Raw genomic sequence first — 122162 nt, forward strand, 5'->3', positions numbered from 1 at the left:
GAAGAATGGCACACACATTCTTGCTGTTAAATTGCCATAAAAGTCAGTGGAAATTCCAAGAGACACACACTCTTCGCTTTTTCCTCTCTCTGCCCCCCGAAAATCGATCTGGGGTGGGGGTGGGGGACAAATTTACGATTTGCGCCGATAAAGTCGATCAGAGGGAAAGTCTCACTTTTGCCAATTTGCATTGAGAGGCACTTTCACTTGGCGAAATGTTCGTCACCAAGTCAATTTGCCCATGAGCGGCATAAATCACACACGAAAGAATCAGAGTCTTATCGCCAAACACCACGGAAAATCCCCATTCACAGCACGCGCCGAAAGCGAATCCCCTCGACGTTATAACTCACGCTGAGGTTTTTGGATGGAGGGAAGAGAAAAGGCCCGAAAAAAGGGGCGCAAAGCGAATGGAAAATGCTTCATTAACTGTGCCTTTCACTTAAAATCATTATGACTTTTCTTAAGTTTATCTGCACTTCGCGTATAATTCATGATTCGCTGTTACACTTTTGCTGCAATAAATTCACTGATGATCGTTATTCGTTTAATGTCCGTCAGGGAGAAAAATTAGCTCTTCTTCCTGGTTATTCACTTTACCGAGTTGATTGCTTGTGAAAAGTTTCCTTTAAAATGTCAATTATCAAAATTCCTGCGAAGATATAATCAAATTGCTTCACTAATTAATTGCTGTATTTCTGTAACTTTCTCAATGATTTTCTTTGATGAACATTTCCAATTACGCTTCCTCAAGTGGCCGCCGCACAAAGGCCTTCTCTCCTGCCCTTTATGAGGAAATTAATCCGCCACTTGAGAAGACAATTAGCAATTTGGGTCTAAATTGAAAAATAATCTGTCAATTATGAGTGTCTGTGACAATTGCAGAGCGCGCGCTTCCGCGAGGATTCAACGAAGGAGTGGTGGAATGATAATGAGGATAAGTTGTATTCCGGGAGGTCTCGTGCAGCAATTCAATTAGTGACTAATTAAAAAGGAGGAACGGCTTCAACGGGAAGGAAATTCACTTCCCACCAATTTAAACTTGGACCTCCAGCGCAAGTGTAGCGGCAATAATGCCTCGTAACACCGCAATTTCAACACCCAATAGCAATTTTATTAATTATCTTTGTGGGATTATTAATATTCTTTTCCTCATTTATCGCGTTTATGGAAGATGAAGGATCTTCATCTCATCTCACAGCCTTGGGTGATGCAATGAATTTTTATGCAAGGATTAGTGGCTTTTCTCCAGAGACTTCTCTCTCTCTCTCGTAATTACCACTGGAATTTTTATGAGCTTGTGAAAGAGACTTGACTGAGGAGGAAAGTCTTCACCGGAATTCATAAATTCATAAAGTGACTTTCTGTCCTTTCTCTCATGTCCTAATCTTTATTCGCATTAGTCTTGAGATGCCATCAAATTTTCCTTTGACATCATGAATATTCAGGAAGCATCGCATAAAGTGAACAAACTAGAGCAAGTTTAAGAGCAAACTGAAAGGGTTTTCCATCCTCTGCTTTGTCGCACTAAACCTTAAGTAATAGGACTTTATGAGTATGCATTTCGCCCAAGAAAGTCCTGAGAAAGCTCCACAAGTTCAATACAAAAGTCACAATAATGCGCGATGGCGAGAGAGTGTGTCATAAATTACGATGGGAAACTACACACATATCGGCCTGTCCACTCCGATAAACACGTCCCATCGATTCCCATTTGCACCCTTAAATGCCTCTTGGGCTGCAGAGTGGCATAGTAGATTCAATTTCCTCACAGCCACTGATGGACAGCCTCGGATAAGGCTGATAAGTAAAATGAGTTGTGCTCCATCGGGATTTTGTTACCTCTTTTGGACAATTTCATCTCAGTTATCCTGCGATACAACAGAAGCGGATTCAGAGGAGAAAGAGTGCTTTTTTCTTCAGCAAATTGGCGAGACATTCAAAAACTTGACAAAATACCCAAAATACATCCCAAATGAGGAAGAATGTTAGACTTTAAAGTCTCCTCAACTCACAATTCCTTGACAATAACTTGTGCAATATTGTTATGATATTTTTCCCTACTCTCAAGTGTTTTCCTAGTATTTTCCATGCAGATCCTGAAGTGAAGATGCTCTTCAAAACCGGAAGGTGAGACAGAATGTCTTGAGATTGTGTTGATTCCACTTTGTCCAGCAGTTTGCTGAGGACGGGAAAATTCTTCCCAAATTCACCCCTGCATTTCACTCCTCTGGCCGTCATTCTTCACACACACACACAGACACACAATTCTGGAAATGGAAAGGCAAGAGCGCAAAGCATCGTAATTGTGGAATGGATAAAGTTTATGCATTAGCGCGCTTATCTGCACCATTTCAAGGCGCGTCGTTGCCTCAAATATGACGACAATTTTGGCAAATTTCACATGAAAGCCACAATTTCAGGCGGTGCAGAAGATTAGACAAAGGCCAACAATTCAGTGTCTGTCGTCCTTTATCTCATCCTGCGGCCCATTTAGTTACATCTATTGAGGATAATTTCGAAATTCTCCGTCACAAGATAGTCGTCTTGGAACAGGATGACGAGATTCAGTTCGAATTCTGCAAAGAGAGATGAATTCATCGTGAAAAATCCAAATGAAACAGATGCCGAAGGAGATATGGTCGAAAACCCACCGACTTTGAAGTTCTTCGTCAGCAGCGTTGGACACGTGAAGAGTCGCGGAAAGATCATGTGAATGGGAATGTGAAGCTTCGGACACACGTTTCCCTCTGCAATCTGGATGTTCTGTATCTCCGTGGCGTCACGTGAATATCCTTCGGCACATCCGCAAGTCTCCACGCGCACCAGTTGCACTTCGATGCTCCTGATGGGCACTTCCGTGTGCTGAACAGTGACGTGTCCTGTGAAGGGCTTCGTCAGGCAACACTCAGTGGCATCCAGACGTCCCGTGATGAGGAATCTGGGAATGGAAATTCTCTCCTTGGCACTCTTCTGCAGTGTCTCCGGACTGATGGTGAAGTGCACTTCATTGCCGCTCTCCTTGTGCGATGGCTTGTACTGAATCATGAACTCCTGCTGCTTCTGCACACTCTTGGCCAGGAAGCTACGTCTCATTTCGCACTTCAGCATGTAATTGATGTTGACAAACACCCCGTGATATGTCTCGTACAGGATTCTGGGCTCTTTGCGACACACCAGAGGAAGCTCAAAGGAGAAATCTGTGCGTCCGGATGGGAGTTTTCCGGGTGGAGATAACTCGAGCTGAAGATTCAGCAACTGAATTGGCTGCAGAGAAACCGACCGGGAGTGAGTTTTCTCACAATTACAAAACACCCAATACATGTTATACCTTCACAGAGTTGTAGAATGCCTCAAAAATGCCCACATTCTTGTTGCTGAGCTGAAGATTCACAACTCCCTCCATAGTCAGGAAAATGCCATCGTGCTTCGTTTCAGAGCCACAAATCACACTGACGATGCCCCTGAGTGTTTCCTATTCAAAAAGAATTTGATACATGACACCTCAACCCACAATTATTCATGTATATTTGTTTAATTACCTCCTCGTGATATATTTTATTGGCCCTCGAAAGTTGGATCTCGAGATTCACAGACATGTTTTGATTTTATTGACAACTCAATACTCTTCGCCACTACTCACCACAACGGCGCTGCATGCAATAAGAAGAAGAACTTCCCGCCTTCCCGGCTTCTACTTTCCTGACTTTCATAGAAAAATTATGCCTTTATTATAAGTAAAATTTCTCTAATCAGATAATAAATGGAGATAACAAGTGCTACTTGGGCGAAGCATTCATATATTCAGCCTTTATAGACTCTCTTTCGGCGATATTAGGAAGATAAGGTTGAATGCCTTTAATCTTCCGGTCGTTCATCACTCTTCCCTGAAATTGCACACTGATTAATTTTATACTGCTGACAAACGCTGGGAAATAGAAAAAAAAAAATCTTACCCAGAAGTGTTTGCAGTTTTTGTAGTTCTGGAAATACATCTCACATTTTCCGTGATCGTAATTGTTCTTATCCAGACATTTGTACGACATTTCTTGTTCCTGCATCAAAAGAAAACCACAATTAAGCTCCTTCTATACAATTCAGGTGCAGCATTACCTTCAGACAGGGGTTATTCTTCTCTGCATCTGGATTTTTCGGCATTTTCCAGATATTTCTACTCACAAATTATGTAAACAAAACAATGAGGTTACATCTTTACCCACTTTCCCACGCTTAGCGCCGCGGTGGCCAGTGAGATAAGCATTAAGTTGTCAAATCGTGTTTGTGATTTTGTGTTTTTCTCTCATTTTCATCTTTTTCTTATATTTTGAGGGCGTTTCTCCTCTTAAAAATTCCATACATTCATACCCAAGGTTGACCAGAGTTGTTTGATGCAGACAACAAGTGGAAATCTGGTGAAAATCTGTGTGTTTTGAGTGAAACATTCCACAGGTGTTCCCAATGGCCGTGCCGCTTCGTCAGCACTGCTAATCTCACCTTTTCCGCCCTCAAATTCACACACAACATTGCCCAAGAGTGCTGATCAAGTGCCTGCAGCCAGAAGTGGCGATGGGAAAGGTGACAGACAACGTGCCGGGAAAGCAGCAGTCCGAGAATCCGGGTGTGAAACTCGCCTCGGCGCTCCAGCAAATGGATGGAATCATTTCCGGTGAGTCTTTCTAGGCTTTTCTCTTGTCCAATTTGCTTCGCTCCGGGTGGGAAATTGGAGCCAAAGCCCGCCTCACAAACACTTCATTCGCTTCCTCAGCCTCCTGGCCACGGAGAGTGGGCGGTGGGTCGAGAGAGTGTGGCGTTCATCAGCCGACAAAGCCGGGGATTTGGGACTAAAGAAGCCGTCTGTGTTGCAACAGGCATTCAATGAACTCGTGCTGAGAGGGCACAAGAGAGACTCTCGGAGAGCGAGAAGAGCAATTGAGAGGGGCGCCAGTCAAAGTGGCGATTTATGGGGTTGCGGAATTTTCAATAAGAAAGTGCAGAGATTTTTTTTTTGAAATCTCCATGAAAAGATAAGATAAAATACCGGCAAAAGCATAGTAATAAAAAAGCTGTGACAAAATTCAGGGGCGGATTTGAAAATGTTAGACGGAAATCTTGATAAGAAGTTCCAATTCAATAGATGTGAATTAAGGATTTCAGCTTCGATGCTCCGCCTACTTGAATGCCACGCCTATTTGGCCATTCAAGTGCGTAAATCTACTTTAATGTTTCTCATCTTTTTTTCCTTTCCACTGCCTAAGATTTATCAGACTGTCGAGGGTCTTAATATTAACTGATGAGAACAACAAATTTTCTTGGTTGATTTATCCAATTTGTTTTTTTTCAAAAATCTCCCTCTCAATCACATCTATTGTGAAAACAAACAAACCAATTAGCTCTCTTATCATTCTTATCAGTAGCAGTCCAATTTCTCGCCTCTTTGACTCTCTGTCTCTCTCTCTCTCCCCCCATCTCTCTCCCTCTAGCTCTCTGAGGCATAAAGAGAGGATTTGTGGGAGAGCGAGAGTCGAGCGTGTGTGCTTTTGACACTCAATTGGGGTGGTTATTCACTGTCGAGATCCCTGTCGTACTGGTTGATTCGCCCCTCTGTGCAAGTCGCCTTGGATGTGGTTTAACGAGGAGTTAGTGGAAATATTCAGTGCTTTCCTTTGAGCTACGTGACCGGCTTATTTAGGGGTTAATTTGACCAGGAAAATTTCCTCTCCCCAATTGGAAATGAACTGCCCATGAAGGGTGTGGAAATTTCGGGAGTGGATAAACACATTTGGCGATAATGTTGCAATTTGCGGTGTATTTAAATTGAGTGCTCAGTGTCGAGAATAAAAAGTGAAAAAAGAAGCCCTTCCAGAAAGCAATGGAATAATCTTCACTTTAATCGCATTCGCCAAATTCGATATCCTTTTTCGCGCGATAGAAGAGGTCGAAGGCACAGATCGAATTACCACCATTTCTCTAATTTAGTGTTATATAGCAAGGAATCATTGGAGATTGAATTGCTGGAATTTTTTATGGTATTTATTTCACGAGGGGCAAAAAGGTTGATTTTACGATATTCTCACGCTTTTTTTTTTATCAGTATGGTGTTCGCGGAAATGATCTTCCGTTTGATTTATGGCTTTTCAATTTATAAATGTTGCGATAAGGAATGCTTAGTTATGGGTTTGATGTATAGTTTGGGTGTTTTGTCGAGAGTCTTCCAATAGATCTCTCTCCATGGCTGATGGTTATTCCTATCTTTTGTCCACCAGCTGCAAAATCGAATCAACAGCGTGTACAACAATGGAATGGACGCGAGAAAAAAAACATGAGGATAGACTATAAATAGGCAATTTTGTTCCCCTGTCAATTCTCTCAACAACACATGAAAGTCGAATGAGTTCCTCTGCTATTCCAGCCGGTATTTCTGTGACCCTGCCTAGATATTTTGGGGGGACTTTTTCCTCTCTTGAGTGTGAAACAATAGGAAGAGGGACTTTGTGTGATTGGAATTCACGGGAAATTTATTGAGCTTCAAATGGAGCTTTTTTTTCCTTGTTATAGCTACTTAATTTGCCATACGTTTTTTTCTTCTCGTCCAATTGCTAAAAGCCGACCTGCATAATATGATAAGGTATCGTAAACAGGATTAATTTTCCACATGGAATTGTATTGGGCAGATGAAGGCCTTCTCTGATATCACTGCTGTTGCATTGATTGTGAACGGCGTCGGAGGGGGGTCATTGGTTAGGGGGTGAACATAATGCGAAGACTAAGCGCATGCCGGAATGGCAATGTAAGTGGAATGACATCATACAAAAGAGTTCCTGTGTGTGTCGAGGGAGTGATTCTGTGTCAGGTTGAAGCAGTGGGAGATTCACCATGCTACCCAATGGCATTGCTTTTCAATCTCGTGGTAAACAAGAAAGGGAGGGGAGAGGAAATCACTGGAAAATATTCCGTATAATCCTCCCATTATTCCCTGCGAAAGTAGTCCCTCTGTCTCCATGATTCTTCGAGCAATTTACCAAAGGTTTGCGAAGGGAATTGATTGTCCCTTGTTTGTTTGAAGTGAATGCTTGAGAACCTGCTCGAGATTTACTTTGGTGCTGATTCAACAGGTGGTTTTGTATTGGGGCATTTCTTATATTATTTCCACGATTCGCATTATTATTTCTATGATATTCAAATCACAACAAATATTTGTATTGGACATTTTTATCCAAGGAATAAAAGACCCTCCATTGATATTTGCCATGGCAAAGAAGAGAGAAAGAGAGAGACATGAGAAAAGGGGGAAAATTCTGTGATATATCCTTATCTTATCTCAAAGAGAATTGAGTATAATTTAAAAATCACAGGTTTTCGTGTCTCTACCATCTCTTCTTCCAACCTTGTAATATCTTTTCCACTGACAATGAGTCACAAATGAGAAGTAAGCGTCGTAATTTTATCTTGCACACTCTGTAATTTAATCCGTAATTTTTTCAGCGTCTCTTCTGCTCAAATATATCACTTAAAGTCGCTTCACTAAGAATAAATTTCCACATTGAGGGAATAAAAGGAGCGTTTTTACACTTAAATTTATAGGGAAATGTGTATTTGATTTGAGCCAAATTAAACAGCAAGATTTGAGTGGGTGTAAAGCCTTCCAATTAATCTTCCACGTGCAGAATTGATTGCCATATAATGGTTGAGTGACTCCCTGGAATAGATCCTTGTGCAAGAAGTGATGCAGGAAATGATTGACGGTGAAAATCACGATGAGAATTGTGCTCAATTATTCTCATCATGGAGGAACTTTTGCAGTCACTTTTGCCTACATATCCGGAGCTTATCAAGCGTTTACTGTGATGATATATAGGCACATATTATCCTGACGGGACACTCTCATCGATTTCACTGCCGACGCTTTCACACTGGCTCATGAATGCATTTCATCTATGGCGTTGTGTGCTTTCAATCTGCATATGAGGCGGGGAAAAAGAGCATTTGTCTTTCATTATGTTTCATTTAATCTCAGAATTATGTTTAATTCAATTGCTATATTCAGAATGTTTGTCAATTGACACAAATAGCAATTCCTTGTACATGGATTCCTAATGGATATTGTATGATGCTGTGAAAGGCAGATGCAATAGTCATTCGCCAATAACTGCAAACTCAGGGTGACACAATAAGAATCAATCGATTTTTTCCCCAATATACTAGAGTTACTCATTTATGAGCAATTTCCCACGTTGTGAAAATGGGGGTATTCTTTCAATAAAAGGGCCAAAGAGAAAGAGAGAATGGAGAGAATTTTATTGCTTTCTGTCTCTTCAATATGATATTATTTCGGGATTCCGGCACAAATGCACATTCCTTGTTATTCAATATATCTATCGATATTTCCTAACCTTGTCCTGTATGTGACTAACCTTAGGCTGAAACCTATATTTGAGACAATAGGACGAGTGTTGAGAAAGTGCTAAAATTCGTTGAGCTTCTTCACAAATCATCCTTGTGCTTCGTGAAAAAGTAAAAAAAAAAAGTGCTGTGTTGGCCAAATATTAGGCGGTTTGAGGAACTCTCTATTCTTGTGTGTGGTTAATTCTCTCAGTGAACAGACAAGAGGCTTCGCGAAAGTGCTTCGTGGGCAAGTCCAGGACATTCTATGAGCATTTTCTGGCTTTTGTGCCGCCAAAGCCAGCCAAAGTTGACCTCCTGCGAACTCTACTGGGACCAGTTGGATCACTGGGCGTCGCTGCGATTCTTCTCATGACGCGCTGGTGGTGGTTTCGGGCATGCAACAATCCCAGTCCCCATGAGAATGGCAGTCTGCCCTCCGCCACAACCGTGGAAGAGCTGAAGGGCGCCACATCCTCCTGTGAGTTGGGGCTGAGTAGAGAGAGAGAGAGAGAGATGCACTTTGAATTCTTTTTCCAAGTGCACAGTGCGCCATCAAGTGTTTGAATTTGCATAAGGGAGTGCAATTTCCGCGGAAATTGATTTTCAATCGTCTGTAAAAGCTTACAAAGAATGTCTGCGGAAAATTGAACATGACAATGAATATTATTGCACGATATAAGAACTATTCGGTGCTGTATTCACATATTAAAACACAAAAATCAACAGAAATGCACTTTTTTGCCATTAATTGTAGACACAGCAATTTGACTACAATTAAAGGAAGAAGTATATTTTGGTTTTATGCATTATTATTATTATTATTGGTTTTCACCCTAGTTTTATTATATCAAGGGAAATACAAACTATAATTTCGGTCAAAAACATGCGCGATATAATTGCAAAGCAGCTTTTATCTCTAAATGCATATTTTGTGAGTTATCATATGAGTGAATCTAATATGAAATGGGGTGATATTCACTTCGGGGAATCCTAATATTGCGCTAATTTTGTGTATTTCAGGCGTAAATAACAGATGTCCTCCCAATGATGGTGTCGTGACGAGCTCAAATGTTCTAAATGCTGCTCAAACGCTGTCAACTTGCATCCAACAGTTGGGAAATGCCACACCAGCTCCGGATCCACTCACGGCGGGCATCATCAACACGTGGCTCGACACGCACTTGCCGGTGAGTGCTTTCTCAATTGTTGTGTATACATAAATGTTCGCCGAAGAGATGCAAAAAACGAAGATGAATGCCAGCGTCGATGGTGGAGTGGGACAATTTTTAATATGGAGTGCGAATTTATGAATTTCACATATATTTCCAACCTCTTGTGAAATTCAAATGAATTCAAGGGTGGTGCCGTTCATTTGCCGAGAATGTCGCCTCGATGTACGCGTTCGTATAAATTGCAAGATGCCGCGTGAATACTAAGTAGTTTGTCACTGTGTATGTGATGAGCATATATGGGAGGATGAGAGCTTCTCTTTTCATGAATGGCGAAAATGAATGTTGTGGGCAAACTGAGCGCAAAGAGGCGAGCGAGATTTGCTGGTGGGAAAAGTGATGATAGACATCTTTTGTCAATTTACTTCCCTTTGACCTCTTCTCTCTCTCTTAAGGGAGAAAACATTTCCTACTCCTCATGGTCGAAATTGAATTTCTGAGGAAGGGAAATTCAGGCGCGAGGCTTTTCAACCAGATAAATACTGAGAGGAATATTGTGGCGGAAGCCTTACATCGGTGTATTCCATGCAATTTTGGATGGAAATTCCATTGAATGGAAATTCATTGATTGCCACGAAAGCCAAGCATGCAAAGATATTTGTGGATAAAATAACTTCAAAGTCAAAGTGTATGCAGAGAAGAGAATGTGTGGGTTTTCCTCCGAAAATTAATGTCATCTTTGTGATTTTCACCTGTGAAATATATCACAAATCCGCTCTTCTATGCCGCGGCTTTGGGCCAAATTCACTGAACAGTATGCAAAATGAATCAGTTCCGCTTCTCTGATATTCATGAGGATATTATTTCAGTCCTGAGCGGAGTTCGTGAGAATGCTGTGCGGTGAATCCTTTTTTTTGCAATAGCAAGGATTTCTGTTTAATTTTTATTCCTCGAGAAGACTTCTTTGTGGCCTCCCTCAAGTGATTCGAGTGGAATATTTTACATCCTAACAACACTGAGAGTAATATTTTTATGTTTTATAAATATGTATATTAAGAGTGTGAAGTTTGTGAGCAACGTGTGAATTCTTCACACATTTCAGTGACTCTAATTGGCAGTTTTCTCTTCATTATTAGATCGCTTGATAATTTCCTCTCAGTGTTTAGCCTTCTCAAGCCAAAAAGGTTTGAAATATCTTTTTATATGACTCTGGAAGAGGCGGGATGTGAAAAAGTGTCGCTTTTACCCTTTAACTTTTCTTCTCTCATAATTTTGTTGCTATATACATTGATATGTACATTTTGTATAACGTTGAGGGATTCAACAAGACAACTCCTGTGGTTAAGAATATCAGGAGTGAGCTTTTGTGGGGTGTTTTATAACTTTTCCTTTATTGTTCTAAATGCAAACCAAACGGAAGTTTGATATTTTTTATTATAGAGTATGTGCGCGCGTGTTTTTTTCCTTTCTTCCTTTTGCTGAAATTGAGCTTTTTGTGCTGATTTTCAGCATTTCTTTCCTGGGTGGCCGTAAAGAGAAATTTGAATATTTCCCTCGTTTCATGTGCGGAGGAGGGCAAAGGATATTTCACGGAGTGTGTGGCTTGCTCTGAATTTAGATGAATGCCGGATTTATTTATCGTGGTTGGAAATCAGGAGGACAATTGAGTGTCTCTGTTGTGGACATTCTCGAGATTCTTCTGTAGGGATTTTCATGTTTTCACTAGAAATTTTGGTATTAATCCTATCGAGGACTCTTTTTCACTCGCTGCGTTATTAATTTTTTTTTAACTCAATGTCATTGTCACAGTTATCGATCCTTTTGTGTGTTGCTGTGCTGGGAAATTGTCAAAGAAATTCAATTAAATCTGATGCGCATCAATATCTCTTTCACAACATCTTTGATTATTCCCCCTGACAAATACAGCATTGATGGTCAATTGGATTTCGCCCGTCATCTCTTCATCTTCTCCGTGGCCTAATGGCTTGTCAGTGACGTGATACCTGATGGAATCATTAAAGTTCCATCGCTCCTCATCCAAGAGTGTTGAACAAAAGCCTCCTTGTCAGACTCATTGGTCTTTTTTTCACCACCTGCTGAAGCTTTATCACTGCACACTGACGATGTTTGCCGTTGAATGTGAGAAGGACTATCACAAAAGGACACTCTCCTCGTATTCAAACTATCCAGCGTCATTGTTTGCTGGGTAGTTTGTTGCCTTTTGTTTCAACCCGCAGATTCTTTCACGTGTTTAGTATGGTTTCCGTGGTATTTTGCTTGTTTCCAAGTGGAGAAGATGCAGAGAAATTGCAAATACCACTCGTATAGTTTCTATCTTCAGGGATTCTTGTTGTATTTTCTCTAAATTTGAGATGTTTCATGTTTTATTATGAAATACACTTAAAGTCTCATTAAAATTATTCTACTACACTTATTATGATTCTTTTCCAGTGTGACAACATGCTCTTTTAATTTCCCTCAGGGATTTTTCGTCGGATGTACTTTTTCATTCTCTTCGCTTTGCGATGGGAAAAGTAGCAAAATAGTCTTGACTTTGTGTGAAGAGGGATGAAAGTATGTGTGTTGGTGAGATAATTTAGCAAGTGTAGAACATAAATCATGGCTGAAGAGACCAAAAATAGAGTCTTCCTCTTGTCCTCGAATTTCCCTTCCAGAAAATCTCAATTTTCTAAGCAACAATCTCATCTTTTTTGATGCGTTTGTGGACATGAGGGATTTCATTCAATATTTCATTGTGACTCAGGAAATCCCTTAGAGACACCTTCCATTATATGTTTGTTCAGTCTCTGTGAGCTTTCCTGGGACTTTGTGGGGTTTGTACAGCCTAATAAAGCGCAGGAGAGATTCAAAAATGATGACACCCTAATTGCCGGTTCGTGCCAAATTGGCCGTCCAGAAAAGAGTTTTGAGAGTGAGAGAGAGAAACTGTGGGATTTTTCAGTCACATTCTCCCACATAATTAAACACAGATGATGAATTGTAATCCACAAATCCTCCTTTTATCCCTCATCTTATACTTTATATTTTCCTGCAACACTTACACAAAACCTCAAGCCAAAGCCACAAAGGCACTTTAATGGAAGCGTAATGCAAAGAATTAAGCTTAAATTGGCGTGCGGTTAACATCTGAGACTGTGAGACTTGTTGGATGGCAATTCAATGACACAAACTCTTGGCAATTAGATTAAGTTATGAATGGGTTCATTTGTAGAGTGGCTCGGATGTGGCGATAAATGACATACAATTGGTTTGTTTCCACATTTTCCGATGCTGTCTTCAAATTTCAATGGTTAATCTTCAATAGAAAAAAAATTTATATGGTTTGCACTCTAAATTCATAGAGTTCTTATTCGTAAATCTCATCAGCAAAACACATAGCAAATGTGTGAAACACACTTAAAGGCATTAATGTGTTTCATGTGAAGCCTTTTCCTCTTATGTTCCAATTTCCACCAGTTAATTTGACTGTGGAAAATTGTGTGTGTGTGTGTGTGTGTGTGTGTGAAGAAGAAAATCTAATTTTAGTTTGAGGCATTTTATCTTTATTAAAGTAACGAGGCCTCTTTTATCAGGCATGAACACGTTTTGTGTACAAATTTGGGTTAATTAGCAAATTTTGTGAACTTGTGCATTTTCCTAGTCTCTCTCAAATATTGAAATTTCTCTGTGGCGCGAGAGAAAAGGCAATTCCCCGAGGAATATCCAGAGTGAATTCAATTAAAGTGAATTTTCCGAATACCTTTTCTTCGAAATATGAAGGCGGGAGTGGAAATATTTATCCATTTTCATGCATTCAGTGCATTTTTCCCCGAATTATTCGTACATTGAAGTGCTGAATATTCATGGATTGAAATATTCTCCACTCTTCGAATGCAATTTCAATTACCTGTTAAGTAAACATTCCAATGTGCATGGAATTGTTTTGGTCAGTGTGTGAAAGAGAGTCGGTAATTAGGGGGAGAGAAAAAATTCCAGTGAAAAGTGGCGGAAGAGGTAATGTTTCCTGTGTTGAAGGGGAAAAGGACGCGCGTTAATGAAGGGATGGTGTGCTAAAATTTGATGAGAGAAGCCTGAGTAAACAGTGAATTTGATACGAGAGGAAGTTCGTGTGAGTTTTATGGCTATAAATGCGGGTGAGATTGTGGAAAAGAAAATTAATCAATCCATTAGACTTCTTGAGTATGTTGAAAATGAAAAAATAGGGGAATATAGCGTGCCCTTTTTCTTTCAACGAACAGATTGAATTTCTTCTTCTATCGGTCTAGCTATATGAAAACGCTGAGAATTCTCTGTTTATCAAATTAGAGTAAGAAAAAACCAACTGCTGCTGATCCTTGAAAGTTCACAAGCTTTCGTTAGTCTTCTGGAGAAAAAGCTGCATATTAATGGACTTTCTAGTGAAGAAATGTGGCTCGACTTTATTGTTTCTTGACTTTTTCTCTGAGATTCCTTGTTATCCGCCTTTTGACTCAACACAATCTTAAGGAGACTCGCCTTCACTTCCTTATCCGCCCTTTTATTATATTGTCGCGCGCATTTGTCTTTCATCACTAACAAATTTCATGTTATTTTTCCGCATTTTGAAGGGGTGGTGAAAGTGGAAATGTCGTAATTTCTTGACTTTCTTCTGATTGTTCCCAGTTGCAAGAAACGATGGCGGGTGGGGGGAGAGAGGGAGGGAAGGAGAAGGGGGAAAAACCTCGCCAGAGATTTTTCATGGAGGTGAAGAAGGAGCAATAATGAATCTTCCTATCGCGTGCTTGAAAAGGGTTTCATGTCGACAGATTTATTTCTGTATGTCTCTCTTCTCACTCCACTGGATGGTTTTTCCTCTTGGGCGCAATGGAATGGGTGGTAAATGCAAAATTGTACGCGTGATATATTTGTGTCTCTCAGATTTTCAATAGAGTGTGTTTTCTGGAAAGTTCGATGCTCTCGTAATTTGTGCGTCGCACTCTCTGCCTTGGAAATCGATCACCGACACTTGATGTGTGGTGTATAATTGTTGGAAATTGTTTACAGATTTTCCCACCCAAAATTGGTAGAGAAAAACTTAAGTGTGTGTGTGTGATGGTGAAGAAAGTGGGTGGAATAGTGTGGAATTTTGCCTCACTTACAATGGCCTGGACTCCTCCGCAAATGCGAAAAGTTGCTCAAGAGCGCACAATATGTGGGGATTTTCAGAGAGGCGCGCGCGAAGAGGGGAGCGACCGGCAATTTAATTGATATTCTCGTCTCAGGCCGGAGTCTGGTGTGTTGGCTCTGAGGAAACCATATGTTTACATGAAGAGGCATCTCTCAGATCGGCCAACTCGCGGCACGATCATCAGTACAACTTCGGCCGCCGGAATGAAAATCTGGTGGAAAAAGAGTGCTGCTTGTCGTGTTGGTTTTCTTGCCCTTTTTTTCTCTCCTCTCAAAAAACTTTATAATCTACAACAAGAAGAAAAGAAACCACATATTTATTCAATTTAATGCTGCCCACCAGTGAGATTAATCGGTTGAAATGATGAAATTCCATTTGGAATTTAATCAATTAAATTGTTATGGTGTTTAATTGAAATTGCAAGTTAGCAGTCAATTTAATGTTTTGGCAGCCAATTTCATTTGACAAAAATGCATTTGAGAACCCGATGAATATGGATTTGTCCATCTGGGATTTGATTAGTATTAGCTGAAATGGTAAATTTTATATTTGAAGGTGATCAAGATAGTTTGACATTCAATTTTACCTTAAATAGTTCAGTGAGAATTTTCTATCTTACAACACTTTCAGACTCAGACATCAAAGTCATGCACAAAAAATGTCAATTATTTTTACAATCTCAAAGTGAAAAAAAGCACTATTGGATTTTCCAGACGTGCAATTTCAATGAAGAATCTCTCCTTCAGACGATACAATCTTATCTTCCTGACGGGAAATTCTTCTCTTTGAAATGTTCTGTTGGACAAATTAATAGGAAAATATCTGGCATTGCAATCAATCCACGTAATCATGTGACGTGAAATACAACACTTCGGGATACATCAAGTGAGTGTGTGACTTTTGTAATGAGATTTGCCGGCCATTGAGTGAAAAGTGAGCGTGAAAATGCGTGAATTGCCGCGATTGAAGGCGAACGCGAGTGAATTGGTGGCGGATGGCAATCGTCAGAAGCCACCGCTGAGGCTGATGTCTGGTAGGAGTGCACCCAGGGCGCTTCCAGGGAGTCAGCGCGAGAGGGAGGAGAGAGCCGGAAGCAGTGTGTCGACAGAGGGAAATGCCACGGATTCGGAAGAGGAGGAGAGAAACTGCTCGACAGAAGTGACGGATTCCAGCTCATCGGATTCCACGTCGGATTCTGAGCAGAGACAAGTGCTGGAGCCCATTTCCGAGGAAGCCACAACTGGCAAGAAGCGCGCAGATGAGGATGAAAATGGTGAGAAAACTGTGGATTGAGTTAAGGTCTCCGCGTGTGACACACTTTGAGATGATTTTCCACATAGGTTGAAATCGATTTCTCTTTTTCATCGACGTGTTGGTCCAGTGAAACCCTTTTTTGCATTATCACTTCTTGGAGTTTTCTTCTGATGGTTGGAAATTGACTTTTTAAGGTTGTAGAGTTTCTCTTGAATCTTGTAAATTTACCACCTTCAGATGTTTGAATTAAGTCCTTTCGATGCCTCTTGAGAAGAGTGAGACATTCTTACTTATTCTCCAAATGTCTCAATTGCACTTACAGCCTTTCACTTTCTCACTCCCTTTGGATGCTTGGAATTATTATTGATTGAATACTCAACATTTGCTCCAGAAACGTCAACAATCTGCACAAAGGCAAAACTCACACCCACACTTTTGTGTTGTATCTTCACTTGCTGATGCTGCTGGGTGAGAAGAGTAAAGTGATTCGTTATCGATTTTGGGTATGCAAGGCAGGGGTTTATCAATTTTTCAGTCACGCCACGATAAAACAATAATAAATAATTGTGCTATTTTCCCCGGAGAGCGGGAAATCAATGGATTGTGCGGCACAAAACCATTTTCTCTCCCTCAATTTGCTGAAATCTTAAGAGCACATCATTAATTTCTATTGAGTGATAATTTGACAGCAATGGTGGAATGAGTTATTACACAATTTCCGACCACTGCAGAGGGAATTGTTACACATTGTGGAACATGGTGCTATACTTTTCTCTGTGTCAGTTTTGTGTTTTTTTTCCTCAAAGTGAAAAAGGGGGAGAGAGAAAAAATTAACAAGTTTTCCGGATGTGCGGAAAAATACAGTGCAGTGTGCAATTGATGTTGTGAACGAGAAACACGAAATTGTGTGCTTCATCATGTAATTTTGTCGGCAGAAGGAAGAAAAGAGAGTCACAATTTGGAGACGAAATGAAAACTTTTATGTACAGACTTTTCTACTCAATTCTGCCTATTTCTTCCTCTCAATTGTGAGCCCAAGAATTCCATCCATTATTGGAGAAAATCTACCCAACAGTTCAACATCATCACGCTAATAATAGCCAATGGATTTCCTTGTCTTCGAGTGTGATTTCAAGAGGGAAACTGAGCGGGAATTGCTAAGAATGACATTGAGAAATATTTTCCAGATGCTTTTTCTGCGGTGTGAAATTGTGTAAATTTATTCAAACAATTTGACACGTCATTCATCTCAAGCTTTTGATATTTTTTATTAGTTTTAGAGTTTCTCTAAAGCTCTTTCATTCCTTTGGGCTTTGTTGCACTTTTGAATATTTTATCGGGAAGAATCTTCCAGACATGTTCAAAATCTTGGTGTGTAGATTTGATGACGAGAAAATGTTGAAATACTTCCTTACCACATGAAAAATGTTTATTTTCTCATCTCATTGCTGAAATGTTCATGTTCAAAAATGCATGCTTTTCTGTGTTTCTCCTCCCTTTTCATCTGTGACAATGCTCTAATACGAATATAATGGGGGAATTTCTATAAATACGATGCAAGAATTTCAGTTCTTTTTCTCCCCATATTCAGGTAAACTGAAGAGAGTGAGAGAGAGATAGTTCGATAGGGAATTATCTATGGTTTGTGCGAGTCCATAAAAATTGTTTAGACTCACATTTCACTCTTCCTGATTATTTTTTCGTTATATGTGCTTTCCAATTATTTTGGCATGCTTCCAATATTGGTTAAAAATACCTCATGTTCCACTCAATTTGTAATTTTACGAGAGAATTGATGTATATTCTGAAGGGAAAAGTTTGGCTTTTGCCACACAAAGTCTCACGTGGTTATTGTTGCAGTTGAATGGCATGGAAAAATGCTTTAAATTTTGCTACCTATGATTTTTCAAAAAGTTTTTCTTCCTCTCCTGTCTGCCCAGATAATTACTTGGCGGGAGAAATGAGTGCATTTCTCGCGAGACTTGCATCTAATTTGGGCGTCAATTGAATTAAAAGAGACGAATATGTTTCACCCCTTTTTGAATTCATGCTGTAAATAGTTTTCCTCAACTGTGCGCGGTGACGCTCTTGAGACTCTTGATGGAAATGTCTCTCCTTCTGGAGAGAGTGTGGCATGAGTGTGTGATGGCAATGGTGTTTAGAGAGATGAAATTCAAATGAGTGACGCCTTTGGATTTAATATTAGAACCATAGGCCGTGTGTTAGACACAATAAAAATAATCCTACAAGCGCACAGAGTCGCGCTTTTTCCCAACCATGACGACGACGAACTTCTCGTTAATCTCGCGTTGACTGTCTCTGTTGTCTGACTTCATCTCTGCCACTATTTTCAATTTTATTTCTGTGCTCTGGTTGTGTTCTCATAATGTGACTCCTTTTCTTCGCCTTTGGCTGATTGCGCGGTCATTCTTGCAATTCCTGAACTTGGCTGGCAAAAATGAGTGAGAGTGAAGTGAAGTGCAACGAAGAGGACTTCTCGAGTGATGACACGGAGTTCATGGACCTTCCTCTGCCTCCGGTGCCGTCAAAGGCCACGGAAGTGCACAATGTCGACGTCCATCCGTCCGTGGCGGCGTATTTGATGTCCCGGATGGATTGTTTCGATCTCAGGCACATGGATTCGGGTGATGAAGTGGTCTCTGTGTCCGATGACGAGGACACACTGATGGGAAAGAAGATCATGCCAACGCCAAGGCAGAGTATCTGGTCGACATCTGACGAAGAGACGGCGCCCTATGCTGACAAATCGCCTATTCTTGGCGGTTCTGATGCTTCCTCCCTCGAAATTTTGGAGCACTTCAGAGAAACCAGGCAATCTTCTTGTGGTAAAACTGATTTTTACTACATTTTTCCTGTCTCACTCTCTCTCTCTCTCTCGGTAGAGGAGAAAGTGTTGATTTTTCCACAAGGACTATTCGCAAGTCATCAACTGAATGTATAATTTGTGCACTTTGGATTATACGGAGAAAGTTTTATAGCATAGAAAAGCTCATACTAAGTCGCCAGTCGACAGATGTCCGGGAAATTGCGGTTGACACGGAAATTCCTCCGCTTATGAAATGTTTGCAATAAACGGAGGGGAATATAAAAGAGGAACCGATTGAGCGGAGATACAAATTGTTGCGTATCATGAGAAACTTTGATGAAAATATAGACAAGATTGGGGTAGATTTAGTCACATTTAGTTTGTTCTTCAACTTTCTGAGTTGGAAAACAATGAGCATTATGGTGTCTTTGCGTGCTTGTGATTTTTGCAAATTGGGGGGTGGTTTTTACGACTTTTGCGTGTGTAAAAGTCAGAGGGAATTAATTTGGAAAAGTTGTGAAGCATGTGTTTAGTGTAGATTTCCCTGGGGAACTCTTACTGAAGCGACCGTCAAAAGTGTGTCACGCGGGAGAGCAATAACCACAATCTCGGGTTCTCCCCATGAGAAAAAGCACCATTTGTCCCTCTGTTCCAGATGACTCCACATGTTGTGACGAAGACTTCACTTGGGTGCGCTCCGAGGAGCCGCAATCTCTGCCCGCGACACCCTCAACTGTGCCCAGTGGCAAGCCGCCACGGCCGGCGGGCAGTTTGGACAGGAGGCGTCAGGTGACGACGAATCGTCAGGAGAGGGACAGCAAGAGTCGCAGCGCTCACTCGCTGATCAAAGACAAGACAGAGCTGAAGGAGAAGCACCAGGAGAGACACTTGCCGCGCACATCTTCCTTCGAGGGTGCCGAAGGGAGTTATCCTGGACATCGCAGGGAGTCTCCGGGCTTCTGGGAGCCTCCGCCGCCATCGTATCCGTACCACTGGGAAACGCCGCCGCATCCCTTCTGGCCCTCGTGCCACGCGAGTCGCGAGGAGCTGCGCTTAATGGAGATGCACAGGCGGCATCAGGATCACATGTACAGATACGGAAGCAGTGGAGCTCTGAACGCATCCCATCAGGAGTTGTACGGCTGCTGTCAGCGCTATCATCCGCCTCCGCCGCCCTGTTGCTCATGCGAACGTCTCAGTCACTGGAGCCCTAATCAGGTCCTCGATTAGCTCGCGTTTATCCTGCTTTTTGTTCTTTGATTACACACTAATATTTTGCGAAATTCTGGTTCACAAATGCGTCCTAGGAAAATTTATCAGAGTTATGAGATTTTGCAAGCACTTTGTGTATAGATTTTGATCCGCTTAATCTCAATCTGTTTGCCTTTCAGCTTTGATAATTGCCACTGTCGCGTTAATTAACATCCCAATGAAAAGCCACTAGACGCTGGTATTCTGATTCGTGTGTCAATCTATTGATTTTTCCAATTGAATCAATTGTTAACAATTCCATTTACTCTTTCCTCCGCACAGCGCCAGGACATCGACGAGCGCCTGCGACGTCTGCAAAGCGACAAGGAGTCGCTGGCGCTTCAGGTGCAGGTGTTGTCTGAGCAAGTGGCGGCGCAGAATGAGAAGATCAGCGACCTGGAGCGAATGCTGACGGAGAAGACGCAACTGCTCAGCAATGCCGATGATCTGCTGCACCGAGTAAGCGTATTTGCCACTTTGGTTGGCGTCCAGATTGACAAACAAAAAGTACTGCCGTCTTTTATTAGAGGAAAAATCCTTATTTTCACGATACATTTGCACACACACACACACAACACAGAGGGATATTTTGGGGGGATGAACTGCACGGAATGCTCTGCACGAAATGTGAATTGTGTGTTATTAGGAAATGTTTGATTTATACAATGTTTTGCAATAATTTACACAGCATGCAAAAGATATTTGAATGACATATACAATGTTTTCATTAAGATTTCTCATTTTTATTTAATTGTCCGGAAGGAATTTCACAATAAGGACTGAAAATGAGTCTCTTTGACGCGCATACAGAACGGAAAGTACTCTTGTGTTTGTCACATTGCAATTTGGGATATGAAAGTGAAGAGAAAGAATTTAATAATTTTATTCTTCAAATGAATGTGAAACGCTTGCATATTTTATGCTTTGCATGCTTTTTCTATGTCCATACTTTTCATTACAGAACTTTTTTTTTCTTCATTTTATGCATGGAAATCTCATTCAGTTTGTCCAAATAAATGAGTTTTTGTAGATAGAGAAATTATTCTCTGTGTATTGTTCGGTTGTGTTAAAGTTTATGATTGTTACATGCAGAAAATTTTTCAATTAAAATGTCGGAATAGTTTGAAAGCTCATTTTGAGTTGAAACGATTTATAATACTTTTCCCCATTTTGATGTGAATATTTTGCTTCTGTTCTCGATCTCAACCAACTAATTCATATTCATAGATTTTCAATAAAATTCGCCCGAGAACATTTCCAGCTGATATAATTGATGATTATTCGCAATTAACTGTGAAGATAATTTGATGGGGGAAAAGTTGAAATTTCAGTTTAAATTTCCTCATTGCCAGAGAGTGGGGAAAAAGGACTGCGAGAAGAAGTGATGGAATTTCACAGTGCATTAAATTATGAACCTAATTATAGGGAAAATGAGCTGTAATGATTTTCTGAGGTGCTCGCATAGCCATGCCTTCTGGCTAATTCAATTAATCGCCTTGACAATGACACTAATTCCGATGGAAATTGCTCTCCTATCTTGAGCTATAAACATTTATTGGCAAATATCCTTCGTCTTGTGCTTCCTCGTGACACAAATTTTTATGACTTTTGGGTTTGAAAATGTCCTTTATAAAGGGTTTCTTTTTCCCCTGCTTAAATTTCACTGCATTTGCCTTTAATTCGCTTCATGCATAAATACTTAATTAACTTACTCATGCAATTAGGTTTGGGAAGTGGATGCAAATTGTAGCATATTACCATGCATTAACTCAATTTCTCACATCATCATCACAGCCTCGAATATCAGCAATTATAGTGCCCAATTTACAACATATTTTCTCTCTCTCTCTCTCTCTTTCTCTCTTTGTTTCTCGCGGACTTTTGCACATTGTACAGGAAATGCTGTCGCGATCTTCTCTGGAGACGCAGAAGCTGGAACTCATGTCGGCCATGAGTGAGCTGAAGCTGCAACAGGCGGCGCTGGAGAGGGAGAATCTGGAGTTGCGGACGAGTCAGATTAACAACAATTCCATCATGAACAGGCGGCCTCCGATGGCACCCAGTCGCGCTTTGGCTGGCTTTCCGGCGACACCGCCGCCACACGGAACGAGCGGCGGAGGCTCTCTGACGTCCACCCCACTGGGCGGCAGCCACGGGAATCTGCAGCAGCACTCGACATCCACGCCCGCCACTCCCAAGGTACCAAATCTCCCCAAACAGAGTTGATTTCGAGTCGAAGTGATCATTAAGAACATAAAAACTGTGCAGAATTGTTCAAATCTGTTGAATTTCTGATGGAAAAACACTAATTTATTGTAAAGAAACACAAGCTAAATGCTAAGAATGGTTTCAAATACACAAATTTTCCTCTTTTCAGCCCTTTTCGCAACATATTTTTAATGAATTCTTTGATTTTGTCATAACTTTGAAATCATTTGCAAACTTAAAGAAATTCTCCGTGTTTAATAGAGTTTAATCTAGAAGCTTCTCAGCTCTGATTGCCATTCACAGTTGAAGAGGAAATTCCTCCCCATGATGTACATTTCAATTTCTCTCGGCTTTAAACCTTGAGCACTCTGTGTAAATTTATTTATCTTGTGCCATTTCTGGGATTGTAATTAAATTTAGAGACAAGACATCCTTTTGCTGCAGTGAAAAGACACACAATTGGGCAAAAGGAGAAAATGAGTTCATCAAGGAGAGGAAGAATGCTGTTGATTGAGTTTGTGAGCATTTTCGCTTGTCTCTTTGCAGACTCCTCCGGCCTCTTTCCGGCGCCAGGTGGACGTGGTGCACTACAACAGCCTGCCGCGGCAGAGCTTCCCCACGGCCACGACTGTGGCGGGCGGCGGCGGCGGCCAGGAGGGCGCCAGTGTGGCCACGACGGACTCAAACGCCAACCCGAAGCAGCGCAATGTGGCTTTCGGTAAAGATCCCAAGCTAGGCAATTCGACAACAGCATCGACACCGGCAATTGGCAATGTCTATCACCATCAGCTGGTGCTCTTTCACCCTCCGTCACGATTGAAGGGGTTGCAAAGCAAAAGGGGGTTTTCGGTGCCGAATTTAGGTCTTTTTCTCCTCTTTTTGAGTTTAATCAACTTTTTCTCGCTTCTCCATTCGCTCACAATGCATTTGCTCATTCATATTTGATATTTTCACTGTCAATTTATACTTTAATGTTTCGTTTAAATCAATGTGGTTAAAATCATTCAACTAACTTTGGCATTTTTACACATTAAAGATCACAGTTGATATTTTCTTTGTCTTGTGCGCCAAATAATGACCAAAAATAACCCAGCTGAAAGTGCATGACTCGATCGATGTTGTTCACAAGAATACAATTTAGACAGAAAAAAATAACATAAAAATGTATATTTGTCGAGCTGTGATTGTAAATTTCATTCATCCGTCAGTTCAACTGATTGTATTTGTCTTCTTTTCTTCTGCACAACAGCTGAAACTGAGAAAGTTATTGAAGACAATCATGAGCTGTCGCGCAGTTTCACGCCTCAGCCTTCGCCTTCGCCCAGTGCAAAGGCCAAGAGCAGCTTCCGTAGCATCTTTGGGAAGATCAGGCGCAGCAATTCGGGCACTCTGGAGGACTTGCCGGCTTCGGAGGCGGGAGATTTCCGCCGTGGCGGCTTCCGGAGCACCGCGGGAGCGCGACTAGGCTGGAGTGGCAATCTGCAGGCGCGCCCTGAGCGTCCCTTTGGCGAGTGGGACGTGGACAGCGTGTGTTCGTGGCTGGAGGAGCTAGGCCTGGGTGATCACGAGGAGGAGGCCAGGCGATGGCTGAAGCATGGCGGAGTGGAACTCGTCAAGGCGTCGCCGGTGGACGTGGAGAAGGAATTGGGACTGAAGAGTCCACTGCACAGGAAGAAGATCGTCCTGGCGCTGGCGGAAGTGACAGGGAAGGAGAGTGATGAACTGTTTAGAAATGCTGGGAAACTCGATTGTGCTTGGGTGAGTGAGAAAGACTTTCACTGTCGATCTTCAGTGCTTTATCACACTAAAATCGATGTGATTTCCCGCAGATTTTGCGATGGTTGGACGATGTTGGGCTGCCACAGCACAAAGACACCTTCTCAGCTGCCAGGATGGATGGCAGGATGCTGCACAAGTTGACAATGGAGGATCTGGCGACGCTTCATGTCAGTTCCAGTCTTCATGCGGCGAGCCTGCGACGAGGCATTCAAGTGATGCGCGACAACAACTTCTCGCCCGACTGCCTCATCCGGCGCTCCGGCGGCGAAGTGACGGAGAGTGAGGGGAATCAGGTGACGCTCTGGACGGCACATCGCGTGATGGAGTGGCTCCGCGTGGTGGATTTGGCTGAGTATGCGCCCAATTTGCGCGGCGCTGGCGTTCATGGGGCGCTCATGATGCTCGAGCCGCGCTTCAATGCTGAACTATTGGCCGATTTGCTTAGCATTCCGCCCAGCAAAACGCTGCTGCGTCGACATCTTGCCACCCACTTCAAGGAGCTTCTGGGACGTGACGTGATCCAGAGCAAGCGTGATGCTGAGAATGTACTTGGCTACACTCCGCTCACGCTCACGGCCAAGATTAAGGTGAGAAGCTGTGTGTGTGTGTCTTTCAGAGGAGCAGGAAGATTGACATTGTTGTTTCTGCAGACGCCGAAGAAGTCGCAGTTCTCACTGAAGCGCAAGAAGAGCTCCAAAGGTGGCGACGAGTGGAGTGACTATGTGTGTCCCATGGGCTCCTCAGGTGACACTCCAGTTCTATCGTCTTCTAACAAAGCCGTTTCCGTAAGTTCTAACACTTCCTAACCAGCACTAATCCTCTCAATTGCACTGTATAGTTTGTGTGTTGAGAGCCTTTGGAACACAGAGGAACATTTTTAGGCCCCGCCCACTTGTTTGCTCCACCCATTTGCAAGTATGATTGCTGAGAAGTTTGGCAAATTCACAGAAATTACCCTCAATATTCTTGGTTTCTTCGACTTCAATTGTTATAATTAACAAAACCTCTGATTCCATGTCTTTTCGTTTATTGTTCATTGAAAGAATTATAAAGAAAGTTCGTTTCAAAGGCTCTTGTTTGAGAAGTTTTTCAGAAAATGGGGGAAATTTGGAGAAATGTGAAACTAAACATCCAACTTTAGTTCTTCTTCACATCTTTGGGATATAAAGACAGTTGTTTGATACAAAAGCTCCACTGATTCACTCAACTCTTATGTAATTCTTTTGACTTCTCAGAGAGACATTATCAATTCATTAGCAAAGAGAGAAGCTCCGCACGTCTAGAGATGGATTTACACCATTGGGATTCTTTTGAAGTCTGTGTGTAAAGTAATTAAAAAGGCAGATGTGTTTAATTGAATTGCTCATTGGCTTGAATACTAACGAGATTTTGGCTCAATTTTTTTGTCAAGAAATCATCTTTATCTTCGCTCTTTCTTGTGACCAAAACTTAATAAGATTAATTTGTTTCAAGTGCATCTTTCTCATGCCATTCAATTGCTTTTCTTTTATAAATCTCGGTGTGGTTCTCTTGACTTTCTCATCACAAAGTCATGCCGCGCGATGTCTCAATGCTCGAGAGGTTTAATGGTCTTGTTTTTTTTCGTCTGTGGTTCTCTTTGGGGACAGACGAAGAGTCGAGCACTTCCGGAGGTCGTGGGCGCGTCCGAGGCTGTCTCTCAGCCGCCAACTAGCGACTCACCAACGTCCTCGCGCTCCTCGGCGTCCTAGCAGCGCGCCGTGGCGTCCCTGCCCATGTCGCCGGCCCGGCCTGGTGGGGCGTCGACCTCGGTGCAGCGCAGCGCCTCCTTCAACGCCACGTGCACGGTGCCGATGAAGGTGACGGCGCCGCCGAAGGTCAAGAGTTCAGCCTCGTTCAGCAACTGCAGCCTCATTGCACGCGTCACGAAGTCCGGCCAGCTCAACGCCAACATCGTCACGTCCTCCATTCTCAGGCTCGCCAGCGACTCCAAGGGCCGCCCGCCGGTGCCGCCGCCGGCCACTACTCCGGCCCAGCCGCAGCCACAGCAGACAGACTACAAAAACAGCTTCAGGTCGGCTCATGAGCGACAAATTTGGAGTGATTCTCAAGGCTGATTTTGCTGTGCTTCTTCCTTTTTTTGCAGATACGGTAAATGCGTGGATTACTACGTGTAAACTCTCAACGCATTGACGAAGAGCAAACATTACGACGGCGATACAGGAATTTTTGCACATAAAGAGCTATAATTTTCCCCCCTTCAGAGAGTTAGATATGAAAAAAAAATCGTTAATGGTTTCGATGGGCTTTTCGTGTGGCAAAAGCTCAATGAGAGACACAAGATAAAGGATGAAGAAAAATCATTCAATGAATCCCATTTTGGACCAGTTTTAGTGCCAAGAAGATGAAAAAAAAATTGTTAAATGCGACAAAAAAACTTTCTTACAAATGTTAGAGGAAAAAAAACTTTTTAGGCGGTAAACAAGAGCATTTTATACCAAGAAATCACAATCACACGTCATTGTAAATAATGATCATCATTCGTAGCTTTTTCTTCTTTTTTTAACGTATAATTGTTTTTCCTTTCAACCTAATTAACTTACCAAAGACAATAACTCTGAAGAAATAATGTCTAGAGTCAGTTTCTTCATTCCCTTCAATTGAGTGTGTTCTGAATAAGAAAAAAATGAACAGTGTTGAATTTCTTGGCCTTTTGCCTTTCTTGAGACACGCATAAATTTACAAGGTTAGTCAGATAAATTGTAGCTAAGCAGATCTAGTTAAATACTAATCATCATTATGCCTGAGTTAAGCGATTGTAATAATCTACCATATTTAAAAAAAAACACACACATGAGTATTTCATAGGCAGTTAATCAATTGTATTAATTTATTGACAGGATTTACTAAGAATTTGATAGATTGTAAAACGGGCGAATAAATGGTTCACGACAGAACTTCACATGGCATTTCATCCAGAAGCTTCCGATCGTCCGGCTTCATCGGCGTTCAGCCACTGTGAGTTCAGTACTTCGGCAATTGTGAAGCGACGACTCGCGTTGGGACGCAGAAGATTCCGCACGAGGCTTCGCACGGCGGCCGTGAGTCGGTATCGAATGCAGCGGCGGAACTTGTAGCAGCGCCGCATCTGCTGGCGACGGATTGCGCGCAAGGTGCCATGGAAGGGCAGCCGTGCGTTGAGGAGGACGAACAGAATGACGCCCAAGGACCACAGATCCGCTGGCTTGGAGAGATAAGGCTGGCGAAGGAGGATTTCTGGGGCCGCATAGGCCAGACTGCCGCAGTATGTTTCGCTGTAGCCTCGGCTGAGTTCATCGTCGGCCTGCAATTGCATTCTTCATTGGTTGATTGATCTTCTGGACGAAAATAGCGTTCAGAACTCACCGTCAAACGCTTCGCGAAGCCAAAGTCCGCCAGTTGCACGTGAAGTTGCTTCGTGAGCAGAATGTTCTCGCACTTGAGATCCCGATGAACGATATCTCTGGCATGGAGATAATTCAGCGCCTGGCTGAGCTCCTTTGTCCACTTCTTCGCTCTGTTCTCGCGAATCGGTCCGTGGCGCAGCAGGAAGTCCAGCAAGTCTCCGGCCTCAGCCATTTCGGTCACGATGAAGCACTGCTGCTCGTGCGTGAAGACACTGTGCAGACAGACGATGAAGGGATGCTGGATGGATTGCAAGATCTCCACCTCGCGGCGCTGGAAGCGCGACGGCATCTTCATGTCCACCACTTTAATGGCCAGCGCCTGATTGGGATTGGAAGTGAGACAAGAAGCGCGGTAGACGCGCGAAAAGGCGCCCATGGACAGCAGAGCGTCCACTTGCAAATCATGCTGTTGGAAGATTTGGCGCTCAGCCTCGGTCAAGAGAGGTTTGTCACGACTCTGCAGAGATTCACTGGGAATTTTGTCAGTCTGCTTTCGAAACATTTTTACATTCACAAATATAGAAAAAGGACTTCTACGATCAGATGATCAGAAAGTGCAGAATTTACACATAAGTTAGTGAAATATTCCATCATCAAGATCGGAGTTAAGATTATGCTGAAAACCTTTAAAATATTGCGTCTCTCAAGACGAGACAAATATCACCAATACTATTATGTTTATTAATCAAGGTGACTTTCAAAGTTCTTCTTACAATAGGGAAAAATGTTTAAACCTTCTGCATGTCTCGGAAAATTATAATTTATTAATGTTTATTAAGTTGAGAATCATCTGTTCAAACTGAAACAACTCTTCTGACAATATATATATTCAATGGGACGAAAATTCGATTTCAATCGCTTTGGTGAATTCAAGCAAAAAAGACACGTTTAAATCGATCTAATCATGAAGTTTATTTTCTCTTTACTCATAGTCTCCGTCCTCTTTGTGGCTTTCGGTAAAGATATTCAGCAAACTTAACATATAACGCATTCGACAATAAATTCCTTTTTCCAGGACATGCTGTAAACGTTGAACTTGACATTGGAATTGGAAAAGTTTGCAACGATGATTGTTCTACCACCGTTAAATCAATTTGTGCCGTAGATGCAAATAATCCTGAAGAATTCTATACTTTCAAAAACATCTGCGATTTAAATAAATATAATTGTGTACACAATAAGAGTAAGCATGCTTGTGAATAATTCCCTTGAAGATCAAATTATAATTTATGCGTAATTTTTTTCGCATAGATTATGTGGTTGTCTACCCAGGTAGTTGCAGAAAGTGATTCGCAGCGGGCGTTGATCGTCTTCCGCACACTGGAAATTTAATTGACAATGGACAACAAATGAGTGCTAGAAGGAAATTCACAGCAAGCCAATCGGTTGAATAAATATCACGCAAAATAAATTGTTCTTCTACGCACAAAAAAGTGTGTGAAAATATGTTTATTGATTTTATTCCTCACAATAATTCAGGGCTGATTATATTTAATTTTGCGTAATCCTAATTTCATAACTTTTCTTGCACGTAGATTCAAACTTTACACATTTTCTGTCATCTGCAAAGAAAGTGTTCTACCAAAAATCTTTCTGCCTCCTTGTCTTATTCATGCTAATAATAGTTGTGATTGTTACATTGTAAATGATTTCTAGAAAAAAAGCACAGAAAATACCTCCATAAATCTTTGGAAATAAATTAATTACAGGATGTCGTGAGTGTCAGCGAGGATTTCATGTTATGAGCAACAATTGATGGCTTTCTTTCCATAGCCTTTTAGTGGATCCACTCATCGTCATTTCACCCCTCAATTCTTATTGCAATACAACAATTATTTATATCTACATTCGATCACCCAGTAAAATTAAATCATCAACAAATGTGTGTCTAATTTTATTTATGCCTTCTTGCCGGCTAAAATATCTCTCTTATCAGAATCTCTTCAGCTCAGCCGCTTTTCCATCCGCAGAAGTTGCCTCTTTACACGTTCAATGGCACATCATTTGCAAGATTCTCCGCGGTCAGAAAGGCGCGCCCGAGTTCAGAGACACTCCGACAGATCCAAATACTCAATCACTCTTCGCTGCGCGCGCTGTTCGAGAATACTTACAGCTGGAAAGGGCCTAGGGCAGCGCCCGGAAGTGCGGCGGCAGTTGGGCCTTGTAGTAGTACGCACAGATGCCGACGAGGATGGAGAACGCCGTGGTGACGAGGACGATGCGCCGATTCACCAGCGTGTGCGGCAGCAGGCGATTCAGGAAGCCAATGGACGCCTCACGATCCCTCTTCCTCTGCATGGCCGCGCGACGGCGTCGCATGCGCTCCTCCTCTTCGGCGCGGCGCAGCTTCTCGCGCTCCTGCATCACATGAACCTGCGCGAGAGCATTGCATGAGCAAATTCTCCGCCGACGATGAGATTTGATCACACAACTCACCTGCTCCTCCACCTCGTCTGGCGGATATCGCGCGTAGAGCTTCTGGGCGCGCTGCAGCAGGTACTCGAAGGGCAGATCGTCGGGCAGCTGCGACAGGAGGCAGTGGATGCTGGCCATGTCGCAGTCCTCGCGGAAGATCTCGTCCTCGCGGTGCAGCACGATGGCCGCCGTGACGTAGATGGGCAGGAGGAAGGGCGACGCCAGGAAGTAATCGTACAGTCGCACCACGGCGCGATATTGATTGAGGCTGTGTCCGAACCACGTGAGATACCACGGCAGGGCGAACAGCGTGCCGACACAGGAGCGCTCTAGGAAATCGTGCAGAGCGCGATTCTCGCCGCGGACGATGGGATAGAGGAAGAGGAGGCGCTGCTGCGTGGGCTCCATCGTCTCCTGCATGCACTCCACGAGGTGGTTCGTGGACAGGATCTCCATCACGTGGAACGCCACGTCCTCGCCCACGACCAGGAGAAATGTGATGGCCACATCGTGATAGCCCTGCGAAGAGAATAAGCAGCATTACAGTGGATTTCCTCTTAAGATAAGAGCTCATCGCCAAATCACTCAACAACTCAATGCCTTGTGAAATACCCGTAATACAATGAAATATCAGCTCGATAAGAAGCTTCCACACTCACTTGGTAGTACTTTAAATGCGGATACTTGATGATGACTCGCAGGATGAGCACCGTGAGCTGATCCTGCAGCGCGATTCGCTGCTCATACGGGATTCCCGGCGGGAATCTCTTGAGAGATCTGTTAACGTCAAGGATGACTTGATTGTACTCCGGATGGGACTTAAGTTCATCCAAGCTGGGCGCTGGCTCCACATTATTAGGATCGATGTTCACCAGCAACGGCCACACCTTCTTCCGGAGATCATCTGCAATGGGCAGAGATTTCAAGTTTCCAGGCTGTCCCACAAAAACCCCACAAAACACACTCTTCTCACCATTTATCAGCCCATACTCCGACAATGCAAACTGTCGCCACGTCTCCAAGTCTGAGTTGGGGTCCGACAGTGCCTCCTCAATCTGTGACCTCTTCTCCTGCTCCTCTCGATTCTCCGGAACTGCGGAAAGACAGGAGTGAAAGCAAGAGACGTGTCAACTTTACGCTCTGTTTGGCAGCGCTCAACTCACATTTCTCAAAACTCAGCTTTACAGGCTCATCTGAGCGTCTCTCCTCGCACTCCTGACATTTTGGCTTCACTGCCTCCATCTCGCCAGACTCGACCTCCAGGCCATTCGTCCTCTTCTCGGACCTCTTGCTGAGCGTCGAGTTCCTGGAGTCGTAACCTTCGTCACAGTTCACGGATTGCTGCTCTTCCGCCATGGGTCTGGCATTACGCGATGACCACTGATTGCTTCGACGATGCTCTGGAGAGTGTCTGGACTTTTGATCTGCCCGAAAACTCCCTCAAAACCACAGATGACGAAAATCAAAACAAATAGACGACAAAACACTGTGACAGATGGCGTCATTGACAGCTGTGCCATAATTTTTTGCCATAAACTTTCACAGAACAAAAAAAATGGCATCGAGCAATGCTGTGTATTTCTCTGATGATGAATTATCGGACAATTTTGAGGAGAGTAAGCAAATTGTGCAGGAGGCAATGACAGCCGTGCATCCTGTGGCATACGCCGATGAGACGCTGGATACACAAGTGCTCCTGACGTCGTGGAATATCAAGAAAGACATTATAAGTACAGTTGTTGGTGAGTTTTTGGCCTTTTGTTTACCTTTTTGTGTTTATCACTTTTTCACGCCAATTTCCCGTTTCACAGCCGCAAAACTCACAATTTGGCACTTGAGGGTGATCGAGGATGACGATATTGCCAGACTGTTTGGTACAAATATTGCGGACTGCGTGGAATTCAAGTACTACCTGAAGAAGTGGCGAAATGAAGGCGCGAAGCTCGTTGAGATTCCCCAGCGTTCACAGATCAAATCAATTCCACTCCTGCCGTCGCCAATTGAGCCACCTGATCCCCTCGGACAGCCCAGTTTGCAGACAAATGCCCCAGCCAAAGCGAAGTGGAAGATCCCAGAGTGGGACTTTGATGAGCGCAAGCACTCATCGATAGAGGACGTGGAGAAGATCCTGAAGATGTCTGCACGAGGCAGAAGCATTGTCCAGTACTACAGGACAAACCAGAAGCTAGAGACACAGCACCAGGCATGGATGGTGGATATCATAGCGGAATTCTACCTGCAAAAGTACGAAAGTGTGTCCATGAAGATGATGGATCGCATCAGTGACAAGATTGTCGAGCTCTTTCCCACCGAGCAGAAAGTACGCGCGGCGAAAGCATCCTTTTCGCATTGACTAAATGCTCTTTCTCTCTCTTCCACAGTCCACCTACTACACAAAGCGCCCCATTGGAGGGAATCCCAAAGGAAAGCTGCACGATAAGTTCAGGAACAAGCGACGATTGTATATTGCTCAAGGCATTCTTAAGAGGAAAAGCATTTGAGCTCAAGTGTATATTCAATATTGTATTCAACTCTCTCATTTCCCTGAAGACATTCTCCCATTGCATTCACGCCTCCTCCTGTTTCTCCTTGTCTTTCTTTTTCTTCTTCTTCTTCTCCTTGCCCTCCTCCGGAGTCTGCGGCACTTCCTGTGGCGCCTCCTCGTCGTGCTTCTTCTTCTTTTTCTTCTTCTTCTCACTCAGCTCTGTCTGGCTGGTCTCCAGTGTTGTGTCCGCCTCAGCTGTGGACACATTGCTGCCCAGGCTCAGCTTCCTCTGCAGAGAGACATAGAAAAGGAACACTTCAGCAATCTCATATGGATAGGAAAATGTCACTATTTGAATTGATTTTATGACTTCAGGAAGACCAATCGATTGACATAATCACGGGATTATCATCGAAAATCGTTTTATCATCATGACTATTGAATTCTTTAGGCCATCCTCTGACTCTATGTAAATTGAACACTACCTTCTCCGCCCCATTTGAGCTCGAGGGCTCCTGGCGTGCGCTGTAGTCCACGTAACTCGTGAGGAATTCCTTGGGTGTGTTCTCATTCGGACGCCCGTACTTGTCCAGCTTCCCGGCCGCCACAAGAGCCTTCTTGGCGGACGCCTTGGGGCCCAGGCCCCACTTTCTGGGGTACACGTCCCTTTCCATGATCACGCGCTTGATCTTGGCGCACACGCCGTGATCGCAGCTCGCCATGGTGGCTGTGGTCATGAGGGCAATGGCCAGGGCGATGGCCTCGCCCTTTGTCGAGCAGATGACAATCTCCTGGTTCAGCTCAATGCCGTCCTCGTATCGCAAAACGCCCGGAAGCATGATTTTGGCACCATAGCAAACGGCATTTATCTAAAAATAGAAAGAAAAAACAGGAGGAAAAAGTCAGATTGAATTGAACATTGTTGATATTCGACGTTCGAACTCACGGAACTGTCTTTCATGAAGATCCTCTTGTGCCCCACGAGGAGTCCCTCGAGTGGGTGAATGACTCTCCGAAGCAGCGATTCATCCTTGTGATGATCGTACATGTACTGAGCGTCCAGGACGTCGTGCATGGTCACCATTGACTGCTTCTCCGACTGGATGCCCGAGCGCACTCGTCGCAGCTCGATCATGTGGCCGCCGACGCCCAGCATGAGCCCCAGATGGACGCACATGGTGCGGATGTAGGAGCCCGCCTCGCAGCTAACCCAAAAGACACCTTCAAGGATAAGCCACACGGTCCACAACGACCACACACACTTTAGTCTGCGTCTACTCTCCCAATCTCCCGGCCGCAGTGGAGGCCAATTCTCGGGCCTCCACTCGACGCCGGATGTGGGGTGGTTCTTTCACCCTCGTGCACTCACCGAGATTCCTGCTCATGTCGAAGTCCAAGAGTTTGCTCTCGTACACGGATCTCACGCGCAGCTGACGCTTCACGGCCGAAATGAGCGGCGGTCGCTGGAAAAGCGCCCCACGCAGCTTCTCCAGTCCCTGATGTACCTTCTGCAGCGACTCCACGGCGGCGTGCAGCTTGAACACCGCCACATACTCCTTCCCGGCGCTCTGCTGCGACTTCACGAGCCGCGTCGCCCGGTCAATGCACACAATCAGGCATCCCGTGACTTTGGGATCCAATGTGCCCGAGTGTCCTGTCTTCTGCACCTTCAGAATCCGCTTCAACCACGCCACCACTTCGTGCGAGCTGGGATTCGACGGCTTGTCGACATTGATGAAGCCCGAGCTGACGTAGTCCCGGATCTCCCGATTGAGCGGCGACGCTCCAAATGGCAGTGGTGTGTAGTGATTCGTCCTCACGTTGAGATGATCGAAGTTCTTCAGCAACAGCGGCCACTTGGATGTGTCCAGCGTGGGCACCTTCTGTGACGGGGCAATCTGGAAGTTGCCCGTGCGCTGGAGCTCCCCCAGATTCTCCTCCAATGGCTCCTCCTTTATTCGCTTCTTCTTCTTCTCCTTCTTCACGGGTGATGCCATTTCTGTAAGCAATTTCGAAGAAAAGTTCGCTCAAAATCCATCAAATCACACCAATTATAGCATCTGTGGGATCTTATCTACACACTCTGTGTGATTTTACATGAGATAATTGTGTATTTCTTACCAAAATCTCCCATTTTCCGTGGCAAAGCGCAGACACGTGCTTCCAAAGTTGACAAACACACGCCGACTCTGAGTGAGGTTATGAGCGCTCCCGGGAAGTACTAGAATTTTACTACGCTTTTCTAGTAGTGCTTTATTTGAAAAGTAACGATCGCGATCGAGTGTATTACAATTCTTACAATTAATTGATATTATTCTCAATGATGTTTCAGTTTCATATGATGGAGAAGGTGACGCCAGGTTGGAGGATCTGCTTGTGCTTCTCCCTGTGCCTGAGTTGCAGCATAGTATTGCATAATTAATTGAATGATCTGCGTAATCATCTCTGAAATGGGAGAAAAAATGCATTGAAAACATCTTAAGCATCGGTCAAATTCCACTTACGAATCAATTCAGCAAATCGAGGATCATTAATCATCTCTGTAAAGGGATCTTCTTCCTGAGGAGCTTCAACGGGTGCAGGTTCTTCAGGAGGCGCAGCTTCATCAGGAGGCGAAGCTTCATCAGGAGGCGCAGCTTCATCAGGAGGCGCAGCAACTTCAGGATCCTCTTCTGGTGAACATTTCACCATGGAAACGATTCCCACGAGGAGCAGAAGAGCAATGAGTCGAGCCATCTCTTGAAATTCCTTGTACTTTCTGGATGATCATCTCTCGCTCCCATGCGCTTTTATACCGTGAAATTGTTTGCAAATTCATCCCCAAAACCTCAATCTCTTTCACCACGTATTTTCCCCACAAAAAAACATCAACCTCAATTCCATATAGCGCCAAAATGTTCACCCAGAAAAGACACGATGACTAATTTTTCTCTGTTTTATTCCAGACAACAGATTACACAGTTTTTCTCTCCAATTTCATCTTCTCTCATCTTTTCACAATGAACAGAAAGTAATATTCACCTAAATTCAACTCGATTCATATTAGTTTTGCTTGTTCTCGAGCTCCTTAAACACAGAGACTCTTGTCCAAGTACGAAAAAATTACACTTACACCCACTCTTTTCGCCGAAAAAGGGATTCTTCTGCGGCACAAAACATCGAATAGGCCTCAATTTTCCTATTTACGCGTGATTTTCATCCTTGACCCAAAGGATCGTACACAATTTTTCCTTTTATTTTCTTATCTCTTTTGAACAACTTCAACACTACTGCTAAATACTCTCATTTTCTTTTATCTGAAATGTGTGTCTTGTTTGTTGAGAATTTCAACAAAATATAATTTTTATCATTGAATTTTGTCTTTGTTTTCCCCCCACAGAAATAAAAATCGGTTACAGATGTTTTGGGAAGCCTTTGAGGGTGATATTCCACAATAATAATACATATGTAGCACTCAATTTCTGTCACACTTTTCACTCTCCATTCACGGTCGATTGTTGAACAAGTCCCAAGGATTGTGCATCCTCAGAACCTGATGGCTGAGCGAAGGAACGCGAATGGAGGAGAGAAAAAAAGCAATTTTCTGACTTCTCATTACGAAGGATGTAAGAAAGAAACAATTATAATAGCGAATTCTGGCAAAATCAATATGAAGAGGCTAGAAAGGAAGCTCAAATTGATTTCCCAATAGGGAAATGCCGGTTGGTTTTGATCAGTAAGATTACTCTCCTGAAACCGACAAATTTCTAAGCTTTTATTTAGATTATAATATCAAAATAGGTAATAAATGCTCAGTATTAATAAAAATATAAACATGAAAGCATGTAAAAGTGATGTTTTCTTCATAGAATTCGTGCAAAGCTTCAATGGTTACCTGAAACAGAATCAAAAGTCAAGCATTGCACAAACTCTTTACTATCTTTTCCTCTCATGTCAGAGCGCTTGATATAAATTAACTACAGAATTTTCCAGGGATTCGTTTAAACTCCATTATCTCACGACTATCCAAAGCGAACCCATTTTCTCAAATCTACTTCTCTACAGTTCGTTAAACTTGCAACAATAAATAGCGAATTACTTTCTCCAACCAAATTAATACAAATGCCATATCCACACATCAATTGCTCAACAGAATATTAGGAATATCACCCGGAAAGACTGCCGCAAAATGGAGGAAAACAGTGGCAGATTGCAAAACGCCGCGGCATCTTGTGTCCCTTCTTAAACACTAGTGATATTGATTTCAGGTTGTACACGCGAAAAGCTCATCGACGCCCATACGCGCCCTATTGCCACACATTGCCGAGGTTGAGGCTGCCAAATTGCTGGCTGAGATTGGGATTGGTGCCCTGGGGCGGCGGCTTGAGGCCCGCCAGATTGCCGGCCGTCGTTTGGGGCGTCTGGAATGGCGCGAACTGGGCAAAGGCGGCGCCCGGCGGCGGCGGTGGTTGGCCGGGGAAACCGAATACGCCCCCATTGTTGGGGTGCTGCTGGAATTGCGGCTGGCCGAAGCCCTGGGGCGCCGCGAAGGGCGCCGCCTGGGCGCCGAATGGCGGGAATTGCGTCTGAGGCGGTGGGAATTGGCTGAAGTTGCTGAAGTTGGCCGCCGGCGCTGTGGCGTACAGCGCCATAATGCTGTCCTTGGTCATCTTCGCCTTCTCCTTCTCATTGGGCACCTGATTGAAGAAGTCCGCCTCCTCCTTGTCCAGCGCATTCTCGGGCGCCTTGGGCGCCTCTTCCACGGGAGCGCTGAGGAAGGAGTTGAAGGCGTCCCCAGCCAAGTCGGCGGACGCCTTGGCCGGTCCGTTGGCAGTTGTGGGCGACGACAGACCCAACAGATCCGATGTGGCGCTAGTGGGCGCATGATGATCGCTCCGCGAGCTCTTGGGACTACTCGATGTGGCCTTAGGCTTAGGCAGTGGTGCCGGAATGGGCGCAGACTTGGCCAGACTCTTCTTGCTCCCGCCAGAGTCCGCTGTGACGACACTGGACAGCCCCAAAGTGCTAGAGGACTTCTTTTTCCTCTTCAGCTTCTCCATCTCCTCGTCGATCTCCTTCTCCCAGTCCACCTTTGGTGGCGGCGGCTGCACCCATTCCCTAGCTAAGTACTTCTTATGCTCATACTTGGCACGAATAAAGCTCTCCAGCGCCGAATCAGTCTGTGGACGGCGGAAACCGTCCGGGAGTTGAGCTTCATAGACAGCACGAGCTCTGGAATTGCCCATCTGCTGCAGAGACACCTGAAAAAGTCACACAATCAACGTGAGTCTCCTCCAGGCACATCACATTCCTCAGCACTCACCACTTGCTCAGGCGTCCATGCGTCCAGATTCACAGACTTCACACGAGAAATGTGCACCCCAAGATTCCGATGGATTCCAGCGCATCGGATGCAGAGAAAAACGCCCAGATTCCATGACGCCCATCTGGGACCTGAAAATGCCAAGAGTCAGCACACTTTTCACCCTGATTCCCCCATCCGGCTGTCACGCACGCCTCCGTCGTGACTTCCTGTCTCACACCGGAAGTGTGTAGTGTGGCAAAACCCTGAAAATCCCTCCCAAATACACACAAAGCCATCACAATCAGCAATGCTTGACTTCCGGAAGTAAACTCGCCATTCGTGACACTTTCTCTCGTCTCCCAGACACCCAATCACCCCATGTGGCCACGCATTGCAAAGTCCACGATAGTGGGTGGCTGATGAAGTGGACAAATGTGTACCTTTAGCATCGCAATCCACGCAATATTTGTTATCTTCATCACGGAGCATTTGAGTCAGCAAATTTTGACATTTCTCCTGAATAAATTTCGTCCTTTCACTCTCCTTCTTGCTACCCATGGTTGTGCGACGTCTTCCTGGTTGTTTAGCAATCTCGTTGCCGTAATATCACCTCAGCACACGGAAAAATTGCACAAAAAGTGTTGTATATGCGAAAAAGCTATTTGGGAACACGTCTCACAGATTTTCTCTCTTTTTCTGACAGGTGTCACTGCGATTGGCATTCTTGCAGTTTTTTATCGCATTCGCGATCACATCTGGCACCCCGAGAGGGAAATTTTTTATCGTGCAGCAGAAAAAACACCGTCCGAAAAATGGACGGAGCTGCGTAGTTGGTGAAAAAATAGCAATTTTGTGTTGTGTAGCGGTGCCAAAGCATGTGGAATTATGTCTCAAGGCGGATAAAGGACACCTTGGAGAAGACGGCCAACATCCTCGATGTTGGCCGTGCACATTTCAACCAATTTGAGTGTCCTCTGAGCGCCCGGAGGAAGGCTGTGGTGAAGTTCCGGAAGAACAAGTGCTTCCTGGTGCCCAGCCGCAAGTCTGCCTCCGTCGGCGGTGACTTCAGGGACTCACAGTCCGGCCAGGATGAGTACAAGGAGAAGATAAACCACGATAATCTCAATCAATCGTGGATTGGGGCGATAACTTGGGTAAGAGATTGTACGCTTTTTCCCTGGAAGATTCAGCAATTCACACCTGTTTTTCTCACCTTACAGAGCAGTGCCATCATCTGCGGATGGTACACCAGCCAGCTGCTCTGCCTGCGTCGTCGCCACTTGGCCTGGGAGCGGAAGAATGGCTTCCATCCGGCAATCCATGCGCTCATCCCGCATCGGAGTCTGCACACGAGTTCCTTCTCCAGAGTGGTCTTCGCCGCTCCTCCCGTGGAAATGGGATCCGGGAAGGTGACCAACTTCCCACTGGATCCCACCGCCTTCATCTATAACGTGACCAACGATGCGGCACGAGAGGAGCCCAAAAATTCCACTGAGGTAAAAAAGGAGCTCAAAAGGCAGCAAAAAGTCACTCTCGTTGAGACACAATTCGCGCTCTTGCTTGAAGGCCAACACGCGACTCTTTTATTTTTGGCACGCTTGACGTGGCCAAAGAGATGCTGAGGGCTTGTTTTGAAAGCAATTCCACGAATTCGGCTCTCAAATTATGGGTGGATCGACGAAAAGCCGCACTTTTTATCTCTCTCTCTTTGGGATGATTTGGACTTTTTGCAGAGATAAGCGGAATAATTGAGATGATTCACACTGTCTGATAGGGATTTTCAATTAATTTTATTATCAGTTGCGCGCATTGTAATGTTAGTAAACACTTGGGAGGAGGAGGAGGAGGAAGAGAAAATATATTGAGATGCTTTTCATCTCTGAAGCAAGTGACGAAATGATGGGAAGCATTTGCGTAGACTTTCGTGCGAAAACTGGTTTATGCCAAAACACCTGCTTTGAAGCGTGAAGACTTTGAACTCTTTATAATTAAATTTCACAGATTAAGAGCTCAAGCTAAACCACTTCTTAAACTCCATTCAAATGCCCAACAAGAGTGCGAATTTCTCTCTCGAGAGAGAGACTCAAGCGAATGCTTTTCAGATGGGAAAAGAGCGTAAATTTTGAATGAATTGCAGAAAATGACCATCAGGGATGCCGCACAAAACCTGAAGAGCCTCATTGGTGACACACACTTCCACTTCGCCGTGCAGAGTGTCAAAGAGAGCAACTTCGAGGAGGCTGTCTTTCACTTCCGCCTCGCCACAGTGCATCGCCACCCTTCGGCAACCTTCAACTTGGGCTTGTGCTACGAGCGCGGCCTGGGCGTGAAGAAGGACCTGCGACAAGCGATGGAGTGCTACCAGATGGCCACAGAGTTGGGCCACGCCAAGGCGATGTACAACTTGGGGGTGTTTTACGTTCACGGACTCGGCGGACTGAAGCGCAGTCGTCGCGTGGCGCGTCAGCTCTTCGAGACGGCGGCTCAGCTGGGCCAGCCGGATGCTCAGGCGGCACTGAAGATGCGCGAGAAGCTGCCCAAGACTTCACAGACAGGCTTCTATCCCTTAGGCACGAACTGGCGACCCATTGAGGCGACGTAGTGATGCCAGTGATACAGGATTTATTTGAGAGAGAAGAATAACACAGGTGTTGAGTGGGAATTGTGTGTCATGTCCTTTTCTTGAAGTTGAGCACAATTCCATTGCTGGAACGCAGCACAATTGTGGCCACCAGATGTGGCTTGTCATAGCTCGGATCCACGCTGATCTTGTACATCTGCAGCAGCCTCACGATCACAGTCTTCATCTCCAGCATGGCAAACTTCTGGCCAATGCAATTTCTCGGGCCGGCACTGAAAGGGATGTAGCTGAAGGGATTCCTCCCTGTCACTTCGTCCTCGTGGAATCTCTCTGGCTTGAAGGTTTCCGGATCGGGGAAGAGCTTCGCATCTCTGCCCATGCAGAACGCCCCAATGATCACTGTACTCTTCCCGGGGATGCGAAGATTGTCCTTCAGTTGCGTGTCTTTGGCGAAATAGCGTCCAATCATGGGAACCGGCGTGAAGAGTCTCAGTGATTCCTTAATCACACACTCAAGGTAGGTCAAGTTCTTGAGATCGCCAATTGTTAAGTCCTTCTCCACATCCTTGCCAATAACACGCTCAATCTCCTCGAGAATCTTCTCCTGCACCACCGAATGCAGAGCAATGTTGTACAGCAGGAAGGTGATTCCTGAAAAAAACACTACTTTATCAGCCACTGACTGCCATATGGCGAATAAAACACTCTTCTGTCTCACCGGAAGTTGTCGTGTCGTGACCGGCAAACATGAAAGTGTTCACTTCCTCCCGGATATCCTCATTCGACAGGGCTTTCCCGTCAATTGTCGTCTGCAGAAGGACATCCAGCAGTGCCAATTTGTCCTTCAGTCCGACTTTTGCATCTTCAGACATTCTCTCGGCAGATTTCTGTTGCAGCAAATCCTCTCTGCGCTTCTCAATCACGCGATCTGTCCACTTGTGCAGTGTCCGCACAATTTCACGCTCACGTGCGCCACTCTTAGATAGTCTGAAGAGGAACTCAAGCCTCAGCAGGGCATTGTACATCCGCACATGCAGAATATTTGTGATTCTGGAAAGAGAATGAACATCAATTTCAGTCGTTATTCGTGAGATTTTCACCTAATTCCACTCACTCTTTCACTCCTTCAACATATTCGGAGTTCCTATTAAACTGCGTTTGCACGGAAGTTCCCATGGCGGTTTCTGAAATAAGAAAGAACAATATTTAGCAATATTTAGGTATTTTGAAAGATATTTATCAGCAAAAAAAGAGGAAGTAATTAGTAAGAAAAAAACACTTATCCTTGCGTCAATCATTTATCACATTGGGATTTTTTTTTATTACTATATAATATCGATTCGTTTTTTATCTCAGTGTCTGAGTGGACAAAAACACGAAATACGCGACGCTGCTATTAAGAATTTATCATGATTTCACAGCAAAAAAAAAATCTCACAGATGCTAAAAGCTGTAATTTGAAGATAAGAAACTCAGCAAACACTGTAATTTTGGAGAAGAAATTCTACAACATCAGAGCGTATAAATATCAATTGCATATTCTTTGAGTACAAAGAGGCAAAATCGGCCAAATAAACATTGAACTCTTTCCTCTGATAACTTATCACCAGACTCACTCTTATCATCGCTCGAATGCAGCGTTTAATTTATCAATAAGTCTCAAAATTCTACGAAAAGCATAATCTAAAATTTTTTTTATATATAAAACAACGCAAATTTCAGAGCATGAAATGGCGAATCAACCTTGAAAGCAGCGAACTTTTGGTCTTTCGCGTCTTTCGTTTATTACTCTCGCATTTTTTTCTCACTCACCACAAATAACATCGAAGGTTAGCAGACTAACCAGCGGACAGACATCAACTGGCGTCGCTGGGCTGAAGTGTTGCAGCTTCTGCACGAAGATCTTTGCCTGCTTGTCGAAGATGCCGGTGAAACTCTCGAGGATCTTGTAGTGAAAGGCTGGTGTGATGATTTTCCTCCTTGTGTGCCACTTCTTGCCAGTGGTGAGCAGAAGTCCATCGCCAAGCCAGTGCTTGAGGTACGAATATTCGACGGTTTTGCCAATGTGAGTGGAACTGTTGAGGATTGGCTCGATGTATTCGGGATCTGTGATGCTGAGGAAGAGGAAATTGACCAGCCAGACGCGTGAGAGTGGACCGAATTGCTTCACACCCTGCTGGATGGCGTCGAAGATAAAGGAGGGCTTCCTCAGGATGAGCTGATAAGCGTGGCCCACGATGGGCAGAAAAGGTGGGCCCTTAAATGGCGTCCCGGCGAGACGCCGCACTTTCTCCGTGTAATCATACAGAGCGAACGCGATCACGGCGATTATCACAAGAAACAAGAATAATGACATGTTTACTCTTCCACGTCTAGACACACACTGTTGCGCGCGAGTCGCGAGAATTCGCAGTCGCGCCTTAGTCTTCGATCTCCATCTTGATATTGGTGGCAGAATGGTAATTCTCCTCGCCGAACCAATTGATGTGCTCCTCGAGAAACTCCAGGAACTCCCCGAGATACTCAAGAAGGCACTTCATCTTCTCCTCAGACATGCTCGTCACCGAGTGCGTGAGGAATTCGGGGAGTTTCACCAGTAAACGCGCCAAATGGGGCGCCCCGTAGATCATCGAGGGCTCGGCGGGAGCGTCAGAGGGTAGAAGATGCCACGCCAAAGTGTTCTGCAGCAGAAGTTTGAGCTTGAGCGGCACCGAAGCATTCATCGGCTGCACACTCCTCAAAATTTCTGCTATTGTGGCGGCGAAAGGCATCTCGCCGCTCGTCTCCTCACCCTCACACTCCATCCGGTATGATCTTAGCCGCCTCCTGGCCGTGTCGTCCACTTCCGTGGCACTTGTTGGGGTGGATTTCTCAGAGACACTCGGAAATATGAGGTCAGAGAAGGAATTCTCCGATGGAATGTACGTGAAGGACGAGAGATTCTTCTCATCCAACACCATCTCAGCCTGCTGGCGCTCCTGTTTGTACAGCAAGTGGTTCTTGAGTGTGAAATCAAAATAAATTCTCAGGCCATCGGCAACTTCCTTGTACAGATTCAGCTTGTTGGTCAACTTCTCCGTGTCCAGAGGCTCTTTGTCCGTCCTCGTCGTGCTGTTTCGCCTCTTCCGCACGTCCTGGCGAATGAAGTTGCAGATCATCTTCACTGAGCACTGCTTCACGAACTTCTCAAGAATCGTGACGACGGGCAGTTGTGCCGGAAGCACTGCCAGCTTGCTCTCGCGCGTGATCATGCGATGATCGTGCTCCAGCAGCTGTCGCAGTGTGTTGCTGACTTGAATGACCACCTTCTCGTCCTCCACCTGACCACTGCCGCTCTCCGCGGAGCTGCTGTAGGATTCTGTGTCATTGTCCTGCATTTGCAGCTCATTTTCCACCTTGGCAGCAGCGGCAACCGGAAGAGACAGCGTGACAGGCTCTGCCGGCTGATCACTGCTTCCGCTACTCTTGCTCTTCTTGCGATCCTTCCTGTACAAATAAGCGCCCAGACACAGTTGAGACTTCTCCGCCAGATCCTTCTGCAATTGCCTGTTCGCGACGTTGTCCTTCAGCACAAATGTCTCGTTCACCCTTCGATCCCAACTGCTATTCCAACCTGCAGGCAGATCGCACAAAATCACAAGGATTCAGACATTCAGACAGTGTAATGAACTCACCTTGGAAGTGAATTAAATACTCAATAACGCGTCGACCACGCCGGTCTTTTGTGTCGAAGATCTCAAGAACCTGCAAAGTAGATTAAAAGATTAGACAGAGATTTCTATGCATTTCTCACACATTACCTTGCTGTCGTAGAGGACTTTAGCCTTTGTGGGATCTGGTTCGTAGCAGAGGACTCTCTCGCCCTCGGAAAATGCGTATTTCACCCCTCTCGTTGACACCATCCCTCACACACACTTTTCTTGCAATTTTCCCCTATATCTCCAGTTCTTTCCTCACTATTTCCACTCAATGACATTCGAGAGACCTTCCTGGGAGCTGAGACAACAACTATTTTCCACGCAATTATGGAAATTGCACAATTTTTGCGGAAAATTACAAAACACCACGCGACAAATACACAATTGCAATGTTTTGGGAAATTTCCAAAAATATCCCGTCCAAATGACATTTTGACTGTCATGGGATATTTCTTGCAGTGGCGTGCAGTGTGATTTCCTCAACATTTCATGTGGTGTCTTTCCTGTTAATTTCCTGGTCAGTTTCCTCAGCGAATCCCAAAAGAGGATAGCATCTGGACAGTAGAATCTCGTGAGATTAGAAAACTGCTGAAATCCATCGAGGAAGTTGTGCGCCAAGGACAGAATTGTAGTGAAAGTTTTCCCGCCTTTATGCAGCTTCTGTTCTGACCAGGAGAAGATGTTTGATCTGGAAAAGGAGTTGCCCAACTACGTTGCAGAGGCCACGGAGGCACTGGAATTCAAGCTAGGTATGCCAGAGGGCAAGTAGAGGCTGAGCAGATGACTAATATCATGTTTTTGTAGTGAGAGATCCGACAGACTTGGAGGATGACAGCGTCTCCTTCCATCCTGTCATGGCGCACCAGATTTTCGGGGAGAACGAGAAGATTTTCGGCTACAAGGATCTCAAGGTGAAGCTATACTACACAGCCGGACCACTGAACATCTTCCTCAGCATCGACTACAGCCACAAGTTGTCGTTTGAGGAGCACAACATCACTCCTGACGATATAACCTCGCTGATCTCTGAGAAACTCCCGGCCGGATGTTACTACACGAATATCGACGAGTTCTGCAATGTGGTGAGGAAGGCGGACTCCTTCCAGCCATTTGGCGAGAAGATTGTCCAGTTCGACGTGAAGAGTGGTGAGGGAATGAAGGAATTCCTTGCACAGAGTGAGAAAGATTAACGAGTTTTCTGGCTTTTTTGCAGACTCCGGAAGTGAGCGGCGCTTTGAGATCTACTTCTGCGACAACAGCACTCCCAAGTTCTTCCCCTATCACGCCCGCTTTGAGACATTCATCATGTGGTACATTGACGCTGCCAGCTACATCGAGCAGGATGACCATCGATGGCTGTTCTTCTTCTGCTTCGAGAAGTTCACGAACAAGGACGGCAAGTCTTGCTATGCCTCCGCCGGATACGGCACAGTCTACCAGTACTACGCCTATCCTGAGCACGTGCGCCCCAGGATCAGCCAGCTAATCGTTCTGCCGCCGTTCCAAAAGTTGGGCATCGGCTCTCGCCTCATCCGCACGATTTACGACCACTTTGAGTCCAACAAGAGCGTGATTGACATCACCGTTGAAGATCCGTCTGAGGACTTTCAGAGCATCCGAAACTATATTGACGCGAAGCTGTGCATGGCGCTGCCGGCGTTCCAACGCGAAAAGCTACTGGTGGGCTTTTCCAAGGAAATGGTGGCAGAGGCGAAGGCGAAGGCCAAGATCAACTCTCTGCAGTGTCGCCGCATCTACGAAATCTTACGTCTCTACCACACCAATGTCCACAACGAGCAGGAGTACCGCTCGTATCGGCTGGACGTGAAGAAGCGCCTCAATATGATGTACATTCTGCACAAGAAGAACATAGAGAAGGCGGAGAAACGCGGCGTGGACGTGACGGCCGCCAAGCTGGGCATGACGCCCATCACTGAGAGACTGGAGCAGCTTCACGAGGAATACAATCTGCTGGAGCACGAGTATCAGCGCGTCATCAAGAAGCTGAAGGAGTGAAATTGAAGAGGTTTGCGCTCTTTTTTGTCTGAATAAAGATTGTTTAATTTCATCCCAAATGCTGCCTTTTCTTGAGTAATTTTAAATTTCTTGTTTTTGAATACATACACTGTGAAAAGTACAGTTTTATTACCTTCTGTTGCCTCTTGATTGCATTTTAAATTGGTTTCCTGGATGAGCATCTCAATTAATGAAGTGCACAAAAGTACCACAGAGCGATAGTCACATTAATATTCATGCTCAAGGGTAAAAGGAGTGCCATCGTCCAGTCCTTCTCAATCCTTTACGCACGGAAACCCATCATTTGCACTGTGTGTTTAGTGTAGATGCTCCAGGAAGCTCTCACGCGATGGCATCCCAATTGAGAAGCAATTCCACAGCAAAATCTCAGGGGAGTGATACATTACTTGACTATAAAAATGCTTGGGTTGTAAGTTTATTAATCCAGTCCGTGTGACATCGTTGGTGAAAGTGAAACCGGAGTGCCATTGAAATGCATCGGAAGCCCGTGACGTCTGTGAAGGAGCCTCAGCTCACCCTGGATTTGGCGCCACATTCTGACGCCGATGCCTTGAGTGAGTCTCCAACTGAGACGGAGCTGAGGCAGAAGATCAGCCGAGGAAGCGTCAAAAGCGCACTCTGGGCATTCTTCTCTGAGTATTGCAACAACAGCAGCATTCACGGGGTGAAGTACTTGGGCGAGAGACGAAGGCCGTGGGCTGAGAGAGTGTGGTGGGGTGTGGTCTTCCTGCTCTCCATTTACTCCTGCTTCAGCTTCATAGGGTCATCTTGGCGACGATGGCACCAGAGCCCGGTTATTGTGACCTTTGCGGACAAATCCACGCCCGTGTGGCAAATTCCCTTCCCCGCCGTCACCATTTGCCCGGAAACCAAGGTGAAGATGGAATATTTGAACTATACGAAAGCTTTCAACCAATTACGCTCCATGCACAGTCCATTGTATGAAGGTGAACCGGATAATCTCACTGCAACGGAGTAAGTAATAATATGATCATTTCGATCCTTTTAAGAACTGGGATGATTAATGTTGTTCATATATTTATTATGATACAGACAACATCGTCTAGAGAGTATTTATCAACTGTGCAACTTTAATGTAATCAGTAGTGTCGATTTCGGCCCTCCGGAAGTAAATGATACTTTTGCAGACACTCTCAGAGAAATGTCCCCAGAGAGCAAGGACATTTTCCTCGTGTGCATGTGGAGAAATTTTGTGAGCGGCTGCGGCTCTTTCGCTCCAATTCTCACTGAGGAGGGTTTTTGCTACACATTCAACGCTCTCAACGCATCAGAAATCTACCGTCCAGTTGCTCTCCATCCTGGCTACGAATATCCTCTAGTGGACGAAGAGTCATTCCGATGGAGCCTCGAGGATGGCTACACAAGTGCTGCTCCACTGGAAACCCATCCGCAACGTGTGCTTGGCTCAGGCGTCCGAGGAGGATTGTTCGTTTGGTTGCAATCGGCTGTGAAGGATTTTGATTACATGTGTCGCGGTGCGACGCAAGGCTTCAAGCTCTTGCTTCACACGCCCGGAGAGATTCCCATGGTGTCCAAGCACTACATGCGAATCCCGCTGAACCAAGAGATCACAGTCACAGTGAAGCCTAGCATGTTCACAACGTCAGACGGACTGATGGGCTACAATCCCTCCAGACGGCAGTGCTTCTTCAATCACGAGCGAGAGCTGGAGTTCTTCAGGGTTTACACTCAAAGCAACTGCGAACTGGAGTGTCTGTCGAATTACACGAAAGAGAGGTGCGGATGTGTTAAATTCTCAATGCCTCGACATGCAGACACTCCAATTTGTGGATCTGCGATGATTCAGTGCTATCGTCAAGCTGAATATGAACTGCTGCAGTTGGAAATCCAGGAAGATTTGAGTAAGATTTCCAACAGAACTTGCAACTGTTTGCCAGCTTGCACATCAATTGTATACGATTCGGAGATTTCACAGACTGAGGCTGATGTGGAGAAACTGTTTAATGCATATGAAATACCTGCAGATGAGTTTTCAGGGTAAAATTCTGTCCCTAGTTGAGATCTGCGTTCAATACAGCCTCTCATTCTTACAGGTTTCAAATGTCAACTCTAACGATCTTCTTCAAAGACACGCAATTCATCACGTCCAGACGCTCTGAACTCTACGGCCTGACCAACTTTATCGCCAACTGTGGAGGTCTTCTGGGCCTCTTCATGGGAGTGTCCTTGCTCAGTTTGTTTGAGATCATTTATTTCTGCAGCATTCGACTCGTCAACAATATCAGAATGCGAAGGAGAAGCAAGAAAGCAGCTTCTCACGTTGTTGTCCAGAAGCCACTTAAAGCTCTGGTTTAGAAACCCTATTTTTAACCATTCTGTATTATTATAACACCCACTCGCACTAAACAACACTAAAGTCAGTGAAAGTGAATCTCACATGCTTGAAACAATTTTATGACGCTGATTGTGATAAGCATCCCCCCAGAGTGATAACCCAATTCATTAACTTATGAACCATACTTCGGTTAATTATTTTAAAGTGCACATCTGTCACTATTTGCCCGCCAATTCGCAAAATCATTCTTGCACTGAGCGCGTGATTTTAACCCTTGAAATCATGGCAAAACCCACAATTAAACTTGAATCAATAGTCTGGCAAATACAGCAACGGAAGCATCTGTTGAATTTAATTGCTGTCGGAAGGTGGGTCATAAAGTCTCTCCTCCTCTTGCCACAGATAAGGTTTAATGCACAGACCTAAATAAAAGAGCTCATCGCTGTGTAATGTACAAGTAGATTTCCCTTGGAGCTTCCCAAAAGCAGATCTCAGAATGAGGTGCAACATCGTGCTGAGTCTCTTCCTGGCCGCATTCCTAGTCTCAGTGTGTCAAAGCTATCCTCAAAATCAGCAGGGGAGCGAAATCTCCTGGTCGGATTTCTGGATTCAAGTGCATCGTCTGCAGAACTACTACAACTTCCTGAAGGAAATGGGCGAGAATCCGCCAAGAGTGCAACGCAGTGCAATCTGTGCCAATATCTGGGACGACGGATGTATCAATGGACAGGTTGTGGGTGCGGGCAGTGACAGTGGATTCTTGGAAGGCGCTGGAACACCCGGAAAGAGATTTATCTCTCCCTAAATCATCACCAATGGATTTGCGAAATAAATGCTTCTCTTCTCGGCAAATTTTATTCCCAGCATCTTTCATTGCGCAGGACTCTCATCTCTGTAATTTTCCTCTCCTCGCCTTATGTCAAAATCATCCCGACATTTCAAGGAAATTGATGCGTGAAAATTTTTACACTAAACCAAAACCCATTAATGATGTTCAGTGCCAAAATTCGTGAGGAGGAAAACTATAGACGTGTGACGAAAATAAATATGAACTCCGTGACTTGCTTCCATGGCCTTAAATTCAGGTAAATTGCATCCCAGACTCCAGTCACCCCATCCTTCTTCGTCTGGAGTCGTGTCAAATAGAAAATCAACAATTTAAACACACTTTATTTTGCAAACTAAAAAGGTGAATCACAATTTTATTCATGCATTTCCAAAATAGGACATAAGGAATAACATGGGAGATAAAACCATGGATCTTGCAGTTCATTCTTCAACTTCAGGCAAGAAGTTCAGGAGCTTCACGCATTTCTAGGTCGAATGAAGTCGCATCACTCATTGTCACACTCTTTCTCGCTGGTTTGACGATGAATTGTGGCTCTTGACACTGCGATCGGGGTTTTTATATCAAATCAATCTAGAAGTATTTGCACACTTTTGCCTTGTGATTAGAGTCTGGCGACCTTATTTGAGAAATTGAGTTTATATTTGATGTCTTTTGTGTTTGCCACACAAAAATTGAAGCCTGAATTACTTCAGTGACATTTATATTGGATCAGAGTGAAATTTATTCATGGCATTTTTCCACATTCTGAACATTTAAAGAGCGTTATGTATTTGGGGGTGTTTTTGGCCGGTTCTCTTTGGTCAATTTGCGCCGAGACTCCCTTAACGTACACCTTCATAATTATTTTTTTTCGGTATGCTTCTAATCGATTTTTCGTATACGGCGACTCCATACAAAGTGAATGTGTGAGAGAGCGAAGAGGAACGTCCATCGGTCACCGAGTGCCTTAAGGAAGTTCAGTTGTGGTCAAGAAGTCGCTCGAGAAGGACTCCTCAGAGGGAAAGGTGTTGAGATTCCACGTGATTTACTGGATATTCTTGTGTGCTTGTGTTGAATGTGTGATGAGCAGCACAATGATGAGGAACGTGTCCAATTCGAATCCTTCCCTGGAAAGGTCAGATGTTCATGTGGAGTATGAAGTGTCCGTGCCGATTGTGCAGTCCTATCGTCACACGCCATATCACTCACTCTGGAATCTCCACCAGTGGTAAATAATTATTTCCACACCTCCCCAAACAAACCCAAGGATTTCGCGATATCAATCTCCGCACGGTCTCTTGGAAGACGCAAAGCACTTCCCAGCGCGTCCGCACGGCGAGGGTAATGTCCGGTGGAAAGCGATCGATTCGACGCGAAACCCCCAATTTTCCTGGGATTTCCTCACACTATTCGCCAAACCTCGCCGGGACAAACTGTACGCGCCAAAACCTCCTCTGAGCTTCGCATTGAGGACTTTCTTTCCTCCCCCTGGGTTAAACTGTGTCTCTCAAGGCAAGGAAATATGTATATGCCATTAACTTGCATGATTAATGCCAGAGACATTCATTAAGATGTGGGTTGAATGGGGTAATAAAGAAATGTTGTAACTAAGAAAATTCACAGTCATGTAGATCTAGAATGAAATTATTTTCCATTCGTGCTTCAGATGGTGAGTGGAAAATGAGAAAATCCACCGCTGACGGAGTTGCGATCGTAAATATTTGCCTGGGAGTGTGGAAAGTGACCAAAGTCGTTAAATTACCATACAAAGAAAATCGTGTCACGACTTACCACTTTTTCTCCACAGTCAACCAGCACCTCCGCCTCAGCCCCAGATTCCTCACCTGGCCTCGAATGGCCAGTCACAGTCGAGCTTCCACCAAATGGCGCGCATGATGGACTCCCTGATCCTGGACAACTTTGGACCGTTCGCCTTCACGAAGATCACGGCCACGCACCGCCCAACGCTCGTCTCGCGGGGCTCCGGCGAGGGTGGCGGCCTGAAGAAGACCCCCATCGCAGCATCAGCCTCCAATCTGTCGCACAGCACCGCCTCGTACGGCAAGATCAACTATGCGGGCGGGAAAATGGCGAGTCAGGGTAAGCGCTTGGGGTTGAAGTACTTTAAATGAGAAAACACATGAATTGAGGTCACGTCGCCACCCCGACTTGACCACACACGGAGTGGGGATATTCCAATTTTTGGGGCCACTCTCCCAGCCGTCCGTCGTGGCGATTTAATAGCCTGTCGCGACTCGCGTGACTCAAACCACCTGGCTGAATTATTTCATAAGTTTGTGCCCCTAATCGGGGTTCCGGGGTGGGAGGCGGACGCATGTGTGTGCGCCGGCTGAGAGTGGAGGCGAGGACCACCCACGAAAAAGGCACTCCAGACGAGTCTAAATCCAGAAAGTGGAGCAATTGATTGTCTAATGCTATTGACTCGTGAATTGACGATATTTTTCTCCAACACCACCCACTGAAGGCGGTGTGCTTCCGTGTACGCAGAGTTTGGCGTCTGATTTTGCGTGAAAATTTGGTTTTATTGCCGTAATTTCACACAGGCGTGAAATTTTTAACTGGAAGTCAATATTTTCATGGCCACAACTTTGAAGATCTTCCATAAATTTCCGAAGGGGTGAAATTTTCTGAAAAATATCCCTTCACGAAACCTTCTTCGCTGGGGGCGATTGCCTCTCACCACCCACAGAGCCCAGTCGATTGATTGGAGAAGCACAGTTCACCTCAAGTTCAATGAGTCACTTCCGCACTCGGAGGTGAATGACTGGGAAAGGAGAAGTTGTGTTGTGAAACACGATGACCATGCTTGTCTCTCGTCTGCAGAAAATGCCCGTCAGCACGTGGCGGAAGTGCATCCGATGCTGCGGACGAACTCGTCCACACTGTCACCACCAAATCCCACGGATTCGCGCTGGATCTCATCCCTGCGACGGCGCGATCCCGAGCTGCAGCCCACACTTCCCTCGATCAATCACAATCTCGGCCACAGCGGCTATCATTGCGAGAAGCGCGGGCGGAGCAGCAAGATGTCCTCCTCGATCCGAAAGAGTCGCTCCGTTGAACGAATGCGCGCACGGAAGCTGAAGGCCAAGGAGAAGCCCAAGAAGTCGAGTTCAGAGGAGGCCGGAGCCTCTGACGACCAGGAAGCAACATCAATTGAAGACAATCCTCACTCAACGCACACGAACTCGCCCAAGAGTGCCGGCAAGAGCAAGAACTTCCATGCTGTAGGGTAAGTTGAAGCACGATAATGCTCAGGCAACTCAAGCTTTGAATCTTATGCTATGGGATTTCTCAAGGTATGAAAACCACTTGGTTGAGACACTGGAGAAGGACATCCTGCAGAGGAATCCAAATGTGCAGTGGAGCGATGTTGCTGGTCTGAATGAAGCCAAGACAATTCTGCAGGAAGCCGTAGTTCTGCCCGTTCTCATGCCTGACTTCTTCAAAGGCATCCGCCGGCCATGGAGGGTGAGTCTTGATGTCTTCCTTGATATTTGTCAGTAAATCTGACGTGTGATTTTCAGGGAATCCTCATGGTCGGTCCTCCGGGCACCGGCAAGACCATGCTGGCCAAGGCAGTGGCCACAGAGTGCGGCACAACCTTCTTCAACGTGTCCTCGAGCACCCTGACTTCCAAGTATCGCGGCGAGAGTGAGAAAATGGTGAGACTCCTGTTCGAGATGGCTCGCTTCCACGCTCCCAGCACAATCTTCATCGACGAGATTGACTCCCTGTGCGCCGCTCGTGGGAATGACTCAGAACACGAGGCCAGTCGCCGCTTCAAGGCGGAGCTCCTCATCCAGATGGACGGTCTGAATGTTTCCAGCAATGATGACAAGATCATCATGGTGCTGGCGGCCACGAATCATCCCTGGGACATTGACGAGGCCTTCAGGCGGCGTTTCGAGAAGCGCATCTTCATCGGGCTGCCGAATGAGGAGACACGATCGGCACTGCTGAAGCTCTGTCTCAAGGGTGTGAATGTGTCTGGGAGTCTGGACACCAGTGTTATTTCTGATCAGCTGAAGGGCTTCACGGGATCAGATATCAGCAATATTTGCCGTGACGCCGCTATGATGACCATCAGGCGGAAGATTACAGGCTGCTCGCCAAGTGAGATCCGCCAGATTCGGCGAGAAGAGGTGGACTTACCGATTACCACCCAAGATTTCCGGGACGCCATGGCCAGGACGAGGAAATCTGTGTCCATGAACGATGTGGCGCGCTTTGAGAAGTGGATGGATGAATTTGGCTCTTGCTAAAAGGAATAAATCCTGAATACAGTTTACAAACCTTTCAACAACATTATATAAAACATCCTCTTGTGGAAGATATCTTTACATTATTAACCCTATGTTCTGATTCATTTTTTTTTGAGAAGTCTTACAAAAAAAAAGTGTAATTGTGAAAGTATATAATAATATTCGAAGGCACACCGTAAAGAAGAAATTAGTTCCTCAACAAGTATTTGCTTAAGATTTTTATGTCACACATCTTAATTCAATAAATCCGTTTTCAGAATAATCTAATTTCGCTCCTTTCTTCCGCCCAAAAACCCCATGATTAATGCCGCCCTAGAAAATCCCTTTTGCGCCAGAAAGGAGGAAATTGCTTTCTCTCGTGCTGCCACACATTTTTCCCGATGAAATCACACTGATAAGGAGAAATTGAGAGAGCGAAAATGGCTTTTTTTTCTCCACTTTTATTAACGCAAAACAATCCCTAAATACAAGAAAAATTGTTCCACTAGACAAATATTTTTCTTCTAATTGTCACCTTCCTTGAGACTTTTACATTCATGTGTACATTTATATTTCCTTATTTCTTTTTAAATTAAACTCCTTTTTCTGTATACAGTCACTGTAATATCAAAGAAAGCACCAGAAATTGTCTGGGCCGCTCTGGCGGACCGCAATCTTTACAAATTTCCCACACCAAATATTGTCAGGCACTATTTTGGGGTCCGCAAGAACTGCCCTCGGGCTTTTTCTCACTTTGTCATTCTTTACAAAAATTCGTGATGGGGTTTTTTTTATCTTCTTTCTCATTTCATTTATAGAGTTTTTGTTAATTCAATTTGCTTTTTGGTAAATAAAGACATGAATTCATATAATATAATTTTCCCAACAATTTTCTTATTAATAAGGATTATTACAACTTTTCTTTCGACAACATCTAGAAACATTGAACACGAAATATTCTTAATAGAACAATTCCTAAAGATGAACTGCATTTTTTCCATGTCATTTCTGCTTTCTTCACTTTTTTTTCTGCATTCTCTGTCGAGAGGAACGTTGTTGTGGTCAAGTCGCTGAGCATTTCTATTGTACTTTCCTGGCGGCGCTTCGGGATTGCCAGGCCTTGATCAGGTTCCACGCGAAATAGAAAGAGAACCCGTGGATCTGGAATCCCACGAGGATGAATGCGTACCACAGCAGGCCATAGGGCATTCCCTGGAAGAGAGACAGGAGAGTGTTCAGCTGCCCAAGACACGCTGAAGGCGCGCTCGCTTTACCTGCCAGAAGACGATGTCAGTGTCTTCGATGTCCGTGTCGCCGTCGCTGTCGAACGTGAGGTAGTCGACAACGTCACTCATGTAGTAGACCAGGCCGTAGAGCAGCGGCAGGACGCCCAGGACGCCCAGGGCTACTATGTACTTCTGCATATCCCGGATGCGGTTCCCCTTGGCCGCCGACAGGCCAATGAACGACGTGACGATGGATAGACACCAGATGTACTCCCACCAGAGCGGATCCGGCACCTGCAGCTCCTCAATCTCCAGCACGAACACGTCCAGGCGATCCAGGATGTCGGAGCACAGCTTCGCCAGCATGGCGAAGAACAGCAGGTAGTGGAAGAAGATGCAGTACTTGAGGCGGGACTTGTTGATTGCACTGCAACGCGGCGAAGGTGGTGAGAAATTGGGGGGATCCGGAAGAGAAAATCTGGGCAATTTCTACCTGATTTGGTAAATGGCAGAGACACGCTGACGGTGCTGAAAATCCGCGCCGTCCGTGCCGGTGACCATTGGACCACCGCGTGAGGCCATCCTGAGCGGAGATGCGAGGGCACTTGTTCACCAGAAATCGCTCACACTGCACAGGAGTGGATCATTTGAGAAAATTCCACCTCAGACACTCTCCTCGGCATTTCTCACACGGCCTCGCGCTGACACATCGCCAGTGACACGACGGCGGACGGCGTTTTTTCGCCGCCAAATCGACTGCGCGGGACTTTTCACCGTCCATCGCGATGGTGAGAGATGTTCAAAATGACCGTTTTCACCACAATTCCCTTGAATTTGAGCCATCTCGTTAACCCATTAACGCACGAAAGTGAGAAATGCAAGTGTCGAAAATGATTTTGAGATAAGAAAGTAATTAAACTCTGCAGTAAAATGAGTAAATAGTTTGGGTTGTAATAAATCATTTAATACCTTCGAAGCCATTAATTCCTGAAGTAATGTGAAATAATTCTTCTTTTCTAAAATTTGCATTTTTTGCTCTCATTTTGCAGTGACATTTTCAGGACTCTTCAATATGCAAATTACGTGATAAGGATGGAATACTCACAGCTCCTCCCACACAAAAGCTCCGCCCATTTTTTAATACAATAGAATAGAATAGAATAGAATAGAATATGTTTTCAGTCTGCGACAGAAGAACATAAACTTGTGCAATAAATCATCTTCAAAGACCAATAGGGAGCATTTCAATATCCACATACATTTATTAAATTGGCCGATCATGCAGAAACTTAATATTACTACATCAGAAGACTTTATTGAAATTTCAATATTCAGATCAGAGTATGGGATTTATATCAGTCGAAAAGTGCTCGCACAGCATGAATCAGTCGGTAAACAGACCGTAGGACATTTTCAGCGAGGCATTGAGGAAAGTTTTATGAAAGAAACACACCCTCGAATGGGGCAAAAGGCTTTGTCGCGATATCGTGAGATTTAAAGAAGCTTTTTCGTGCATTATTGAATGATATGGGAGCGGAATGAGGCAGAATTGAGAGATAGCAGCAGCATGATGTTGAATGTTTTGGGTCAATGCACTTGTGACTCTCCCTCAAGGATGCCACTAAATCATTGCGCACAATCGGAAAAACTTATACACTTTCCACGGTGAATGCGAAGTTAAAGTGTGAGTGAAGGGAATGTTTAAGACAAGAAAATGCAGGGCAAGGAGAGAATTTACAACGAAAAACCCATGTAAAAATTTACACTTTATAACGCTTATGGCCGCATAGTGTATAAATATTTCATTGACTTTCCATATGGAATTTCCTGCAGAAAATATAAGATAATCGCAACAATCATGCGATTAAATCTATCTTTGGAATATTTATATAAAATTCAGTATAAGCTGAGAGATTGACTCAAAAGAGAGGCAGACCTTATCGATTAAAGTATTGTGTTTATATTTTCATGAATCATTAGTCGCCCCTCTCGCACTCCCGTCCCAAAAATAACCACGCGTGGACTTGAGTGTGTGGAGAAGACGATGTGGGGACACACAAGCGAGATGCCAAGATTTTTCTTCTGTATACGAGAAAAAATATCATTTACAATTTAATTGGGAATACAAAAAATTACAGAAAAATGTCTATTTTTAGCCACAATCGCCACTCTTCGCATAGCGCGACACACTCACTTGGAAGTGACGGAGAAATGGCCCAAAAGATAATGCCTAGCAGAGTTATGGCGATCGCAGATTTGCCATAATCTCACATATTAATGATGATTGCATGACATTATTGGAACATCACGTTCTTGCATTACTCATAGCAGAAAATGTGTCGCATTTACAGCATCTCATTATACACTGCTACAAATCCTATGCATGATAATACTAATGAGAGGAGATTCTTATGCAGAACACTCAAGTTTGTTCAGCAATAAATTGGGCCACAATTCGGTCATACCTGACTTTTTTGGCGTCACTATTTTCAATTGAAATTTCACAAAAGATCCATTTCAAAAAGCATTCACTGATCAGCTTTTAAGTACCAAAATTATACATATATTTGCTCAGCATTGTTTACATTAAGAGACACTTGCGCCCCAAATAGTTCTCCAGAAAATTTTTCCATTGTGAACAATAAATAAGAATAAAAGGCTGCCAAAAACATCTCACTTTTTCTTTTTTTGAATTGAAATTAAACCACAACGTCAGTCTTATGCACACTCTTGAGCTCATTTTGGGGTTGTGTGTGCGTGCGTGTGATTGTGTTTGAGGCGAGATATGTTATTTCCCTCTGACTCGAAAGGCCTCTTGAGCGTATTTTAGTCGCATTCATGATTTTATATAGATTAGTTCGTTACTGAAACAGAAGCACACTGCAGCGCAACGCAGAATTCTCCGATATATTCCTGCATATCCAGCATAACTTCACGTCTCTGTGTTCTCTTCACTTTTGTGCTTCATTATCTCTTCGACGAATGCCTGTCACCTTGCAGTGCACATCAAGAAGGAAGAAGTGACAAGTGATTGTGAGAAGCATTGAAATTCTATAACGACAGCAGATAAATTCAATTATCCCAATCGCGCATCTTCGTCGCAAATTTCACAAAGAGAGAGAACAAGAGTGGTGTAATTTGTGTGTTGCCAAAAAGTGAAACGGCCGCAAAGTGAAAATCTTATATAACATCTGAGAGGAAAATTAATCTCCTGGTGCTTCTCTCTGGCCCGTGGCAATTTCTGGCCGGTAATTTTACAGCAGGAAAGGAGGTCGAATCCAAAGTAAAAAGACCACAAAGGCAGCAATGACATCTGCAGAGCAGAGAAGACTGTCTTTTGCGCGGCGAGCCGAGAGTCTGGTGGAGCGGGTGAGAGTATTTAACACTATTCTTGAGGTACTGTCTCTCGTGGCCACAGGAGAGTCCAAGACAGAGTCCTTGGAGTATGCCTGGAGACACAGAGATACTACAGCAAGTTAGATCGCGCTATCAATTGATGTCAATGCACAGAAGATTGTAAATTTTGTCGGCTATGGAAGCTATGAACTCTGCTGTTAAAGGCATTCTTCGAGAAGTCTATAGTATGAAATTTATCAAGCACTCTTTAAATGCGAATTTATCGGATCATCTCACATGAAAAGATACGAATGCCATTTAACACTACAGATCATTTTCCATAGCCAAGTCATGAATTCATCTGCACACAGAAAGAAACCAGAAAGTCAATCTCAGCATTGCTTTTCACGTCTTCGTTATCAATTTATAAAACACTCCACAAACATTACAAATTTGTCAGCATTCTGAAAATCCCTCTCTAATCGCAATTATTCTTTTCCCTTTTCCAACGATAAGGTTCTGAGAGAATTAATTGAAAACACACAGGAAAAGAAAGTGATGAAGAATGTTGATATAATACAAATTGAAGGGATTTTTCGACAAAGTTCTAAGGAAGTTTTTTAATAGAAAATTCCCTTATCTAACTTACTACAAATATCTAGAAATGCTCTTGATTTTCATAAAGAACACTTCATATTTTGCACCATTTTGCGTGATGTTGTTAATAGATCAACATTTTAATTAATTCACACTTTGTTATGTGTTTCAATATATTGGCAATTATACCAATTTGTCGATCGATTTCATAAGATGCGGAAGAAAGTGACAGTGAAGTGAATCAATTATCACAATATTCTTGTAATTCTCTCGCATTATTTGGCAAATACACGACAAATCTCCCGATAACTACACTTGGCACCAATTAATTAATAAGCAAACATAAACATGAAGTGAATTGCACAAGTATGTTCAACTTGAAGATTGCCATTAAAGAAAATGTAGCGCTGCAACGATAAGATACTTTCAAGGTGATTTTGTGAAATTTCCTGCTTCGGTCAGTTGAGGAGGCGAAAAAAACAGTCCAGAAAAGCCACTTGTGGCGATATAAATAAATTTGTAGGGCATTTTGTGGACAAACTTCCATCCATGTCAAGTGGACACTCAAAGAGGAGCAGCACAATGTTGTACAGAGTCTTGTTAGGCGTCACCTACACTGAGTCCAATTTGCCAGTAGATCAAATTTCCGTTCTGTCTCTCTGTGGATTTTCATATAACACCATGCAAATGGCATTTCTGGCAAAGAACAGGCAAATCTCCCCACAGCATAGAGAGTATGCAATATTTTAATGACAGACCCTCGATGTCTGGGTCATTTGGTCACTCTATTTCTGCCTCGCATCCACCAACACATCAATTTTCATCAGCGTTGGACTGAAATGCAACACGCAGTTTAAACTTGCGCACGTCTCCTCAAATTGCAATGGGAAATTATTCCAAATAATTACCATTTAATTACCATGCACTCCACACAGTAGATTGTATTGTGTCTCTTATAGCAAATGCCGTGCAATTATGCACCTGTGAAGTGAGGTTGCAGGAAAATTGCTTGGAGAGATATTGTAATAATTGTTTATCATCAAACTTTATGTTCACACTTTAATCAGATAGAATCACTGCCAATTTATATCTTATATTTCACAATAAGCCGCCTATAAATAAATTCTGAAGATTTGTACACCACTTAATCATAGATTTAGGGAAATTTAGCATCAACAGGTGCTTTAGTATTTGTGAGCAGTGATGTTAAATTACGCGAATGTGTACAAAATGCGGCTGACTTCGTGCATTGAAATGTAAATATTTTTTTTAGGAAAATAATCTTGTTTAACAAGAAATCCACTGATTAAACCTTTTGTAAGTTTATTGATAATTGAATGAAATCGTAGAAATACTGTCAAAATAAACATTACACAGTGGTTTAGAAGTGTAGCAAAGCAACTCTATTGGTGACTGTTCGGCGTGTTTTTGTACAGTTTAAAAATAACATCTTCATCTTCGCTCCAACACAAGATCTTTCATCGCAGTGAAATACACACTTAGAGACAAAAATCCCACCCAAAACATCATTCCAACTGAATTCTAGGCAGTTATACAGAAATTGGTGTCAAGAAAGTACATTATATGCAAATGGATAATATCGCATTTGGTGACTCAATTGAGATCAATTGCGTGCACTTTGCTGATGCTGTTCATAGGGGAAAAAGGTTCAAAGAACAAGGTTTAATCTCTGGTGTGCTAAAAATAGGCGCGCTGGTGTGAATCTCAATTAATAAATTACTCCATTAAAACAACTGCACATTTGCTATTTTTGTCGCACATTCACCCCTCGTTTGACCGATTTCTGTCACAATTTATGCACATCAAATGGTACAAATCAGGGGAGGAAAAGTGTGATATGAAGTTCCAGCAATTATGGAAGTTTCTCAATAGTTGCACCATTTGCACTCAATAATCGTTCAACTTTCTAAACACAACAAAGAAGAGCAATATCGCGAAATTCACGGAATGCTAGAGTCGCAATAACTTTGATGATAACTTCCAGAGGCAAGTCTGAAGAAAAAGGAGGGAAAATTACCTAATAAACAATACTATCGCTAACATATTGACCCTTGCGGAGGATTTACACCCAACATTCTCAATGAGTTGATAAGATGTGGTCATGTAAAAAGCGAATTTGTATGTTTCTGGTGAGGAAAGAAAAGACGGAGAATGTCTCACTTTATTCACCAAGATAGGCATGAGATATGGACTTTGTCAGCTCTCGTCACATTTTTTTCCCAGCCCCTCCTCAGATGTGATAAAATCAGAGAGGAATTTATCAGGATGAAGACATTTCAAGTTAGTGTTTGACTTTCTCTGACAGGCGTCTTTACACATCCGACTAAGTTTAAGGACTTTCCGCAGCGAATTAAATTATTACACAGCTGAGTCTTGGCTGGAAGTTAATCTCTGCGATTAAATTTAAGAGGATTTTTATAATGCTCAACTTCATTCTACTGAGCATTTCTTTGACAAGCTTCTTCAAGGACACAGCATTAAAATGACCTCTTTGACACATAATTATTCGAAATTAGAATTTTTCTATCATTTACTTTAGTGTATTTGTATCTGAAGAAAGTCATCCTTTGGCTGATTGCATCGCAGGATGGGGCATTGCAAAACGAGCTTAGTTGGAAAATCAATGGTCGTAAAGCGCAATAAATTTGTCTCTCATCCATTTACTGACTCAGCAGGTTGCACGCAATTTTTGATCCACCACAGAAAGCGATATATTGTGCAGAAATTTCACCATAAACCCTTTGACCACTTCATGCAGAAACTATATTGTCACTCCCACTGGTTCGAATTGGTGTGTCATTGGGCTTTTGGGGTAGTGATGGGATAAAGAGTGACTTTGTAGGTCATGCGAAGTGTGAGAGGAGAAGATTGATCTATTTTTGCGACGCAGAGAAGAGCCTCTTCGCACTCGTAATGTAATTTTCTTAAATGGCATACACACCTCAAGGGGTAATATGTTTGCCAGGAGGAAACTGTGGAGTTGCGAAAGGCGCACAATTTGATATTGATGGCGTATTGAAAATAGACTTGTCTCGAACAGTTGTTATTTTCAGCTGTCATTAATTTTCCACGTAATTAAGAGCAATTGAGAGAACGCACTTCAATTTGCTCCATTTGAGAGCACATTCCTACTAATTCCGCACTTCTTTCCCAATTCCTCAATTCACCGCGCGCACGATGGAGCAACTTTCCGATGATGGGAGCAAATGCGATGGAGAGAAAGTGCCTCTTTCCGGACTCTTAACTTTTGCGCCTTTAGCCCATTATCAGGGCAATTTTTCACAGGATATAATTCCATTCGACCGATACTATCTATTGAGGCTGACGCAAAGGAAGTTTTATCCACACAATCTCTGCAAAATGATTTATGAATTGCGTCCTATTCTCATTTAAGGAATTGCGCGCAATTTTTCCACACAACTTTTTCTCCCGAATATACTATGTCTGAGTGCTTTTTCTCACCCGCGTTTTCAGAACGTAAGATGGGAATTGTAAATTCCATAAATTACCATTCGCCACACAAAGTGAACCTGAAAGAATTGCGCCTCTGGCTAACCATCTCTTTTTGCTACACAACATTCATTCCAATGCTACATGGGACATTTCTATGCTCGCCATAGCATTACTTTCGCCCCATTCCAGTCACGAATTATCCCAAGGGGGAGAGAATGTGGACTGAAAATCAACTGGAAACTTATGACTTTATAACTGATGTTTCTGACAATATTTTTTTTTTGATTTTCCACCCCTAAATTGTGCTTTACAATTTTTTTTTTCACCAGAATCTTTTAAAACACTGCAGAGCTTTTAAGAGAGGTATCTTTCTTTCTGCACAACACTTTTGACCATAATATCTCCTCCCTGGAATAACCTCACAAGATTGAATGGATATTCTTTGCAATTTGCCCTTTTATCCACCCATTCGCAATCTATGCAATTCAACGGGAAAATTTCCCTTTGTTGATAATTTCAATTGCGAGAATCATCCTTCTCAGCTCCGTCGTGTAGTGTGCCTGGCTGCCCTTTTGCCCGGGCGTCCTTGTCGTATCCACTGGGCGAAATTGCGGAGCGCGTTGAGAGTGAATTTGGGGGTGTGTTCAGCCAGAGTATCGTGAAACATCATGAGAAGTCCGCTCTCATCCGCACATTCTCTCCCTCTATAGTTTCCATATCGATTTTCTTGGGCGCACATTTCGTACACTCACGCGATGACGTAAAAGTCTCCCAGTGACTCTGTTATGGGCGAAAGCGCGCGCCAAAGAACCAAAACAAACGGCAAGAACGCAATTCGCCCCCACAGGGTGACAAGCAATTCATTCTTCATTTCCGCCCCCTTTGCCGAGGGATCACATTTCACTCATCCCCGCAGGGCCAAGTCGCTGATACAGCCGAACAATGCGGCCAAACCCCCAGGAAATGTGTGTGTTTTGTATGTCTTCGGTGTCCAATTGCACGCCCCAAAAGTGACCAAGAGCAATTCACATCGATTTTCGCCCTCTGCCGCTTGCCAAGTTAATTTGCACGAGCAGAAATCACTCAGTAACTCGGGCTGGATACTTGATAAATCGCACTATAAAAGAGTGATGATAAATTACACGAGTATCCATCAAATTTTACGTGCGAGTAAATAAATTAGTCATGAAGCTGCTCGGCATGTGATAAATTTTTGTGAAATCTTCGTGTGATTTTCATGGAAATACTTTAGCATTACTTCAAGTATTTTATAAAGTTTATCTGAGCTTTTGACGCCCACATAGAAGATTTGCCCTTTCGGAGTAGCTTTTGAGACTCAATTCTCAGACTTTCTTCTCAAGAAATAAATTTTGCAACTTCAATGTTGGAAAATAAATGGGATTTTTTTGAAGAAAAACAGACGCCCTTTTCTGTAACTCGTCAATATCAAAATAATTGTCCTGACATGGAAAGTGAGATTTTGGATTGACAACGTTAACGACATTCAAATGACACTGATTAATTGTGGTCAACTAGAGGAGCAATTTTGCGCAGGAACTTGAGACTCAATTGCTAAAGAGTCAAAATGATGTTTTAAATTTTTCTGTAGGTTAAAATAAAAGGATTGATTTAGTTTAAAAAAAAATAACGTTATTAAGATATTATTATATTGATAATAATATCTCTCACTTCATGTTTCCCGATATCTGGAAGGGTTCTCTGAGTGTCCCTTTCATCCATTCGACCAACTTCCTCGATTAAAGCCTCTCTGAGGGCTGATATCTACATAAAAGTCCCATGTTATGGCGTGTAATGGAATTGCTCGTAAATAAGACATAAAAGGAAGACTCAAAATTTCGCACAGCCTTTGTCCTCTTAGCTGAAGATTATAGCTAATCCAGATTGCATGAAAATATGACGAATTGCGGAAGCGTTAATACGATTAATGATACAATTCATTATATTTATAAGTACAGCTATTATGCAATTGCACTCCAAAGTGAGACCTTACAGTTTGCTCTTTGAATTATCCAGTGAAGCCTGATTTAGAAGTGTTGCATTCTCCAAATGAATCAATTCAATTATATTAATGGAGATGAATTTCCAGCGCAATTCCGCAGAGACAGAGAGAGAGAGGGAGAGAAAAGCTTTCTGCTTTCCGGCAAGTAATTGTTTTGAGAATGTGGCTTAGAGTGAATTGAAGAACACTGTAATTCATTTCCTCCTTTGAACAATTCCAGATAACACCGGCTTTCCTCAACTGCCTCAAAAGCTCGTGTATCTTAATGTAGGTCAGAGGATAACCATGGGCGGGAAATCGCAAGATTCTGCTGTGGGAGAGTTTTCTCACCGTGTGCGCGAGAAAAGTTCAAAAACCTCCCCAGAGAAGGAGAGAAAGAGAGAAATGGATGGCATTTTCCCATGAATTGAAAATCGATTTCCAATTATCTAATTGTAATATGGAAGGTGTGTATTTATTATTAACCGAAGTCACACCGTTGAAGAACCGTTTCGACGGTGGCTCCTTCCTCCTTCGGAAAATCAACTGCACGGCATCTCTGCATAAAATATTTGTGGGTGCTGAAATTGAATGGGTGGAGTCAATTGAAGTGCTGTCGTCTCAATCAGCAATTGAAGGAGGAATTTCCATCTGGCGATAGTTTTTAAATGTGACAAACAAGGAGAAATTCAAGATGCACAGAAGCTCTCCAGATGCTGCGTGTTCGCAGCCACCCTGTATCGGGTTTCCCGGAGAGACTCATAAATTGAGAGAAATGAGAAAACTGAGAGGCGCGAGAGCGTGAGAGTGTGGAAATCACATAGAGAAGTGGCAAAAGACGCTCAAAGAGTTTTCATGTTTTCAGTTGGCTGAGATCAGCCGTGTGAGAACCTCCGTGGTCCATATTTCACAATTCACTACACTGAACTTGAGAGTATTTCTGAAGTCAAAGGCTCGAAAAGAGAGGAAAATTAGGAAATCCGCGCGCGCCCTAAAAATTTTTTTTGGGAAAGTTTGGAGCAAAGTTGTTAACGTGAAAACCACAAAATTAGAGTGATTTTCAGGCAATCTCTTTGTTTGGCGAGTACTTAGCTGTGAATTCTGTCAGGTGTTTTGTAAATTGGTGTTCTCGCCATCCAGAGTCGACAACAAAGGGCCCCAATAAGCGCTCACTGTGAAGATGACAGAGAACAAAGATAAGAATCCTGACGGGAGTTCTCGTACTCGGGTAGGTCAATAATTGGACAGAAAACATCCAATGTGCTTTCTTTTCAAATCATCCATTCAGTGTTTTTCCTTCGCATTTTTTTCCCGCTCCCTCACATATCTCCGTGTCAATTCTGGTGGATGAAAGAAAAGCCCACCCACAGACCCATATCACCTTTCCCGTTGTACTTCTGGTGTGTGTGTGAAAAATAAAGAGGCTCGGAAAGGGGATGCCGCAAAGAGAAAAGAAATTGCGGCTCACCCTCGAAAGAATCTGGCCAAGATTGTGGGTGGCACTCCTCCAGAATGTAAACATACACACTATAAACTCGCGCGTGTGTACCACCGCAGAATATTACGTAACATCCGCTTTGTCCTTTTCCTCACCACCGCCCACGCTGTGGAATATGATGGTCTTTCTCAGGAAATTGCCCACTTCTCCAGGGGAATTTCCACATTTCGTGAATGTCTGATTTTCCTTTTATGCCTGATTAATTGATTTTTCTTTCCATTCGTCAACCACTTTGCATATGGTTCAGTCCAACATAAGTGACACTATGTGATGTGGTATTTTAGGATTGATAGAAGCAATATGTTGGGATTTGAGGAAGCTTTCTATTTTTGAATCTATATGGTTTTTAGAATGGAAACCATTGTTCTTCACCAGTAAAACTCAATTCAGTCACAATTGCGCCTTTGTGCGAACATCCTTTAATTTTTCTCTTTAATCCTATTTAGTGCGACTGTTCTATCAGACTGTAATCGTCTCTGAACAGGATTCATGCACACAATGCTTCTAATAGAGTGTTAAACAAGCTTTTGTCTATTCACTCTAGAATTTATCGATTGAAATTTCACATAAACTGTCAATGTGTTGAATTTAGAGAGTAAATATGGAGGGGGTTTTAAAAAGAAAACTAGAATAGATTAGAACTGACTGTCTGAAGGTAATTCAGAGAAATTGGCAGCTGAAAGACGACTCAGGATAAAGCTTGTGGAGAGATTTTACAAAGTTATGCACTTGATAATGATCTGCCCATAACTTTTCTTATAAAACACCTACTCAGTGCGAGTGGAATTGCTGTAAAATGCGATGATTTTTATTTAATCAACCCTTGTTGGGGAGTTTTACTCAATTGCGGAGGCGAATTTCGAGATGTGTGAATGATAAGATATTTAAGGTGAAAATTCAATTTTCTCGAGAATTGCTGAATGTTGAGAGACTTTTCCACGACACGGAAGTAACTTTATCGTCACTCGACATCGCCCTTGGCGCGTGTGTCTCTCTTTAACTATTTTGAAGATGATTGCAGAAAGTGTGCAGAATTGCGGAGAGAAAGTATTCTGAAGATGGGGTGACGAAAGAGACACAAACATACTTCTTAATAATATGAATGTGAGGGGTATTTTCCGCATTTTCCATGTTCCACATTCGCAGACTTTCAATGCCTCGTCTTTAACTTATATAACTTTTGTGCGCGCCACACAATGAGTGGCTTTAGTTAAGGTTTTTCTGAATTATTTGTGGGGTTTCATCTTTTTTGCAATTCAATAGAAACTGGGCGCGTGTTTTGTTCTTCAGCAAGGGAGGATAAAAAAGGAAACCTGTTGAACAATTAATTTGAAAATTATTTTATTAATATTCCTTTCATTGTGAAGTTTGCCTGCTTTCGCTTCAACAATGCTGGGATTTTTCTACTTAAATATCTGTGGAATTGCACTTTCTTGTTTGAAGGAATTTCAACACGTCAACTCGTATCGCGTGGTTTTATCCCTTAAGTGAAAATGGGTGAAAATTCTTTGGCAAATGTTTGCCGATGACAGCGTTGAGAAAATGTTAGATTTATAAATTAGCACAGGTATGCTCAAGGATATATCGTCTGATTTGCAATATTATTTGTTTGCTAAACAAATAGAGACGTTGCGATGCTGGTGAAAATATGGCATAAAAGATAAATAGTTTTCTTGCGCTATATGAGATTATGTGAAGAAGTTTGAATGAGAATTTTGATTAAAAAAAAATCCCCGAGGACTTTCTGGCCCAAAAGCGATTCCATAGACAGAAAAAGGACGATGTCCTGATATTTTATTAAATAAAATGTTACAAATTAAGACCCAAATATTGTCTCTGCCCTCCAGTCGTTCCTCTCTATCTCTCGTTTACGAGGTGTTTTGAGGAGGCGAAGGATCAACTTTAATGACATCATTAATATTTAAACAGAAGATAATGGCAGCATTTCGCTTTGTTGCTCGTAAAGCATGGTGGTTTTTCATAGGAAATGAGAAGGAGAAATCCAATTTGGATGGCTTAGATGAAATCTCACCACGGACAGACTACTCAACTCAAACTGAACCCATTTAATATCTCAAGCATCTGTACATATATGACGAATTACTTCGCCATCATATGATCATTAATGTTAAGTGATTTTCGGGCCAGAGTACATTTTGGTAGCATATTAGCTCAGTTTTTTCTGCTTCCTCGTCATGACGATGGAAGACAGTGTTCTTTCAATATACTGTATAAGCGACACAATGTGGTGAAATTGCTTCATATTTGCAAGAATAATTAGAATATTCCATCGTGTTTGCTTTGCGCTTTGTCTGGGTGGAAAGTAGAAACATCTCGAATTGATTTTTTTCCTCAACAACATTCTAAGTTAAAATAGACGAACAAATATATGACCCAAAATCTCCACAATACAGCCAATTTTCTGAGCTACTCCAATTGACTTTGCTGGAGTATTTGGATGAATTATTTCGTCAATTGTTATTTCATTTGCCAGCAGAGAAACCAGATATGAAATTAGATTTATGCGGTTTCAAATCAATTTTGCTCCTCATGTCGCTCCGCTTCTTGCCACCCACACTTCATCTTAAAGCAAACACGCACAGAAAAAATAAATTTGCCGAACCTCCAACCTTTCTTTTCTGGGGCGCTTTTCACCACTCTGCACGCCCTTTTGCGGGCCCTTCCTTCATCGCGTGGAGTGTATATAAACCCCTCAATCGTGAAAAGAAATATTTGGTACACTTGTTCATCTGAATACAAATTAAGTGATCTCATTTTATGATTACACATAAAATGCCGAATAGATGGGGAAATGTATAAATTTCTGGGCATTTTGTATGTTTTTTTTATATTCTAGCCCGGAGCTTTTTGCGTTTGTGGTATTTTGACTGGGAAATATGCATGGAAAACATACAATCGTTAATATGGCATATGTCTTTACAAATTCAACTGTGAAAAACTTCTAATGATCTCATGATGGATTTTCCAAGAGTTAATTTCAGAGTCTCGGATTTTTCTGTAACTCTTCAGATTCTATTTCCATGCTTAAATCTGTTACAGACTTTTCATGAGTCTCCATTAATACAGAGAAGCTTGTTATTAGTTCAACTATGTTAAACATTTTGACGTAACTTTATGGCACACAATCCGAATTGAATTACCATTGAGAAACCTCTTGAGAAGCACATAAGAATCCCTCCTCTGTAAACGAATGCATTTTCCACAGAAAGCTTCTTGACTTCCACTTAATCGTCATTCATATGCATTGCAAACTTCACACAATGCGAATTATGCATCTGATAGGAGAAACGATGAATAATGGAAATCTTAAAGTTAACTTATGTCGCACACACTCTGCGATACTTAAATATTTTCTCCACTCATTTGGAGAGCTTTCGCTATATACATACATAATCACATCCCCTTGTTCGATGCCTTGAATGGAATACATCACGCAAATGGACATTAATGGGAGCGAAAGTTTGATGTGATGCTTTTGTCCTTCGGTGAGAGGCAAAAAGAGGTGGGGCGAAACTTTTCCTCAATGGTCGAATATTGTGTGAAATTCACTGAGTCAAATTTATTAATACAGATGGGAAAGTAGAGTAAATGTGCTTGCGAAAATCTAAATTTCCCTTCGCTTCCTTAAATAAATAACTGACCCTTTTTATCTTCACATAAAACCGAGCCTGTCCCCAGTCGTTATTCCTACTTTTATGTGCCCTTCTGTCGTTCGTAAAAAAATGAATGTGTGTGTCTGTTTTTTCGATGTCTGGAGGTATGAAAGTTCTTAATCTTCTGCCTTTTATTTCTTCTGGGCGCTCCTCCCAAATATGCCATATGCTTCTGATAAAGCCAACACAAAAGACTGGAATAATTTTCCTTCATGCTTTAAGACACCAACTCAATGAGGCTTCACAGTGTGATTGAAGTGTGTGATTTTTGGGCAATGAGATGACTTTCTTCGTCCTCTTTTTGCCAAATGAGTGTCCGTGTCAATTGTTCCTTCCTTCCTAGTTTCATCGCTCTTTTTTCTGCCTCGCTCGAGACTTAAGAAGTGGAGATGAATGACATAATTACAGCTACGCTGTATGATAACAAGGAAAAAAGAAAATGAGAGTCACGAATTCATGGCAATTTTGGCGCAAGTTTCATTGAGCGAAAGCCCATCCCCAGGAATTGCTGTCCCGCATTTATGGCGTATTCAGTGCACCATCAATTAATTGATCAGTTACAGTCTGCCACACTTGTTCAGATACTCTTTTGTCGTGTTTCATCCAATCAATCGATAGATAAACAATTTTCACATCAATCCTCGCCGTTAATTTATTTTGACACTCTCCGCAATTTACACTTTGTTGAGGATCAATGAGGAAAATGCCTTTTAAAACAGTCAAGTGCACACACTCAATTAAATCCGCCTGATACTGGTTTAAAGCACCTTCATCTCAATACAATCGCTTGAAACGCTGTTTGTGATGTCGCTGCGCTTGCAGAAAGCAGGAAACTTTCTCAGAAGCCCCGCCCACTCAATTGCTCCGCCCTTGTGAATGATATTCACTACTTTCCACATACAACCAACAATATGTAATGGAAAGAAGTATATTGCTATGAAATACAAGCATTTTCTGAGCTTCGTAGAATCCCTAATAGAATAGTGATTGAATTTCTATCTCGTCTTGTCAATGGGATAAAAGTGAAGAGTGGAAATATTCATCAGTATGATGACTTTAAAGTGCTCAACTTTATTAGCATTGAGGTTGCAATATTTCCCAGAACAACTGCAGGTGAAAGCTAGACAACAAAGTTTTCTTCTCTTGGATGGAATCTGCTCAGGATTTGTTTGATATTCAAAACCTTCATATGAATTACTTTGCGCAGCGTGTGGAACAAACCATTGTATTGGCTATGGCTTTGATGAATTTCGCAGTTAGCATTTAAATTCTTATTCGGTGGAGAATTTTAAGCTGATGTCGAAGTTTCTATTTTGTGACCAAACAAGAACGGCGACAATTGTGTATAACGCATGTCACAATTATCTCGATTAGACAAGCACATTTTACAGTCTAGAAAATTTTAATGATGTTTGAAACTCTCTGAGGGCTTTCGTATAAAAATACACATTGTAAAAGTTTCTCCTTTCCTGTTTTCATTCCACTTCCATGGCAGATTATATTGAGAAAGTTAGCAAAGCCCTATAAATTCACATTACATCCACACTCCTCATCCATCATGTTTTGAGAGATAATTGGAGCGAAAATCGCATCTCTCGTGGGACATTAAAAAATCATTTTCATGATGAAAATGTATCATGAGTTTGATAAATATGGAAATGAATCATTTTATGCACTTTTCACACTGTATTTCAAAGTAATTCAACTGCATAAAATTCATATAAATTACTCCATATACAGCACTAATCAGTCATAATTTTCCTGTCACACTTTCCATCCCATAAAACGAGAATAGATTTTTTTATAATATTATCCAGTATGATATGTCGATAAAAAATTACTGATGGCATTTTACTCTTTATTGCAGAGATATGTCGTCAATACAGATCGAAGTGGAGAAATTCATGTCACAGTCCAGGTAACAAAGAAAAAACTCATCCTTTTTCATGTCATGTGGCCGGAAATATGGCAGAATCAATTAATTTTAGTTACTGCCGTTTTTATCCTGAAAGAGTGTATGCGGAAAATTGAATGAGTGAGAGAATGAAGAGTGAGGAAAAATACATTTCCACTTGTCAAAAAATCCTTTTTTATCATCTCAAAAAACGCCTAGGGATCTAAAATAGGATTTGAGGGCGTATTTATTGAATTTCACCCACAAGCAATCACTTTTCTTGTATGATATTTTTGCTCACATTATCGAAAAGAAAGAGGAGAATTTTTCTCCAACACCGTTCTTGCGTGATGGAATTTTTGCCTCACAAATTTCCACATGTGAAACGATGCTGAGGCAATAATGACATCATTAGAAAATTGTTTTGACCTCCATTTTCGCCAGGGTGGCGCTTCATCATCTGGAAAATACCCATCATCAATATTTCATGGTATTTCTCTCGTGATTTATTTATTTGCCGCACTTTTTCCCAACACTCATTTGTCAGCCTCTTGACGCTCTGAGATCTTCCAAAATGCAATGAATTTTCCTCTTTTTTCGTCCTATTGTAGAGCAAAATGTCTTGCGTGGCATCAAGCACACAATTTTTCATTGCCACCACCGAAATGGTGGAGGAATTGCAGAAGAAGGGACTCCACGGGAGCCTCTAATGGTCTCTCCATTTTCACACTCGACGGGCGTATTGATGCCAGAAACACACGCACTTCATCTTCAATGATTTCTCATCTCTGGCAAATTTCTTGTTGCCACTGAAATTCTCGCCTAGTTCGAATTCTCTCTTTAGCAAAATTGAGCACGTCCGAGGACGTTTATTGGCTGTAATGCTCATTTTTCACCGGTGACAGATTATTTTCATCATCCCGTGAGGGTGAAATGTCACTCTTCATTGCAAGGGGTGAAGCGCAATGGCAAAACTGTTGCACCTTGTACAGTAATATGTTGAGTGAAAATCACTCATTCTTGATGGCAGCTTTTCCTATATAAATGACATTGTTGAATTTGAGATTTGCTTTATCCTGATGCTAAAATTGAGGTCACTAATGACTTTTCAATCACAAAAAGAATGCAACTGATTAAAAGTATGTCACTTTGATTGTTATGCAATAACAATCAACCCTCTGGGCAATAATGCACAACTCAAGGGTGAGTTAGTATGTGAATTGCAAAGCTCCAAGGAAAGCCCTTTTTGTCCCTTGGCATTTCAGTTTGAGATAATGCTCAAAAGTCTCTCAATGGCAGGTCGTGGTGTGAATCTCGTTGAATAGTTTGTGAGGTATTATGTGAAAATGTCCATCACTTTAATTGGTGCTCATGTGGGGTCAGGCGAACACGTGATGTGTGCTTAAGCCCCTCTTTCCATCTCCCCGTTTCAACTTCAATTATCACCTTTGCAGGGCGATTTGACGCAGCAAGAGAAGAGAGCCGTCTTCATGACTGTGCACGATTTGGGATGTAATCGTGAGTATTTTGCAATGGGAATTTCATCAAAGAACCATTTGCTAATGAACATCGCTTTGCACACAGACACATCATTCCAGGACTTTGTCAATAGTCCATGCATGACAGAGATTAAGGAGCGCTCGTGTTTCATCCACATCGACGCACCGGGTCACGGCGACAATGCCGACCCGCTGCCCGACAGCTTCCCTTTTCCCTCGCTCCAGACACTCGGCGAGGATCTGGTCACCGTGCTGGATTTCTTGCACGTGAAGTATGTGATTGGCCTGGGCGAGGGCGCTGGAGCCAATGTGATGGCCCGCTTCGGGCTGGCCCACTCCTCGCGGTGCCTCGGCCTCATTCTCATCAACTGCACCGGAAGTGCAGCATCAGTATTGGAGACTTTTAAGAACAAGGTGAGCGCGCCTGCCTCGGATCGCCACCCACTCGGCCCACTCCAAATCCCAGAATTGCCCTCAATAGCCGTGATTGAGGATGTTTGTTGGCAGATAGACTTGTGGGGTTGTCGGTGATGAAAAGCCGCACTATGTTCAATACATATTAACCATGTAGCGTTGTATATTGCAACGAAACATCCGACAATCTCCGTGAGCGAACCCTTCCCTCTTGACTTCGGCACTGTCTTGTACAACAACCGACGATGAATAGCACATTATTGGGTTTCGCATCTTCCGGCCGATGTTTATTTCCGCCCCCAAAGCCACCCCTTCAACCCATTCTCATATTACATCTCCGTCCAGTTTGTTGTTCTCACTATAATTGATCTTCCAGTCCTTTGCACATATACAGTAAAATTGATATTTATATCATCTCGGCATTAACAATAAACTCTTCGGTGATTAATTGAGAAATTGACTAATTTGCCCAGGCACTTGAGCAAAAGAGTAAATATTTAAGTTTATTGTGTGTCGTACAAAGTAGCAAATTGATCCATTTTCTATCTCACTTCCGTGCTCAAAATTGAATTTAATCACACTGGAAATTTTCTCAGCGTTTTTCGCCAAATACCCGCCCATAACATAAATCCACCCCGAGCATGTGTCTCCGGCGAGTGGAACTTTTCTAATTATACTCCATCTCACTGAATTGCCAGAGCACACATAATTTACTTGTATATATATTTTTGAATTAACCTAACAAAACCCAGTCCACCGTGCTTCGGGTCTTTTAATCGTGACGTGAAAGCACAGAAGAGCTGTTTTTTTTGTGAAAAGGCAGAGGTTAATTTTTGATTCAATACACGACAGAGTGGAAAAATCTGCTTCATTTATTTTTATAAAATACAGCTTCAGGGAAGAGAATCTCTCCTCATAAGGACCTATGAACTAAAATGACTTTATGAAATAGTTTTAATAAACAACTATATTTATAAATAGTGAGCTTGACGGAAATTACAAAAGATGGAGCGTAAATTAAATTTTATCTTCTGATAAATCTACCGTGACAAAACTCTTCTTTGCGATGTGTTGAATTCGCTGAATTTGCTTCTGAAGAATATCATGGAGGCTGAAGGATTTCTAAATCAATGCAGAATTGAATCTCTTGCGTTCTCATTTCGAGCGATGTCCTGTTTTCTTGCTTCCCTTCAATGGACGCTTAAGCAAAGATCCCTATTTATAGCTTTTCCATTCACGCCAATGCGAATTCAAATCCAATAATTGATCTAATTTGATGGAAAGGCTCTTTTCCCCAATCCACCCAGAAAAGTATTATGAAAATTTCACCCCAAATGTTTTTCTCCGCAGTTTATCACTTGGAAGGCTGATGAAGTTGCCAAATCTGCTGAAGCTTTCTTGGTTTACCACAAATTCGGCCATGTAAGTATCGAGTCATTCCCATAGATAATACCACTGAAATTCTTCACTCAAGAGATAAAAGAAAAGCCACGCTCTACGAGGCAGCTTGAGGATTAATTTGCCGCCAAGATTTTCGGAGAATATGTTTATTGGGACGGGTCAAAAGAGGGCTTCAATGTCACCAGCAATCTTTCACGCTTTCACTGCTCTTCTAGTCGATTGTCAAGAATTGCGATGAAAATGTTGAGCAAAAAATCATATTGGAACATATTTTCTATCTCACAGAAGCATCTTCACTTCACTTTTCGTCTCACGCGACTTCTTTCATTTGACCATTTTATGTGTTTTTTTTCTTTCTTTCTCTCTTGCAAGGCAATTTCTCGGGTTGAAAAATGTAATATGCAAAAGCAAAAAAAAGATGCTTCACTTTCTCACAGTAAAAGAAGAACATTCGCGCGTCACAAGCAAAGCACAAATTGCAATATGTATAGAAAAAAGATGAGAATTTTCACTGCAAGACACATTTTCTAGTCTCTCACTCATAATATTTTATTTAATCAACTTAAGTCCTTCCAACGATGTGAGATGTGATAATGAAATTTCGTTTCATGCGTCTTCTGTGTACAATTTGCCAGTTGCAATATTTACACGAGGTACTTTTGCATTAAAACTAAGTGCTTATTCTTTTATTCTAATTGAAAGCCAGAACAAAAAATAACATAATGCGCATTTTTCTCTTTCCCTATTAATATTAAAAGTATATTAAATATATATAAAAATTAATGCGTCCATTAGACGTACAAAAAAATACCCATAAATACATTGAAAATCATAAATTAACACCTGAGAATGTTATCAATGATTGGTCTCTAAAAAAGATCTTTCTCTTTACCAATTTTCTTCTTAGTGCTATAGAATGCATATTTAGTCGAGAGATTTTTCTTAGTGATTTTTTCCTTAGCTTTTCACAGGAACAAACAACTGACTTTCGCAAGCTCTCTAATATAATGCCTTTTCCCCTTTCATGCTCGCAAATACACACACTGTAGCAATTGGTGGGTGATAATCCGGACAAGGACAAAGTGATTGCAGACTTCCAGAGTCGCCTCCGTGGTAAATTGAACAATAAGAACTTGGGACAATACGTGAAGGCATTCATGAGGTGCAGTATTTGAGCGCCACAAATAGGATTTCCTCCTCAATCCACATATTATTCTCAATTACAGTCGCAAGGACTTGTCACTGAAGGCGTGCAAAGTGGACATTCTTCTCATAACGGGCATGCTGAGTCCCTATGCCACTGTTGTGGAGAAGCTCTTCAGAGATCTCGACAAAGAGAAGGTGACCATGTTGAAAATCGAACGTGCCGGAGATGTCTTGGCGGATGCTGTGAGTATCATTGAAGAAGTCCTCGCTAGGCATGCCACCCCCAATTTCTTGGAATGCCTATCGAGTGTGTCTTCCCGTGCATTCTTGAGCCAAAGTGACCAAACTGTTATGGGAATACTGAGATGCACGCTTGTGATACACCGCAAGAGTTTTCCCTGTATTGCCACATCACAATAAAGTCCTTGACGCTACTTTGAGGACTCTGTGATGCCACACGCGACTTCTCAATGGGGAAATTGAATACTTAGAGTACAAATGATACTCCAGACAAGGATATGAGGAGTGTTTTTGAGTGGATTAAGCATTCTTTCACATCAGAAGAGAATTGAGGAGGAAAACACATTAATCATAGAACGCAAATTGAGAAAGAGTTTGATGATATTTGATGAGACAAAAATTCAGAATAGTCAGTATTCGTTTTTTGAAATGTCTTACTGATGAAAAATACCTGAATTTTTCTCTTTCATCTGCTGTTTTTTGAAAAATTACATAGTCCATTAATGAAAGTAATTAAAATTTCAGTCTGTGGATCGATAAATAACATGAATAATTAAGCAAACCAACTTATTTTAATAGCCTCCAGCTCTGAACGTCATTTTGCTATTAATTAATAACCAATGAGTGTTTATATGATGCTCAGTTGATATTAAATTTGATAAATTATAAGCAAAATTACAGGAAACACCGCATTCATTGGCCCAATTTGAAATTGAGGTTTTGACACAGGGTAATCTCAAATTATGGTAAATACTTAATGGGCATGTCTTAAAGTGAGATTCTGCCGGTGAAAGCCACAATTCTTGTTCACCAGCTCTCCTCATCGTCAATTAGTGTTGACAATTTATAACTTCTGTACTTATTCGTGTGTGTGTGTGTGTGTTCAACAAGTAATCCAAACAAAGTAAACACCCTTCCTTTCGCTTTTTCACATTACGTCCCGAGGGAGTCGTAAGTGCGAAAAGGAGGCATTTAATTAAATTGAATATCTCATCTCTGGCTTGACATAATTGCATGTGACAAGGTCGTAAATAGTGTGTTGGTCTCACGAGGAGTCTGTTTCTTGCTTACATGCTAAGAATGTGTGAAAATTCAAAGGACATTTGTGTATTTTACCAAAAGTCCGCCGAAAACAGTTGAAGACGCGTGTTCTAGAGAGTTATCTAGAACGCTTTGCACTTTTGAAAATCCGTCACATGACCAGCATTGATCTCTTTGTTTTTGCGCCTTGCAGCCCGCCAAGGTGGCGCAGTCGATTCTGCTGTTCTGCAAGGGCCAGGGACAGCTCACGTCTGTTGTGATGCCGGGCGTTGATCGCTCGCGCGCCTACTCCACCAGCTCTGGCGGCTCCAATGACGGCAACACACCCGTGGGGGCGCTCTCGCGGCGTCTCTCGCGCGGCATGTCCATGGAGGAGTACGACAAGCCCAACATCCGGAGACTCAGCATCACAGTCAACGATCAACTGCCGCCGATCAAGAAGTAAAGTGGCGCGCGCAACACTTCGATTCACGACAGATAATCACAATATGAAATCATTGATACAATTTTCAATGCCAAATTTACAGAAACCACCCCCCGAAGATTAATCATTAGTGGATGCAGAGATATGAGAGAATCATAAGCAGAAGACAGTGTGGAGCAATTTCTTTTTGGTCATGGCTAGACATTGGACATTTATGAGCTCCTCACTGGCAATGCACCTTTATATTAGGACTTTGTAAGGAGCTGAGCACTATCAATTCTCATGAGTAAAAGCAGTGAATGGTCGTCATAAAGTTGGGTGGATTTTCCCCTCAACATCTTCTTCTAAAACACATTGCATTACATATTATAGAATATTGCCAGGGAGTAAAGTCATGCTAAGGTGCACAAAATGAACCAAAATCTCCATGAAACATAACCACCATATATATTGAAAAGTAAATGGAATAAACGTGAATTATAAAGTGAATATTTTTAACCAGCAATAAAATATTACATAACCAAAATATCTCGTCGTTATGCCAATTAATGGACTTAACAATCCAAAGATTAAGGAATACATACACAAATACACTTGATAAAAATTATACAAGATATTTTAGAAAGTGACATTTTAACAAAGATTGATAAAAAAAAGATATATCATTAGATTTGTGACGTGCTTCTAATGCTCTATAAAATGTACTAAAAAAAACATTGTGAAAAAATGCTCTTTGGCTTAGTGAAAGAAAAAAAAAGGATTTTTAACTTTTGACTTGATATTTAGACATGAGATGAAAAGTCTATTTAACTAAAAGGATAATTTTTCGAGAAATGAGAGAATACAATAAATGATAAACAGTAGTTGTATATCTTCGATGCTATATATTGACATTTTCTGGACAATTTTGATAGAAAAAAAGTGAGAAACTTAGATAAACGCCAATTGCGATGATAACGTTTTGAGCGATTTTTAAGTATAATATATTTTCTTGCACCGCAATAATAAGACCAAAAGACCACCTATCAAATGCGTACAATCCCCCTAACACATCGTCTAGACATCTTCATTACTGCGCGAGAGAATAAATGTTTCTTTAAATTGAAAGGAAAACACATCAAGACATTGTATTTAAAAAAGGCGTTAATTCAAAGGTACCTTCTAGATGAGAAATATAGAGAGAAATCCTTAAGAAATTGACTATTGTTTTCTGAGCTTTACTTTTTCATAATAACTTTCCATTAAACACAACACATCGTCCAAGAGGAAGGCCGTTATATTTAAAGTGAAACACAGGCCGCACATTTCCGAATTGGATTCTGATGTTCTTATTGAAGTTTTATATAATCACAAGAAGATATTACGTAGAGAAATTAATGTATAGTGACAAAGTATTTAAAAATGAATATTAAGAAATACAGTAGAGACATTATTGATGAATAAATTCAATCGTTAAATGCATAAATAAATGAAAATGAAGGATCATCAAATTAATTTTCTTATCCACCACAAGTCTTCATTTCTCCGAAGTTAATTTGCAAACTGATTGCCCTGATTGCACATCTTCTATTCCTCTGGGAAAATCAATAATTAAAGTGATTTTATCCAATTACAGATTGATACTACGATTTGAGCTTGAAATTCATTAAAATCCCATTGCCATTCAGTGAAATATCTCAGCGTGAAAGGGATAAAATCTGCTGAGATTTCGTGAAAAGCAAGCACAAATGTTTGTGAATGGCAAAAAAAAGAAAGGTAAACGAAAGTGATTTCAAGCTGGTTTTTCACCGTGATAAGACGAAAAGGGAAGGAAAATACAAACGGAAAGATTGTCTACAAAGAACTCCAGCCACGTCACACGTTCTTTTCATCTTTATTGCGCTGCGAAATCAGTGACGTTGCTGAAGATTGTGAAGAGACGAGTACAATACGGAACAAGAGGGAGAGAATCAGGCTGGAGTACATTTCCTGGTGCTTCCAGAGTAGCTTGTGAAACCCCTGAAACTTCCCTGTGTTTGAAATTTCTGACTATATCTCAACTTCAAATGAGTTTCTTAAGTTTCAATGCAGTTTCTATTCAATATCTCAAGATACTCAAATTCATATCATATTCCGCAGAGTTGTACACCACTTCCCACCATAATATCTCTCCCTTGAGATAGAGCATTGCAAGCGGAAAGAAAGCTCGCTGTATTACTTGCTATGAGACGTACAATTCAAAAGAGATTACGAGTTACTTGATCTGTAATATTTTTATTGAACTTATCTCCATTCCTTGTAAACAACCCCCTAATCCTTGGCGCTCTTGTCCTCCCACCAGAAGGAAATCGAAATACTGTTGCTTATCGCTCTCACATGATGCCACCAACCAGGTGGAATGTAGAGAACTTCACCCGACTTTAGGAAGACTTCGCAGAAGGAGATTTGCTTGGTTCGCGGAAAACGCGCTTCGTCAATACTCTCGAGATCAACTTGAGATGTATTGGACAGCATTTCACCGCTGTAAGGATAAACAGCGTCGGAGTCTTGAGGATGGGCGAGCAGGATTCTCTTTCTTCCCACAACTTGAGCCAGCAAATTGTGTTTCTTGTCGAAGTGCAGCGGAGAAACTGTGCCGCACGGACCAAACCACATCTTCACCTCCACTTCGGTCTCCGGGGAACCAATGTGGCAGTAGTCAGGGATCCTGATGTCCTCCTTGAGTTCAGGTATCTGATCCAGAAGGTCGTGCTGTGCCAGATACTCAATCACCGTGTCCTCGTGTTTGCCTATGAACTGCCTCTCTATGAAGTCCTTCAAAGGCACGAGCTTCTGACCCCAGTTGGACTCTGTGTACTTGCTCCCGATCTCAATTGGCACGGTCCTGTGGCCAAAGTGTCGGATGAAGTATCCCAGATCAGTCCATTTCTCCTTTGCTGGCCAATGATCGATGCAATTCTGCAGAATTGCCGTCTTTCCTGTCGCATAGAATCTCTCTCTGAACTCCTGCATCGACGGCAAATCCAGGACATCCACTTCACTTCCCACTGAGACTTCATGCTTGCGTGTCATCTCGATTTCCAGACTCATCAGAATCACGCCAACTTCCTCTCGCCGAGAAATTTCCTCGGAAATCAAGCTGGCGCTCTTCCTCAAGATATCCTGACCATCTTCACTCATCAGTGGCGCTCCTAGAAGAATGCCAGCATCCAATTCCTTGAGGCACTCAATGAGATTTCCCTTCTGCAGCAACAGACAAACTTCCAGGAAAGTCGCCAATGAATATACGATCCTCTGCTTTATGTCAACATCTTTCCAGTGTCCAATGTGCAGCATTTCCCACGCGAAAGTCCTCAGGGCGGAAATCCTGTATAAGTTCTCATCGCAATCTGAAGCTTGACTGTTTTTGATACTCTCAAGAGCAGCATTGAATACCGATTTGTGAAGATTTTCACACTTTTCACTGATAATGCGTTCAATTCCCGTGAGAAATTTTATACACACTTCCTGAGCACTCATTCCCACTTCCTCTCCTCCTAATTATATTCCGTTTTATCAGCCAAATTCAGAATCTTCGAGGGATTCTTTGAGATGAACACAGTATTTGTACAGAAAAAAACTCGAGTTTCCTCTCAGTGTTGGATTTTCTAGCAGTGCGGCTGTCAAAATCACATGTTTCTGTTTACACTTTGTGGAGTGCAGAAAGTTCCGTGGGAAAATCTGATTTTCTCTTGCAAAATGAGGAGATTCACGAGTAATTTCTTGAGATACCATCTCACGCGAGGTCACTTGTTGTCTCCCATGACTGGGAGTTCCCGGACAGGCCACACGAGAGCCGCGCAGCGAATTCTTCCCGCCGGCCCGGGATTGAAGGAGTTCCTCGTGGCGGGAAAGAATTTCCCTGCGCCGAACAAGTCAGCAATAGCTGAGGATGTACCCTATTTATCGGCACTGGACATCTCTGGGCAGAACAGGAAGGTATTCTTCGAGGTGTACGGATGCCAGATGAATGTGTCAGACACTGAAGTCGTGTGGTCGATCTTGAAGGGACACGATTACCAGAAGGTGGAGGATTTCAGGGAGGCTGATGTCGTCTTGCTGATCACTTGTGCCATCCGAGAAGGAGCTGAGACGAAGATCTGGAATCGACTTCAGCAATTATCGCTGTACAAGAGCAAACGCAAGTCGGTACTTCAGATTGGAATCCTGGGATGCATGGCTGAGCGACTGAAGACGCAAGTGCTGGAGAAGGAGAGATTGGTGGACGTTGTGGCGGGTCCGGACAGTTACAAGGACCTGCCGCGATTGCTGGCCGTGACGCGAGATGGGCAGCAAAGTGCTGTGAATGTTCTCCTGTCGCTGGACGAAACCTATGCGGATGTCACGCCAATCAGGCTGAATTCATCTTCAGTCACTGCTTTTGTGTCTATAATGCGCGGCTGTGATAACATGTGCTCCTACTGCATTGTCCCATTCACTCGCGGACGCGAGAGATCTCGCCCGATGGCGTCAATTGAGGAGGAAGTGAAGCTTCTGGAGAGTCAGGGTGTCAGGGAAATCACTCTGCTGGGACAGAATGTCAATAGCTACAGAGATTTGAGCATGACGAGCAGTGATAAGAGTCCCACGACTCTGGCACCGGGCTTCAAGACAGTGTACAAGCCCAAACTGGGCGGCGCCAGATTCGAAGAGTTGCTGGAGAGGATCGCCGAGGCTGTTCCTGAGGTCAGAATTCGCTTCACATCTCCTCATCCCAAGGATTTTCCTGAGGAAGTTCTGCGAATCATACAGAAGCACCCCAACATCTGCAACAATCTCCACTTGCCCGCACAATCCGGAAGTTCTGCAGTGCTGGAGAGGATGCGTCGAGGCTACACGAGAGAGGCTTATCTGGAGCTCATCGACAGGGTGAGGAGTCTTCTGCCCGGAGTCGCACTCTCCAGTGACTTCATCCTGGGATTCTGTGGCGAAACTGAGGAGGATTTCGCGGAAACACTGTCGCTGATAGAAGCTGTGCAGTACAACGTGGCCTACATCTTTCCCTACAGCATGCGAGAGAAAACCACTGCCCATCGTCGCTTCCAGGACGACATCCCTGACGAGGTGAAGCGCGAGCGCATGGCCAGGACGGTTGAGGTGTTCCGGAAGAGCGCCACTGAAGCCAACAGACGAATGATTGGCCAAGAGCAGGTGATTCTGATTGAGGGCGACAGCAAGCGCTCCCAGGAGGACTTCTATGGGCGCAATGATGGCAATATCAAAGTGATAATCCCCAAAGGCAGTCTGGACTCGCGACCAATCGCTGTCGGTGACTACATCGCTGTGAAGATTCATTCAGCCAACTCGCAAGTGCTCAAAGGCACCCCTTTGAGGCGCACTTCATTGAATAGGAGCAACTAGAGTGGGATTTGAATGAATATACATGACTGATTTCGGTAATCGTGCGATGCATTGAGTGGGGAAATTCCTCCCAACAATCGTGAACTTCTGGCCTCCATCGTGACCAAATTCAATAGATTTTCCCACATTGAGATTTTCACACTCTCCGCTTGGCTTCTGAGCAGCTTCGTTGCATCAGTGGTGTTCATTTGTAGTCAATCATGCAGTGGGAAATATTGTTGCTGCTCCTCATCACTCAACTTCCATCGATACTCCCAATTGTGTATCAATACAACGGTGAGTTGGAAAATCTCTTCTTCCCTTGCCCCAAATTCCATGCATTTCCGAAATTCTCCTCTCTGTCATTTCAGTCGTGGGCTCCACAACCAACAATGCCCGGGTTTATCAGGTTGGCACGAAGCAAATCTACGTGAGCAACTGGCGCACCAATTGGCACCAAGCCTACGGCACCTGCAGAAGCCTGGGCATGCAGATGGTCACCATTGAGAGTGATGCCGATAATCGTAATCTCTGGGACTTTGTCAATGCGCAGAATCTGGGCGAATGCTGGCTGGGCGGAACGGATCTCGGGACTGAGGGCAACTGGAATTGGTTCCCAACCGGGCGTCAGTTTGTGTACACTCGCTGGGCGCCTGGGAATCCCAACAATCTCGGTGGACAGCACTGTCTGCAGTTCTGGACGCGCTATCCCAGCTTCTGGGACGATGATCACTGCTGGCGTGAGAAGTTCTTCATGTGCGAAGCTGTGCAGTGCAGCAATTCTCCTGTGCAGATTCAACTGCCAACGAACATTCAGTACCAATCCACAGCGCTGCAGCCGCAGCAGTACCAAGTGGCGCCAAATCCCTACGTGCAATCCGTTCAGCCCATCCAAACGGCAGTGCATCTTCCGACCACAGTTCACGTCCCGTCGCCGGTTAACGGAGTCCTGTATGTTCACTAGCTCTAGTAGATCAGGCAATAAATTATTTTAATGATGATTTTGCGCCTTGAGCTTATCTCGAAAGATTGTCCTTGTCGGTGAAAGATTGTGCTCAAGATCATAATCACGCTTGGAATTGACCCAATTGACTTGATTTTTTGAGAATCAAGGTGAAGTTCCTCAATTATTGGAGTTTAGAGAATTTTATTCAGCTCATGCACGGTGAAGAAAGGTAAGCAAAATACTTGCAACAGTTTCTATTCAAATTTCACAAAACACGCACACTCATTTGCGCATTCTAGTAGTTTTCGCATTGTCAAAAAATTACCAAAACACAATCAAGTGCAGAAATTGGCCTTCCTTCCTCAATTTTCTCGAAAATACACCTAAATGGATAGACAGAAACGAAGGAGAACAATCGAGAGACCCATGAAGAGGTGGACGTTGGAGGAAGAATCCAAAATCCTGGACTTTCTCATTGCCAATAAACCAATTGAGGTAAGTGGTAATTTACCATATGAAGGCGTGGCTTAAATTTTGGTAATGTTTCAGCTTCCCACTGCCAAGATGTACTATTCCAAATTGATTCAGACCCTCGAATGGACAATAAACTACAGCTTGGTTCGCCACAAAGTCAAGAACATGAAACAGCTGTACTTTAAGATGCTGTCTTGGAGGCAATCAGCAATAGAGAATGATGACTATGATGAGCAAATGATAAAAGGTTGGTAAATCTTTGTAATTTCTGCCAGGAACTGGTAATTGATATTTATTTCCACGATTGCAGAACACTTGAAAAGACGCTGTCCGCATTTCAAGAAGCTGGAGAGTCTCTTCTCAACAGAATTGCGTGCCAAGAAAGCCACGCAATCCTGCAAACCGCAGAAAGTCGAGGAGATTAATTTGTGTGCTGATGAAGGTGAAGATCCATCAATGGAAGACTTCAAAGTCGAGTACAGTGTACAGGATTTAGACTCTCGTGCTTCTGACGAGTCGGGAGATCCTCTGCGGGCTCCTCGAGAGGTCCTGGACATGAACAAGGAGCAGGTATCGCTGCAATGGATGAGACTGGAGATTGAAAAGGAGAAGCTCTCAATTGCCAGGGAGAAGATCGCCATGCTACGAGAACAGAACCAAGAAGAGGCTAAATTCAGGATTCTGCAGTTGGAACAGCAAGGCATTCTCAAAAAGCTGCAGATCGAGAAGGACACGGAAGTGAGAAAGTATGAATTGTCGCTGAAGTACAAAGCGGATCTCAAATCGGAGATATAGATTTCCGGGAAGATCTAACCAAGAATTTTCCCGCGCTAACCACTCCAGAGACACCTGCCGGTATAAATTGGCGAGACAGCAGAATTTTCAAAGTGAAACTGCCATATTTACACAGATTTATATACATGAAAATTACCAATAAAATATGTGAAATATCATTGGAAAAACTTGTAATACTTTGGGAAAATTGCAGAAATATTTGTGATAATTACAACTCAACATGATGCAAACAAAATACTCAATTACACATTCTAGCAGTTTAGTTGCCACACAACTGTCAGTTTCGTCACAAAATCACTTACACATTTACACACAAGTGAAGAATTAACTCAGAAAAATATGGAAAAACCGGAAAAACCAACTAGGAAAAGGAGATTCCTAGACAAGCCCATGAAGAAGTGGACATTCGAGGAAGAGAATAAGATTCTCGACTATCTCATTGGCCATCAACCGATTGAGGTGAGTGAAAATTCGCTCCCGTGTTGTGCTCTTGAGTAGAGTTGTGTAACTTCGCAGATGCCCACTGGAAGAGCCTACTATCAGCAATTGGTCGATGATTTCAACTGGAGCGTGGCGCCAACGCTGGTGCGCTTCAAAGTCGCCAATATGCAGAGAATTTACTACAAAACTCTAGAATGGAGACAAGCGACCATCGAGAGTGGGAATTACAATGATGACATGATTAAAGGTGCCACATTTTACCACAATATGCCATCCTTTTGCTAATGCCAATATTTCCTCTGCAGACTATTTGAAGAAACGCTGTCCGCACTTCAGGAAGCTGGCAATCCTCTTCGCCTCCAGTGAGAAAGCTAAGAAAGCCACAAAGTCCTTGGTATCACACAAAGTGGATGAATCGAATGGACAAACTGAGAATCTGGACAAGATCGATATTCCCCCGGCAAATGCGGAAATGCTGGAAGCCTTCAAGGTGGAGTACGAAGAGCCAGACTTGTCCTGGATCTCACAAGCATCCTCGCCAGAGTGTTCTCGCCTCCCGGCCGCTACTGCTGAATCTGGAGATCCTCTGCGGGATCTGGACAGCACTCTCTATGCCAGAGGCGGTTCGCGCGAGGCGATGGAGCTGAAGAAGGAGCAAATGTCTCTCCAGTGGATGCGGCTGGAGATTGAGAAGCAGAAAGTGGAGCTGCAGCGTGAGCAGCTGCAGGAGGAGGCCAAGTACAAAGTGCTGCAGCTGGAACAGCAGGAACGCATCAGGAAGCACCAAATCGACCGGGAAACCGAAGTTCGGAAGTACGAATTGTCGCTCAAGTACAAAGCTGATCTCAAGTCTGAAATGTAGACAAAGTCGGGGTGGAAGTGAATAAAAAGGGAGGAAAACAGACCGTTTTCGTTGCTCTTTTATTCCCCCAATTAACACTCAAGTGGTGCCCTTTGAGTACCTCTTCCAGAATTTCTTAACATCGTCGTGACCGGACTTCGTGACCACCATCGTTCGCGTGCGTTCGTTCTGCCACACGAGTACGCTGATGGACTGCGCGTAGTCGCGAAGTGTTATGAAGTCCGCCTGCGAGAGGAACTGATTGTACACGACGCCCTCCGTGTATACGAAGCGGTTGCGCTCGTTCTCCCACAGCTTGATCTGGTCCACAATCGTGGGCGGCAGGCAGGATCTGTGGCGGTAACCGACATTGGCGTTCGCGGCACTCAGCATAGCCGAATGCGCGTGCTGCTCTAAGTAGCTGATGATCTGCTCCGCCGTTATGCCGCCGCGCAGCGCGGAGCGCACGGAGTCACGCGTGAGCACGCCCACAGTCAAGTTAGGGAAGCGATAGAGGAGCTCCGTGAACAACCCGAGCAGCGCCACCAGCAAATTGGAGTCCGTGTACGCGTACACGCGATAGTTCGTCTCGATGACGATGTGACGCTTGCCCGGCGACGCCTGGGCGTCCTCCTCGGTGGCCACAATCGGCACGGCGTCTTTGTTGGTGATGTTGAGCGCCAGTCGCGTGGGATAGAAGCGGCCGGCCTTGCGCTTGCGCTGGTACACCAGGCCAAACTCGCGCAGGTGCTGCAGGAAGGTGAGCATGCCCGGACTAAGACCCTCAGAGCTGTAATCCCGGCCGAGCGTGGAGAAGCTGAGCTGGAAGAGCATCGATAGACACTCGCCGAGATCCAGGCCACGCTGGTGGCACGTGTCCAGATACTGGAGCATAAAGTGCCACACCTGCGCCTGTGTGTCCAGCAGCAAAAACTGGAAGCCCTGCTTTGTGATCACACAACTGCCGTCGTCCTCGCGCTTCATCAGATTCGCGTGCAGAAGGATGCGCACGGCGTCCGGTGAGATCGCCTCGCCGTCTGGTGCTTTGGTGTTGCACGCGCCCACCATGTAGTGCAAGACACACCGCCAGCGGGACATGGCGTAGTTGTCCAGGAAAGCCACATCCCTCGCCTTTGAGTCTGATTCCAGAGAGTTCGACATTGACCAGGGCTTACCGCCGCCCAGAAGTGCGATTTTTAGGTTTTTCTTGTACGTGGGACACAATTCCCATGCCGGCAGTCCTCCAGGGATTGCAGCTGCTCGCCACACGCCCAGATCCGAGAGGATCCCAATGGCAGAAGTGTGTTCTTTGGCGTGCAACTGAGAACCCCACGAAGACACCACTGCTTGTGGCACCGGCTGTTCCACAAACAGAATCCTTATGACAAACTGCCGGCCAATCTCTGGCAGTTCCCTAAGCACCGAAAACCAGAGATTTAGTTCTGAAATGTGGGGCGCTACGACCCTTCGGAAGCTCACCTGTAAACAGCCAAGCAAATCGTGGCGTAATTGTAGAGTTTCTCCAGTACCTCCGGTGATCTCGTTTGCAAATACTCATACAGATCCTTGCACTCGAGATTTGATGCCTTTGGGAGGCCAATTGAGGCCTTCGAAGCCTTGGGATCAGGCATTTTCTGTGATTTTCACAAGTTCACAACATCAAAACATAGTGCACATAACCTCACTCAGCGGCTTCGCAATTTCATCTAAACGACAGCAGCGCCGCCAGACCAGTCAGCTAAAAAACATTGACATTTCAGGAGTGTTTTTCAGTGGGTATTTTTCCTGATCGCTTTTCCCAGGAATTCAAGAGAAATCTCTGATCAGTGCCTCTGATTGTTGTGCCAAGAGTCAAGGAGATCAGTTAGGCATGTGCAGAATACTGATATACGGGTGTCACAGTGTGGAAAATCATAGCACGAAGAATGGCACAACAACGATTGTTTTCTGCCGGAAGGAAGGTGTCCAGGAGTCTCTGGAGGACAAGTTTGAGACTGAAATCCACGTGCCGCACGATGTTTTGCCGGAGACAAGGGAATTCATGTTCCTGCCATGGGTGAAGGAGGAGGCAGAGGAGAAAATAGACATTGAAGAGCCACATCAGGAAATTGTGGAAGTGATTGCTGGCTTTTCCGATGATGACGACTCCGATGACCTGCAGGAAGTCGTTAAAGAGGAATTGATGTTGACAGAGGAGGAGGAGATTGAGAAGAAGCCAAGGTGAGTTGCCAACGTGTCCTGAGGAATTGGTTTGGTGAAAAAACATTGTTGAATTCTCTCCTCAGGCCAACACGAAAGTTGAGAAGAAGAGCGTCCGGAGGCGCGAAGGACCAGGAATCTTATGACTACGTCACGGAGAATGGACGATTGAAGTGCGCCCAGTGCCAGAAGAGCCTCAAGACGAGACGCAGCTACCGGAATCACATGAAGCTGCACAAGAGGCGGAGATTTGAGTGCGAGAGCTGCGGAAGAGGCTTCTCGAGTCTGGAGAAGCTGGAGAGACACATGCGCGTGCACACGGGCAAGAAGCCCTTCCTCTGTGAGCTCTGCTCCCGCAGCTTTGACTACCGTCACAGCCTGGATGTTCACATGCGGAGCCACACGAAGGAGCGCCCCTATTCGTGCCATCTCTGCACGAAGACGTACACCACGAAAGGCAATCTCAATCTTCACTTGCGCGCTCACGCCGGCGTGAAGATGTTCGTGTGCGAGATCTGCGGCAAGTCCTGCGACACCAGAGGCAATCTGCGCAAGCACATGGAGATTCACAATGACGAGAGGATCTTCGAGTGCAAGATCTGCCAGAAGACATTCCTCCATCCGGCGTCCAGGGATCGTCATCTCAAGTCGCATACCGGCGAGAAGAAGCACAAGTGTGATATCTGCGACAAGGCCTTCATGCGACGCGATCACGCTAAGAATCACATGGCGCTGCACGTCAAGAAGGGCAAGGATCGCTTTTAGAAAAGCCTCCCGGACAGTCATAACCTCACATTCCCATGAGGAAAACAGCGCCGCGTAGCGGATGGCGGTATTTGTGCGAAGGTGTGAAAATGTGCATTTTCACCTTAATTTCCCTGTATTTTTTGCATTTAATGTGGTTAGTTAATAGTATTTAGAGTAATGCAAGGTGAAATACAAGTATTAAAAGCGAACCCATTGGAATTTCTCAAGTCAAAGAGCAAACAGTAAAGTGTGAAGGACATTTTCTCCCTGTTTATTCCTGGTATAATTCAACTAAAATCTGACCAGGCAGTCACAAACCATCTGTAGGTAAGAAGTATTTATTTTTTTCATTGAAAATTGAGGGATTTCTAAGCTTCCCTCGCTTTTCTCTCGTTTGAGAGGTTATGTTATTTGGCGCCCACTTGTTGGAGCCGCATTGCGTGATTTTCCACCCCATTTTTCACAACTCTAAACCACCCAGAGAATGCCTCCACTTGCTGAGCCACAATTCTGCTTGACAGAAAAAATCAATAGCGTGTTTGATCAATGGCATTTCCCTTGTTTGTGGTCAAATTCTTCCACTGCAATTGTTCTGAGAGGGCTTCCATAAGTGTTGTGAAGACGGAATGTTGACGAATCTCAGGAAGAAGATCAAGAAGCTGGGAAAGTCCCGGTCAGTGTCACCCTTTGTGCCACCGCCGCGGCCCTTCTGCTCCCGTGAGATTCACGAGCCACAGTATGAGTGCTGCTTCGAGGACGGCGCGGCATTTCTCGAGGAATTGCCACTGGAGACGACCAAAGTGCGAAAGGCTGGTGAGAGTTTCTTCTTCTGGAATCTCTGTGATAAGCTGGAGAGTGCCCGCATCACGGAGAACAACCAGGGAATTGGGCGGATGTACGAGAAGTTGCCTGAGCACGACAAGAAGATCCTCAATCGCATGGCCAGGAAGCGCACAGAGGAGAGCCTGATGGCGGAGGACGCGGAGATAGCGCACAAGTATTGGGATGAGGAGAAGCGGGCGCGTCGGACTATGCTGGAGCAGCACCAGGAGCAGCTGAATCGCGTGGTGCGGGAGAATCGCGAGCGCGAGACGCGCGAAACGGAGGATCGCCTGGCGTGCCTGGAGAGTCGCGAGAAATACCAGCGCGAGAAGCTGAAGAGGGAGCTGTGGGACAAGAACCAGCGCCTCAGCCACCGCCTCAAGTGTCTGCAGATGAAGCGCGAGGTGCGGCAGTGCGACAAGAGGCGCGATCAGATGCGACGCCTGCAAGTGGCGGCGATCAATCAGCAGGAGCAGGACTTGGACAACCAGATTCGACAGCAAATCCTGTACGATCAGCTGGAAGTGAAGATCGCGCGCGCCGAGTGCTTGCGACGGCGCATCCTGGGCGTGCAGAAGAGCCGCATTCAAGCGGACAACGAGCTGCAGCAGCGCATCCACGCCATCAAGTACCAGGAAGTGCAGCGACTCAACCAGTTCCGCCACCAGAAGCTGCTGCTACACGTGAAGGAGACCGACAGGCGGGCAGAGCAGATCCGCGAGACGAAGAAGCGCGACCTGGAGGAGAGCCGCCACGTGGCGGAGAGCTCGCGCACACTCAGGGACTTCATACGGCGCTCCCTCAGCCCAGAAGTCTTTCGCGCCATGAACTGCCGCAGCGTGGCCAGTGAACGATGCGTCTCCAATCTCTCCTTCCAGAGCCATGTGAAATTGGGCTAGATTGACTCGAGAGATGGCCTTTATTGTGCCCAAACTAAACACTAATAAATGATTCTAAATGCGAGATATCGTCGTTTCCATCACACAGTGTTGTATCAGCATTTCAGAGACACAACAACTGGGCAATTGAGCCTTCGACACTGCCCACAACAAGCCGCCAAATGCATCAACAAGGATAGAGCTCAATGAATACTTAACAAGATCAACAGTCTCCCGCCCAATGACTAAATCCCACTACCTAGAAGATGAGGAAGTTCTACTCGAATGTCAGCGCCACAGACGTGAACGGCAGCACTGGACAGTGCGTCTCCAGCTGCAGGGCGCTCGCCATGCTGTCGGCGGCCGCCTCGAAGTCACTCAGCGTCTCCAGCACTTGGCCGAGCGTGAACCAGAGATGCGCGTGATTCGGGTCGATCTGCACGGCGTCCCGCAGCACCTTCTCGGCCAGCCTGGGCTGCCCTAGCAGGTGGTAAGTCTCACCCAGCGCCCTCAGCGCGTCCGTGTAGTACGGATTCACAGACACGGCGTCCAGGAAGTTCTGCTTCGCCTCCGCCAGCTGATTCTGGTGAAGATGCACGCGGCCGCGCTGGTACATCACTTGCGGCGACAGGAGATTGATCGTCGCCGCCTCCTGGACGCAGTTCATCGCCTCCGTGGCCTGATCCAGCGCCAGATACACGTCGGACATCAGCAGCCAGATGCGTATCTGCAGCACCAGCGCCTTCTGCGGGCCCTGGCGTGGACTGAAGGAGCTCAGCGAGCTCGCGGCCTCGCTCAGCGCCTGCTCAATACGAGAGGCGGAGATGGAGGCAGCGTGCACTGAGCTGGAGTCTCTGTCCGACAACTGGGACGAGTGATGCTGCGTACTCCGCGTGTCCGAGTGCTTCTCCATCCCGTCCGCCGGCGTCTCTCCCGTCAGCTGGCTCTCATACAGCTCCTTCCACTTCATCAGCATGGCCTGAGTGGTGGTCAGGGCGCGCTCGGCTTCGTTCACGTGCAGCTCCAGGTGCGCCTTCAGCTGATAGAGATTCAGGTTGTCTGGGAACTCCAGCAGCGCGTCCTCCACCACCACCAGCGCCTCCTTGTGGCGCCTGTTGGCCGTGAGGAGCAGCGCAAAGAGCTGCAGGCTGTTGGCGTGCTCCGCGCGCAGCGCCAGGGCCGTCTGGATGTGCAGCACGGCAGAGGGAATGTCATGAATGAGGGCGAACTGCAGCGCAAGGTAGTACTCAGCCAAGTGGTCATTGGAGTCCGCCTGGACGGCCTTCTCGAACGCCTCCAGTGCCTGCCTGTGGTACTTGTCCCTCTCGGAACGCAGCGTAAAGCCCAGCGCGATCTGCTGCCAGCCAATTCCCACCAGCAGCTGCGCCCGGGATGGCCGCAGGCCCTTCACTTCTTTACTCAGCGCCTTCTGCGCGTGCTCAATACCCTCCTGCATGCGCCCGAGATGCTCGTAACACAGGCGCGCCGACATGAGGCACGGAAGCGGATCCGTGGGCACCAACAGTGACGATTCCGAGAGCGCCCGCACGGCCTGGTTGTAGTTTCCCGTGCCGGCCAGACTCAGCGCGTACTGTCGCCACACGTGCTGCTCGCCAAAGGTGAACTTCAGCGCCTTCTCGAAGCTCTGGTGCAGCAGAGACGTGAGGCCCCAGCGCACTGTGGCTAGCGCCAGCAAGTCATACACCGCCGTGGCGTTGCCGATCGTGTGTGCGCGCGCTTCTCGGAATTCTGGGCTCACGGACAGCAATGCGTCGCGCACGGCGAGCGCTTCCGAGATGAGCAGCAGCAGGATTGTCTCCTCGTGCTGATTGCGCGGCATGAATTGGTTCCTGCTGCTGTACTTGCGCGGCTTCCACAGCTTCTTGCTGCTGGCATTGGATCTGGGTAGTGTAGAGGTGCTCGGCGGCGTGTAGATTGTCCCAGAGACGCCGCGCAACAGCACTTCGGCGAGCTGACGCGCCAGCGTGAGTCGCAGGGATTGCGTGGTCTTCGCCTCCACGGCGCTCAGCATCGAGCGATACCTGTCAATGGCCTCTTGCAGCTTCCCAGCCTTGATCAGCACGATTGGCGCTCTCTGGAGCGCAGTTTCGAGGATTGCTCCCATCCGGCGAGGCTCAGAGGCCGTCGTATTGGCCACAATGTCCTGATCCTGAAGATACAGCAGTCCCAGGTCGGCGGCACGCTCAAAGGATGTTATCTGGGGACGAGAAAATATATGAGAATTCCTGAAAAGAGCCCTAAAAGGGGCGCATTCCTCACCATTTCCGACTCCCTCTCGGCCAATTTGTACCTTGATGTGCCTTTTTGCGGTCCCTGATTCTCCAAACTCAGTCCCTTGATGGCGTACGACTCCGCCAGGATGCGCAGACTCCTCCTGCAATACCAAAATCAGGCTCTTAAGCCGCTCCCGGAAAGGATTAACCGCACAAACTCACGGCGTCAGTTCCTTTTCGCTCAGCGAATTCAGTTCAGCCTTGACAAAGTGCTCCAGAACCTCATCGTACTGCCCACAGGCGTAGGCCAACTTGGCCAGCAGTAGGTGAGCATCCAGGGCGATGCCCGCCCTCTGGCCATCCTCACCAGTGACCATCTGAAGGTAGTTCTTGGCGTCTGACAACCCCGTCTTGGCCTTGGCGAAGTTCGCCTCGATCGGTGGCGTTTCATCCAGGAAATTCTCCAGTTTCCCCTCGCCAATCAGGAAGTTGGACAAGCTCTCTGCAAAGACATCGCACGGAGTGTGTCAGTGTGATTCCGGAGCTTCTGGGCAAGAAATCCTCACCATATCGCGGACTGCCGAGCTTCAGTTCCTCAGCCAATTCAATCACTTTCTTCCACTTGCCGTCACTCCGGCAATTCTCAATTGCCGTCTCGGTCTTTCCACTCCCGCGATTGCGGCTGGTCATACTTGGGATCGTGAGGAGTGGTCCAGGAACTGGTGAGGCCACAAAACAGCAAAATTTTCACCAGGAATTTGACACTTGAACACACACTGAAGTTTCGACTGAACGTTTTTCTATCAAACACATTCAAAATTACCGTTGGATAAAATGAGAAATTTATTGGATCAACTTTCAATAATAAAAATCAATTTTTTCGACGCGCAGAACTAAAATCTCGAAGAAATTTCACACAAATGTGATAACCGTTTATTCACTTTTCCTTAAGACTTACAATATCTTTTAAAGTACAAGTTTTTTTTTCCTTATCTTATGACTACAAATATTACATTGAATATATAATAGTTTTTTTATGTAAAAAAAAGGGTAGAAAAAATCTCTCGAAAAGTGTTTTTTTTTGCCTTATCATTTTGTTGACTAGAAAAACAGATGAAAAAATCCTTACTTCAAAAAGAGGTCAATTTTCCTCTCACTTTTTCTCCGCATAAAAAATCTCTTTGCAATCATTTTGTGAAACCGACACTTTGAGGACTCTTTTGTGAATTATTCTTTTCAAATTGGGAAATGATATGAAAATTCCTTAGATCAAAAAATTACGTATTAAAGAAATGAGAAGGAATTGTGGCGTTATTGATTAATATTTTAAGCTATCGTTTCAATACTCTTTTTTTAGTGTATAATTCTATGTTCAGTTGATACACTTTCGTTGGTACGTTTTTCGTAATTATATCTTAATTACAATCTTTCATGTGTGTATAAATATTTAGACAACTTTGCCAGAGAAATAGCGCTTATTTGTCTATGGAAAAATCTCCTTCCTAAATTACATTTCTTACAGTATTCATTCCATCTTTTCAAGTATTCATTGCTTAAATACACATTACTTTATTTTTTCATCATTTCTCCCTCCACTTTCCCTCTAATATATTCATTTATTATTAGAAAAGAATTAAAAAAAAATATGTATGAATAAGACTAAAAGCCACTGAGTTGCACATTGAGAAAAGATGTGAAACATCTATGATTAAATATTATGTTTTTATTCTATAAAGTGCAAAAACTGCTCTTCTCTTCAGAAAAAAATGTGTCGTTCGTGGTTTAAAAGCAAATTTATCACAATTCACTTTTTCTTCCCTTCTCTTCTCTCACTCTCTTGTCAATATAAATTTCTCTCCTTCATCCAAACATATCGCGCCTCACCTAAAAAATGGGTCATAAAAACTCTCTGACGCTCCTAAAAATGCAATTTTTCTCTAAACTTAAAGAAAACTTCTACACTCACTAATGTAATGCAACAATTTCTCTCTCAAATTGATATTTTCTGTATAAATGGCAGTTTTTCTCTCCATAATTCATTAGCATTTCTGTAAAATTACACACACACACACAGATTTTCTTCGCTTAAATCTCTAAGAAGAAAAACACTCTCTTTAAGCGATGATCTACAATTCCATTGCGCTTTCGCGTCACATTGCCTCGAAGAAGACTCAAGAGGAAGAAAATGTACAGTCACTGGAAGTTCTCTCACGGAAGTCTTTCATGTCACTGCAAGTGAAGAAACGCAAAAGGTGTCAAAAAATGCCTCAAAGCTATTGTGTGATTCCCAAGAGTTTCCTACTCACTGTTTAATCGAAATCTATCTACTGGTTGTCTTTGGTGGGACACTCGTTCTTCAGCGCATTCACGAGTGCGACGGTGAGTTGGCTGAATGATGGTCGCTCCTTGGCGCTCGTGGCCCAGCAGGTCATCAGCACGGGCTTCAGGCAGTCCGGCGTCTCGTCGGCCACGCGCCACTCCAGCTTCCCAGCCTGCGCCTGGCCAAACACCTCCTCATTCGTCATGGCCTCGAAGGGAATCTCTCTGGCCTGCGTGAAGATCTCCCACACCGTCACGCCGAACGCCCACACGTCGCTCTTGGTGGAGTAGTCGTCGTCCTGCAGACACTCCGGCGCCAGCCAGCGCAGCGGCAGCGACTGATTGCGATACTTAAAGTACTCGCGTGCATACTTGTCGCGACTCAGCGCCGGCAGGGAGATCTTGGCGCGGAAGTCACTGGAGATGACGCAGTTGCGCGTCGCCAAATCCCTGTGAATGAACTTGGCACGGTAAATGGCGTCCATTCCGCGCGCAATCTGATGCGCCAGCGTGAGAATCTGCGGCACATTGAGCGGCGGCGGTGATTTGTCGCCCTCTTTCGCCGCTGTCGCCAGCAAGAACTGCTTCAAGTCACCCCAATCCGTGTACTCCAGCACCATGTAGTGCGGATCCTTGTCACGACAGAGCCCGAGCAGCGCGGCCACGCTCTTGTACGTCACGGCGCGGAAGAGATCAATCTGCCGCTTGAACTCCGCACACGCGCTCTCGTCCTTCACCTTGTTTAGCGCCTTCACCAGCACCAGCTTGTACGCATCCTCCTTGTCGTCCACCTTGATCTCATTCACCTCCTCAATGGACGTCTTCGAGCGCCGCGTCTCGCTGTCCTTCGCCTTGGCCTCCACTTTGCCATTCTCCACAATCCTCACGGCACCCGCCTTGATCTTCCCCACAAACACATCGCCATACTCCCCCCGGCCGATGGGAATCACGTCGAAGAGACTGGATCTGGCCAGTGAGATCTTCTCATACTCATCCGCGGACTTCTTCGACCCCTTCGAGTGGCCACTGGACGCATCGTCGCTCCTTTGCTGCTCTCCAGCCACCGCCACGCCGTTGGCCTTCTTCGCCAGCTTCGGCTTTAGACAGGGTTCTCCCTCGGCGTCCGCCGCATCGCCCAGCGCCGCGCCGTTCTCCTTCCCCGCCGCATTCAGTCGATTCTTTCGCGCCTGTCGCTTCAGGCGACACCACACCATCAACGCCACCACGAGAATGATGTACGCCGCGGCGAAGGACATCGTCAGCAGCACTGCCCGCGTGATGGTGAAGCCATCGGACGTCTCGTCGCCGGCTAAGGCTTCCGCCGCTGCAAAGAACACAACCATCAGTGTCACTTCCACATATGCTTACGCCTCCGAAAACACTCACATTTCACCACCAGCCGCACTTCCTCCCTCTTCAGGCCGGCACTGTTGCCGATGGTGCAGCCGTACTTGCCCTCATCCTCCGGATGCACCTCAGCAATGAAGAGCGTGCCGTTCTCCAGCAACCTAAAGCGCCCCTCCTCGCTGCCATTCACATTCAGATACTCCAAGTCTTTGTCCCACTGAACAGTCGGCCTCGGATCGCCCACGGCTTGACAGTGGAACATGGCACTGCCCATCTCGGCCGCCTGGACAGGACCCTCAGGCGCCACGACGAATCTGCAGCGGAGAAAATCGCAGAAATCAGTAGAATAGACAATTTTCCAGACAATCAACTATGTTTAGGATGAACATGTGTATTGCAAATGATCTTGAATCCTATGTAGAAAAGGAAGCTACTTTTCACTTGTACAAATAGATAAGCGCCAAAGACTTTCCACCCTCAAAACTCTCTAAAAGTCCATTAAATTAGGAAAGTTGGAAGTGAAAGGAGGAGAAAATGCAACGCCATGAAGCTTTAGAAACCGAAGAGACAATTGTGAAGACTCTTCAGGGATTTTTAACTTAAGACTCGTAGAGTAAAAGCACTCTATTCAATGAGAATAGTTCTTAGCAATGTGTTGTCAAAGGCTTTCAGTCGCTCTGCAATTGTTGTGTGATTGTGAGAAATTGAAGAATTCGAGCTATTAGCCTTATTACTTGATCTTTCAATCATATTTTTTTCCCTCTAAATTTCTTTTCAATAAAACTCTACTGAACACAGTAAAATTCACTTAATTAAATTCCCCAAATGTTTGCCCATTCAACAAGCGTGCAATATTGAGATAAATGAGCTCACCTTGGTGACATTACGACATTTATCACCACCGTGGCGTGAATCTCACCCTGATGATTCCGCGCCGTGCAGCTGTAATTCCCTTTGTGCTGCACCGTGACATTCCTGAACACCAGTGTGCCATTGATGTCCTCCACGGTATCATCCAGCGGCACACCGTCGCGGCGCCACTTCACCTGCGGCGACGGCGATCCCTGCGCTTTGCAGTGCAGCTTTCCCACCGCGCCCAGTTCCAGATTTTTCGACGTGGGCCTGGGCATGAATTTCAGCTGCTCAATCACCTGCACATCGTACAGCGCACTGACGAACGCCAGCTCGTTCGTGGCCATCGCCACCACTTGGCAATCGTAGTTACCCTCGTCCGTCGCCACGGATTCCACGAATAATAGACTGCCGTTGTCCTTGGCGATGGTCACGCGCGGATCCTCCCGCACAATCGACACGTCGCCGCTGAGCTCTGTCGAGTCCGCCATCGGGGTCTCATCGTCAGCATTGATGTCCAGCGACCGGAAGGGCTTCCCATCCTTGCGCCAGCGGATGGCCAGCGGTGTGCCGTGATTGGTGAAGGCGCACGCCAGATGAATAGCCTTTCCCTCGTCCACCACCACCGGCACGTGGTCCTGCTGCTTCACATCGCCCACAACCACGTCCAGGTCGCGATTCTTCCTCTTCTCACGACACAAATTCACCTCCTCATCGCCCTGCTGCAGATTTCTGATCACCACCACGTTCTGCCCATGGCAGGGCACTCTTGATCTCCTGGCAGGGATTCTCAGTGCAAAATTCCTCCGGCTAAACACACTTCCTGCCTCATTGTGCGCCGCACAACGATAGATTCCGCTGTCCTCGCGCGCCACACTGTGAATGTGCAGTTTCCTCCGCGACAAATCGTACTTTCCCTCCACCCTGGCCAGCTTCACGCCATTCCTGAACCACTCAACGCGCACGCGGTCGCCGCCACTGCTCGCAATGATGCACTTCAGCGTCACATCGTCGCCCTCCTGGACGGACGGCGAGGCCAATTGCACAGCGGCTGATTGGATCCCTGAAAGACATTGAGAAAAGTTAGCATTAAAGATTGACTCTTTTTCTCTCTCTGTTTTGTTCAATTCTAAAAACCGTGAGACAAGAATCCGCAACACGATGGCAATAAATATCTCAAAGAATGATCCAAAAGTGACAGAAGCGGAGGAACAATGAGACGAATTCTCTGCTTTAATCAGCCAAAAAGGAGGGGAAAAAATGTAGAAATCACATTGAATTTCCAATGAGACACAATATCTTTTCCTAAGGGCACCACAATTTATGTCAAGCACCACAGAAACTTGTTATGCTTCCATTTTTTTCCGTTTAATCCACCAAATTCAATTTATTCCCCATCGAAAATTCAATTCAATCTATTCAAAAAGAAGAAGAAAAAAATCCTCCTCATGACTCGCATAGCTACAATTCAAGAGTAATAAAATTGCTAATGCAAAGTGAGAATTGATAAGGAAAATGACTCCAAAGTGATAATTCTTGTAGCATCGCCAGCGGTGTCATCAAATGTATCCAAGCGTGGTGATTAAGAAGTGGAGAGAAAAAAATCGTAAATTCACTGTATTTACATTCGACGATATCACCGTCTATCACACCCGAGGGACACCATGAGCAACAGCCAAAGTGTTTTCTCTTGTGTGGCAAATAAACGCCACAAAGAGTGAGAGATATATAATTCACCTCAATTTCCAGGTCAATAGAGCCTTGTTCAGCCACTGACAAAATCATATCGTCGTGTCAGATTCCATTTCCCGGGATATATCAATAAATAGAGGCGCGAAAGGGTGAAGAACACAAATTGAAAATTAATTTTTGTTTATTCTACAGACTTATTGACAAATAGGGGAAAATATGGAGTTACAGAATAAGTTATAAGTGTTCTTTGATAAATAAAGAGTTCATTAGTATTTAAGAAAATCATAATGATAAGAATATTCAACCAAAAAAGAAATGGTTAATTGTTAATTGATTAGTAAGTTTATGTATTTTAAACGAACTTCTGTTGTTTGAAAATGTTACCTAACTATCTATCAATAAACTTGGAATGTGTTTAATAAAAGTTTTTCTACTTTAGCCAATGATTTCTCACGATTGCAGAAATATTTCACGACTTCTTCACGATGATATAAAGTGCATCAAGTCACTTAAAGCACTTCAGTAAGACTTTAAAGTGAAGCCATTCAACATGCGCTCTTTCTTCGTGATTCTCATCGTTGCTGTACTTGTTATCAGTGTGTCTTGTGGTAAAAAGAAGTCTTTATCGCTTAATTTGAGTCAAAAATTACATATCTATGCCTATTTTCGAGATTTTAATTTCAACTCTTGTGAGTTAAACGAGTTTAACAGTATGTTCTTGTCTTTCTTTCCTGTTCAGACAAAAGTAGAACTCGCAGAGGACTTTTTACTTTTGTGGTAGATACACAAATATCTGTTCCACAGACAGCAGTAGAGGTCTCTGTATCTCTTGCTCAAGGTATTGTTAAAGAATGTGACAATTAAAAGTTGCATATTTTGTAAAGACTTTCTCGTCCTTGTTTAGGCCAAGGAAGTTTTACCCTGCAGTCGGCATTGGCAACAGCTGAGATAGCGGTTGAATGATAAGAATCTGCCAAATAAACTGCACTGCAATATTCAAAATGTAAAATTGCATAATAAAAATCCTAATTCAAATATTCTACTCTTTAGAGTTCATCAGTTCTCTTCACCACAGACTTTAAAGCTAAAGAATGATATTGCCATTTGACGAATTGTGCTTTTTTCCCCCCTTCAAAGGCTTGCGAAACATTTCATTTTCCACGCACTCTTTCATGTCCTTCTCTTTTAAACAATCTCTCACGATGCTTTTAGAAGTGCTTTGTGAAAATCCCTCTTTTTACACTGGCTTTGTACGTGATGCTTTATAGTCTCTATGGTCGCAAAGTGCACACGGTCAGAAATCGAATTTGCTGTTTTTACAGCCACACATCGTAGAAAGCTCATCTCTTTGACACTGCGCCTTGGCAAAATCCACCTTTGGGAATTTTTAACAGCATTTCAATTTGCGACTGTCACTAAATGGAGTGTGAAATGTATTTTCAACGTCTCTGTGCCTTCAAAAGGAAAAATTGCGGTGATTTCTAAAGGAGAAAATGTAAAAGGATGCAATGTGAGGTGCATTTCCTGTGTGTGTGTGTGTGGAGAATGTGAATTTGCATGGTGAAAAGTCAGAAATTCCATTGAATGATCGTGCATTGGTATGAGGGGCGGGTTTTCCTCAGCATTCTACCACAGATTCTCATTCAATTTCCACGGCAAACAACCTTTCGGTGAATGCCTGGCGGCTCATATCAGGATGGAATGAGATATTAAAGTAATTAAATAAAAAGCAACACGAATTGGTAATTTGGAGCGGAAACCTATCATTAAATGAACACCATATCTTTGTGAAGAGATATTGGACGTGCGAGGCTCGAATTTGAGGAAGAAGGAGGAAAAAAATACACTCTTTCGCGCGTTATTGCTTTAGGTGGAAAAATTGACGATGAAGAAGAAACACCGCGAAGAGTGGAAGAGAATTCTTTTTTCCGTGTAGGTACACCACGCCAAAGATTTGTGTGAAGTTTACAAGAGAAGAAGGAGGTTGAGCGTTGTCGGGAAAGGAATATAAATAAGAGAAATAAGATGGGGAGAAAAAAAACATGATGCAAAAAGGAACACATGAAATTCCTTCTGCCTCATCTTCAATCTCCAATCTCTATCGACACTAACCAGATACACGCTTGCGATGCTGCGGATGATTTTTCTCTCTCTCTCCTCTTCCATCTTCCTTCAACTATATAACTGAGAAAAACAGAAAATGTGCCAAGAGCGGTAGATAAAATTGAAAATTACCGGAAAATTAATTGAATTGGAATTTTTCTGTTTTTCAAAACATTCTCTCAATTCAATCGCCAATTGCTGGGGTGTTTTTTTTGCGCTTGAGGAAAAACACCACAATGTAGTCATTGAAACCATAACATTCTATAATATCGTAGGTGTAATAATTATCTCTCTCATCCTGAGTCATTTTTTCTCTGCTTTCCTCCTGATAACGTGCATGTATTTGGTTTAGCAATGCGAAAGACTTATCATGAGCATCTTACTTTTCTTATTACACCAATTGAGTTGTCTTGTCACTCTTATCGCGAGGGTTTTTAAGGAACACTTAAGCGAGACCATTTCAATTCAAAAAGACATTTTTGCACTAAGAAGGACTCAATTAATTCAATCCCAATGTTTTTCTTTGAAGATTCACCGACTCTTTGAAACCTAATTCAACCATATAAATGCCAAGAAATTCCCTCTCTTCTTCTCCTCAGCAATTTACTGTCCAATTGGCTGGATTGAAAATATTTATGAAATTGCAAAAGACAGAAACTTTCCTCCAACCAAATAAATGGATATCACATATCAGTGTGACAGGAAAATCACAAACAAGAAGCATTCAAGGGGGGAAAATCACAGTTGAGAAAGAATAAACTCTGGCGGAGGATTAAAGGAAAACACATTGATTTCTTATCTCTCACACTTTCAGCTCTCTTTCTCTCCTTCAGCACAAAATGTATCAAAGAACCAAGTTAATCTATAGATTGGGAAACTTTGAAGAAATAATCTATATTCCATTGGTGTCTCCTTCGCTTGTACTTCACAAGAGATGAAATCATCTAGGATTTACCCTGAGAACTCCACATTTTCACACTCACACACTGGCGCCCGGATAAATCCCCGAATGACATGCTATCGATTTGTCCCAAATACCACGAGATAATTCGCCTTCACTCCTATATATTCTGCACAATCATTTGGGGATTTCAGCTGCGTTTCCATTCTGATTTCGCTCCTGTGTCAAAGCGGAGGATTAAAAAAGCGAATGTGTAGTTTTTGAGAGTGATATTTTTTTCATGCCCAATGATCTGGATCAACTCTCTGTGTATAACTTTCAAAAAAAATCCCTCTCATGTAAATTGGAATATACCTGTGACACTAATCTCTGTGCCTCAGAGGCTTCATCAATAGCGCAAAAGTCCATCTCGTCAGCCTTTGTATTGCAGTCAAAGCCCGCGATACTCACGCTGATAAACGACAACATTTTCCAAATTCCCTCGAGCACCTAATGTGACTTTATTCAGTGAATTTCGACTCTTTTGCCACTTGCATCACGGCGATCGAGGAGGGTGGATGAAAATGAGAAACTGCACGGAAGAGCGCGCGTCATTAGGGAATTTATTAACATTGAGGGACCCGTAAAAAAAACACAAACCCCTCTCAGAGTCTCTCAAAATCCTGCCACCGTTTCGTCCACCCTCACAGTGTTCTCTCTCTCTTTCTCTGACTCCCGTCAAAACCACCCTTTTCTCTCGACTTTTCCATATTAACACAACCACCCGGAACACCCGAAAATGGGGAAATTGTGAGTGGCGCCCCTTTTTATGCCCTCTCTCACATCGCGTCCTTTCTTCCGCAGCATTTTCCCTTCCACAAAAACAACTCTCCTTTCACTTCTCCGTAGACTCGCAGTACTGAATCCACACACTTTTCCCGCGTGCTTTTCCCGCCATGCTGAAAGTCATAAAATTTTACGACACTCTACTAAACACTAAAACGTTATTCTGTTGGCATAGCAACGTCCTCAGTGTACAACATTTTGTACAATTTTCCATCTGCACACAACGAGAAACAACATATACGCAATGCACGAACGACATAAGAAGACACAAGGAAGAGAATGTTCTCCTTAACATTCCCAATCTAACCACATATAATATAAGAATAAGATAAGAGAAACCGCATTCACCATGCACTCATCTCATCAAGATCACCACCACTGATTTCCTCACTCAATCCCTCCGTCCGGGAAATGAGGAACGCTCACTCACATAATGAGTGACATTTTTGCAGTTATTTTATCTCTATTGATAGAAAAAGCGTCGAAGGAACATGTAACCTTTAGAATCAGATACAAAAAGGTGAAGGAGGACAACTGGCGAAAGCCTGAGGACATTGGGCAATAAGAAATCCATAAAAAACACATTTGCAGTATTGTCCAGAGAAATAACAACACAAGATTAATGTGCAGTGCTTACAGAAGCGAAAATTTTCACTTCCATTCTTGGAATGTTCGGCGTTATTCCTTTGGCAAATGCTGTAATATTCGTAAAAGTCAACATCGAATCTTCACCCCTTTTCTTCCATAGAATAACTGACCAAATTCTGCGAATGCGAAGCATACAACACACATTTCATATAAGACGTGAGAATGGAAGGATAGAAATTGCCATTGAAAACATTTTCCATCTTCTTTCCTATGAAATTTCAATCAATTCAATGCTGCAAATCAAAAAATATGTTGAACAAATTTCTGCTTAACCCTCTTGTTGGTGGTCTTTCTTCCCCATAGAAATAAAATTCAAAAGTCAGAAGTCAAAGAATAAATCTCGCACTATTCCTTCACATTTCACTCGGTTGTTTACTGATTTCTAAAGGTTGCTGGAGAAAATGGAAAAATCAAATAGTTTTTGATTACACAAAGTTAAAATGTTCATTAAATATCAAACATGCAGCGCGTGAAGGAAGAAAAATATGTGTTAAAGTGAGAGAAATACCATAAGATGCAAGTGTGCACGCAAGAAATTCTAAAGAAATGGAATTTCATTTCAGTGTGAAATGCAATACCAAAAGTATGTGAAAAACTTTTCAGTCATCAAATGATTTTATTTTCTTTCTCTATTTTCCAATATTTCCACACTCATCTGCAGATCGAACAATACCTGCGCGATTGTTGAATGAAAAATTCCAAAGTCAACCCCCGTGAATAATATTCAGAATTTTCCAATATATATTGTGATCAAAGAATACGGAATCTCAGTCATTTTTCTCCTTCTTCAACACATTCTTCCTCTCTTCTTTTTTTTTCTTTTTCGTGATAATCTCATAAAGCGCGAGAGAGACTGGAAAATATAGTCAAATAGCAAATTGTTTACACAATGGCACCATTTCTGCCTTCTTCTTCTACACCCAATGTAAATTGTAAACATCAATCCATCTCCGAATGTGCATCTTTCCATTTAAAAAAAAAAACTTCACTTGTTACCTCACCTCCTCATCCCCCTTTTTCATTTTCAGGGAATATCATTTACTATCTATTATGGTGTGTTGTATGGAGAAAGAAGTTCATCTTTTTTCTTCAGCTTCTCCACGCTTGCTGCCAATGGGAAGTGCGCGCTTTGGGTGGGTTAATAATAAGAAGAGGGAAGCGAAAGAGTATTTGATTTATTTGTTTGCCCAAACTCACGCAACAAGCACGGATTTAACACATACACACGAAAAAAAACATTATAAAGTTAATAGTAAGACACATACATCTTCAACGATGCTCTGAGCCTCCATGGAAAGGAGGAAAAGTTCTCGGGCAAAAACACCAAAGAGTAAGAATGCCGGAGGAAAAGATGAAAAACCCACCACATCGTTTTTCATCTCTTCACGTCTCCTCAACAATCTTTATCCATTGAGGCTCCTCTCTCTCTCGCTCTAAACTTTCTTCTATCCATTGGAAGACTCTATAAACATCCCATGGAAGAGGATAGTAAAGACGAAATAGGTTTTATGTGACAGTGAGGAAAGGCATTTTACGAGCAACAACATCAAGAGGAGATTGAAAATGGAGAAAATTCCTCTCCTCTCTCTCTCTCTCTCATCCTTCTCCAAAGTGTGTATAAATTCAATGCACAATTCGAGGCGCATCAAATCTTTGAACTTTATGTGTATTTATGCTTGGGGATTTCTTGACTTTTTCCTCCTCTTCCTCAACAGCATGACAAAGAGAAGAAACCCCCGAAGAAAGAGTGTATAAATCATCTGAAACACCATCTGATGTCTCTAGGCACGCGTGATAAGCCTTGTTCTTTCTCACAGATCAGCCTTAAACCATTGCGAATGAATTTAGAAAGAATATTCAACTTACAAGCAATATCCAGAGTGGCTGGCGGTGTTGCTTCTCGAGCACCAGTTAGCATATTCTGCACAATGCATACATAATCACCCGGATCTCTAATGCGATTAGCAGCATTTATGGATAAAATGCCATCACTTGCCGTCAACCAGCTGGAATTCTTCAGCGGAAGTCCTGCGAAACGAAAGAAAACAGTGCGAATCAAACATAATCGCCGACTTACACCAAAAACACTCACCATTGTGTGTCCAAGAATAGCTTATATTGTCCACTGCGGAGGCTCGACACCTAAATTCAGCCGTAAGTCCTTCGGGAATTACGAGACTCTGTGGCAATTCTGTAAATCTCGACTCAGTGGCAGTGGCAAGTCCTGGAACTGCTGCAAAAAGGACAGAACAGAGAGAGAGAAGACGTGAAAAATAGTGTGAGAGCGTGCAAGGAAAGCGATAAAAAATCAGTGTCATGAATTTATGAGGATTACACAAATAGCATGAGAGATTTTGTGTGTATAGAATCCCTGAGCGGGAGAAAAATGGAGAAGGAACAGTGGAAAATCATTTGTATGTCTTACAAGAGTTACAGGACGACAGTTTCACTGGTCTCTGAATATGTTGGCAACCGAACACAGAGCGTCCCATTGGAAAATTCACAGTATTTACTCAACATATAGAGCAATGCTCATCATAGTGAAAAACCAACAATGCCTTGAGATGAGAATTCTCTCTCTTGTTCTCCCTCTCTTTGTCGCCCTTTGCAGGACACATAAAAAAGCAAAAACCCCATAACAGACAGAGTAGTATAAACTCCCCTTAATAATCGTAAATTTGAATTAAATATAAATTAAAGTGGTGCTGACTTTTCCAATGTTGGAGATGTGGAAAGGTACAGTTTTAGGGGGTGGAAAATGGAGGAGAGTAAGAGGAATACGAGAAAAAGCGACCGACAGAATGAGATATAGTGAAATCACTTTGAAAAACATTCAGGAAAATAAAAAGCATCGAGCAAAATGGAATTTCAGGCAAAAGCAGCACACAAAAAACGACTAAATTGTCAACAGAATGAGAAAAAGTCTCGCTTTCAAAAGCACCATTTTCATTTCAATGTGTTGTCAATTTGCAAATATTGCAGAAAATGCAGTAGTTTGTTGATTAATATATCAGATTGTATAAATAAGAATTCATTGGAATATTTAGCTGTGACACTGTCATTGCAAGAAAGACTAGAGAAAATGAGATATTTTGATTTCTTGATATTTAGCTGAGACACATTAAGACACAATTATTTAATAAAATTTATCTAGAATATCAACTCATCATTCAAATGTGCGCTATTTTCACATTTACATGCTTTTAGTTTAGCTCCAAGTGTAACAAAAATACTACAAATTTTTACCTCTCACCAGAGCAACGTTATTCAATATTGCAGTATATGAAACATTAATAAGCTCTGAAGCTTTTTGGTATGTTTTTATGGTTGCAATCATTTAAAAAATGTACTGAATTTCACATGGAAATGCGATATTTTCTCTCTGGTAAAATACTTTTAATTGAAAATTGTTCAAATTTCACGTCATTTCTGGTAATTGAAACCCATTGGGGAATTATTTTTGTGTGTTTGAGTGGTATTTTTGCACCATGTTGCGCGGTGTGCAATCAAAAGAGGTCTGTTTTGGAAATGCCTTTGTAAATTTCATTCAATCTCTCTCTCTCTCTATCCCAAAATTATTGTCGATAAGCATTGATTGATAGACATTTTCACAACCAGCGCTTATCAAAGTGTGTTTGATGATTGTGGCACTACTTCCACAGATTGGTATTTATAGAATTCTGAGGATTTGCTAGATTGCACACAGAGGAGAGAGCAATATCAATTTATTAATAGTAAATGAATGAGGAATGATGTGAAACGGGGAGTGAAGAAAATTCATAACTCCATGAAATCCACTTTCAGAGCTCAACAGCCAATGAATATTCATTTCCATATATACCTTTTCTGGACTGTTGTGTGCTCTCGAGAGTTCTGAAGAGGAGCTTTAAAATATATTGCCATCTTCATTAGCTCTTGTGTCGCATCCCCGAGAGAGATTCTCCTGTGGTTGTGTTTATTATTAAAGTGCTGGATGGTGTCTCTTGCTTTTTTGCTTCCCCCCTTTTTCTCACTGCCGCCTCAACAGCACTCTCAATGAGAGTCGCCTTCATCGAGCGACATGTTGTGCTTCTTGTGCTGGGGAAAAGCATGGACGTGAGCCATAGTGAGAATCCCAATCGGAGTATTTTGTTACCATTTCCACACAGCACAAGAGTACACTTTTTCCTGGGGAGAAAAATTTTCTCCCCGTGGGCGCGCAAGTTGAAAAGGTTTCACAATTTTATGTCTTTTTCACGTGCTTCCTTCCCATTGAAAGTGATACTCAAAACACACGCCGCACGTTGGAGTGTCTCCCGAATTTCTCTCTCTCTCTCTCTCCCTCTCTTTGCCACCCCGCGGAAGACTCCTTGAGTGCCGTTGAGTCATGAGCGGATTTCCAGACAGTCACACTCACAACTCTGCAGCGCAGCAAATGCTCATTGATATTTCCTTATCAAATACTATCTGAATTCTCCTATTCACTCTCCATTAAGCATTCAATTCTAAAGCCATTTTGCCGCAATGGAAAAGGTATGTTTCCCTTTTCTTAGCCAATAGAAATATACATAGATATATATATTCCCACCTTTTCCCCGTGAATTTTTACCTCGACGGCAAGAGAAGGAAGGAAAAAAGGTGTAGAAAAAGTATGTCGTTATTGGATTCAAGCTTTTCACCTCTTTTCCTGCACATTTTTTCCTCTCTGCAATTTCCACTCAATGGAGGTGGCAAAATATCACCAACAAATTACTCCTTCACTTCGCCAATGGAAAGGAAGGTGTATTTTTAGATTTCTCAATTGAAGGAGTGAATCTTATGTCTTTCACTTTGATGTACAAATTAGTGACAGTTTGGTTTTCATTGCGAAGTTCCTTCTTAAAGTGTCTTCAGCTGCTGGAAAAGCCGCACATAAATTAGATGCTAATTGATAAATTTATCGTCTCAATTCAAGCGGTGTTTTACAGAAGTAAAGGCTATTCTTAGATTTGTCTCTTAACACTCAGACGGTCTTTGGAAGCATTGAAAAACTAAGAAACACCCTCAAAAGGAGTTTTTTTTTCTTATAAGCTTTTCCACCACAAAAACCCCAGAAGCCACTCAAGGGTTAAGCAGAATTTTTCCAGCCTTCCATCAAGCAATCTTCCGGGCTTCATTCCAGACTAAAAACTCCCCAGTACAAATTCCAGCAAGTTTGTGCGGCTCTTTATAATCTCCTCTGCAATTCCCACATTCTGGCCGCAGAACGCGAGAGAGCAAAAAGATGCGAACACAAGAGATGAAGAGCAAAAAAAGGAAGGCGTGCAAATTGCAAAAAGATGTCAATAAATTCAGCGGAGGTGAATGAGATTTTTATAAGCTGGCAAAAGTGTTTTCGAGGAGGCAGAGAAGCGGCATAATCTGCCCCATCGCGGGGGGTTTCTTGAAGGAGGGGGAGGAAATGAATTATTGGAATCTCTAATGAGTTTTCAATGTGCTTGCAAATGACGTGAGAAAACACATCGCGCTCTTGTCTCCACACAGAGAAGAATTCGACACGCCGATAAAACTTGCCATATTTTCCCCATGCATTATTTTTTCCAATTTCCGCACATATTTTGCGGACTCTTTTTTGTTGTTATTTTATTTGCAGCCACTTTTCCAGACGCGCCGCGAAAGCGTCTGGAGCCGCGCTGCCCTTTTTTTATTTAGCGTGTGAGGCGCAACTTCATGGGTGAATTTATTGACTCTCGATTGGGGCTCTAATTGAATTTTGCATTGCAAATTGCGCCAAAGTGTACAGAAATTGATAAAAGGTGAGGATATGTGAAGAGGAAGGCTAACTTACAAAGAAATGCCGACAAATTTGCCACTATAAACAAAAATGCCGCTCCAATGTTGCCGACTTCCCGCATTTTCACGCACTTTATCACCACTTTTCGCGCAAAGTCCACACTACACCCTCATCCTGGGCCACATTGGCTGATCAGTTCGCGGACAGGAAGAGACTGTATGCACAAGAGAAAGGAGCAAAAATGCTCTGTAGATGATAGCGAATACAAGGCAGAGAGCAGAACCTTCTCCGCAGAAAGCCGCTGAAAGACTAACTCTGGCTGTCTTCAGCGCCGCCGCTGGCCGGACGCTCGGCGACAGCGACGCCTCTCGCGGGAAAGAGGATAAAACCAAGTGCAACTGACGCAATTCAAACGCAGCTCTGGAAATTTTTGCCTGACTAGGAAAAAATGCCCTTTTAGCACGGATGTGAGTGTGATGTCGAAGTTTGGAAGATTCGGACCACTGCTGGGCACCATCTACGTGGGAAACACACTCAGCAAGTTCCTGGTGAGTGCAGCAGTGGCGAGAAATATACTGTTCAATTACGTAACCTCACCGGAATATTGATTTTCTGGGCTTCCCGGAACAGATTTACGCCTCCAGGAATGCCGAGATCCTCACGTGTCACGAAGTATCTCTGAAGCAGCTGAGCCCGCGACCTGGATGGGTGGAGTACGATCCGGTGGAGGTGTGGAAGTCTGTGGTGGAGTGCATCGAGGTGGCGATTCGGAATCTCGTGTTGCTGGACATCAATCCACAGGACATCATCGCCGTGGGCCTGACGAACCAGCGGGAGACGGTGGTGGTGTGGTCCGGGGACACGGGAGAGGTGCTCCACAATGCCATCGCGTGGTGTGACGTGCGCTGTGCGGAAACTGTGCAACAACTCCTGACCAAGGCGAAGAATCGGCCGAACTACTTGAAGGAAGTATGCGGGCTCGTTATCAGCACCAATTTCAGCGCCGTGAAGATCAAGTGGATCATGGACAACGTGGCGGGTGTGCGGGAGGCCATTGACGGCGCCAAGTGTCACGTGGGCACGCTGGATTCCTGGATTCTGTGGAATCTCACGGGCGGCACGGAGTCTGGGGTGCACATGACGGACGTGACGAACGCCTCGCGGACGATGCTGATGAATCTGCAGACGCGCAAGTGGGACAAGTCGCTGTGTTCATTCTTCCAAATCAATCCACACGTTCTGCCGCAGATCCGCTCGTGCGCCGAGACGTACGGCTTCATCCATCGCGGGCCGCTGCAGGGAATTCCCATTGCCGGCTGCATCGGGGACCAGCAAGCGGCCCTGCTAGGGCAGATGTGCTTCCGTGCCGAGCAGGCGCAGTGCACGTACGATGAGGGCTGTTTTCTGCTCGTGAACACCGGCCAGGAGATCATTGACTCGGACAGCGGCTTGCTGAGCACCGTGGCGTTCCAGCTGGGCCCCGCGGCGCTCCCCTTCTACGCCCTCGAGGGCGCCGTGGCCAATTCCGGATCTGCTGTGACGTGGCTGCGCGAGAATCTGCTGCTGGAGACGGAGATCAACCAGAACTGCCACACGCTGGTCAACAGCATGAGCGATTCCACATTCTTCTCGCCCATTCAGTCATCGTCGCCATTCGGCACGACCCCTCTAGTCACCGCCGCCACGTCTACGCCGCCAAACTCCCTGCTGCCGCTGGAGAACGTCAGCGCGGGCTCCGATGTGATCTTCATCCCGGCCTTCAGTGGCATCTACACGCCTCATTGGCAGCACAAGGCGCGCGGGATGCTGGCGGGCCTCACCAGCCACACCACCGCCCGCCAAGTCGTGCAGGCGGCCTACGAGGCCACCTGCTTCCAGACGCGCCAGATCCTGGAGGCACTGCGCTCGGATTGCCACACCTGGCGACCGCTGGCGCGGCTGATAGTCGGCGGGGAGCTGATGGAGACACCTTTCCTGCCGCAAATGCTGGCGGACTTGTGCAATGTGGACGTGGAGCGTCCGCAGATCTCCTCGCCAGCCACGCTGGGCGCCATGCTAGCCACGGGACTGGCCATGAACGTGCTGTCACTGGAGAATACTCAGGCTCTGCTGGCGCCGCCGGCGGACGTGCACCATCCCACCATGTGCCAGCTGGCCAGCGATGGGAAGTACAAGCGCTGGCAGAAGGCCGTGCGGATGTGCATTCGCAGCACAGACGAGGAGAGCGACGAGGAGAAGGAGTTGGATCCTCATCGCGGTGTGACAAACAGCATTCCTGGCTCTCTCTTCATCGTCTCATCGTTCGCGCTGGTGATCGTGGCGGAAATCCTCAGGATACTCTGAGCGCGTGAGTCACAATCATGATTTCTAGTCAATCTCTCTCGCCTGAGGTTTCCACAAATCATTTTTTCCTATAATAGGCGCATTTGACGTAGCTTTAACTGGTTAGAATAGATGGGTTCATTGAGCTAAGCAATAATCTGTGGACTTTCTGATGTATTCCAAGTATTTATTTTACATGTTTCATTAGAAAAAAAAGGAATAATTAAAATATCTCTCAGTGAAGAGAGATTCTTTTTGTCAAGCCCACCACCCAGAGAAATCCTTGTGGAATGTCTAAATCTTTATTCGCTGATGCTGAAGTGCTTCTCGAGCGTTTGCCAGCATTCGTAGTATTTTGCATCGAGTTTCTGGCATGTTTCCGCGCCCCATTTCGTTACAGCCATACTTAAAGATGACTCGAACATGAAGGATTGCGTGCCATCTGCAACGCGCTGCGGTTCTAACTTGGCGTTGGACGCTGCCTCGAAGCACTTCTTGTCCGGACCGTGGGGTGTCATCATGGAGTGCAAGGAGGCGCCGCCGGGACGGAATCCGCCCTCTTTTGCCTCGTACGATCCGTAGATCAAGCCCATGAATTCACTCATGCAGTTTCCTGAGGAGAAAGACCAGCAATTAGACTTGGTGTGGTCACAAGAGCGTCTTGGACTCACTGTGGTAGTAAGGAGGCCTGAAGGTGTGCTCCTGGACGGACCAGCGCGGTGGGAAGATGACAAAGTCCGCGATGGCAGTGCCGGGACGCGAGCTGGGACACGTGAGAACGGTGAAGATGCTGGGATCCTAGCAAAGAAAGTTCAGTGTGAAGATGAATTCCGATGAGTGTTTGAGCGCGATCTTACGCAGTGATCGAAGCTGACGGAGTTGATGACCATGTAGTCGGCGAGATTGTACTTGTAGGGCGCGTAATTCCCATGCCAGGCCACAACGTCGAACGGGCTGTGCTTCTGCTGTGCCACAAATAGCGCTCCCTGGAACTTCGACACTATCTCGAACTTGTCCACTTGGCGGTCCTCGAACCACGCCACGGGCGTCTTAAAATCCCTGGGATTGGCCAGGCCGTTTGCGCCGATTGGTCCCAGATCGGGCAGCTTGAAGTGATTGTCGTACACTTCCAGGATGTATCCGCGCGTGGGTCCGGAAGCAGACACGGCGAAGCGCATTCCCTGCTGAAGCACCGCAATCTCGTTGGGTGCCACGCGAATGCGCCCGAATTCCGTGGTGATCTCCAGGCTGCCCTGCTGAGGCACAATCAGGAAGTCACCGTCGCTGTTGTAGAACGCCCGATTCTCCATTGGGGCGTTGCAGAGATAGACGTGCACGGCCACACCGTGGCGTCCGCGAGCATCTCCGGCGCCACATACCGTGTGCAGGCCGTCGACGAAGTCCACTCTGCCGGACGGCGGCACGTCGAAGGGGCTCCAGCGCATCTGGTTGGGATCAGGCGGCTGCTCTGTCCAGTTATCGTGGAAGTGGGGCGCGCCATGGTAGCGCACGAAGGGCGTGTGCACTACCGAGGGCCGGATGCGGTACAGCCAGGAGCGTGTGTTCTCCGTGCGCGGCGCCGTGAAGGCGGAGCCGGAGAGCTGCTCGGCATAGAGACCTCTGGCGCACTTCTGTGGCGAGTTCTGGCCCTCGGGCAAACTACCAGGACAGCGTGGGTCCTCGGACTCGAAGTGAGAGCCGAAGCCAGTGAGGTACTGCAAGGGATTTAGAGGATGAACAAACTTACGTGAGGAATAGAGTGAACTTAGCATATCACAGCGCTTAAATATCACACACGCGAATGAGAATTGCTACCAAACTTAATAGCAAAAAGCGCGTTAAATGATATTTTGACGTCAAACGAGGTTTTTCTCATAGAATTTTCAGCACAGAAAACGCTAAATGTCGTAAAATATCTTTATACGCATTTTGACATCATACTTATCATTCAATCTTAATCTAAAACTCTCTCTAAACCTTAACTAAACGAAATCGGTTTAAAGCAGTACATTTGAATTGAGTATCGGTTAATATTTCGTCTTCTTTGTGCGAGAACTTATTGAAGGATCAATTTAAGAACTTCTTGAGTCTAAATTAGCTGATATAGTGATTGATTATAAAGCTCAAAGATTCAAGGAGAAAATACAGTGTTAATCAAAAAGAACGCAATCTTAGTAAAACGTTTGTATTTAATTCTGCATTATTTATCTTTTCCTTGATTATCTCTGTGCATCACAAGTAATTAAATAAAATTTTTGTATAATTGCAAAGGGCTTTTAAAACTATTCAATTTTATGCTTTTGGTTTTTACAGCGTATTTTTGCTGCTGTCGACAAAGAATCCTGCCTTAGAATTTAATAACTCCTAATAAAACACGTAATCAATACAAAAAAGACACTTAGTCGTTATAACGATGCTCAAATGAGTTTTCTTGCAAAGACAATAAAAATTAAACGAAAAAATGTACTAATGTCTAATATTAAGCTTCACAGGTGCTTTATTTCTTTCATTCATCACACTAAAACTGAGACAAAAACACTCTTTTCCACTGATAAGGCAATTCCAACACAATTTCACCTTATAATCCGATTCCATAATCCAATTCTTGGCTGTCAGTGTTTGAAGAGGGTGAATTTCCTCAGAAGAGATCCGTTCTTGGTCACTTTTGCACTGAAACTGCTGCTCACGCCACAAAATCTCTGCTTTTCACTCAACTTTTTGAATATTTAATCAGAGATTTATGCCAGAAGACGAGAAAAACAAACCTTGCTATCGCTCCAGAAGCATGGAAAACGAGTTTGTCACCAAGCCACGAACGCCACCAGTCCCACAGAGATCACCTGGCGATCAGGAAGGCGCACGCTGATTCTCACCCAATGGCCTTTCCATCGTGCTATGATGAAAAGCGCACGCCCATCTCGGCCGCCAATGCGTCACGTCGGTGGCCAGAGAGTGGCTTATTGACACTCTCTTATCGCATTCCGTGAGGAATGCGCGGAATTCTTATCTCTTGCGCTCTGGCGAGCTCGAAAAGGTGTCGAATTGCGGTTTGTGTCTCGGCAGCTGAAATCAAATGTTTTTTGCTTGAAAAGACAACCGAAATGCATTGCAAGAAAATTGTGATTGTATTATTTGATCTCATATCCATCCAGACGATGAAAATGTCTCATGTGACTCTTGAGATTTTGCTTCTGCTTCGTTTCCTTTCCGCACAGCTCGCATTTGTAGGGATTTTCACCTGTGTGCTGACGATAGTGAATCTGCCAAAAGAAAAAGTAGCAATTAAAGAAAGAAACCAAACCACGATTTGCGCCATTTATTTATACTGACTCTGAGTGTTCCCTTGTCTCTGAAGCACTTTCCGCAGTAGTGACAGGGAAATGGTCTCTCGTCTGTGTGGCATCTCTTGTGAATGGCGAAGGAGTTGCGATCCCTGAACGCCCTTCCGCAGTCCGGTACATCGCACTTGTACGGCTTCTCGCCCGTGTGCACTTTCATGTGGTGATTCAGCGTGTGCGTGCGCTTGAACGTCTTGCCGCAAATTTCACAGATGATGTCCTTCTTGTCCGAGTGCCGCAGCATGTGCTGTCGCAGGAGGTTCGGCTGTCTGAATGTCTTGCAGCAGAAGCTGCACTCTATCGTCGGCTTGTCCTTCTTCGCCGCCGAATGGGTGGCTCTGGTGTGCGCAAGCAAGCGCGACTTGGTCGGGAATGTTTGCTCGCACTCCTTGCACGGGATTTCCGCCCGCCTGTGGCACACCATGTGAGCCTGCAGACCTCGCTTCGTGCCATATTTGGCGGCACAGATATCACAGATGTAGGCTTTCTTGCCTCTACTTGGCTTCGCCTGTTGAACACTTGTTGCTTCGACTTTAGGCACTCTCTTGGCGTTCCGCCTCACCTTTTCCACTGCATCCACAATGTTTTCTTGCTTTTCAACCTGACCAGAATCATCGGGATCCGGCTTGATCTTCACATCTTCCAAAACTTCTCTCTCAGCTGTTATCAGTGGATTGTCAACAGTGAAAACCTAGAACAAAAATCTACATTAAATCTTATTCTGACAGAGAATCTTCACAGTTTCAATTTGATATACCTTCTCTTCCTGGCAGGACACATCGGGAAGCTCCCGAACACTACCTGTTTCTTCAAATAAGTTTATAACCTCAAATATTAGAGAATCTGATGGGAAATCATTCCCATATTCTAATAGGAACTTGCTTTTCACACATTTCAAGTTACTATCACTCTTGTAGAAGGACTTTACGAGGAAAATTCTCTCCTTGAGAGAGTACAAACCGAGATTATCACGCATTTCCACTCTTTTTCAGACATCCGCAAACAAACCAAAACAAACTGCGGTGTTTATCAAGCGAAGTGCTTTTGCTGCATTGAACTGTTTCAGTGGCGTAGCGGGAAAACAGAATGTTGTTAGTCTCTTACTTTAAGAGGTGCTTATCGATTTTCCCACATTTCTCAACTCTCACATTGACCAGCAAAATCACTGGAAGTGAAAAGTAGGTGTAATGGCATGAGAACAGTCCCAACGTTATTCCTTTTTTCCGTTCAACAAAATTCTCTTTATCGCGCGTACACAAGAGAAGCATATGCTGAATATACTTGCTGATAGCGACGTCCGCGCGGTGTAAGTCCGTGCTGACAGCCAAAATATATTCAAAAAAATGGCAGTTGAAGAAATTTTTCACAAAGAATTTTGCAGAAATTCCTTAAATTTAAACTTAAAATGGTAAAAAAATTTAGTTCTTTTTTAGCGAAATATTATTAATTCAGTTTACTCCTTTGTTGATTCTGTTTGAAAACACTTCTCACGCCCACCAAAAGCTGTCGCTGCTGCGCGAATCCTTGCAATTTTACACGCCATGCCCGACGCATGCTCTCTGGAATCCTCCAGACGTTGCATATCCTTATGACACTCCCGGACAAGGGTGTGCTCGCGTTCGGCGAAAATTGGTGAAAAAGTGTTGCTACGGTGTGTAGATGATTCCTCAAACTTGAAGCCAGCGCAGAGGACTTTATCAATCGATCCAGGATTGTCGCGGTGGCGGAAGCTTCATCATCCATGAGTCAGGTGAGGTGCAGCCCTGGCGAGTAAACAAAGGCTCTCTGCATGCAAAAGTTGTTGCTTTTTTTCCAGTCATGCCGCCTCTGGAATTTGAGCATTGCAAGTGTCCTGGCGCTGACTCTCTCCAACGTCCTTCTCACTGTGCGTCTACTGCACTCCACGGATTGTCCTTTCATAACACTCGAGGACACCTCGATGGCGTCTGTGGTGGCCAAGGCGCCGCCCTTGACGCCACCGACCTGCCTTGAGTACATCATCCTAGACAATTCGTCCAACCGGACGGAGAAGCCCGTGTTCTCGGGCCTGGATCTGCAGCTGGGGCGTTGGGACTCGAGGCGGCTGTATAAGGTGTTCGAATTCGTGGTGGTGGGCGACAAGTTCGCCGAGCTCTCGGAGCAGTACAGTGTCTGCCTGGCCACGCAGAGCTCCATCGAGAGACTGGGGCCGCTGGTGCAGGTGGCTCATCACTGGACGGGCCCCATAAGCGTGGCCATCTTCGCGGCCGGCGACGACGAGCTGCACCTGCTGCAGGTGTACCTGTCGTTCCTGCGGAAGTGCTATCCCGGCATCAGGGAGAGGGTGTCCTTCCACCTCGCGTATCCGCGCGACAAGGCGCCCAGCCACGTGAAGCAGGCCACCCCGATCGATCTCATGGCCCTGGACTGTGCCAAGCCCGAAGCCACACTCGTGGAACTCATCCAAATGCGCAGCCATGACACGACAAAGTGGCGCTCCAAGAACGTGTATCCGCAGAATCACCTGCGGAATGTCGCGCGCAAGACGTGCCAAAGCGACAATGTCTTTCTCACGGACATCGACATCATACCCAGCATCAACATGACTGAGTACCTAGATAAGTTTCTACGACACACAAAGTGCCCAAACAATCAATGCGCCTACGTGATACCCACTTACGAGCTGGACAACCGCGCTAGGTTCCCGCGCGACAAGCCCGACCTAATCCGCTTGGCCAGGAAGGGCCTGGCGCGTCCCTTTCATCACAAAGTATTCATCTACAATCAGTACGCCACGAACTTCACGAGGTGAGATCCGCAAATCACCCAGGAATTTGACAAATTATGCTCACCAATGAGGAATAATTGAGATAAAAGTTGTGTGAAAAATGGGAAAGATTTATTTTGTAGTCTTATGAGTTCTTTGAGAAGTTGCATTTGTTAAAGTTCCTTGTAAGGTGACTGGGAAATATTATTTGATTGAGAAAACTTTCTTGTTCGACGCAAAAAGCTACACACAGAGAAAAGAGGGGAAATACGTTATAATATACATAACGTCGTAGTTAATATCATAACGCCATTCGTAATAATCAAGCCAACTACGCGTTATAAATTTCCGTACTTAATATCATAACGTGGCTTTTGGCCAAGCTTTCAACTACGCGTTATAAATACCATAACGCGTAATGGATAAACGTTATATCAAAGCGCCAGGATAAGCTTTTCTAGCCGCAGAAAATCAACTACGCGTTATGACGACGTAGTAAATTGCATCATAAAATATTTTTCGCTGAGTGTAAAGATTTTCTGCTTAATTTTTTATCGCTAACTCAATGACGCAATTTTTTTTATCATCTTAGACTCAAATGATTGGTTATGAAATGTTCTACTACTTTGTAAGGCATATACTGAACTCAAAACGTGGTTGAATTATATTGGAATTTGTGTTTAAAGATTGATTTCAACAGAAATTTCGTATAGAAATCAAAGTTTTTCCAGCAAAAGCCACTGACACTTTTTCTCTCTCTTCCCTGCTCAGATGGCAAGCTGACTTGAACAACCTGGAGGAGACTCACGTAAGCTACAACGTGACCAACTTCGAGTTCCTCTACGAGCCGTTCTACGTGGCTCCAGATCAGGTGCCGCCGCACGATGAGCGCTTTCTGGGCTACGGCTTCACGCGGAACACACAGGTGTACGAGATGTTCGTGGCCGGGTATCAGTTCCAAGTGCTGACGCCCATCTTCACGTGCCACTGGGGCCTGCAGAACAAAAAGAGCCGCCCGGCGTGGCGGGAGCGCCAGAACAACGTGAACCGAAAGCAATTCGAGGTGTTCAAGCGGGAGGTGTTTGCGCGCTATCACAAGGATCCGCTCAAGATGCTTATGCCAAAGAAGGCACTCTCGCGCCAAGTCCCTATTGGCGGCTGAGTCGCACTCACTCTTCAAATGTTTTTTCAATGTTTCATAAAAGTGTTTTATTCTCATTATATGAACGCTGTGTTGTCAAAGTGGAGTCATTGTTAACTGGGAAGTAAAGATTAAGATTGGTAAGGATAAAATAAAATTGCTCAACGGATTTATGATTAACCTGCTGATGTGGATTTTGTTTACTCGCTTCTAATTATAACCTGTCACAGCAATATTATTTCTCCAGGTGCTGTTTACACAGCTCTCAGGTATAACAAAATTACTGATATTTCCACATTGTCACTGGCAAAGGCCACACCAGTCAATCAATACATCAATTGTTTGATGATTTCGTCGGGGAAATGCCCGAAAGTGGGCGGAATGTATTACAATGTGTCAACAGAATATTACACCCTCCATGCAAATGTCCTGAAAATTCCAAATCATGTGTACCGGGGATGTTCAGTGAAAGCCACGATTTGGATCCTTGGACAAACATGAAGATACAATGGACGAATGTAGAATATATGTAGTGACCAATTTATTTATTCACTAATTTCTTCCGTTTCTATATTTGCATTTGGCAATGTATGCGAGAGCCTATCACTGAAATTCAACGACAAACTCTATGTTTAATTCAGTGAAGCAGGTCCGCACTCGGGAAATCGGCGGCCCCACGAAATTAAATAAAGTGTGTCACACACACAATCTGTTGCCAAAGAGACTCTTTCACCTCAGCCCCCAGAAAAAATTCCACTTTTGGCCATTTCCCGGGCCATTCCTCTTGCTTATCTGTGTGCCGTGGAGTGAAAGTGAGAAGATAAGCAATTCATCATTGGCAAACTTCATGGTGTTTTCCTATTGAGACATAATCGTGTAATTGGAAACCATAAATAATTTGGCAGGGAAACCCTTTCTGTGCGGCACCCCCCGAGGCGTCTATACGGGAAATCATCGTGTGAATCCTCGTGCATGGCACATCGGCCTTCCTCTCTATCGCTTTGGAGGGAAAATGTTTGTATGTACAGGAGAACACGGTGTTGGAAGCTATTGAGATGAGAAGTGAGAACAGGAAAGGTGGCGAGAAGCTCTGCAACACGCTCAAGTGAGAAATGCAAAGGAAAAGGAAAGAATCAAAGCATTTGAAAAGTCCATATTTCGGTTCACAAAAGAAGACTTTTCCTTCACTCAAGTTTTGTATGAATGCGGAAAAATACGAATAATGTTATCATTATAGAGATTACATTTCACTGCATTTTGAAGCTCTAGAGCAGAGGAAAAACTAAAAAAATACAACATATTTTCCCTTTGATATTGCATTTTGCATGACATCCCCAAAAAGATGGTAATACAAATAATTCTTTTCCTACTTCCTCTTTTTCCACCCTTAAACGATTGCAATATGACTCGTGTTGAGACAGTGAAGTGAGTTTGTACAATAAAAAGCAGTAGGTTTTCGATGGCTGTAGATTCGTCTATATATAGTTTATACAGTGTTTCGAGGGAGGAAAAATGATTGAGGGAAGGAGGAAGTTGAGTATCGTTAGTGCTCGAGTCGAAGAGAGAAATACCCGAGAGTGTTAATCTGTGGCGCATGAGCGGAACTAAATGCATGCCATAGGGTGTTCAAGTTTTAATTTTCCCTTTTTTGTCACATCCATCGACACGATGGGGCCTTTCTGGGGTCAGCGAGGCAGCGTTTGACTTATCTGTGGAGCTGTTGTTTGAGGAGGATCGGAAAAATCAGTGAATAGGGAGTGAAAAGTGAGGTGAGAAGGCAATTGTGGCCAAACATTAGTGGGCAAGTGTGAGTGGCAACTTGTGAGTGTGTGTATCGTGGATGTGAAGCTTTTTAGGGGTAATATTCCAACAGACACACATTCTACTACACCTTTTTCAGGACACCCTCGCTGAATTGTTTCAGTCAATATCAAACTCGGGCTTTGTTCGGTAACCCAAAATACAGTGAAATCATCCGCCTCAGCACCATATCACTTGGCAGTGGCAGATGAGGACAAAAAGTGGACTCTGAGGGTGTTCCATTACGGCAAATACCGCAAAACTCTCTGTGAAGTGGAGAAAGGTGGTGTGTTGTGCTTTGTGTACCCAAATCCTTGGACCACCCCTCAAAATCTATCGCCGAAATTCTGTGCCACACCATAGAACCCCTTTTCGTGGTGGAACTTTTGGGGTGGACAAAAAAAAAAGAGTGAAGACTCCGGAAGTCCAAGGACGTGAAATCCCATCAACTCTATGTACACATTCTGCCCATTTCACAATTGATTTATTCGTGAAGTGATGTGCTTTCTGCCTTCCCCCACACACCCAGCGCAATGATATCACAGTTGATGCCATAATTACAGTGGAACTGCGTGTGACCGTGCATCAAACAGCTGAAGCAATGGGTGTTTTCCCATTAGGAGCTTAATTCAATAGTTGGAGTCCCTATTCTGCCATCGACAGTGGGATTTATGCGTCACTTCCTGTCCTCTCTATCGCCAACTTTTTCCGACTCCACGGCGGAGCGTCGGAGAGTGCGTGGCAGAGAAGTATAGGCGGAAAGAGGACGAAAAATATTAAACAATGAGGTGATTTCTGTTCCCTCCTCACCTGCTCTATTGTCCTACTGTTTGGGGAAATATGACAAAAGCCTGGGGAATCCCTTGCATACACCCACTTCCCAAAGTCCCTTTCATGGCACATCGCGGAATTCGCCTTGTGCTGAGGTGTCTCTGTGAGATGAAAGAGGGTGAAAAAATAGAACCATGACAAGGCAGAAAATTGAATTTAGCAAAGAGAGAGAAAACATTCCTCAATTGGCCAAATTACCGTGCCTCGTTCTGTCGGAAAGAGCCTCACATATTGAAATGCGAAACTACATCAATTGGAGAGTAATGCAATCATATAAAGAGGCGCGCATACCTTTTTGCTCGCTCACTCGCTAGGGAAAAGCCTCCCCACATAAAATCTCACACTTCCGCCACATCGCAGAGCAACAAGAGTATTTTTCCGAACCCCTCCTCCCGCCCAAACCCCCCAAATTCAGCTGAGACTATTTACACCGAAAAATAATTGTAGTAATTTGTAGTATGAAAGGGGCACCCGGTACCATTTCTTGATTCACGTACATGATAAATTATTAATAGGGCGGGTGTATTATTAATGAGGACACCCTGAGCCACGATCTTATTCAAACATTTCTCAC

The 122162-nt window shown here is 44.2% G+C and overlaps 30 protein-coding genes across 45 annotated transcripts; 15 read left to right on the forward strand and 15 right to left on the reverse strand.

The window, feature by feature from the left end:
- Positions 1–2066: 2066 nt before the first annotated feature.
- On the reverse strand, positions 2067–3689 carry LOC132265988 (vacuolar protein sorting-associated protein 26C). The gene is made up of 4 exons (XM_059766803.1): positions 3543–3689; positions 3332–3475; positions 2655–3267; positions 2067–2579 (listed from the first exon to the last, which is right to left on the reverse strand). Exons 1-4 carry the CDS (start codon positions 3597–3599, stop codon positions 2494–2496), a joined length of 900 nt encoding a protein of 299 aa, XP_059622786.1. The 5' UTR covers positions 3600–3689; the 3' UTR covers positions 2067–2493.
- A 2-nt stretch (positions 3690–3691) lies between these two features.
- Positions 3692–4264, reverse strand: LOC132265989 (coiled-coil-helix-coiled-coil-helix domain-containing protein 7). Its single transcript, XM_059766804.1, has 3 exons — positions 4114–4264; positions 3957–4055; positions 3692–3887 (listed from the first exon to the last, which is right to left on the reverse strand). Exons 1-3 carry the CDS (start codon positions 4156–4158, stop codon positions 3780–3782), a joined length of 252 nt encoding a protein of 83 aa, XP_059622787.1. The 5' UTR covers positions 4159–4264; the 3' UTR covers positions 3692–3779.
- Positions 4265–4275: 11 nt separating this feature from the next.
- Positions 4276–26973, forward strand: LOC132265986 (liprin-beta-1). Of its 10 annotated transcripts, none has more exons than XM_059766799.1 (11): positions 5538–5636; positions 8417–8860; positions 9403–9569; positions 20333–20557; positions 21947–22249; positions 22805–22976; positions 23508–24016; positions 24088–24624; positions 24688–24822; positions 25666–26090; positions 26163–26973. In XM_059766799.1, the coding sequence occupies exons 2-10, from the start codon at positions 8752–8754 to the stop codon at positions 25765–25767; spliced, it is 2259 nt and encodes a 752-aa protein (XP_059622782.1). In that variant the 5' UTR covers positions 5538–5636; positions 8417–8751; the 3' UTR covers positions 25768–26090; positions 26163–26973. The 10 variants fall into 10 exon arrangements, with proteins under 10 accessions (XP_059622785.1, XP_059622782.1, XP_059622776.1 ...); XM_059766793.1 differs by having other exon boundaries at positions 5545–5841; XM_059766795.1 differs by having other exon boundaries at positions 5545–5841; positions 8436–8860.
- On the reverse strand, positions 26967–27964 carry LOC132256040 (testis-specific serine/threonine-protein kinase 1-like). The gene is made up of 2 exons (XM_059752218.1): positions 27422–27964; positions 26967–27359 (listed from the first exon to the last, which is right to left on the reverse strand). The coding sequence occupies exons 1-2, from the start codon at positions 27962–27964 to the stop codon at positions 26988–26990; spliced, it is 915 nt and encodes a 304-aa protein (XP_059608201.1). The 3' UTR covers positions 26967–26987.
- A 944-nt stretch (positions 27965–28908) lies between these two features.
- On the reverse strand, positions 28909–31371 carry LOC132255663 (TBC1 domain family member 20). 2 transcript variants are annotated; one of them, XM_059751775.1, is made up of 6 exons: positions 31041–31371; positions 30851–30970; positions 30537–30781; positions 29899–30396; positions 29574–29835; positions 28909–29114 (listed from the first exon to the last, which is right to left on the reverse strand). In XM_059751775.1, the coding sequence occupies exons 1-5, from the start codon at positions 31231–31233 to the stop codon at positions 29587–29589; spliced, it is 1305 nt and encodes a 434-aa protein (XP_059607758.1). In that variant the 5' UTR covers positions 31234–31371; the 3' UTR covers positions 28909–29114; positions 29574–29586. The 2 variants fall into 2 exon arrangements, with proteins under 2 accessions (XP_059607758.1, XP_059607757.1); XM_059751774.1 differs by having other exon boundaries at positions 28909–29835.
- A 34-nt stretch (positions 31372–31405) lies between these two features.
- LOC132255667 (uncharacterized) lies at positions 31406–32378 on the forward strand. The gene is made up of 3 exons (XM_059751779.1): positions 31406–31619; positions 31689–32197; positions 32259–32378. Exons 1-3 carry the CDS (start codon positions 31433–31435, stop codon positions 32376–32378), a joined length of 816 nt encoding a protein of 271 aa, XP_059607762.1. The 5' UTR covers positions 31406–31432.
- Positions 32379–32380: 2 nt separating this feature from the next.
- LOC132255660 (H/ACA ribonucleoprotein complex subunit 4) lies at positions 32381–34575 on the reverse strand. Its single transcript, XM_059751770.1, has 5 exons — positions 34484–34575; positions 33732–34361; positions 33309–33583; positions 32848–33231; positions 32381–32651 (listed from the first exon to the last, which is right to left on the reverse strand). The coding sequence occupies exons 1-5, from the start codon at positions 34494–34496 to the stop codon at positions 32445–32447; spliced, it is 1509 nt and encodes a 502-aa protein (XP_059607753.1). The 5' UTR covers positions 34497–34575; the 3' UTR covers positions 32381–32444.
- A 707-nt stretch (positions 34576–35282) lies between these two features.
- Positions 35283–38357, reverse strand: LOC132255665 (stromal membrane-associated protein 1). Its single transcript, XM_059751777.1, has 3 exons — positions 38087–38357; positions 37665–37795; positions 35283–37602 (listed from the first exon to the last, which is right to left on the reverse strand). Exons 1-3 carry the CDS (start codon positions 38202–38204, stop codon positions 36649–36651), a joined length of 1203 nt encoding a protein of 400 aa, XP_059607760.1. The 5' UTR covers positions 38205–38357; the 3' UTR covers positions 35283–36648.
- A 35-nt stretch (positions 38358–38392) lies between these two features.
- LOC132255666 (uncharacterized) lies at positions 38393–40308 on the forward strand. The gene is made up of 3 exons (XM_059751778.1): positions 38393–38800; positions 38867–39142; positions 39784–40308. The coding sequence occupies exons 1-3, from the start codon at positions 38522–38524 to the stop codon at positions 40246–40248; spliced, it is 1020 nt and encodes a 339-aa protein (XP_059607761.1). The 5' UTR covers positions 38393–38521; the 3' UTR covers positions 40249–40308.
- On the reverse strand, positions 40252–42583 carry LOC132255661 (cytochrome P450 4d2-like). Its single transcript, XM_059751771.1, has 4 exons — positions 42040–42583; positions 41342–41411; positions 40946–41277; positions 40252–40878 (listed from the first exon to the last, which is right to left on the reverse strand). Exons 1-4 carry the CDS (start codon positions 42581–42583, stop codon positions 40316–40318), a joined length of 1509 nt encoding a protein of 502 aa, XP_059607754.1. The 3' UTR covers positions 40252–40315.
- Positions 42584–42647: 64 nt separating this feature from the next.
- LOC132255662 (protein male-specific lethal-3) lies at positions 42648–44317 on the reverse strand. Its single transcript, XM_059751772.1, has 3 exons — positions 44028–44317; positions 43902–43971; positions 42648–43840 (listed from the first exon to the last, which is right to left on the reverse strand). The coding sequence occupies exons 1-3, from the start codon at positions 44127–44129 to the stop codon at positions 42648–42650; spliced, it is 1365 nt and encodes a 454-aa protein (XP_059607755.1). The 5' UTR covers positions 44130–44317.
- Positions 44318–44371: 54 nt separating this feature from the next.
- On the forward strand, positions 44372–46000 carry LOC132255664 (histone acetyltransferase type B catalytic subunit). Its single transcript, XM_059751776.1, has 3 exons — positions 44372–44674; positions 44730–45071; positions 45139–46000. The coding sequence occupies exons 1-3, from the start codon at positions 44605–44607 to the stop codon at positions 45939–45941; spliced, it is 1215 nt and encodes a 404-aa protein (XP_059607759.1). The 5' UTR covers positions 44372–44604; the 3' UTR covers positions 45942–46000.
- Positions 46001–46434: 434 nt separating this feature from the next.
- On the forward strand, positions 46435–48346 carry LOC132256041 (pickpocket protein 28-like). The gene is made up of 3 exons (XM_059752220.1): positions 46435–46937; positions 47016–47981; positions 48038–48346. The coding sequence occupies exons 1-3, from the start codon at positions 46435–46437 to the stop codon at positions 48297–48299; spliced, it is 1731 nt and encodes a 576-aa protein (XP_059608203.1). The 3' UTR covers positions 48300–48346.
- An 840-nt stretch (positions 48347–49186) lies between these two features.
- LOC132255658 (katanin p60 ATPase-containing subunit A1) lies at positions 49187–54123 on the forward strand. The gene is made up of 5 exons (XM_059751769.1): positions 49187–49364; positions 50916–51208; positions 51953–52361; positions 52429–52600; positions 52657–54123. The coding sequence occupies exons 1-5, from the start codon at positions 49267–49269 to the stop codon at positions 53392–53394; spliced, it is 1710 nt and encodes a 569-aa protein (XP_059607752.1). The 5' UTR covers positions 49187–49266; the 3' UTR covers positions 53395–54123.
- Positions 54124–54236: 113 nt separating this feature from the next.
- On the reverse strand, positions 54237–55313 carry LOC132255668 (protein jagunal). The gene is made up of 3 exons (XM_059751780.1): positions 55093–55313; positions 54648–55026; positions 54237–54585 (listed from the first exon to the last, which is right to left on the reverse strand). The coding sequence occupies exons 1-3, from the start codon at positions 55179–55181 to the stop codon at positions 54454–54456; spliced, it is 600 nt and encodes a 199-aa protein (XP_059607763.1). The 5' UTR covers positions 55182–55313; the 3' UTR covers positions 54237–54453.
- A 2119-nt stretch (positions 55314–57432) lies between these two features.
- LOC132256608 (uncharacterized protein ZK1073.1) lies at positions 57433–78726 on the forward strand. 5 transcript variants are annotated; one of them, XM_059753118.1, is made up of 10 exons: positions 57433–57995; positions 71045–71095; positions 72526–72589; positions 72656–72984; positions 74335–74406; positions 75021–75038; positions 75435–75547; positions 75612–75774; positions 77006–77253; positions 77340–78726. In XM_059753118.1, exons 1-10 carry the CDS (start codon positions 57906–57908, stop codon positions 77365–77367), a joined length of 1176 nt encoding a protein of 391 aa, XP_059609101.1. In that variant the 5' UTR covers positions 57433–57905; the 3' UTR covers positions 77368–78726. The 5 variants fall into 5 exon arrangements, with proteins under 5 accessions (XP_059609101.1, XP_059609103.1, XP_059609102.1 ...); XM_059753120.1 differs by having other exon boundaries at positions 57433–57968; XM_059753121.1 differs by lacking the exon at positions 57433–57995 and adding an exon at positions 64546–65233.
- Positions 78727–79337: 611 nt separating this feature from the next.
- Positions 79338–80837, reverse strand: LOC132256607 (bifunctional peptidase and arginyl-hydroxylase JMJD5). Of its 2 annotated transcripts, XM_059753116.1 has the most exons (2): positions 80651–80754; positions 79338–80582 (listed from the first exon to the last, which is right to left on the reverse strand). In XM_059753116.1, the coding sequence occupies exon 2, from the start codon at positions 80549–80551 to the stop codon at positions 79526–79528; it is 1026 nt and encodes a 341-aa protein (XP_059609099.1). In that variant the 5' UTR covers positions 80552–80582; positions 80651–80754; the 3' UTR covers positions 79338–79525. The 2 variants fall into 2 exon arrangements, with proteins under 2 accessions (XP_059609099.1, XP_059609098.1); XM_059753115.1 differs by having other exon boundaries at positions 79338–80837.
- A 54-nt stretch (positions 80838–80891) lies between these two features.
- LOC132256606 (CDK5RAP1-like protein) lies at positions 80892–82617 on the forward strand. Its single transcript, XM_059753114.1, has one exon. The coding sequence runs from the start codon at positions 80954–80956 to the stop codon at positions 82613–82615; it is 1662 nt and encodes a 553-aa protein (XP_059609097.1). The 5' UTR covers positions 80892–80953; the 3' UTR covers positions 82616–82617.
- Positions 82618–82774: 157 nt separating this feature from the next.
- On the forward strand, positions 82775–83670 carry LOC132256609 (C-type lectin 37Db). The gene is made up of 2 exons (XM_059753123.1): positions 82775–82891; positions 82966–83670. Exons 1-2 carry the CDS (start codon positions 82816–82818, stop codon positions 83556–83558), a joined length of 669 nt encoding a protein of 222 aa, XP_059609106.1. The 5' UTR covers positions 82775–82815; the 3' UTR covers positions 83559–83670.
- Positions 83671–83707: 37 nt separating this feature from the next.
- Positions 83708–84954, forward strand: LOC132255438 (uncharacterized). Its single transcript, XM_059751462.1, has 4 exons — positions 83708–83769; positions 83840–84035; positions 84090–84261; positions 84325–84954. Exons 2-4 carry the CDS (start codon positions 83928–83930, stop codon positions 84807–84809), a joined length of 765 nt encoding a protein of 254 aa, XP_059607445.1. The 5' UTR covers positions 83708–83769; positions 83840–83927; the 3' UTR covers positions 84810–84954.
- A 144-nt stretch (positions 84955–85098) lies between these two features.
- On the forward strand, positions 85099–86149 carry LOC132256042 (uncharacterized). Its single transcript, XM_059752221.1, has 3 exons — positions 85099–85268; positions 85326–85497; positions 85556–86149. Exons 1-3 carry the CDS (start codon positions 85149–85151, stop codon positions 86110–86112), a joined length of 849 nt encoding a protein of 282 aa, XP_059608204.1. The 5' UTR covers positions 85099–85148; the 3' UTR covers positions 86113–86149.
- A 9-nt stretch (positions 86150–86158) lies between these two features.
- Positions 86159–87779, reverse strand: LOC132255717 (general transcription factor IIH subunit 4). The gene is made up of 2 exons (XM_059751846.1): positions 87571–87779; positions 86159–87505 (listed from the first exon to the last, which is right to left on the reverse strand). The coding sequence occupies exons 1-2, from the start codon at positions 87720–87722 to the stop codon at positions 86191–86193; spliced, it is 1467 nt and encodes a 488-aa protein (XP_059607829.1). The 5' UTR covers positions 87723–87779; the 3' UTR covers positions 86159–86190.
- A 30-nt stretch (positions 87780–87809) lies between these two features.
- LOC132255718 (zinc finger protein 32-like) lies at positions 87810–89246 on the forward strand. Its single transcript, XM_059751847.1, has 2 exons — positions 87810–88311; positions 88377–89246. Exons 1-2 carry the CDS (start codon positions 87962–87964, stop codon positions 89053–89055), a joined length of 1029 nt encoding a protein of 342 aa, XP_059607830.1. The 5' UTR covers positions 87810–87961; the 3' UTR covers positions 89056–89246.
- Positions 89247–89308: 62 nt separating this feature from the next.
- On the forward strand, positions 89309–90758 carry LOC132265565 (coiled-coil domain-containing protein 177). Its single transcript, XM_059766278.1, has one exon. It carries the CDS (start codon positions 89664–89666, stop codon positions 90756–90758), a length of 1095 nt encoding a protein of 364 aa, XP_059622261.1. The 5' UTR covers positions 89309–89663.
- A 1-nt stretch (position 90759) lies between these two features.
- LOC132265563 (tetratricopeptide repeat protein 7B) lies at positions 90760–93744 on the reverse strand. Its single transcript, XM_059766277.1, has 4 exons — positions 93538–93744; positions 93194–93473; positions 93018–93132; positions 90760–92955 (listed from the first exon to the last, which is right to left on the reverse strand). Exons 1-4 carry the CDS (start codon positions 93659–93661, stop codon positions 91015–91017), a joined length of 2460 nt encoding a protein of 819 aa, XP_059622260.1. The 5' UTR covers positions 93662–93744; the 3' UTR covers positions 90760–91014.
- A 175-nt stretch (positions 93745–93919) lies between these two features.
- LOC132255741 (tyrosine-protein kinase-like otk) lies at positions 93920–109675 on the reverse strand. Its single transcript, XM_059751882.1, has 7 exons — positions 109465–109675; positions 105751–105888; positions 105525–105686; positions 97511–98552; positions 96677–96951; positions 95278–96614; positions 93920–95200 (listed from the first exon to the last, which is right to left on the reverse strand). Exons 1-6 carry the CDS (start codon positions 109529–109531, stop codon positions 95296–95298), a joined length of 3003 nt encoding a protein of 1000 aa, XP_059607865.1. The 5' UTR covers positions 109532–109675; the 3' UTR covers positions 93920–95200; positions 95278–95295.
- A 127-nt stretch (positions 109676–109802) lies between these two features.
- Positions 109803–111961, forward strand: LOC132255723 (glycerol kinase). The gene is made up of 2 exons (XM_059751852.1): positions 109803–109958; positions 110041–111961. Exons 1-2 carry the CDS (start codon positions 109887–109889, stop codon positions 111751–111753), a joined length of 1785 nt encoding a protein of 594 aa, XP_059607835.1. The 5' UTR covers positions 109803–109886; the 3' UTR covers positions 111754–111961.
- A 73-nt stretch (positions 111962–112034) lies between these two features.
- LOC132255725 (homogentisate 1,2-dioxygenase) lies at positions 112035–114673 on the reverse strand. The gene is made up of 4 exons (XM_059751853.1): positions 114310–114673; positions 112590–113447; positions 112404–112530; positions 112035–112345 (listed from the first exon to the last, which is right to left on the reverse strand). Exons 1-4 carry the CDS (start codon positions 114325–114327, stop codon positions 112035–112037), a joined length of 1314 nt encoding a protein of 437 aa, XP_059607836.1. The 5' UTR covers positions 114328–114673.
- Positions 114674–114836: 163 nt separating this feature from the next.
- On the reverse strand, positions 114837–116100 carry LOC132266189 (zinc finger protein 567-like). The gene is made up of 3 exons (XM_059767043.1): positions 115828–116100; positions 115063–115761; positions 114837–114992 (listed from the first exon to the last, which is right to left on the reverse strand). Exons 1-3 carry the CDS (start codon positions 116044–116046, stop codon positions 114861–114863), a joined length of 1050 nt encoding a protein of 349 aa, XP_059623026.1. The 5' UTR covers positions 116047–116100; the 3' UTR covers positions 114837–114860.
- Positions 116101–116811: 711 nt separating this feature from the next.
- LOC132256043 (beta-1,4-glucuronyltransferase 1) lies at positions 116812–119119 on the forward strand. Its single transcript, XM_059752222.1, has 3 exons — positions 116812–116820; positions 116869–117857; positions 118588–119119. Exons 1-3 carry the CDS (start codon positions 116812–116814, stop codon positions 118976–118978), a joined length of 1389 nt encoding a protein of 462 aa, XP_059608205.1. The 3' UTR covers positions 118979–119119.
- The last annotated feature ends 3043 nt before the right edge of the window (positions 119120–122162 follow it).

Source organism: Phlebotomus argentipes, unplaced genomic scaffold (genome assembly GCF_947086385.1).
Source record: "Phlebotomus argentipes unplaced genomic scaffold, Phlebotomus argentipes genome assembly contig_5, whole genome shotgun sequence".
NCBI classification, from domain to species: Eukaryota; Metazoa; Arthropoda; class Insecta; order Diptera; family Psychodidae; genus Phlebotomus; species Phlebotomus argentipes.

Bases quoted from the DNA above. Each gene is read 5' to 3' on its own strand.
- LOC132255664 (XM_059751776.1), top strand. From the start codon at position 44,605: ATGTTTGATCTGGAAAAGGAGTTGCCCAACTACGTTGCAGAGGCCACG. The intron at 44,675-44,729 runs GTATGCCAGAGG...ATGTTTTTGTAG, and splicing joins GGCACTGGAATTCAAGCTAG to TGAGAGATCCGACAGACTTG. The intron at 45,072-45,138 runs GTGAGGGAATGA...GCTTTTTTGCAG, and splicing joins CCAGTTCGACGTGAAGAGTG to ACTCCGGAAGTGAGCGGCGC.
- LOC132256043 (XM_059752222.1), top strand. The intron at 117,858-118,587 runs GTGAGATCCGCA...TTCCCTGCTCAG, and splicing joins TACGCCACGAACTTCACGAG to ATGGCAAGCTGACTTGAACA.
- LOC132265989 (XM_059766804.1), bottom strand. From the start codon at position 4,158: ATGCCGAAAAATCCAGATGCAGAGAAGAATAACCCCTGTCTGAAG. The intron at 4,056-4,113 runs GTAATGCTGCAC...CTTTTGATGCAG, and splicing joins AGAATAACCCCTGTCTGAAG to GAACAAGAAATGTCGTACAA. The intron at 3,888-3,956 runs GTAAGATTTTTT...GTGCAATTTCAG, and splicing joins AAAACTGCAAACACTTCTGG to GGAAGAGTGATGAACGACCG.
- LOC132265563 (XM_059766277.1), bottom strand. From the start codon at position 93,661: ATGACCAGCCGCAATCGCGGGAGTGGAAAGACCGAGACGGCAATTGAG. The intron at 93,474-93,537 runs GTGAGGATTTCT...ATGTCTTTGCAG, and splicing joins GCTCGGCAGTCCGCGATATG to AGAGCTTGTCCAACTTCCTG. The intron at 93,133-93,193 runs GTGAGTTTGTGC...TTGGTATTGCAG, and splicing joins AGCGAAAAGGAACTGACGCC to GAGGAGTCTGCGCATCCTGG.
- LOC132255667 (XM_059751779.1), top strand. From the start codon at position 31,433: ATGGCATCGAGCAATGCTGTGTATTTCTCTGATGATGAATTATCGGAC. The intron at 31,620-31,688 runs GTGAGTTTTTGG...CCCGTTTCACAG, and splicing joins CATTATAAGTACAGTTGTTG to CCGCAAAACTCACAATTTGG. The intron at 32,198-32,258 runs GTACGCGCGGCG...TCTCTTCCACAG, and splicing joins TCTTTCCCACCGAGCAGAAA to TCCACCTACTACACAAAGCG.
- LOC132255718 (XM_059751847.1), top strand. From the start codon at position 87,962: ATGTGCAGAATACTGATATACGGGTGTCACAGTGTGGAAAATCATAGC. The intron at 88,312-88,376 runs GTGAGTTGCCAA...TTCTCTCCTCAG, and splicing joins GAGATTGAGAAGAAGCCAAG to GCCAACACGAAAGTTGAGAA.
- LOC132255741 (XM_059751882.1), bottom strand. From the start codon at position 109,531: ATGCGGGAAGTCGGCAACATTGGAGCGGCATTTTTGTTTATAGTGGCA. The intron at 105,889-109,464 runs GTAAGTTAGCCT...TTTTTGCAGCAG, and splicing joins AAATTTGTCGGCATTTCTTT to TTCCAGGACTTGCCACTGCC. The intron at 96,952-97,510 runs GTGAGCTCATTT...TCTCCGCTGCAG, and splicing joins AATGTCGTAATGTCACCAAG to ATTCGTCGTGGCGCCTGAGG.
- LOC132255717 (XM_059751846.1), bottom strand. From the start codon at position 87,722: ATGCCTGATCCCAAGGCTTCGAAGGCCTCAATTGGCCTCCCAAAGGCA. The intron at 87,506-87,570 runs GTGAGCTTCCGA...TTCGGTGCTTAG, and splicing joins ATTTGCTTGGCTGTTTACAG to GGAACTGCCAGAGATTGGCC.
- LOC132256040 (XM_059752218.1), bottom strand. From the start codon at position 27,964: ATGTTTCGAAAGCAGACTGACAAAATTCCCAGTGAATCTCTGCAGAGT. The intron at 27,360-27,421 runs GTGAGTTCTGAA...ATGCAATTGCAG, and splicing joins GCTTCGCGAAGCGTTTGACG to GCCGACGATGAACTCAGCCG.
- LOC132255662 (XM_059751772.1), bottom strand. From the start codon at position 44,129: ATGGTGTCAACGAGAGGGGTGAAATACGCATTTTCCGAGGGCGAGAGA. The intron at 43,972-44,027 runs GTAATGTGTGAG...TCTACTTTGCAG, and splicing joins AAGTCCTCTACGACAGCAAG to GTTCTTGAGATCTTCGACAC. The intron at 43,841-43,901 runs GTGAGTTCATTA...ATCTGCCTGCAG, and splicing joins GTATTTAATTCACTTCCAAG to GTTGGAATAGCAGTTGGGAT.
- LOC132265565 (XM_059766278.1), top strand. From the start codon at position 89,664: ATGTTGACGAATCTCAGGAAGAAGATCAAGAAGCTGGGAAAGTCCCGG.
- LOC132255663 (XM_059751775.1), bottom strand. From the start codon at position 31,233: ATGGCGGAAGAGCAGCAATCCGTGAACTGTGACGAAGGTTACGACTCC. The intron at 30,397-30,536 runs GTGAGTGTGGAA...TTCTCTTCGCAG, and splicing joins CGCATTTAAAGTACTACCAA to GGCTATCACGATGTGGCCAT. The intron at 29,836-29,898 runs GTGAGTTGTGTG...GCTCTCGCGCAG, and splicing joins CAGACGAGGTGGAGGAGCAG to GTTCATGTGATGCAGGAGCG.
- LOC132255661 (XM_059751771.1), bottom strand. From the start codon at position 42,583: ATGTCATTATTCTTGTTTCTTGTGATAATCGCCGTGATCGCGTTCGCT. The intron at 41,278-41,341 runs GTGAGTGGAATT...TTCTCTTTCCAG, and splicing joins TATGTTGAAGGAGTGAAAGA to AATCACAAATATTCTGCATG. The intron at 40,879-40,945 runs GTGAGACAGAAG...TGTTTTTTTCAG, and splicing joins TCACGACACGACAACTTCCG to GAATCACCTTCCTGCTGTAC.
- LOC132256607 (XM_059753115.1), bottom strand. From the start codon at position 80,734: ATGAGTGCTCAGGAAGTGTGTATAAAATTTCTCACGGGAATTGAACGC.
- LOC132255725 (XM_059751853.1), bottom strand. The intron at 112,531-112,589 runs GTAAGATCGCGC...TTTCTTTGCTAG, and splicing joins CCGTCAGCTTCGATCACTGC to GATCCCAGCATCTTCACCGT. The intron at 112,346-112,403 runs GTGAGTCCAAGA...CTTTCTCCTCAG, and splicing joins CAGGCCTCCTTACTACCACA to GAAACTGCATGAGTGAATTC.
- LOC132255668 (XM_059751780.1), bottom strand. From the start codon at position 55,181: ATGGCCTCACGCGGTGGTCCAATGGTCACCGGCACGGACGGCGCGGAT. The intron at 55,027-55,092 runs GTAGAAATTGCC...GCCGCGTTGCAG, and splicing joins TCTGCCATTTACCAAATCAG to TGCAATCAACAAGTCCCGCC. The intron at 54,586-54,647 runs GTAAAGCGAGCG...TCTCTCTTCCAG, and splicing joins CTGACATCGTCTTCTGGCAG to GGAATGCCCTATGGCCTGCT.
- LOC132255438 (XM_059751462.1), top strand. From the start codon at position 83,928: ATGGATAGACAGAAACGAAGGAGAACAATCGAGAGACCCATGAAGAGG. The intron at 84,036-84,089 runs GTAAGTGGTAAT...GTAATGTTTCAG, and splicing joins TTGCCAATAAACCAATTGAG to CTTCCCACTGCCAAGATGTA. The intron at 84,262-84,324 runs GTTGGTAAATCT...CCACGATTGCAG, and splicing joins TGATGAGCAAATGATAAAAG to AACACTTGAAAAGACGCTGT.
- LOC132265988 (XM_059766803.1), bottom strand. From the start codon at position 3,599: ATGTCTGTGAATCTCGAGATCCAACTTTCGAGGGCCAATAAAATATAT. The intron at 3,476-3,542 runs GTAATTAAACAA...CTTTTTGAATAG, and splicing joins ATAAAATATATCACGAGGAG to GAAACACTCAGGGGCATCGT. The intron at 2,580-2,654 runs GTGGGTTTTCGA...CTCTCTTTGCAG, and splicing joins GACGAAGAACTTCAAAGTCG to AATTCGAACTGAATCTCGTC.
- LOC132256041 (XM_059752220.1), top strand. From the start codon at position 46,435: ATGCATCGGAAGCCCGTGACGTCTGTGAAGGAGCCTCAGCTCACCCTG. The intron at 46,938-47,015 runs GTAAGTAATAAT...ATTATGATACAG, and splicing joins GATAATCTCACTGCAACGGA to ACAACATCGTCTAGAGAGTA. The intron at 47,982-48,037 runs GTAAAATTCTGT...TCATTCTTACAG, and splicing joins CCTGCAGATGAGTTTTCAGG to GTTTCAAATGTCAACTCTAA.
- LOC132256042 (XM_059752221.1), top strand. From the start codon at position 85,149: ATGGAAAAACCGGAAAAACCAACTAGGAAAAGGAGATTCCTAGACAAG. The intron at 85,269-85,325 runs GTGAGTGAAAAT...GTAACTTCGCAG, and splicing joins TTGGCCATCAACCGATTGAG to ATGCCCACTGGAAGAGCCTA. The intron at 85,498-85,555 runs GTGCCACATTTT...TTTCCTCTGCAG, and splicing joins CAATGATGACATGATTAAAG to ACTATTTGAAGAAACGCTGT.
- LOC132255723 (XM_059751852.1), top strand. From the start codon at position 109,887: ATGTCGAAGTTTGGAAGATTCGGACCACTGCTGGGCACCATCTACGTG. The intron at 109,959-110,040 runs GTGAGTGCAGCA...TTCCCGGAACAG, and splicing joins ACACACTCAGCAAGTTCCTG to ATTTACGCCTCCAGGAATGC.
- LOC132255665 (XM_059751777.1), bottom strand. From the start codon at position 38,204: ATGGGTAGCAAGAAGGAGAGTGAAAGGACGAAATTTATTCAGGAGAAA. The intron at 37,796-38,086 runs GTACACATTTGT...TGGCATTTTCAG, and splicing joins CGTGGATTGCGATGCTAAAG to GTCCCAGATGGGCGTCATGG. The intron at 37,603-37,664 runs GTGAGTGCTGAG...TGACTTTTTCAG, and splicing joins CATGGACGCCTGAGCAAGTG to GTGTCTCTGCAGCAGATGGG.
- LOC132256609 (XM_059753123.1), top strand. From the start codon at position 82,816: ATGCAGTGGGAAATATTGTTGCTGCTCCTCATCACTCAACTTCCATCG. The intron at 82,892-82,965 runs GTGAGTTGGAAA...CTGTCATTTCAG, and splicing joins AATTGTGTATCAATACAACG to TCGTGGGCTCCACAACCAAC.
- LOC132265986 (XM_059766792.1), top strand. The intron at 22,250-22,804 runs GTACCAAATCTC...GTCTCTTTGCAG, and splicing joins CCACGCCCGCCACTCCCAAG to ACTCCTCCGGCCTCTTTCCG. The intron at 24,625-24,687 runs GTGAGAAGCTGT...TTGTTTCTGCAG, and splicing joins CGCTCACGGCCAAGATTAAG to ACGCCGAAGAAGTCGCAGTT.
- LOC132255666 (XM_059751778.1), top strand. From the start codon at position 38,522: ATGTGGAATTATGTCTCAAGGCGGATAAAGGACACCTTGGAGAAGACG. The intron at 38,801-38,866 runs GTAAGAGATTGT...CTCACCTTACAG, and splicing joins GGATTGGGGCGATAACTTGG to AGCAGTGCCATCATCTGCGG. The intron at 39,143-39,783 runs GTAAAAAAGGAG...AATGAATTGCAG, and splicing joins AGCCCAAAAATTCCACTGAG to AAAATGACCATCAGGGATGC.
- LOC132256606 (XM_059753114.1), top strand. From the start codon at position 80,954: ATGAGGAGATTCACGAGTAATTTCTTGAGATACCATCTCACGCGAGGT.
- LOC132256608 (XM_059753118.1), top strand. From the start codon at position 57,906: ATGACATCTGCAGAGCAGAGAAGACTGTCTTTTGCGCGGCGAGCCGAG. The intron at 72,985-74,334 runs GTGAGCGCGCCT...TTTTCTCCGCAG, and splicing joins TGGAGACTTTTAAGAACAAG to TTTATCACTTGGAAGGCTGA. The intron at 75,775-77,005 runs GTGAGTATCATT...TGCGCCTTGCAG, and splicing joins GAGATGTCTTGGCGGATGCT to CCCGCCAAGGTGGCGCAGTC.
- LOC132255660 (XM_059751770.1), bottom strand. The intron at 33,584-33,731 runs GTGAGTGCACGA...TTATCCTTGAAG, and splicing joins CGACATGAGCAGGAATCTCG to GTGTCTTTTGGGTTAGCTGC. The intron at 32,652-32,847 runs GTAGTGTTCAAT...GTCTCTCTGCAG, and splicing joins GCTCAAATGGGGCGGAGAAG to AGGAAGCTGAGCCTGGGCAG.
- LOC132255658 (XM_059751769.1), top strand. From the start codon at position 49,267: ATGATGTTCAGTGCCAAAATTCGTGAGGAGGAAAACTATAGACGTGTG. The intron at 49,365-50,915 runs GTAAATTGCATC...TTTTCTCCACAG, and splicing joins TTCCATGGCCTTAAATTCAG to TCAACCAGCACCTCCGCCTC. The intron at 52,601-52,656 runs GTGAGTCTTGAT...TGTGATTTTCAG, and splicing joins GCATCCGCCGGCCATGGAGG to GGAATCCTCATGGTCGGTCC.
- LOC132266189 (XM_059767043.1), bottom strand. From the start codon at position 116,046: ATGCGTGATAATCTCGGTTTGTACTCTCTCAAGGAGAGAATTTTCCTC. The intron at 115,762-115,827 runs GTATATCAAATT...TTTTTGTTCTAG, and splicing joins TGTCCTGCCAGGAAGAGAAG to GTTTTCACTGTTGACAATCC. The intron at 114,993-115,062 runs GTCAGTATAAAT...TTCTTTTGGCAG, and splicing joins GAGACAAGGGAACACTCAGA to ATTCACTATCGTCAGCACAC.